This window comes from Cyprinus carpio, chromosome A7 (genome assembly GCF_018340385.1).
Source record: "Cyprinus carpio isolate SPL01 chromosome A7, ASM1834038v1, whole genome shotgun sequence".
NCBI classification, from domain to species: Eukaryota; Metazoa; Chordata; class Actinopteri; order Cypriniformes; family Cyprinidae; genus Cyprinus; species Cyprinus carpio.
The window spans coordinates 43253189-43397367 of record NC_056578.1 but is presented as its reverse complement, the minus strand read 5'-3'; the positions used below and the strand labels follow the sequence as shown (position 1 = coordinate 43397367).

The window sequence follows — 144179 nt, the reverse complement described above, 5'->3', positions numbered from 1 at the left end:
TAAAGTCACCTAAAAGAATGACTTCTTTTTCTTCCTCCGCCATCTTGGTTGTGGCTGAATTTTGCATGCATGCATGCAAGGACACACATCGCCCACCCACCACATGACCAGTGTGTATCACATGCAAACACAACATTCGCACAAGACGAGGAAAATCTGTGCACAGAACAACAGAGGAAGAGTTTAGTGCACTTGTAAACATGTACACATCAGAAAACCTGACACATATCACTTAGTAGACACTTTATTCAAATCTGACTTACAAGACACAGTTTTCCATCTGCTGCAGATCAGCCCATGTGTGTTATATAAGTCACAAATGTTCATAAAGATACAAAAGGCCTGCAATGCCTCTATTCATACTCTGTCAAAAATCTTTTTGTGGTGAATCTTGTTGCTTGGCAACTACAAACGTGACAGACTGTTCGCTGAAGTTGGTGTTCGGTTGCTATTGCTGTTGATTATTGGTTTGATTCTCTCTGATTGTTTGAGGTGAGGGTCATCCAAAGGACCATCCAGAGGTCCAGTATTAGTAGTTTAGGAACTGACCAGCACAAGACCCGGTTGACCCCTATGCATTCATAGAAAAGTGTAAAAAGCAAAGCAATTAAACACAGATCAATTCATAAAATGGCAAAATATTTTTTTTATTAAAAACAACATAGAAAACATTTTGGTTCAAATATAGTTGACTCTGACTTTTTATGTATGTATGTACGTACGTACGTACGTTTATTTATGTATTTATTTTTATTTTTACCAGCAGCTATTACAAACAAACAAAAATAAATAAATACATAAATAATAATTATCACAAGTGTACTTTGGAGGGCAGAATGCTCAAAAATGATTAAAATGCAAAAGCTCTGAATAAGATCAATATATAAAACCAACACTGGGACGGAAAACATCTGGCCTCACAAGCAGCCTTCTTTGCTCCTGAAGTCTCTGATGAGGAGCTTAAACTGTGGCTCGGCTCCGGGTCTAATTGGGTGGGTAATTATGGTTTGACACGAGCAGAGAGCAGAGTTAATTAACCACAGTCTGGCAAATAACACTGATAAGCATACCGGGAATAACGCCACCTTCAAGTCATGTTGGAATGATTGCAGTTAGAAAATGAAAGGCCTTGAATGTCAAGTCAGGTGACATTGTTCACAAGTTTTTATTAGGGCCCGAGCCAATGGGCGCAGGGCCCTATTGATTCCCTAAGGATTATTATTATTATTTTTTTTATTTTTCTTTCGACTAAACGGGTCTTTTTGGGAGCCTTAACGTGCTCAAAAACTCTTGAAAATTGGCGCACACATTGGAATCTGCGGTCATTAGGACGCCGCAGAGACTGGGACCCAGGCGTGGCACATGGGCTCTACAGCGCCCCCTGGAACACAGTCATATATCTCGAACCATAGCTCACACATACTTGCATGTATTTATATGAAACTCTGTACACTTATAGATCTCATTGAGCCGAACAACTTTCACGCTCTATGACAAAGGCTCCGCCCAACAGGAAGTGAGCTATTCAGGGCTGTTTAAAAAAAGCATGCTCTGGAATTTGATATACTCCTCTGAGGACTTTCAACCGTTTTCCTCGAAACTCTGTGAACATGATGTCAAGACATTGGGGATGAAAAATTGCCAGGGGATTTTTGATATCTCAAACGGTTTGTCCGTGGCGAGGCGTTGAAATTAGGGCAAAAAAATGAGAAACAGGAAATGTCTAATAACATCCACATACACTTTCTGATTTAGATCAAACTTCATCGGATTGTTCGATGTATGATGCCGATCGCATATATGTAACTATTAGGAGTCAAAATTATAGCGCCACCAACTGGCAGCAGGAAATGTGTCATTTTCAAAATGCTTTGTATTCAGCATCTTATTTTCACTCGATTTGCTTCAAACTTCATCAGAATAATGACAAAACACGGCCGATGTAAATCTGTTGTGGGGATATTGATATCTAATATAGTGTTGCCATGGCAACTTGTCAATCTTGAATATTCTGTTCTGGTCATTTTGAGGCAGATAACATGCTCAGAATTACATGAAACGCAAAACACATATCAGTCCTAATGATATATAAACAATGGCAAAAGCACATGAAAGGGCATGGAGGAGGCACTCTATAGCGCCACCTTTTGTCAAAAGTGGGGGGCTTAGTTTTAGCTACAGACACCAAACTCGGTACGTATATGGTTCTTATCAAGACGGACAACTTTCTAATTTACAGTCATTAGCTACGACCAACAGGAAGTTGGCTATTTTGGTTTAAATGTGGATTTTTGGAAAAATATTGCTGTGAATTAATGCATACTCCTCAGAGGAAAATTACACTATACACACCAAACTTTTTCTACATGATGCCAAAACACTGAGGAACTTAAATTGCGAATGGATTTGGGATAGCTTGAATGGTTTTGCCGTGGTGATTTTTTGAAATAACAGTAAAAAGGGAAACATTAATTGTCTTGTATTTTTAAATTGCAGCTTGCAAACACTTCAAACCCATTTTTCATACATAGAACAAGTCATTCTGAGGAAATATGCATAGTTTCACGATTTTACAACACTGTATGGATAACAGAAAATTAAAAAACTGTCAGACATCTGATCTCACTCTAAGGCCACTCTCTCTCTGTGTGAGAGAAGGGAGGGGTTTGGTGACTGAGTGTGTGTGCTGTTGGTGACTGACTAAGTGACTGACTTTGTTGTTGGTGACTGAGTGTGTGAAGGGAGGGGGGTGGGGGTGCTTGAGGGCCTGCCTGACAGAGAGACAGAGAGAGAGAGAGAGAGAGAAAGAGAGAGAGAGAGAGAGAGTTAACATCTCTTTAATCACCAGAAAAAAATAAATAAAAAAAAATAAGTAATTGTGTGTTGTTGTTTTTTATTTTTTCATCATTACAGCTTAAGAAATCTCTTAGGCCTTATCCTTTTCTGTCAGTTTTGGGGCCAAAAAAAAAAAAAAAACCTAGTACAATTTGCAGGGCTCAGACAACATTATTTTACATAATTAGGTTAAGAATTATGTTAATTGCAACATAAAAATATTTTTTTAAAAATACATACATGTGGATATATATATACAGAATATATATATATATATTATTCTGTAAATAATTTGAAACTTATTTGGTACTGACCTACAACACACATACTAAGACAAAACATTAACACAGGCAAAAATATTTTGCAAATGAAAAAGTTCAGCTCACAGATGAAGACTAAGCTGTAATGCAGGCAAAAATATTTTACAAATGCTTATAGATCAATAAAATCGTTAAAAATGCTTTTTCGCCGAGTGCATAATAATTAGTCACACTGATATTCTGGTGATATTTTTTTCCAAGCACATTTTACCAATTCCAAATCACATCAATCTTAATAAATCCTTACTATACATTTGTTATTTAATCATTTATGAGTGATATATAATTGTCCTTAAAGACTGGAAGTGAAAAACTCCTTATATTCAGGAGTGTTGAATTATTAGGCATGTTTTTTTGCCATGCATTGGTCATAGAGCTCATTGTAGCGGTGCCTCGGGTGTTGAAATAGATTTGTTATACATTACAGGTTCACACGTACTCCGTCTGCAATGCGTATGCAGTATGTGTATGCGGTGCAGAAGCAGCAGCAAGAGCGCGTTATTGTAACGCGAAAGAACATTAAAATAATGCGCGAGTGCGAATCTATCCGCTCGCACGCAGATTTCCTTTGCTTTGTCACAAAACCAGACACGCGTGCTCAGATACATGCTCTAGCCCGGAGAGAATGCGCGCACTTAAAACGTGCTTCCTCTCGCTCTGTGTCATGTGAACTCACAACTCTCTCTGTGCTCATGCGCTAGATATTCATTCTTTTCGCACCTTTTTATTTCTAACCTTTTCTGTTCACATCTTTTACCGTGTGCAGTGTGAACGCTCTGATCCATTAACATGGGCTCGGAAAAAAATACGCATCACAGACAGAGCTTGTAAACATGGCCTTACGTAGGCATATGCCCAGTCTGTCCTGTTCTCGCGCTCCATTTAAGGGCCCTTCATTCTGACTGGTTCAGATAGCAACACCAAACGTGCAGTGTGTCATACCAATCATGGCCACCACCAGATGGAGCTATAGGATTACTTTTAAATAATTGTTGTTGAAACGTGGTATAGAGCATTTAAAATCATTTATAAAAATCTTTCAAAAAAATATGTATTCTTAAAAGCTAATGAATTTTACTGGTAATATAGTTTTATATAATCATTTCACAAATGTTTATAGATCATTAAAAGGATTTTTAACACTGGTTATAGATCATGAAAAGTGTTGTCAACAATTTATAATAAGCTCTTTTTGGTTTACATTAGTTAATGCAATAACTAACATGAACTAACAATGCACAATCTATTTTTCAGATTTTTATTAATCTTTTTTATGTTAGTTAATCCTATCATTAAAAATATTAATGTTCATGTTATTTCACAGTACATAAACTAATCTTAAAATAAAACTGTAAATAAAAAAAAATTATTAGTAAATAATGTATTAAAATTTTTAACTAAGCTTTAATTAACATTAATATATATAATTTTATATTAAATAATATAGTCTTTAACATTAGTACAAGCTAAGTATGAACAAAATATTTTTACTGCATTTGTTTGTGTTAGTAATTTTTTAGTTAGTAAATTAATATGTTAAATCATGGTATAGTAACTGATGTACATTAAATATAAATTTTAATTAATAATGTAGTAATTCATTTTGAACATAATATTAACTAAGATCCATAAATGCTATATAAATGATGTACTTGTTAACTTATATAATGTTAAAAACTAAATCCTTATTGAAAAGTGTTACAATAATAAGAATAATAATAATAATTTATTTGTGTGTGGGTGTGTGTGTAAGTGAGTGTGTGAGAAAGACAGATAGAGAGACTCACATTAATAAATGCCATACAGTTGTTGTTAATGTAATTTAATATAATTCATGTTAATAACTGAAACCTTATTGGAAGTATTACTCAAGTTTTTTATATAGTGTTGTGTGTGTCGCTTGATGTTTTGGATTAACCCTTTCATTGCTGTATCCCTTAATTCCAAACTGCTAAATTAAGTGTGCCCAATCCTGTTCCTGGCGATCGACTGTCCTGAAAAGTTCAGATCCAACTCTAATCAGTCACACCTACCTTTAATTTTCAAGCAATCCTGAAGACATTAATTAGTTGTTTCAGGTGTGTTTGAGAAGGGTTGGAGCTAAACTTTGCAGGACAGTCGATCGCCATTAACAGTGTTGGACACCCCTGTGCTAGAGGGTTATTGTGTATGTCTCCACTGGGCACACTTCGACTGATGGCACGGCGTGTGGGTTTGCGCTGACGGGCTCGGGCCCGACATCGCTGCTTGCAGCTATATTTTTATTTATTATATAAAATATATATTTTTTTTTTTTATGGTTATCATCAAGCAAATCAAGAATGAATCTGAGAACTGTGCAAGTGCTTGACACATTTCTTGTATTACAACCAAAATCATGAAGGTATAAATGTGCATTCAGTTGTGTGGCTATAATTCACTCTGGTATACAAAAATCAATGTTTTTCACTGTGCACAGAGGATTCATTATAGAGAGAAAAGTACTTGTGTCTGTTTGCTAAAGTAAAAGATATCTGTGTAGGATGGCTATGAATCCCATATTGTGGCTTAGTTTTTCAACTCAAATCTAATTCAGCACTTCCCAAACCATATATCCAAATTAAAAATCTTTAACAAAAAACCTACACAGAGAAGCGAGAGAGCGAGAACGAGAGAGATACGGTATAAAATGACTCTGCATTTTCTTTGTTTCTCTGTTGACTCACCCCCATTCAAACACACACACACACACACACACACACACACACACACACACACACACACACACACACACAGTTCCTTTCAGCGATATCACAGAATGAATCCAGCGGAACGGAGCTTTTCAGAGCATCAGATGACACACAAGCATGTGCTCTCTGTCTGTGAATGGCACTTTCCACCAATAGGGCAAAGAATAACTCTTAAAGAAATGTAAGATATTTTTATACATTGTTACAGTATTTTACAGATTTAGTTAAGCTTTAACTCTGTATTATTGTGGATACAACTCATTCATTTATCACAAAAAAACTTGTTTTTATGGGTTAAATCAGATACAAAATAAATAAATAAATAAAGCTCTTTAAAGTAAGTTGAGCTTATATAGTCAACACAAAATTTTGTTTAAAAATAAATGTAATTACACAATAATATAATTACATGAAAGTACAAAAATCCAAATATTAATGGATATCAATATGTAATGACATTTTAATTGTTCAAAAAGTCAAAAGCTCTGAAAAGTAAAATCCTCATTATTAAGGTGAAATACAGATTTTTAAATGAGCTATTTTTCATTCTATGGTTATTTTATGTTACATAACAAGCAAATCTAATGGAAGTGTGTGTTTTGTGCTTTTAATGCTCTTAATGCGATGCATTTGTGGAAAGAACATAACAAATCGACAAAGTCCAACAACTCTTGTTTTTCGCCTCCCGTCTCTTCTCTCCCTCTCAACTTTCTTCTTGTCACTGTGTTTCCTCAGGATTTTTTTAGAAGTTCTTCTGTGAGTCTTTTTCTTCTCTGTTCTGTGAACGAGTCGGTCTTGTGACAGGGAGAGAGAACTTCCCCATTACAGCATTTCCTGAGGCGCACGCTCACAAATACACTGCTTTGGTGTGTCAGATTTATGGATGTCGGGGTCTCGCTCTCATTTGCATGCACATGCTGTTTTGTCTTTGCGCTTGCATGTATTTTTGCATGTTTACAGCAAGCCTGAGCCTGGACTGAAGCAAACTGTGCATGCATATATGCCCTATGGCTGTGATAATTAATTAACAGATAAGTCAGCACATGACACGACTGCATGGCGGAATCAGAGGAGCAGACTATCAGACAGAAATATCATCTGTGCATCCAGAATCCAGTTGGCTTTTCGCTCAATGGCAGGCGCACGCGTGTGAAGTGAGTCAAAGCAAACTGGGTCACGACTGCATGGCGGACTGCCACCGTCAGCACTGCATCTAAATCCTCTTCCACTGCGCTTACAAATCCCTTTCAAAGAGCAAATTAAAAGCCAACTTGGTGTTGATGCTAAACTGATACCAATGGACTTCACTCTCACAGGCAAGAATTTGCATTTACACTGCACCAATAACATTTCCATAAAAATCAAATGTAATATGCAAATATTACAACAGGAATTGCCTGATGCACTGCACTGTGATTAAGTGGCCAAAGTCTCTCTCTCTCTCTCTGCTTTTTATTTTAATAAAGACATGCAATCACATTCCTTATTAAACTCTGCCAAGCTTTCATACTCTCTTCTCTTTTTGCGATACAAAAGGAGATGAATGAATGGATAGACAGACAGACATACATTAGATAGATAGATAGATAGATAGATAGATAGATAGATAGATAGATAGATAGATAGATAGATAGATAGATAGATAGATAGATCTCTTTTGTTGACATTGTTTGCCAATAACTTTGCTGCCCCCTGTGGACAGATGCAGTACTGCAGGGCGCATGACATTCCTTTCTCCTCCCAAATGTAAACACTGGAATTCTCTTTACATTAGTTGACAAATACTTGTCATATTATAATGATTTTTCTTTTAAATTGGCGTCTGGTCAGTCAGCGGGAGGGTGATTTAACGCGGCGAGAGAAAGCGAGAGAGAGGATGAGGATGTGGGATTGTGTGGAATAAAAGGAGGAGGGATTATCTGACCGGATAGCAAAGTGACATCAGGCCCGAAAAATGTGTGTGTGTGTGTGTGTGTGTGTGTGTGTGAGGCTGCAGATTCAGAGAGCGTGTGACTGAGAGAGAGAGAGAGAGAGAGAGAGAGAGAGAGAGAGAGAGAGAGAGAGGGAGGAGGGGGTTATTGGGAGGAAAAGGCGTTTCCATCCTCAAACCGGCGAGACGCTGAGAGCCGCGCGAGCACGAGCCAGTGAACGGACGTCTCATCACCGCACTGACTTCATCGACACTCTTTGACGCTTTGACGCTGATGTTTTGACCGAACTGTGTTTGTGGTGAACTGGACTTTGTATTTGCGTGGCCAAAGCGCACAGCGGGTCTCATCCACCACCACACCGGGAGCATCATCATCACCTTCATCATCATCATCATCATCATCGCTGGATCACTGGGCGCCTGGAGTAAGTCACTCATCTAAACACGAGAACTCTGCTCCTTAATGGTATTACCATCTAATACCCTGTTCAATAGCACTGCCACAGCAGTTTTATAAGATCTATCTATCTATCTATCTATCTATCTATCTATCTATCTATCTATCTGTCTGTCTGTCTGCGGTTTTGGTTTCGCTTCAGTTTTTCTCGCCGCGTGAAGAGCGGTCCATCAGTCCGGGGTTCGGCTGATTGTTCAGCGGAATGTGCGCCGTGTTAAAATAATTCTTTAATTATATTTGCTTCGCAACCACGCCGGGACAGAGTCTGAATGCCTTTCGTATTGTTTTACGTCACAGAACCACCGATTTTTAATTTTTTTTAGCCACTTTGTAGAATGATGACTGCTGGAGTCCCAGTTTCTGATTTTTAACTAAAAGTGTGCAGGGTGTTTTGGTAAGGGCTCGTTTTCCCTGCATTCTTTTTGTGTTAATTCAACCATAGGAGTTACATAATGTAAGCAAAGTGATACAAAATGTTGGCAATGCATGAAATTCCTCTACACAACCCTTTTTTTCACCAATGAATGCAACCTCACACACAAACCCTCTTCCTGTTGGACTGTAGTGCTTCCCTCTTCCTCTCACAGCCCGGTTTTCTTTCTTTCTTTTTGTTTTTTTACATCTTGCCTGAACAAAGTCAAACCAGATCCAATCGTGCAAGCAGAATGAGCAGATGCAGGCACACAGGTGTGTGTGTGTGTGTGTGTGTGTGTGTGTGTGTGCACCTGGCGAATGGTTTCTGCTCTCCTATCTCATGTATTGATTTGTGTTTTGCCTGTGGTAAGGGACGGACGCAGCTCAGCAGAAACACACCTCCCTCAGTGTCCTTGTGTGTAGAGAGTGTTTCAGGCTGGCATTGTTCGCTGGCCAAGAATGGTGCTGGAAACCGTGTTTAACAGAAACTTTAGACCGTTAACAAGCCGAACCCTCAGCTATACTGTTTTCTTCCGGTCCTGATGGACTTCGGTCTCTCTTTGCCCACAAAAGCCTCAAAGAATCAAATTACAAGCAAAACATAAAAATGGCAGATCATCTAAAGCAGTGGCTCTCAACTGGTTGGTCTGCAATATGCAATATTTGTAAATGCAAATAGTACAATCCAACTACCCATGCAGTTTTAAGACAGCACGATCCTTATCAAGATTTAAAATCTTGCACTTTACACTTTTTATGATTTTGATGCACATTCATCTCTTTGGTAAAATCTAACCAAATTAGACAGATTTTTTCTTGTGCAATGAACAACTGAGAAGCATTGATCTAAAGCACGGGTGTTTCTTCATATGCAGCGACAGCCTGTTTTTGAAATTCGTGTAACATTTATAATCTTCACTGCTGTCTCTGGGTGTTTGCTGCTTGTCCTTGATATCTGTCAGGAGCGCCTGAGGCGTTCGCTCTCATCTGATCTTCACCTCACTATCCAGACTATTACACTGGACTTTTTAAAAAGGCTGTCATTGCTGCTTTTGTCCCTGTAAGGTTTGGTGGCCTATCTCTGGACATGTTGGAGTAACGCTGTAAGACATGGGACGGAAACAGAAGCGTTTGATGAGGAGTGTTCTAGTGCCATGCGAGTCTCTGTTACATAAGGTCCATTTGGGGTTTCAGGTTTGGTGTGTGTGTGTGTTTGGCCCTCTCTGGTACAGTAAATCTTACTCATGCTGTTCAGTCATCTCCTGAGTGATATAATGACCGTGCAATTTTACATCCGCTCCGGTCTCACTCACAAGGTCGAGCTGAATCTGTCCTCTGTTCAGTTTTATTTAGAACAGAGTAAGGTTCTCAGCACCTCTGGTCTGTAGATGCTTTTGTTTTAAACTGACTGGTTAAGAACAAGCTTTCTTTCAGTCGCTCTTCATAGTGTCGTGCCTGTTTGGATGGGATTAGTTTAATATTGGAGGTGTTTGGTTAGCTCTTCATCAGACACACAAATCATTGAGCATGAGTGCTCTGAAATGATTACTTTCATTTCTAAACAGGAAGGGTCAGAAAATGCCAAATATCTCTGTCAGTCTCAAATGCACAGTGGAAAATGAAAATATGCACTTCATAACTTCTCAGAGGGACTGTTGCATATATTTTCTCTGTATATTTTGTGTGGTCACTCAGAGCACTGTTTATATAAAAGATGAAACATGTAGTTGTTATCGACACTGTAACATTGCCCAATGCATTTTATTTTACATTTACGCATTTAGCAGACGCGACTTACAGGGCATTTAGGCTATACATATATTTTTTTTTACCAGTATGTGTGTTCCTCGGGAATTTGCTCTACTACTTGAGCCACAGGAACACAGGAGCCTATACAAACAAACCAAATTAACAAACTATTAGAGCTATTATGCTAAATAAAAGATTTCAAATAAATGGCACATTATTATTAAGCTTGTGCGTGACATTTGTTGCATTGAAGAGAAAGAAATAATTGTGGTCTTTTCTGGTTGGTTTATGTAATTCATGTAATGTGCCTCCTAATTATCCAATTTTGTCATGTTTAAAATTTCCTGCATAATGTAGCGCAGCTAAATACAATACAGGCAATATAATTCAGCCATTTAGATGCTGTTAGTGAAAGAGAAACATCACGAGTCGTTTCAGAGCAGCTAGAGTAGTACAGAAGCTAGAGCAAAAGTAAAAATACAGAAAAGTAGAAGAGAAGGACAAGAAAAGTGTTGTTTTAACAGCATTTATATTGTGCAGAAGTAGTTTCTTGAAGGTTGTAATGGTCTGAGCAGATTCAGCTGAGGTTGGAAGGGAGAGAGAGAGAGTGAAGGGTCTGGAAAACAACTGTGAAAACTATAAACATTACAGATGTCTTCAGTAACAATCATTTTCAGACTTGTGTCCTGAGATCTAAACCCATCTGAACATGGCTTTTAACCTGGTGTGTGTTTTGCTAACATATGGAATATGTTAATTCAGAATATTATTTAGGAAGTTGCTTTGATGCAAACGGATCAAAGGATTATAAACAAAAACTCTGTGGACTAACAGCTGCTGAGTGGCCAAGCAATCTGCCCACTGCTGTTTCTCTCTCTCACACACACACACTGAGACGCTCACAGGTACACACACACACACACACACACACACATACACACACATAGCACCTCTCATAATTCACTCCATCTTCAGCCAAATGAAATGTCTCGCTGGGAATAATTGGATTTGATAAGACCTGATTCACTTTAGACTTCTGCTCTCAAATTGTGGTGTTGCTGAGAGCATCTGCCAAGGACCAAAGCGCCGTGTGTGTGTGTGTGTGTGTGTTTGAGCGATGGTGGGTGTTGCAGTGGGAGTTATTAAGTAAAGGCAACATGATGCACCGCCCACTGTTTTATTTGGAAACAAATAAATATATAAGCGTCTGTTTATCAGCTTAGAGAAGAGAGTGAGCTGATTCTGTTCTGTTGATTTGTTTACAGCACAATCTTTCCATTGATCATTTACAGAATACTGAATTGATTTTTCCATCAATTTGTTTACAGAATACCATTAAGTGATCTTTCATTTGTTTGTTCATAAAATATGGCACACTGATATTTCTATTGTTTTATGGAATAGAGTTTTCTGGTTTTTTTCTTTGCCGGTTCTGCTATTGAATTTATTTATTTATTTTTTTTTTTTTCGGTCGCAAAACCTTTTAAAATCACTCTGACGTCAGATTCAGCTAATTCTCTCCCAAACTGATTAGATACTGGTTATTTTTAAAGGACTATTATTGTTAAAATAAAATAAAATAAAATAAAATAAAATAAAATAAAATAAAAAATTGTTGAAATAATAGCACATTTTCTTTCCCCCCATGAAAACTGAAATACAAATGAATAGTTATTAAATAAATAAATATATATATATATATATATATATATATATATATATATACACTACACACACACACACACACACACACACACACACACACACACACACACATTTAATTAGAAATAAACAAATAAATAAAGCTTTAGAATTGAAACAAAAACAGAAAATAAAACACACACACACATACATATATATATATATATATAGTATGAAAATCTTATTTTGTGGTCGACATTATTTATTTTTTTATTTTTATTTTATTTTTTCCTGAACTGGCCATTTATGCTTTGATCAAATGACCTGATACTCTGGTAATGTTAGCTTTCATTTTCAGTACACGGCTGCTGTGTTTGGCTGAAGCAGATTGTGGTTGTCATGGCAACGGCTTTCCTATACCTCGGTGATGTCATGTTCTGATGATGTGCAGATTAATTGATCTTTAGTCTGAAGACACAAATCATCTAAGTGATTCTGACTGTGACTAAAGGTACCGATCCAAAAATATCGCCTTCTGTTGGTTCCTCATATTATTCCATGATAGCAGCTCATAAAGGTAGGAACCAGGGATGCAAAAATGCATCAAAATAATTATAAATCCTACCAGAATAATCTAATTGTGGGCAACAATTAAGAATCATTAATGATTGCAAGAGTATTCAGAATGCGTTTACTCTCTTAATAGAAACAAAATGCATTTGAATGATGGACAGTGACAAAAATAATCACACAGAGATTATGAATGACACATTCATATTGTGTGCATGTGTTTGGCTGTGTCATTTTGTGCTGTAAGTGTTTGTAGATTAATGCATAATGACTGTCTCTGCCCTGGCACACACTTGCTGCGATGTCTAAGCTATAAAGCAGCAGGACATCTCAGCCTCTGATATCTCAGCATGAACCCTGAGGTGTGTGAAACCATCAGCCTACAAACCATCTGACTGAACGGCACACCCCTCCCACACAAACTACATTACCCACAATTCCCCAGTGTGGAGCTGAGTCACAGAGAGCCATCAGGACACGCAGTAGTGTCCTCTACGGGATCTGGCCTGGACTCATTCAGATTTACACTTCACACTGGCACGATTACCCTCAAAAACATAAACAGTTGGGGATGCATCATGCATGTTATGATTTATTCTGTTGGCTTGAGATGTACTGTTTTGTAATTAAAAATGTATTATCATTATTAATAATAATATTATTGTTCTGAGACAAAAAAAAAATCCAATCAAACTTCACTTAGAGCTTTGAAGTTAAAACTACCAAATTCGTTGAAATATGTTAGCGACATGCTACTTTAAAATGTGCTATAAACATGCTAGTGATGTGCTAAAATATGATAAACTGTTAAATCATGCTAGCAACATACTTAAACATAAAAAAATACAAACAAAAAAACATGTTAATACATGCTAGCAGCTTGCTAAAATGTGGTAGAGACATGCTAGAAACATGCTGGTGGTGTGTTAAAACATGTTAAATCATGCTAGCAATGTGCTAAAACATGCTAGTGGCATGTTAAAATGTGGTAGAGACATAACATCATGTTAAATCAAGATAGCAGTGTATTAAAATGTTAGCAATATGCTACTAGAAACATTATTGCAACATGCTAGTGACATGTTTAACCAGGGATCTCCGACCTTGCTCCTGGAGAGCTACCGTTCAGCAGACTTCAGTTCCAACTCTGCTCCAACACAACTGTCTGTAATTATCAAGTAGCCCTGAACACCTTGATTAGCTGGTTCAGGTGTGTTTGATCGGGGTTGGAGCTGAAATCTGCAGGACAGTAGCTCTCCAGAAGCAGGGTTGGATACCCCTGTGTTAAACAATACTAGAAATGTATTAATACATGCAATAAGCACTAAAACATTGGTAACAACATGCTAGTGATGTGCTAACACAAAATAACCTGTTAAATCATGTGAATGACATGCTTAAGCATTCTAAAAATATAATGATGTGCTAAAACATGCAAAAATGTGCTAGCAGTGTGCTAAAACATGCTCGTAACATGTTAGTGATGTGTTAAAAATGCTAGAAAATATGCTAGCACAATTCGACCAACATAAAAAAACATAGATGACGTTAAAACATGCTAGAAACATATCCGTCCGTCCATCCATCCATCCATTCATCGTTTTTAACTATTTTAAATTTCACACTAGGCTTTTTCAAGCCAACATCAAGGTTTGTTCACAAACTTTATTAACTAGTTGTAACATTTATTGCACAGAAATGACAAACCAAAACACAAAAGATGATCTACATTTCACTTTCATCGTTAGACAGTGGTGCAATGCTTTATATCTTTTTGCAATATTAAGTTAAATAGTAATTTAGCTTTGCCTTTAAGAATCAAATGCCTTTTAACAAATTAAGTGTATTGTTAAAACTAAATTAATATCTTAGTCATATTGCTTTAAGTCTCATGAGGCCTAAGCAAATGTTGTGTGCAGCCATGGTTTGGCACAATTATGGATTTGAAGATTTTTTTTTCCAGTGCCTTACATCACTGTTTGCGGTGTGTGTGTGCTGCAGCGACTCTCGCTGTGAGTGTGAGCGTAACTCTGTGGGCCGTGGGTAGGTGTGATTGGCTGGAGATACGATATGGACCATCAGATGACATGCAGCAGCATCCTAATGAGGGGAAAAAAATCAATCATAAAATTGACTTCTGTATGTGTGCGGGTGTGTGTGGGAGTGTGTGTGTGTGTAAGAATACAGTAAAAACTCTGAAACAGTCTCCAAAATATCTGCTGCCAGCGTGGAGGAGGGACAGAGACAGAAAGAGATTGAGAGATAAGCAGAAGAAGAAGGTCCAGACTGGAGAAACAGCAGAGACCAGAGAAAAAGACCGAGGAAATCTGCCTTTAAACTTTCAACAATTATGGCAATTTATAATGAAATACTAAGCTAGTATTCATATCCAAACAGAGCCAGTGTATTTTTTAATCAATGTACACTGCAGTGGCTTGACCTCTGACCTCAGTGAGTCTCGATCAGCCATTTTAACCTGAAATCAGAGACTCTAAATGAAACACATCAGTCTTTGGAGTATTTGTGTCACTCATTAACACCTGTGTTTAAAAGTGTCGCTGTACCTGATAAAACCGTCTAGATCTCACTTACTAGTCAGCTTGTCAATCCAACAAATGTGTTTTAGAGTGTTTTTCATCACACTTCTTCTTTTTAGACCCTCTTGTGTACATCTGTAAATGCAATTCCATAATTATTTTGTCTTGAAATATAGTTAAAGTACTGCTGAATGTACTGACACACATTTATGATAAGCTAAAATACACTTTATACTTTAATGCCATTTCTATTGAAACTTGAATGTCATGTATTTAAATATATTTGCAATAACATATTTGCAATGATGAAGGTGCAGTTCAGAACATTTAAAACATATTACCAACAAAAATTAACAACAAAAACAAACAAAACAAAAAAATTAAAACACAAAAAAAACACTAATAAAATACTAATCAATTACTATAATGTCATTCAAAACAAAACAAAACAAAAAAAAACAGATTATTAAAACATCATGATGTAAAATGCAATTTAAAGTAACACTTTTAATTTGGCATTATTACAAAGTGCACTTTTTAAAAGTGTGCAAGAGTACTTAAGTGTCACTCTTTAAATCACTTAAATGTCATTATATTATATTATATTATATTATATTATATTATATTATATTATATTATATTATATTATATTATATTATATTATATTATATTATGCTTTTTAAGATTTAAAGCACACTACAAGTGCACAATCAGTACAATTAAGCACGCTCCATTTTCACAATGTTTGTTTGAACAACTATGTGTTAAAGGGATAGTTCACCCAAAAATGAAAATTAAACATCAATCCATCCAAGAATCCAATCATATTAATATTAAAAAACAACCAAATAAGCAATTGGTCGAGATTTTGAAGCAAAATAAAGTGCATCCATCCATCATAAAAAGTGCTATTAGCCATGTCCATAAAAAAAAAACTGCCGTAATCATCCGCTTGCATGTCATACAAAAAGTGCTATTAGCCATGTGGAGCACTTTTTATGATGGATGGATGCACTTTATTTTGCTTCAAAATCTCGACCTTCCATTCACTGCCATTATAAAGCTTGAAAGAGCCAGGACATTTTTTTTTTTAATACAACTCGGATTGGATTCATCTGAAATAAGAAAGTCAAATACACCTAAGATGCTTCGAGGGTGAGCAAATCATGGGCTAATTTTCCTTTTTGGGTGAACTATCCCTTTAAAGATGCTGTGGTACATTTTTTTTCAGACACTGATCTGGCGTGTTTCTTGTAAACAAACTAACAAACAAACACATTGAACTACATAGTTGTCCACACTAGTTAGTTGTTAGACTTCTTGTCGACCATTTTAGCCCAACACTCCATCTGTGAAAGTGATGTTTTGTTGACGTGCCTGTATGAGATGATCTGTTCACTGTCTCCACTGAGATGTAAATGTGTTGTTGTTCATTCTCTTTCTAACCCACATACAGAAGGCAGGTAGAGGGATGAACGAGACAGATGCGATGAGATCTTCACTCTCACCAGCACTCACACCTTCACTCGTTCTCGTTTCTTTCTTTGTCTTTTGATATCTTTCTCTCTCCTGCACACACACACACTCAGACACACACCGAGTGTGAGTGTCTGTCTTGCTCTCCCTGAGGCCCTGTGATATTTTCAGCGTTAATGAAGTAAAAGCTTTCTTCTCGAATATGCCGTTTCGCTCTCTGTGTCACATGGGCAGAAATGGCTTGATGAATTCAAACCATTTATACTTCACAAAATACCACAAAACATCGGTAATGACATTCATAAATCAGCCACAGCTAGGGATATTACGGTAAGTTTATTTAATTCAGCTTTCCTTAAAAAACCCAGATGCCACAGTTTAGATTTCTGGAAAGCATGAAGACATCTGTTCAGTGAGTCATCAGCTCTGAATGAGAGCAGAACCTGACATTACGCTGGAGATGACTGTGATCTGAACGAAGTCTTTCTCAAGGCAATGTGACTGATGTTTGCTTATACAAAACTCACCAGGACAAGTTAATTGTTCACCAGGGTGTATCTTTTGCTCTGTAAATTAAGAGTGCTTAATTGTGTATTAAACTCATGTATTAAATAAATTCAGTGCACACAGACTGAAGTAGTTTAAGTCTTTGCTTCTTTTAATTGTGATGATTTTGGCTCACATTTAACAAAAACCCACTAATTCACTATCTCAACAAATTAGAATACTTCATAAGAAGTAAACTCTTTTTAGTAGGGCTGCTCGATTATGGCAAAAATCATAATAACGATTATTTTGGTCAATATTGTAATCACGATTATTTAACATGATTATGAGGGGGCCATATGACCAAAACTTTATATGAGTGATTTATTTAAAGATATGATACATATCAATTATGTATTTCCTGTAAATAAGGTTGCTACAAGCACTGTTTACTTCACTGGTTTGCACTCTATCTGCCATGTGCATTGTGCTGCTTTACTTATCTGTCTTTTTACATGACCTATTTGTATAGTTGTATAGTTGTACTTTATATTTTATTATCTGTATTTAATGTTCTACTGTGTTAGTGTTATCTGTATGTTAGTGTTATCTGAGAGTAACGCAATTTTGATTCTCTGTATGTATGTACTGTACATGTGGAAGAATTGACAATAGAGCAGACTTGACTTGACTTGCTATGACATCTACATTATAGAGACCAGCGGAATTTCAAACAAACAAAAAGTCCTCAAAATGATTGAAAATAATTAAACTCTCAGTAATAAAAAAGCAAAGGAACAAATACAATAGAATAAAAAGATACAAATTAAACAAACTGTGCTTTAATGGTTTTTTATGCAAGTCTCAAGCAGTATGATTATTTCATTTATTTACTATTCCATTTATTATTAATGTCTCATTTCAGTTTAAGTTTGGCTTTAGTTTTGTATTTATTGCAGTTTATATGAAAAGGTTCATGTAGTGTGGTACAGCCTACTGCAGAAATCAATAATCAAATGTAAAATAAAATATAGCCCGCTGTCACTTTAAGAGCCGCACGGATCCAAATTACTGTTACACGCGTATTTTCATTCTCAACACTTTACATTCATTTATTACATGACCGACGAAAATATACATGAATAATCACCAAGCGCAGCATTTTGACACATTTTTGCATGTACTTGACCGATTAGGCGCGCACCTTGAGCTAAAAGATGACTTTACATGTCTGTATTCTGTTCTGTCTCTGAGCACATATCTCTTCCTGAGGAGCAGCGCAAGTTCTCTTTCACGCTTTTAAAAACATGAATAAATATACTTCGATAATTCAAGCACGTCCCATTTTGCAAATAACACGTTACATGATTTTACTGATTTGCACGGGAAATTGGGCTTTTATGGAGGAACGAAAGCGCAGCGCTGCAAAAGGGGGCGGAACGGGGCACAATAATTGTTTTATCTCGATTATTGGATTTTCATAATCGTTGGAGGCCAAAATCGAAATCGAACCTTTTTTTTTTTTTTTTCGATTAATTGCACAGCCCTACTTTTTAGTGAATTGTTGGCCTTCGGGAAAATATGTTCATTTACTGTACATGTACTCAATACTTAGTAGGGGCTACTTTTGCTTTAATTACTGCCTCAGTTCGGCGTGGCATGGAGGTGATCAGTTTGTGGCACTGCTGAGGTGGTATGGAAGCCCAGGTTTCTTTGACAGTGGCCTTCAGCTCATCTGCATTTTTTGGTCTCTTGTTTCTCATTTTCCTTTTGACAATACCCCATAGATTCTCTCTGGGGTTCAGGTCTGGTGAGATTGCTGGTCAGTCAAGCACACCAACACAACGGTCATTTAACCAACTTTTGGTGCTTTTGGCAGTGTGGGCAGGTGCCAAATCCTGCTGGAAAATGAAATCAGTGTCTTGGTAAACGGGTGCAGTGACTTTGGTTTTCAAAAAACACAGTGGACCAACACCAGCAGATGACATTGCACCCCAAATCATCACAGACTGTGGAAACTTAACATCGGACTTCAAGCAACTTGGGCTATGAGCTTTTCCACCCTTCCTCCAGACTCTAGGACCTTGGTTTCCAAATGAAATACAAAACTTGCTCTTATCTGAAAAGAGGACTTTGGACCACTGGGCAACAGTCCAGTTGCTTCTTCTCCTAGCCCAGGTCTGTGGTTCAGGAGTGGCTTAACAAGAGGAATACGACAACTGTAGCCAAGTTCTTTGACACGTCTGTGTGTGGGGACTCTTGATGCCTTGACCCCAGCCTCAGTCCATTCCTTGTGAAGTTCACTCAAATTCTTGAATTAATTTTGCTTGACAATCCTCATAAGGCTGTGGTTCTCTCGGTTGGTTGTGCATCTTTTTCCTCCACACTTTTTCCTTCCACTTCAACTTTCTGTTAACATGCTTGGATACAGCACTCTGTGAACAGTCAGCTTCTTTGGCAATGAATGTTTGTGGCTTATCCTCCTTGTGAAGGGTGTCAATGATTGTCTTCTGGACAGCTGTCAGATCAGCAGTCTTCCCCATGATTGTGTAGCCTACTGAACCAAACTGAGAGACCATTTTGAAGGCTCAGGAAACCTTTGCAGGTGTTTTGAGTTGATTAGCTGATTGACATGTCACCATATTCTAATTTGTTGAGATAGTGAATTGGTGTTTTTTTGTTAATTGTGAGCCAAAATCATCACAATTAAAAGAACCAAAGACTTAAACTACTTCAGTCTGTGTGCACTGAATTTATTTAATACATGAGTTTCACAATTTGAGTTAAATTACTGAAATAAATGAACTTTTCCATGACATTCTAATTTATGGAGATACTGTATATATATATATATATATATATATATATATATATATATATATATATATATATATATATATATATATATGTACTAATGAAATAAAAGGCCACTTAAGTGACTTAAAGAGCGACACTTTGTAATACAATTAAGTAGACTTTTTTAAAAAGTGCATTTTGTAATATCAAATTAAAAGTTTGACTTTAAAGTACTTTTTAAATCAGTTTGTTTATTTAATGTTTATAAATTTGTACATTTATTTTGATGTGTTGACTAACATGTAAAGAACTTGATTATCATTTTAACTCTAGTGTGTCATTCATTCAAGTTACTGCATTTTAAATGTTCTAAATTGCAACACAATCATGATTAATGTGAAATTGCAAATGATTATAAATACTTGTCACACAATTTTCAATAGAAATTATATTAAAGTATATTTTTGTTTGTCACAGCGGTTCTCAATTCCAGTCCTCACGCCCCTGCTCTGCACATTTTGTATGATTATCTTATCGTTTCAGATGTCTGTTCTATTCGAACACAAGTGCCCTGCGAAGTAAACATCACAGGATATTCTGCCATGATTCCAGTTTAAAGTGAATGTTTATGTTCCATTCAAAGTGCATTGAAGTATACGAGACGTGAATTTAGATTGTATGTATTTACAGAGGTGTATGATGTCACACTTGTCCGTGTGTCAGAATCAGAAAGAGCTTTATTGGCAAGTATGCTTGTGCATACAAGGAATTTGTTTTAGTGACATAAGCTTCTAGTACACAGAGAAAAAAGGACAAATATTGTAAAATAAATCGGAAAATAACCTGTATGAACAGTTGTGCTATAGATGATAATGGTATAGAATAGACTGAGATGCAGGGATGTACTTGGATGTAGGGGTAACAAATAGATATAGGGATATTGCACTTTTTATTGCATAAGTTGGGAACATTTAACTGTTCATGAGATAGATTGCCTGGGGGAAGAAACTGTTCTTGTGCCTGACTGTCTTGGTATTTGCGGCTCTGAAGCGCCGGCCAGATGGCAAAAGTTCAAAAAGTGGGTAACTTGGATTTGAGGGATACGGAGTGATTTTCTGAGCCCTTTTACTCACTCTGGATGTATACAGTTCTTGAAGGGTGGGCAGGGGAGCAGCTGTTTATGATGGTGAGTGGTGGGAGTTCAGGGGGATTTCTCCTGAATTCCACAATCATCTCCACTGTTTTGAGTGTGTTCAGCTCCAGGTTGTTAAGACTGCACCAGACAGCCAGCTGCTCAACCTCTTGTCTGTAAGCAGAACAGTCACCGTCCTAGATGAGACCGATGACTGTAGTGTCATCTGCAAACTTGAGGAGCTTGACAGAGGGGTCTTTTGAGGTGCAGTCATTGGTGTAGATGGAGAAGAGCAGTGGGGAGAGAACACATCCCTGAGAGGGCACCAGTGTTGGACATGAATTTCTACAGGTCTCACTAGTGTTAGGTCCTGTTGATCTTGGGTTTCTTTGGAACGGGGGGTGATGGTGGAGCTGTTTGAAGCAGGTTGACGGCACTTCACACAATCCTCACATAGTCCCTGTTGGAAGATCTGTGAAAAGATGGGGGTAAGCCAGCTGGTCAGCACAGGTTGTCAGACAGGCTGGTGTTTGTCAACACCATCTGGACCTGGTGCTTTAGTCTTCTTTTGCTCTTTGGAACGACCTGGCGCACATCATCCTCAACTGATTTGAAGTGTGCGGGGGGGCCAGGGGGGGGGGGGGGGGGGGGATGGGGGGGATTGCAGGAAGGGGAGGGGGGGATGGGGGGGATTGCAGGAGGTGTTAACGTTTGTGGGGGAGATGGTCAGAATGGGTGTGGGGGGTTTCAAATCTACAATAAAACTCATTTAGGTCGTTAGCAAGTTGTTGATTCGCCTCAGTGCAGGGGGGTGGTGTCTTGTAGTTTGTGATGGCTCTCAGCCAGTCTTGTCCAGATCTGGAAATTAGTCTACCTCATTTATCTAGGTTATTATGAAGAAAAACAAACAAACAAACAAAAACAAACAAACAAAAAAAAAAACATTTGTTTTAAAATTTGATGTAAAAATTTGTTTGTCTTTTGTCTGACACACACACACACACACACATACACACACACACATACACATACACTTACTGAATGTCCTCTTAGATCAGCCTGTCACTGCCACACACACACACAGCCTGCTTTTGTCTGCTGTTCTTTAGTGTGTGTGTGTGTGTAAAACAGAGGACGTCTATGCACCGAGTGTAAGGATCCCATGTATGTCTGCCCAGTTCCATCACATTTTCACAGTGTGTGTGTGTGTGTGTTTTGTCTCCTCTTCCCGTGACTAAACTTTTAACACCCCTCCCCCCTCCACATGGCCCCAATCCACACACACACACACACACACACGCTTTCACTCATCTCACACATTCCCACAGTCTCGATCATGTTGTTTGCAGCCGCCTGTCACGTATCTTCATGGCGACTGCACCTTCAGCCTGTGATGATGTTCCTCAAGGACAGAGAGCCGTGAGTGTGTGTGTGTGTGTGTGTGTGTGTGTGTGCGCCACCATCCAAACTTCATTCACCCTCCACATGGCTGATGTCACCATAACAACGATTGCCTTTCAGCCTGGAGACTGTAACCTAGCAACAGGCAGGAGTGTTACCCCCCCCTCCCCTCCTGTGAACATGTGAACTCAGGCTCATGGTGCGAGAGAGACGCTCCACCAATCAGAGCGCTTTCATTTCACAATCGCTTGAATGGAATGGAGAGCAAATGGCGTCTCTGTTTTTCAGATGTTTCTCTTCAGGGAAAAAAAAAGCCAGGATTCTCACATGTACAGTTTCAGAGGAGAGTGCCCAAATCATAATATTGTTTATTAAAATTAGTAAGCAAGAAATGTAAACTTTTATTCATCAAGGATGCATTCAATTGATCAAAAGTGACAGTAAAGATATAAATAATCTAACAAAAAATATATATAATTCAAATAAATGCTGTTCTTTTAAACTGAACTGTTCTTAAGAGCTCTGGAAAATATATCACACTTTAAAAAAAAAAAAAAATCAAAATCACAAATTATAATTACAACATAAGGATCATGTGACACTGAATTTCTTGAGCATCAAATTGGCATATTAGAATTATTTCTGAAGGATCATGTGACACTGAAGACTGAAGTAATGATGCTGAAAATTCATCTTTGATCACAGAAATCAATTACAGTTTAACAGATATTCACATAGAAAACAGCTGTTTTAAATTATAATAACATGTCACTGTTTTTACACTTTTTACTGTATTTTTGTTCTAATAAATGCAGCCTTGGTGAGCAGAAGAGACTTCTTTCAAAACATTTAAAAGTCTTACTGACCTCAAACTTTTGAACATTAATATAAGTCAGCAGTGTTTAATTAGGAAGCATATTGGTTGTATTTCCATGGTGCAAAATCCAAAAAGAGTTGCACGTCTTTTCCCACGATAACATCAGATCTTCAGAGGCTCTGAGGACCACTGATAACGCACCTCTAGTGTTTGTGTGCAGCATGCCATTTCTTACAAGAGAGTTTTAAGGGGAAAGTGCACAAATGCATTCTTTCTTACACGATTCTGGATCAGTCCACTGATTTATAATCAGAATTTTAAATGAATGCAGAACAAAAGCAGTTCAGATACAGATAACGTGCAACACTGCAGAAACAGCACTGAAGCTCATCTGGACTAGTATTTATATCACAAACATAAGCTTCCAGCACTGTTTGCATAAAACACTCGTCTGACAGGAATTATACATATAAATAAAATGTATACAAATACACATTTACAATCCCACCTCGAGCAGATGATTGCTCAAATCAACGTTTTTTTTTTTTTTTTTTAATAAATGCACTGTAAAAAAATTTTTTTTAAGATGTAAATAAAGATTATTGGAGTATGTTTTGCAAGAAAATACTAACTTAAGAAAAATGCACATTTAATTCACTATGTGACTTGCAGCTTCTTCATAATTATTTGTGAATTTTACTAATTTTTTTTTTTCCTTTTTTTTCATACCCTCCATTTATGCAGTGTCTGAGGGCAGAAATTATGCCCTGTGTAACTGAATCCTGCTGAAGTTGTTTTTGTCATGTGCTGTTTTCACATAAAGAGCTCTTGATGTAGAATAATGAAACTGGTTTGTGGATGAAGCCAGAATGGAGTTAGAAGGCGACCATAGCAACCCAGTGACCATGGTAACATAGTGACTGATCGGAATTTAGGAGATCTGCGATGTAGTGAATGCACACACACACACACACACGTATAGATATATAAATGAATGCACACACAACTATCAGATTATTAAAAAATGCTCTCATGCAAATCCCTCTTGCTTTTATTTTTGCTTGTCTTCTCCAGTAACACACACATACATGCACAGATGTGCACACACAGACACACACACACACACACACACACACACACACACACACACACACACACACACACACGCAGATGCAATAAACACAAGCTTTTTCATTCAAACTCGGAAAAGGTCAATGTGTCACTTCCTGTCAGCATCAAGTTAAACGCTCCATTAGACGATGAGCAACCAAAATATGTTCACACACACACACACACACACACACACACACACACACACACACACACACACACACACACACACACACACACACACACACACACACACACACACACACAGACTTCAGATTTACATAACAGTCTCTATGAGCTACAATATTCACAGACACTAGTCCATATTAGATTAAGTGTACAGCCCTGCTTTTGACTTATCCATCCAGAATGATACAGTAATTATATAGAGATTATATGGATTCTGTGATTCTCTCTGTGTTTTCCACATGGCTGAAACCACAGGGCTTTTTATCAAAGCACTGCATCTATGCAAGGCGTTTGTTTCATACTGTTAGTATTCAGAAATCCTGAGTCATGATCCGAACACTCAGATCCTCGCTCTGTGTGTGTGTTGAGTCCAGTCTGTGTTTCAGTGTGTGTGTGTGTCATAGTGATGCATTCCAGCGCTCTGTATCGACGTCAGGCCAGACCGTAGGCCGAAATGAATGCATTCACTCTCTGCTGAAAGCACGCATGCAGGACAGATGTGTAACTCCAGAGGTCAGAGGTCAAACACGGCAAATGAGCGCTGCAGATGCGGTGAAGGAAGAGGAGGCGGATTTCCTCCCGTCACGCGCCACTCTGCTTATTCACTTAAACTGGAAAAAGTCTGGTTGTCATGGAGACCCAGCTGCGGGCGGCCAACCGGCCTCACTTCCTGCCATCACTGTGGTGTCACTTCCTCGCTGGGCTCGGCGGGCAGCGGAAAAAACATCAGCAAGACGTAAACGACTCCTATGCTTTTCCCCTCTTTCCTCTGCCAGCAATCACTGTTCCTGCTGTTTACAGTTACACACTTTTCATGTGAAGCACAGACACAGCTGCAATCTTCGGATTTACCTTGATGTTTGCACAAACTGGTCTGTGTCACAGTAAAACTTTATTTTGAGGATTCCTTAATACAGTGTATTTACACATTTAAGTGCTGAGTAATATTACTTAACTACATGCATTCATTATAGGGTTTTGTTTAGGGTTAGTTGGCATGTAATTATGCATAATTTACTGTTATTACCATTACACTAAAATATAATAATAATTTATTTTATTTTTCATTTTCAGGTTAATTTTAATATATACAGTTGTTAAGATAAATGTAAATGTAAAATGAAAAAAAACGAAAAAAACAATGAACTAATCATTCAAATGTGTATTTTTTTTTTTTCAGTTTCATTTTAATATAGACAAATAATAATTAAAATAATTTCCTCTGACACCCATGTAAATTTAATGTATTAATTTCTTAATTAATTAAAATAAACAAACAAAGTAATGAATAAATAAAAAATAGAATTTAAAAATAAATACATTGAATTAGAATTGAAAGAATTAAACTGCCTAGCACCACCCTAGCGTCCAACCAGCACTAATAAACTGGACTGAATGCAGATACCATATCAGTGCAAAAATTATGATATTGTGGCAAGTGTAATTTAAATGTGCAAAAGCAAGAAGGATATTTGAGATCATTTGAGTGATTTTTTTTATTTATTTATTTATTTATTTATTTATTTATTATTATTATTATTATTATTTACTTTTTATTCTAATTTTTTTTTTTTTTTGTGGCTTCTGTGTCCCCATAGTTGAATGTAAAAAAAAAAAAAAAAAAAAAAAAAAAAAAAACTTGTACAATATTGTTGAGAAATTATTTTTTTGCAGGGTCAGGAAGGACATGAGTTTGAGTAAAAATGTTTAAAGGGATAGTTCACCCAAAAATGAAAATTATGTCATTAATGACTCACCCTCATGTCGTTCCAAACCCGTGAGACCTCCGTTCATCTTCGGAACACAGTTTAAGATATTTTAGATTTAGTCCGAGAGCTTTCTGTCCCTCCATTGAGAATGTATGTACGGTATACTGTCCACGTCCAGAAAGGTAATAAAAACATCTTCAAAGTAGTCCATGTGACCATCAGAGGGTCCGTTAGAATTTTTTGAAGCATCGAAAATACATTTTGGTCCAAAAATATCAAAAACTAGGACTTTATTTCATTGTTTTCTCTCCCGGGTCTGTTATGAGCGCGTTCACAACACTGCAGTTTAGTGATATCCGGTTCGTCGCGAACAAATCACTCGATGTAAACCGGATCTTCTTGAACCAGTTCACCAAATCGAACTGAATCGTTTGAAACGGTTCGCGTCAACAATAAGCATTAATCCACAAAAATGACTTAAGCTGTTAACTTTTTTTAACATGGCTGACACTCCCTCTGAGTTCAAATAAACCAATATCCCGGAGTAATTCATTTACTCAAAACACTGTAAAATGCTGTGACTGAAGATGAACACCGAGCCAGTCAGATAACGAACGAAACATTGACTCGTTCTCGAGTCAAGAACGGTTCTGCATCGGTTTTCGGATCACCAGTAGTGATGGGAAGTTCTGTTCTTTTCCGCGAACCGGTTCTTTCGGACAGTTTGATTCAATAAACCGGTTGCCAAAAACGGTTCACCAGTTCTTTTGCGCTCGACGTAATGACTTCATTGGCGATGATTGCCCTTGATTCAAGCCTTCGGTTTACCCGCGCTCATAACATTAGCACAGAATCAGTTCAGAATCAATCATCCAAAAGAACCAGTTCGGTTCAGACGTGCTGTGTGTCAGTCTGCTCACGCTTCAATCGCATGCGCAGTATCATCAGCGCCTCGGTTCTCGAACCGGACGCGTCCGACAGAAACGGTTCTTGACTCGAGAACAAGTCAATGTTTCGTTCGTTATCTGGCTCGGCTCGGGGTTCATTTCTTTCCTCTCTTTCACAGCAGTTCAGTCAGTGTACTGTTTGAGTAAATGAATTAATCCGGGATATTGGTTTATTTGAACTCAGAGGGAGTGTTCAGCCATGTTAAAAAAGTTAACAGCTTAAGTCATTTGTGGATTAATGCTTATTGTAGACGCGAACCGTTTCAAACGATTCAGTTCGATTTGGTGAACTGGTTCAAGAAGATCCGGTTACATCGAGTGATTCGTTCGCGAACCGGATATCACTAAACTGCAGTGTTGTGAACGCGCTCATAACAGACACGGGAGAGAAGGTCAATGCTGAATAAAGTCGTAGTTTTTGATATTTTTGGACCAAAATGTATTTTCGATGTTTAAAAAAATTCTAACGGACCCTCTGATGTCACATGGACTACTTTGAAGATGTTTTATTATCTTTCTGGACGTGGACAGTATACCGTACATACATTTCTCAATGGAGGGACAGAAAAGCTCTCGGACTAAATCTAAAATATCTTAAACTGTGTTCTGAAGATGAACGGAGGTCTCACGGGTTTGGAACGACATGAGGGTGAGTCATTAATGACATAATTTTGATTTTTGGGTGAACTATCCCTTTAAGAAGTTTTAATTGTGGATGAATTATCCCTATAGAAATGTGTGCCTTAATAAGCACTGTGTGTGTGTGTGTGTGTGTGTGTGTGTGAATATGCCTGATTGGGAGGGGTGTGTGTGTTTTGTATAGAAATGTGTGCCTTAATAAGCACTTTTTTCACATAAATAACAAACGTCTGCCAGCGGCCTCCGGAGCACAGCAGATGGTTAGAGAAGAACACAATTAAAATCATGCTCAGGTTCTCACATCTCTGACTTTCTCTCATCTTCCTTTCCATCTCTGTCTGTTTAACTCTTCCTCTTCAGCTTGATGGAGCTGTTTCTGGGAAAACATCACGCTCGCTTATAAAACATGTCAATACACACACACACACACACACACACACACACACACACACACACACACACACACACACACACAACAAATCAACACAACAAAACAAACACACTGCAAGACATACAACATGCAACGGCATGCAAATTTCACACAGACACGCCAAACAACACACATACAAACAACGCAAAACACACACAACACACACCACACACACACACACAAACCAAACAAATGTCAAGCATGAAACATGTCAATACACACACACACACACACACACACCACACACACACACAATACACAGACACACACACAAACAAACACACACACTGCACACATACACAGACACGCACACACACACACATACACACACACGCACACACACACACACACACACACACACACACACACAGCACACACAGACAGACACACACACATGCAGTCACACAGACACACACACACACATGCAGTCACACACACTGACCAAAGCTTCTGACTGAATATGTGACTTGTTTGCAGTGTGCTTGAAATGATACATGCCTTTTTAATACTAACCTGTCTTTCTTTCTTTCTTTCTTTCTTTCTTTCTTTCTTTCTTTCTTTCTTTCTTTCTTTCTTTCTCTCTCTCTCTCTCTCTCTCTCTCTCTCTCTCTCTCAAACAGAAGATAGAACGAGACTGATGTGGTTATCATGTCTCTCGGAGTGTGTATCTGAAGCTAGCGTCTGTCTGTTAGCGCTGCTGTGTTTTGACGCTGTTGAAAGCAGTCACTGCGTCTGAGCGAGGAGCACACAGTGCTTTAACTGCATTAGTTCCCACTATCATTAAACATCACCCTTTAAACCTTCCCACGATACAGACGAGCCGCTAATGTCAGAGGAACTGCAGACCGTGTGCTCACATCCAGCTAACAGACACAGTTACAGCACAGTGTACAGCCAGTGACATCGTTTCCTTTCTCAGCTTCTGTTACGATAGTGAAACAAAACCTTTGCCGGATTTAGGGAGTTGGAGAATTATTTTTCTAAAAAATATAATTCAATATCGTCAGCACTAATTGGACAGTGATTCATTTCACTCCCTCAAGAAATCTGTATGATTCAAGACATTCCAAACATCATTCACCACGACAAATAAAAACATGTAAAACAAGCAAGCAAATACATAAACAAAAAAAGAAAAACAACATGAAAAACTCATATTGATCAAATCTGCAAATCAAAACTCATATTGATCAAATCTGCAAATCATGTTCTGATAGTGAAATACTGAGAAAAATGATGGATGGATGGATGGATGGATGGATGGATGGATAGATAGATAGATAGATAGATAGATAGATAGATAGATAGATAGATAGATAGATAGATAGATAGATAGATAGATAGATTTAGTTTAGCGGATTGCTGATTATTGTGTGTTTTCAGTCTGTCTGTATTTTTCATTTCTGTGGGATTGGTTTGGTTTCAAGCTTGTTTTGGGGTTCGGTGACAGATGTGTTTCTCTTGGTCTGGAGTTGATCTGATGATCTGGGTTTGTTTAGTTTAAAGTGAACGTATCTCTGGACCGGACGAGTTGCTGAGAGGCTCCTTCAAGCTTCGTCTCGAAAATGGCTGATTCTGAAGCGCCTCTAGAAGTGCATGACTGTTTTGTTGTGTATTTAATGAAATGAGGGATACTCTGTTTCTGTGTTCAATTGCCGCCTGCCTGCCGTTATTTTGAAACTAAAACAGCTTGAGCTGATTCTAAAGAAGTTTGCTGACTGAGTGTATGACTTAAACAAAAGCAATTAATAATCCTGAAAAATGTCTTGCAGTTTGGTAACCGTGGTATAAGTGGAATAATATAATACATTAAGATCACTGTACAGCCGAGGTATAACTCCACAGGATCTCCATTCATTTAAATTATTCCTCATTTAAAGATTCTTGATTTGGTGAATGACTGTAATTACAGCTCTCTAGTAAATTTCCTCTTACAGTTGAAGTTTCTAGCTTGAACTGCTTAACATACAGACTCATATTACACGTTGTCTTGTACATATGTCTGTGTATTTATGATTTATTTTAAGATTAAAATAAGGATAAAAAAATAGAAAATTTCAGATAGATTTTTTGATTGACTTTTAAAATATAACAGAAATAAACTATTTACATTCTGTCTATAGTGTTATTTTAGTATCCATTGTCAGTTATAATTTCACTAATATTATATATATATATATATACACACACACACACACACACACACACACATTACCCACACATACACACCCAACACCACACAACATTTTTTTTTGCTTTGATTTTTTTTATTTTAATTTTGTTGTGTGTTTGTCATTTTTTATGTCTATATAGTTGTTTTATTTGTATTCTTATTATTTTTATTCTTATTTTTTTTTCCTTCAGTTTTATTTGTAGCTATTATAGAACATTAAGTTGAACTATATGACATCGGAATGTCTCCCAGGCAAGTGACTTAAATAAAATATGTTTAAGTTTTTTTTTTTTTTTTTTTCAGTTAATATTTACTTCTTTTTTTTTAAGTAAATTTACATTTTACACTTTTTTTTTTAAGTTAATAATTACCCTGGATCAGCCTGTATTGCATCTATCTTTGCATCTATTTGTGTTTATAGTCACTTTTATGCTGCACATTATATTTTATTTTTGTACACTGGTGACAAAATCAAGAGTTGTGTTGAACATCTAAAACCTACCTTGCTACATAGAAAATAGCCCGGCCTTGCTCTCATATTTCCTTCAGAAACTGCAAATCTAATTTAGATTGTTCCAGACACTAGATGTGTCAGACAGCATTCTCATGGGCTTTTATGCATGAGTCTTCTCTCCGTATCTCGTGTGTCTCTTCTGGCCCCCTGCTGGAGGCTGGTGTAACTGCAGCACTGTATTGAGGTCAGCAGCAGATCAGTGCGCTTTACAGACTGCAGCAGATAAACAGCAGCGTGTTAACACTCTTTGTACGGATATGAAAATTGTATAAGTGTGTGTGTGGGATGCCTTTGAATGTTTCCCAACTCTTTCTATTTCTTCCATCACACACACACAGTATTCTAGCTGTGATGAATGTAGAATGTTTGCTCTGTTAAAACCGGCTGCCGCAGCACAAATAATACATTGTAAAATCACCAGAGGCGTCCATCTTGGCTCTGGATCCTGCACAGTTTCCTCAGACCTCTGTCCTCGTGTGGGCTGGGAACTGCCAAAGCGTTGGGATTGATTCGTATGCCATGGAGCGTGGAGCTCGCGGTGTATCATGCCACGTCTCTGTATTTTGACAGCATGGCGGATTTATTTGAGTTGTGAATTGAACATGATGTCTTGTTTGAGTTTATGCTTAAAACGAGAACAAATATCTCTCAATAGGGAAATTAAACTTGTTTTGTCTTTGAATTAAGTAGTTTATTTATTTATTTATTTATTTTTTGAGGCAGCAAATATTTGTTCTTGTTTTAATCATAAACTCATTTCATTTTTGACCGTTGTCAAGACTTCTGGTTTAATGTAATTTTGCTACTCAAGTAAGTGCAATGTGATTTAAGAATTTTTTTTTACACTGGAAAACAAAGTATTTATTTATTTTATTTAGTAAAATGAATGAAAAAAGTACTGTAGATCTATTACAAGTTGTATTTTCAAAGGTTGAGGCATTAAAATACATTTACATTTAGAGACCATATTGACATATTGTGTCTTAAAGGTCTTACATTTACTTTCATAAAACTGACAGAAACCCTGGCTTCAAAAATTGTGCAGTATCTAGGAAAAACTACTTAGTGTTAGTTTACATTCATTAGATATTACTTTTTTGCTAGTAAAACATAATGTTAAAATTATTTGCATTTTTGTCTCTTAATTAGAAACACTACTACATTACCAATAAATTTTTATAATATAGCAATTTCGAAAAAGCACACCAAAAACAGATATGCTAATAATGAACACACTCCTTGATCTAAAAAAGGCTAGATTGATCAACTGATATAGTTAGGTGCATTTTAAATTAAGTTCACATTCAGCTTGAAGTTTATAAGAAGTAATCAAAATAAACAAACAAATGAATAAATAAAAAAACTTAAAAAAAAAAAAAAAAAAAAAAACGAAAAAAGAACAAATTAAAATAATGAAATTGCTGAAAAAAACTCAAACAAAAGGTACAAAAACTTAAAAAAAACTCATAAACTTAAGACACTAACACATGCATATGGGACTAGCTATAGATAGGATTGTAGCGTTTTTAAAAGATTTTAAATACATTTTTAGTAGGGTGTCCTGATATCACTCAAACCTTTAATAAGTTTTTGTGCTTATCTGTTCCATTCTGTCTTTTTTCTTTTTTCAATCCCAGAGAATGTCTGAAATACAGCTCGCTGTTGAGTGATCTGTTGAGAGAACATCACTAATGAAGACCTGGAGCAGCTGAAGTCGGCTTGTAAGGAGGACATCCCCGAAGACCAGAGCAAACGCCATCACCTGCTCCAAAGATGGTTCAGTTACCTGGAGAAGAATGACAAACTGGCACAAGGTGAGGAAGACGCCGGACAGATTCAGTCAACATGAATGAAGTGATTAAGTCTTAAGTGTCATCTAACATGAAAATGAATATGCTCTCCCTCAGGCTGCGTGGGCGAGTTGAAAAGAAATTAGAATAAAGTTACTGATAATCTTCCTCTCTGGCTCTCAAATATCATTTGTATTTATGTTCAAAATATTGAAACATCCTGATATAGGTCATGAGAGTAGAAAGCACCAATGATGTTCTTGTTGAACACAAAATTGTTCATATACAGAAATAATACACTTTAAAAGAATATACTTAAGTGTGAACTTAATGTACAGTTTTGGACACTTAGTTATATGTTAATTGCAATTAAAGTATTTATATTAAATACAATATATGAGAAATAGTAGAGTGTCCTGACCCACTTAAGTAGGACTTAAGTACATCTTTTTATGCAATTTCATAACTTCTATTGTCTTTGAAATATAGTTGAATATAATGAACACTACATTTAAAACCATAATCAAGTACTTTAGCTTTATTTAAACAGTGATTTAAAATGTACTTTAAGATAAAACTTAATTTGCCTTTATTACAAAGGTCATTTTTTAAAAGTGTACTTAAGTGTGTTTAGAAACATAGTCATGAAATCGTCTCTCTTTAAGTGGCCTTTTATTTCATTCTTATTATATTATCTGCAAGTACAGTTTTAAAAATATACTTTAAAGATTTGAAGTGCACTAAAAGTGCGCATTCAATACAATTAAGCACACTTTGTCACGAAGGGGGTTTCAGGAGGCACTACATTTGAATATGTTAAAACATTTTATATTCCAAGAAAGTAAATTGTATGTGTTTGGAACAGCATGAGGACAGACTTCTCCATTCATTTACATGACGGTTGAGTTTATTGCACAGGTATGTTGTCGTGTCTTTATTCTGTGTTATAAGACGTCTCTGTGTTTGTCTTGCACAGATAACCTGTCCTACATAGAGCACATCTTTGAGATCTCGCGGCGGCCGGACCTCTTGACCCGGGTCATCGAGTACCGCACGACCGTGCTGAAGATCTCCGAAGACGACGAGATCGACACCAAACTCACACGCATCCCCTCGGCCAAGAAATACAAGGGTACAAATGAGTACATTCTCTGTGTCTTTCATTGAAATAGTGGCGTCTGTAACAGAGTTGTCCTTACGTCTCTCCTCTCTGTCGTAGATATCATTCGCCAGCCGTCAGAGGATGAGATTATCAAACTGGCCCCTCCACCTAAAAAAGCATGAGGTCAAAGTGCATGACCTCTGCTCCTCCTCCCGTCACTTCATCGTCACCAAGCCCCACCCACTCCACCTTCTCCCACCGAACAGAAGCCAAGCAGCCAATCAGATCAAGATGCTTTAAAGCCACGCCCACGCCACGGAACGCATGGAAAACTGAACGAAAGACAACGAAATGGACAAAAAAATAGACTTGCAGATCGGATCATCAGATTGTGTATGGAATGAAAAACAAAGTCTGTGTTCGCTGACGCTTGTGGTGGAATTGTTGTATGTGCGAGAGAGAGATTATTCACACCCGTGATGGGATCAGAAGTTGGCCAGCACAAAAGGGGAGTTCGCAGTTAATGTGGCGACTAGTGTGAGTCTAGTAGAGAAACCGGTTTAGCCACTGATCGCTGTTCCTATAGACACATTTATTCCCTGGTTAGTATCGTGGGTAGACTCCAGGTCGGTACATTCCCTTTAAAACACGACTCACATCAACATTTAAAAGTGTTACAGAGAATCCATCTCTGAATTTGTGTGATCGCCACTTAGAAAGCCAATATTTGCCTTCCTTAGAAATTAAATGCATTATCGCAGGGTATGCAGTTACTTAGTAGAGAACTGATATTGCTTTTTATATTTCTGTACGTCATACTTCTAGGAATTATAGTTTATTAAATTATCAGTTATATAATAATAATCATTGTTTTGTGTCAAGCGACAGCAGTCTTATATATATAGCAACATATATGGAGTCTGTTAAACTAGCGTGGGAGACAAAATTAGACATTTATCTTCTATTATTAAATGTATAACGGGCCTAAAAACACTGTCTTAGAACGATTAGAACATGCTAGAACACTAACCCCCCCCCAAAAAAAACAAAACAAACAACAGATTAGTAAAGTTATAGCTCCATTACTGCAGTATTTGCATCAGGAAATAGAAGGCTTTTTTTTTTCTTTATATATCTTTAAATTGCTCAATTTGACTATGTCTACTGTGAATTATTTATTCTGATGCCTCAGTATGCCATCATGTGAAACATTAGGATGATATCACATATACTGATAGAGGGAAAGAAACAGCTGCGACTAAAACAGGGATATTCATGTCACAGATGATGTTAAAAATGAAATATATATATATATTATTGAGATAACTGCAGCAGTCGATATGTGGCCAAAAGTCTATACGGACACATTGTGTATCCAAAAAGCGCATCGTTTGAGCTGTTTCCATCTATTTTTATCTATTTATCATCCTAACACAGCATATTAAGATTGTCCCTGTGTTTACAAATATTAATATCATGATTACGATTGTGATATTCTTTCGCACCATCTGCTGAAAGACTGTTTCAACACGGCTCTAAATTCGCTTGATCACTGTGCGCTCTGCCCCTGCAGACTGTTGTTTTCATGCGATGAAAGCCGGAGCGGTTATCGAGGACATGCATCATGCGTGTTTTTACGCGTCTGTATTTCCACCCCACGCATTGAGGCCCGCATGCAGCGTTCAGTTACAGGCTGTTTCTGCTACTCTATATTATTCTGCTGTGCGATTTTGTTAAAATTGTGGCAAACAAGCTGTAAGAGCTCAGCAAAACCTTACACTGAATCTGGAACTGCATAGTTATACAAGCCTGTGGTATTTTGAATAGCAGGAGAGCGGACCCGGTCGTGGAGCATTCGTGGCCTTTTTATAAACTTGAAAATCGGTTACTGTGGATTTCTGAGGACTATAAAGAATCATGTCCTGTCAAGGTTTAGATCGGTGAATTGATCAAGTTTATCTCTGTCGCTGCCACCCACACATTACAGATCTGTTATCATTTATCTACCCTGTATGTTCGTTCCAAACCTATGCTTTGCTTGCTCAAAAAAGATGCTCCTAGACGTTCCTTTCCATGCAGTGGAAGTGAAAGCAGATGTCAAAAAGTGTGTCTATAATTCTCAAATCTATAGAAGCTTATTTCTGCCATGGAATAAAATATTTCAACCTTTTGAAATATTATAACGGTAACTGCAACTTTTTATCTCACAATTGCAACAGTTTTTCTTGCAGTTCTGAGTTTATGTCTCTCAGTTCTGATTTTGCCATTTTTGCAATTCTAAGAAGAAAAGTCAGAATTGTGAGAAAAAAACAAAAAACAAACAAGATTTATGAGTTAATAACTTGAAACTGCAAGATTCATACTTGAATTTGTGAGAATAAGGTTGGGATAATGAGATCAAAAGTCACAATTACTTTTTTTATATATTTATTCTGTTGCACAGACAAGCTTCCATACAAATCTCTTTTGCATTTCTGCATATTTACTTAGCTGCATCGCATCAAATGTGCATGTTAAAATAGCTTTTAGTATCACTGACGTCAAACTTGACATCTTGCCACTTAATCATCTTTAAACGTACACAAATGTGAAACAGATTTGAGTTTATTGAGTTCTGACAGGCTCTCGATCCTCTTTCATTGTATGCAAAAGTTCTCCTTTTTCAGTCCCAGAAATGATCAAACAAATGTGAGGGCGAGTAAACGACAGAATGTTCATTTTTGTCATTTCTCAAAGATTAGCGTGTGAAAATCCCGACGCGTCACAAACAACCCTTTTGAAAAACAGATTGTACGTTATTCTATTTATTGTAGTTTTTTATGTTGTTGTTGTTGTTGATGTATTGATGTTTCTCGGTGTTATACAGATATCATCTTGTGGATTTTGCGCTGTGTGACATTGTGGTGATGTTCCCTGTCTAGAGTCTTTCCGAACACAAGGCCAAACGCTCATCAGACATGCCACGATCACTTCTGATTCGATTCGTTTCTCTCTTAGTTTAATAGTAGTTGGTTGGTTTAGTTTGTTTGCATCCTCAGTCCTGACTGAATTCTCTGTGATACCTGACTCTAGATCAGCTCTCTAGGCTTATGCTAGTTTACCAACCAGATGTAGAAATTCATAACATCCCCAGACCAGCAACCAAGGGCTTCAGATGTGCTCACGTCATTGACGGTGGTTTTCATTAGATGTGGTTCTGTCGATCTCGTATCTGTGTCTGTGCAGTTAGTCAACTGATCGGTAGATCCGTCTCTATCAAGGGCCTCTGTTCAGCACTGTGCTTTGCGCTTGAGATCAGTTTGCCAAGAGTATTTCTAAAACACAGCGCCTCCACTGGAGAACATCGGAAAAAAAAAAGCCATATTATCATCGCTTGCCCTTTTCCATGTTTCCTTTTCGAAGGCGGATGAATTTCCTGTTGCAGCAGGAAATGATGCAGAGCTTGATGATTTTTCTTCACAACGTCTTTCTCTAGTTTAATGCCACTTCTTTTCCTCTATGCAGAGATTATTGGGCACTGTGCACAAGCGTCTCCTCTAGACGTTGTTAATAACCAACTACATGCAAGTATTACGATGTGTTCGGCAAAATGAAACAGTGCACTGCTGAAAGCCATAGACGCATAATCATGTCTTTCTGATTGTCAAATTGGATGTCAGAGTATTAAAACATATCAGCCTTGATAATGCTGCAAAAGCTTTGTAATGCTGAAGATTTATCGCTATTGGCGTAACAGAAACACGACTCGAGGTGTTTTATCCTACGTTTAGTTATCGTGTCCAAAACAAGTTCCACTGAAACTAGCCAAACTAAAAATGAACACAAATAAATCCTGTTGAAAAAACCTGTCCACTTCAGAATAGACATAAGAAAAGAAATGCAGAAAGAAAATGAAGCATATTTTTCGAGCCATTACGACTGCGAAGCACATTTAAAACTCCCATTTTCACCTGGATATCGTAAAACACACACAATATGTCTGGGTCTTCATGACTGTTTTGGTTCTTTGCTTTATAACAATAACACTGGGCGAAGGATGTGCTTATTTGTCATGGAAATTATGTAACCTAAAAATAGGCTTCATTTTCTTTTGCATAATGTGATTCTCTTTCTTTTTTCTTAAGTTCTGACTGATGTTTTGTTCTTCAGTTGTACATACAAATATATTGTGGATTTATAAAAGTGTTTATTATTAATTAATTTATTTAATGCAACTGTACTTGTTTTGGTGTACTGAAGTCTGTGTACTAACTGGACAAGCGGGACGGTGTTTATTCATCAGTGTAAGTGTAAGTGTGATGCTCAGATCAGGTCTGTACTGTTGGGTTTATCGTAGGGCTCAAGATCCTTTTCTATACTCTTCTGTTTTGAAAACTTTACAGCATAATTTACATGTCTTTTCGTCACATCTTTCCTTTTTTTTGTATTTTTATTGTAGTGTTTTTCCAAATGCTTGTTCTGTTTCTTAGAAACGCTTCGCAGCATAATATGACTGTTTTGAGCGTGTTGTAGTAACCATGCCTTTGTCATGTTGTGAAATGTTCGTATGAGAGGCCACTGGCTGTAGATGCAAGAAAACCTTTAACGATCATACATTTAACGCACGTTTGAAGTTCCCCGTCAGAGCGTGAGACTGAGAAAACGTGGAATCGGTTTGTGTAGAGACTGAAACACTCATCGTCGGCTGATGTGGTGTGTGATGGTTTAGATGATGGTGAAATACAGTGTGTTTTGAGAGAGCGGATTGTAGGGCTTTAATGAATACACTGATCACAGAAATGAAGAAAGTAAATATGGTAAAATAACTGCACGGTGAAACTCATGAAGAAATTTGAAGGTCATTTAACCCAAAAACAAACAATTAAACTGCCCCTTTATGCATACATACATATATATTAAACATTTCAGTTGACCTGGTTTGCCCCAATTTGATCAAATTTTATTCTTTTGATTGTAATTTAGTGAAAATCATGCTCTCTTGACTTATTATCAATAATTGTAATATCAGTAATAATATTAATAATTGTTTTTTAGGGTGAAGTATGTCCCAGACTTATTCTTGACCCTTCTTCTGTGAGTTTCGCCCACACATGCTTCATCTAGCGGTGTTAGTTTAGACATGAAAACATTGTAACTAACTTTTTTTTTTGACATCACATTCGTAAACCATTCAGATGGAAATGTAGAGACGTTGTAGAGAATGTTGAATAACTGATGATAAACGTTGTAGACAAGTTGATGTTACTGCAGAAATGGAAATGCGTAAAGAAAGGAGAATAGAGAAATGTATGGATAATATAATGCACACTCATAGCACGGAAATACATTAGATTTTAAAATACGAAGCACATGCTAAAATGATTGTGTGCATAAGAGCTGTTAGAGCTGTACGTTTACACTGAGGACTAAAGCATGCTCTCATGTCATGACAAAGTGCCAACTCGATTAGTATTTGTGCAGAAGCTTAAAACATAGACAAATTATTTTTTATGGCTCTCGTGATAAGAAGCTTACCTATAGTTTAAAAGAGTTAGCACACTATCAGTTGTGCTGTGTGTGCAGGTGTGCAGTGTTTGGGCTGGAGATGCTGTGATGAAGTCCAGTAGAATATAGATACTGAAGTGCTCGGTCTTAGACTCTTGCTGAAGGACTTCTTTGTTTTGCATTTTTTGGTCATTGCATATTTATTTATTGATGTGATGCTCTTTTTTTTTTTTTTTTCTAAGTCGCTTCATAAGACATTTTGGCTTGAACCGCTTTGCAGATCGCTGATGTTCTCGTTGATCGGACTGATGTTTGATTCTCATTAAACGTTAAACCTCTATGGGCGGATTACTGTTAGCATTTCTTCAGTAATTCATTTTGCTTTCGTTCTTTCTTTTGTCTTATGTTGCAGCAACAAAGTGATGGACACTCAGTATGGAGTTATGTTTGTTAAATATATGTGGCTTCTCTCTTGGAGTAAATTAGGCTGAACCCGAAATGATGCCGTTTTTGTCATTGTGCTTAAATATATAAATATTATATTCTATATTAAAATATATTTGCTAACCAACAGATCTGTGTGAGTCGGTTCTTTGTCGCGCTCTCAGATAAAGTTGAAATTATGTGATAATATAAAATGCACAACACTTTTTTTATGGTAAAACTATATTTCTTTGGGCTTGAAAAAATAACAATAAAATTTAACAAATATTTTTTTTATGTTAATATATTTTAAAATGTATTTTTTAATTAAATATTTATTTAATATTTTCTGTGCATGTTGTAAAGTAGAACCTGTAGTGAAACTGATGTTGATGTTGTTTAATCTGTCATGATGAAATGAAACTTGGATGTCATTTTTGTCCAAGTGGTTCTACGAAGCTCGCACTCTATGCATCAGGGATTAGATATTATTCAGTGCTATTTTGTGGGTTTTGGTGAACATGGCCTAGGATGGACATCCCTTCTGGCTTCTACTGTATTCGTGAAAAAGCTCTTAGTTTGAGCTGCAGGCTTTCAGAGCTTCTGGTTTCATACTGCCCTCATGTGGACAGAAAAAAAAAAAGATGGCCTTTGCATGGACCTTTGGCCCTTTAAAGACTGAAATGACAGACAGCTGTGTCCCTTGAACAGGTTTGACTGGTTTAGTTTTCATTTTGCTTTCAGTTTGTTTTGCGTGTTAAAATCTAGTTTCCACTGACGAAGACACTTGAGGGTCAAGCACAGGATGAGCCAATAAAGTAAGTTATTCATGAATGTTTTGTATTTTACACTGAAGAGTTGTTTTGTATCTGAAGTTGTGGAGTTGAATATTGTTGACAGCTCTGCGTCTCACACCAGTCTGAAGTATTTGACAAACCCGGCTGAATCCTCTTGATGAAAAGATGGCAAAACCTGCAAGTGAGTGTACGATAGCATCAACATGAAACTGAACATGAATATCACTCTGTTTACTTTCTTAGTACACGATCTACAGTCCTGTAAATGATTCATCGTCAATTATATGTATATATTGTTTTTTGTTCACTTTAAAGTTGTTTTGATTAGAATGAAGACTTTTACATGTTTTTTTCTGCTTATATTTTTGTCAAGATATCAAAAGCTGTAAAAAATTGGAGCAACTTTTGAATGAATATGCAGAACAAATACAGGAGCTGTGTCGTCTTAACGACATATGCCCAAAAGGGTAAGAGTCAATGATTTTTTTTTATATCTGAATTTCACTGTTATTTGCCAACCCTGCGTCTCTGTGAAGGTTTTGATCTTTATTTTGCTTAAATCAAAACAAAGGCCAGAAAAAGAGAATAAAGGATGCAGCAAAAGAACTCAGAGAGCTTATGGAAACTGAAGATCAGTCATTTGATGTCTCATCTATACTCAGTAATATAGAATCAGCAACAGAAATGATAAAGAAAACAATCGAAGAACTAGAAAGCGATTCTGATCCTGTCCAGCCATGCAGTGTCAGAAGTAAGTTATTACTAATCTAAATTAATCCAGAAAATGGCACACAAGCATCATGTTTAATGAACAATGGCTTAAATGGCAGCAGCTGTGAAACTGTGAATGTGACCATATATATATACATATATCACACAGATTAACATCTTGGTGTTTCAGGTATGCCCCGAGTTCTATGTGACACTAAAAAGAAAATGATTGCATCTGGTAAGTTAAGCAGCTTTGATGTTTGGTGAAAATAATCAACCCTAAAAATTCATAACATAAATGATCTAGTTCAGGAGTGTCAAACATACGGGTCGTGGCCAAATACGGCCCACAAAGGTGATTTGAACTATAATATAAAATATTAAATAGTGCTCGTTTACTTGAGTTGCTGGTTACGCCTCTGGATATACATGAGCGTTATAAAGCTGTGAGATTTTGAGTGGCATGCAAGTGATGATAGATGCATTGTAACTCTGATATCGCCTAGGGCTGAGTTTGAGAGGGTTTCACACATGCTTACATCAGCATTCAAGTTGTGTTGCATTCCTAGTTCTGCTATTTTAAACTAAGAATTTACTATTGCTGTAGCTTTGAAGCAGACTAGGTGAAGGCGTGTGGCATGGATGGAATTTTCACCCGAGTCTCATGAACATGTTGTGACATGACGTCATTATCTTTATCTTGAGCTCTTTGGCTGCTGCTTGAGAAGGATCTCTGCTTGATTTCTAGATTACAGAAGTGTACCTTTTGAAAAGGTACTGCCCCAGTGACAGCTTTTGTACCTTCTTTTCTGAGAGTGTGGCAAAAAGAGCATGCTGGTTCCCTGGCTCACTCTCTGTCATCCTCTGTCTCTCTAAGCTACGTTACTAGTCCCAAAAACATTTGTGACATTTGGTACATCGCTACGTTTTATGTTTGGGATTTCTCATTTTCTTTTCTATGACATTGAAGGGTGTTGTGTATACAAAAACTCTTTCAAGTGCAGTGTTGGGCTCGTTACTCAAAAAATGTAATACATTACTCATTAATAGTTACTCCTTTCGAAAGTAATGTTAATACTTTTCTTATTACTCGCGACCAACAGTAATTAATTACGCTACTAGTTATTTTTCGTTATACATTACTTTTCCATTACACCCCAAAAATTGGAAACTGCATCATTTTTGCAGCCTGTGAATCCATGAAAGTTACAGATAAATGATGAGTACAACGGGCTCAAACTCATGAGAAGCCACGGTTTTTTAAACAACTTCTGATATTTAATGAAGCAGCACCATAGTAAAATCTGCAGCAGGGCTCAAGCATTAAGAAACGTGCTTCCAGACGCTATATGGTAATGGGATTGTAACTAATATTATTACTTAAATTATATTAGTAATTAGTCACAGTACTAGTTACCAGAGAAAGTTGCTGAGAGTTCAGATACATTATATAAGATATTTAAGTATTGTATAACATGTTAAACTGTTAAACAAACAAGATGTTTTTGAACATATGGTATTAGAGTTTCATTTAGACACAATGTTGTCTGTTGTTGCTGTTTCACCAACAGAAATTATTTTAAAGGGGTCATTGGATGTTGCTAAAAAGAACATTATTTTGTGATATTAATATTAATATTAATATTGATGTAATTGTGAACAAATTAATGTTTAACAAAAGGTAATTCAAGGGCCACTCAAGGGGACATTTTCCGGTCTGGCCCTCAACCTAAAATGAGTTGACACCCCTGATCTAGATGTATTTGATTTTGAACTTGATCTTGTTCTTCCAGGTGCAGTAAAGCATGATCATAAAATGATGAGATTTATGAAAGATCTCAAAAAAACCCAAAAACCATTTCCCGCAATCCAGAAACTGTTCCAGGAGGAGACGTCTTATAAATTAAGAAATGCTTACAACAAAATGGGAATTGATACAAAAGGTAGGTTTTTGGCCAGAGTTTATCAAAAAAAAAAAAAAAAAAAAAAAATGGACCTATGGTGATGCTACTTGGAAACTATAGTTTCCTACACTGTACAATGCACATCTCTTTTACTAGGTAAACTCATAACAAAATTATGCTACATATCATTCTACATTAAATCAAATTGTATAATTTAAAATTTAGTAACTTTTTAAAGCTAATGAATATATTCATTATATATATATATATATATATATATATATATATATATATATATATATATATATATATATATATATATATATATATATATATAATTTATTTTTTAATCTTCATAAGAGATTGATGAGACTGATTACTGTGGACATTTTGCTTATTAGCTGACTGGTTTTGTTTGTTATTCTTTAATCAGGTTGTGAGACATGTGAATTAGAGGTGAGTAAAGGGAGGCTGCTTCATTAAACCAGTCACAATTACTGTCTATTGCCACTCTGTGTATGTGTTTAGCTGGTTGTCTTCATTAGTGGTATTATGTCTTATAGATACATTTAATTTCTCCCTCATTGCTAAACGTTGCTTAATATAAATTGTTAAAAAGATCAGAATTCTTGAAAAATCTGAATATATGTAGATTTTTATGGATTAATTTGTTTTATTTATTTTTTTACATAAAACAGTTTCAAAATTCTATTGAAGTTAAGTATTTTCTGTACTTCAGAGACTTTTAATTTCTTAATTCAATTTCTATTTATTTATTTATTTATTTATTTATTTTCTTAATTCAGTTTATTTGTCTCCCTCTCAGGATGATTCTGAATGGGAAGTTCAAACACCTTCAGAGGTCACAGCTGATGCAAATATCAAGTACAGGTACAGAGATAAATCTTTATGAAATATTACATACTTGTAACATGACATATATAATATTACATCTTCTGAGAGCATCTTTGTCAGTGTTATATTTGTGTTTTTCAGTGTCAGCTCCTCTGCAGGGCAGCATGAATGTTCAGAGACTGGCCTCCGCTGGCGGTCTGACAGTGATGTCAGTTTGGAGTATCAGTTTGTTGACTGGGAATCATTACATGAAGATATCATGAAGAACTACAAACCATGTGGAACTTTGATGGACATCACTGTAACCTCTGGTACTCTGGAGGAAATTCATCTACCTCACTTCATCTGTGTAGGTATGTGTGTGTAAGGTATATCTCACTCCAGATCCAATCATTTCAACATTCGTGTAAACCTTTCAAGCCAGAACTTTGAGCTCTCGTTCTTGAAGACTTAAACTGACATTACTGTCCACAGATTCTGTATCTTCATCAGATGATGCAGTGAAAGCTCTTCATGTAAACGGCAGTGAAGCTTCATTGGAGAGATGTGAACTAACCAGATTTCATGCCAAGCTCCTCAATCCCACCTTCTCACTCTTGGGAGTTATTGCACATTTGCATCAGTACTTCACCATGAAATTTCACTGTGAAACTTTGATTTATCGCAACAAAATTGCTGCCCTTAACCTTCATGTGTACCTGATTTTAAAGAATAAAAAACTTAAGAAGGTAAAATCTAATGATAAACTTTATGAGAGGCTATGTAACTGACATTTATTTACTTACAAATGTAGAAAATAATCATCCATTTATTGGACAATAGATTCCATTAACCAAACTGTTCTGAAAGGATAATGACAATTTTGCCATTATAATTTCCTTCAGGCCACTCTTTTATTCAATAAAACAATTATTCCAATCATTCATTATATTCCAAAGTCTTTTGAAACCATACAATAACTTTGACATAAAAAAATAAATAAAAATTGTATGTTTATGAAATGTGTATAAACCTCTTTGATTATAAGTTATATACACCACTCAAAAGGTTTTAGTATTTGAGATTTGAAAGATGGCTTCAGAGGACTTGGAATATAACGATTTATATGGACAGTATGAGTAGATTTATCTTTTTGCACTTGCAGAAAGCAAGTGTAACTACCTCTGTAAGAACACGTTTGACAAATAATTCTGTCTATCACTGTTAGGATGTGAAGGAGAAGGAGAAACATAATATGGAGATTGTAAAACCATCACCAGATAAAGCCCTTAAAATCGATGACTGTTACACCCTGAAGACATCTTGTGACTCCAGAATCAAACCACAGGTACTTGTAAAAAGTTTGCCTTTGCATATATGTGTGTGTGTGTGTGTGTGTGTGTGTGTTGGTGTGTGTTTGTTTAGTTATTTAAAATAATCCAGACTTACATGCTGCCTCTTTCTAAAATATTTCAATTTGCTTTTTGTCAGAATTTAAAGCTGACACCCTGCAAGGCCAACTTCTTTGATTTATACATTCAAGCTGCAAAGAAACCAATTGAACTCTATATAATGACAAAAAAAGACAAAACAATATGGGAAGTTAATATAGAATCAGGTAAACAAGCCACAAAAACATGCAAAACTCTCTGCAGATCAGATATTTATCTTTTATCTTTATTTATTTATTTATTTATTTATTTATTTATTTATTTATTTATTTATTTATTTATTTTCTATGTTCTTTCAGATGAATTCAACATAAACAGTCCAGTCTGTAAGTGGCAGTACAATTTCATTATTCATACAGATCTTCACATGCTAGAAATATAAACACACATATACATGCTATAAATAAATGGTTAAATAAATAAACTTTTGTTTGGCAGTTAGAATAATATTTAATATAGTTTAAATAATTTAAATATTTTTGGCCTCATTTCAGCTGACTGCAGTCAGATGACCTCCTCAAATTTAATTCAGTGTCCAGTAAATGTTCTGTAATATTCTGTAAGGTTAAATGTATTACTATTATTGTGCATTTAGCCACTAATGCGTATATGTAATTTAAGCTTTACTATACTAATGTGAAGAAAAAAAAAAAAAAATCCTGAGAGGGAACGAGATCAGAATGCATCAGAAACACTTCTGATTGATTGTGTCTTGCTACATGTATGAAATCAGTCCAATGGCATGGTGTGATGTCACTGTGTAGCATGTGACATTGTGACCAGGAAGCTATAGCATAACTGAACTAAATAATGTCAGCTTCTGATTGGCTGAAGCAAGTTGATCACAAGCTTGCAGGAAGTATGGCAGGGTGTCGTAGCATCTCAATCCTTCTCAGGGAACCATGGTTGGAGTCAAAACCTGAGACGTTCCCCCTCAAGGGAACTCGCACTGCATTGGAAGTTACAATGCTAAGTGAGCTGCAAGCACAGCCTAAGAGATGAGACCCCAGAGCCTTTTCTCAATACTAAGTACACAAAGTTTGGACTTGCATCCTCAAAAACGTATGTGTTGTCCAGGCAATATGTGTGTATATATATATATATATATATATATATATATATATATATACTCTTATCTTTGCTTTATGTCTAAATACATTTTCATAAAATGAAATGTGACTTGAAACACAACACAGCCTCTTTATGTTAAATGTCATGTTTAATGAACAAAAATAGCCATTAAACATTTATAAGTATAACATATCAGAATCAGAAAGAGCTTTATTGCCAAGTATGCTTGCGCATACAAGGAATTTGTTTTAGTGACATAAGCTTCCAGTACACAAGACAACAACACACAGTCAAAAAAATTTTTTCTTTCCCTTTGCAGATAAATAAGTGTATAAACAATTGTGCTATAAATGATAATGGAATTGGATTGAGTAAGATGCAGGGATTTACTAGGAATGAAGGGGTAACAAATAAATATAAGGAGCATTGCACATTTTTATTGTAATAAGTGGGGAACATTTAACTGTTCATGAGGTAGATTGCCTGGGGGAAGAAAACTGTTTCTTGTGTCTGACTGTCCTGGTATTTGCGGCTCTGAAGCGCCGGCCAGATGGCAAAAGTTCAAAGATGGGGTAACTTGGGTTTGAAAAGTATATCCTTTCAGAGGGATCCAGAGTGATTTTCTGAGCCCTTTTCCTCACTCTGGATGCATACAGTTCTTGAAGGGTGTGCAGGGGAGTACCAATAATCCTTTCAGCACTCCGAACTGTTCTCTGTAGTCTTCTGATGTCTGATTTTGTAGCTGAACCAAACCACACAGTTATTGAAGTACACAGGACAGACTCAATGACGGCTGAGTAGAACTGTTTCAGCAGCTCCTGTGGCAGGTTAAACTTAACACATAAAAGGCTTATAGGAATTAAAGACAAAGGCAAACAATTCAGTGAAAAGTATGCTACAAAGTCAGCACTGTACAACAGTAGATAAATATATAAAGTTACAAATTGAATCTCTGTGCTCAGCCAATGACCAGGAACAAATAATAGATTAACGAGACCAAACTTGCCTGCTAGATATATCTAAAACAAATTGTATATCATGTTTTTACCACTACAGAAACATCATAGCCAGCGGCAAATGTGCGAATGACTAGCCGAAGTGAGGCTGCTCTTGGCAGAAAACATGAGCACTGAGCGCCGGAGATCGCCTGGAGCTCACATCTCTGAAAAATTGGCAAAGCTAATTTTCAAATAGGCACTACCTTTATAAATAAACCACAGCTTTGAGTTTTTAACAACTACATTCTCATCTGAAAAACTATTAAAACTACATTTCAGACATAATAACAGTAGTATTTTGAAAATTATGAGGGGTTTCTCCTCTGCAATTAATGCTTACTGCTTGTTGCAAAATGCATTCTGGGATACCTGGATGCCTCTAGTTCACACAAGTCACCTCTTGATGAAATTTTGATAAAAGGGGCGGAGCTTTGAACTGTACTTGACTAGATGTGAACTTTGAATTGGAACAGGACTTGGGCAACGACTGATGATGTTTCACAACTCCACAAGAACACAAGTACAGACAAGAACGCATATTGAGAAATGGCTTAAGCAGGGGGCATTCTGGTATTGCTTTCCTACCGAAGGATAAATTAAACGCTTTCCTAGAATTTGGCCAAAACTGTTGTTTATCTGAGTAATATATGCATATATATACACATTTCAATATGCAGTTTCTGAATGTGCAGTCTACACTTTCTTATGTAATTCTGAAAGTCTGGACAATGATTTATTATTAAAAGCTTTTATAATATTTACGCAGGTTATCAGCCTGCAGAGACTGTAGAGACCGATACTGCACCGAAAAGGGAACGCTGCAAAAACAGTAAAGGTAAATATCATTTATGAAAATAGATCAGGCTGTTTCTGTGCAGATTCTTCATAAAGTATACTGTTCAGTGGTTTCTCATGAAGGCAACATTTTGTTCATGCAGACGCTGAGTTTGTGGAGAAACACGAGAAAGAGCTGATCAGAAGGGTCTCACTGGTGAAGCCCATTGCAGACGACATGAAACCTCTGATTGGTGATGAAAAATACCAAATCATCCTAAAATCATTATCAACCTTTGATCAAATGAGAGCTCTTCTGTCTTTCCTGAAGACAGATGCACTGAAAGAGAAACTTTACCAAAGTCTTAAAATACATGAGCATTCCCTTGTTGAAGATTTGGAGAGTTCTGGGTAGATGCTCTTTATGTGTCAGTACAATGAGTTCAATATGTTTTTTTATCATTTAAAGCAGACAGGTGATTAATTATATAATAAGGTCTGGAGTGCAGTGTGTTGTGTTTACAAACATAATGGGATATACAGTTCTATTATATATATATATATATATATATATATATAGGGATATATATAGTATCATATATATATATATATATATATATATATATATATATATCTATATAGTATATATATATATATATATATATATATATAGACACACATACATACATACATACATACATACATACACACACATAACACTGAATATCATTACATTTTCAGAATAAAACCTATATGAATACATTTAACTTTTAACTTTTTTTTCTGGGTTTTAACATTTCAGTTGACCAGATTTGCCCCCAGTTTGATCAAATTGAAATATTTTGATTGTTATTCAGTGAAAATCAAGCTAGAATTGTAATAGTTGTATCAAAAAAAAAAAAAAAAATATTAGAAAGAATAATCATGGCTGACATGAACAGTCCTGTCAGAGATCAGAGTGCTGTATAATACAGCATTGCTTCAGTACACACATACCAGTGGACTTGCACAGCTTTCTGTCTTCGTTTAGGTGCAAGATGGCCTTCTTCATTCCTCATCCTGAGCAAATAATTTACTTGGTCTTCCTTCTCTTCTGTAAAACAAGAAAATCTCTACTTACTCTGTGTGCAATTAATCTTGCTCCTTAAACATATAATTAAATTCATTTAAAAAAGATTTAGACCAGAGCATTTGATGAGTAAATGTTGATTAATTTTTTTTTTGTTGTTTTTTTTTTATGTACCTGAGAAGGGCTGATAATGACGATATTCGCTGAGACTCAGTATTCGCTGAGACTCAGTAATAGCTTTTTTAGTTTTTAGGAAGGTTTGTGAGGGTTGGCTCTTAAAAGAGCTGTTGAGCTCGATATTGTAGACCTGAAAAAGAAGGACATCATCTGCAAACAATCCTGCAAGACAGAAAGGACGGAAATATTATTACATTACATTCAACGTATACATTACTGTTTTTTTTTTTTTTTTTTTTTAAGACCATAAAAGCAGCCTCTGTAAAGATGCTTTAGCAAGTCATTAATAGCAAGCTATATTCATATGAATTCTTTTAAAACTGAATACATGCTAACAGGACTGGTTCTGACAAATTAATCAAAGATTTGATATATCACGTGACACATCAAACTAGAATTTCCACTCGTGGAAACAGATAAATGACGAGGTGCAGAGAGATTTTATGTATAGCTGGAACATGAACTGATGGGCTTATTTGAAGTAATTTATTAAGAAGCCAATGGACAATATAAACTTTCTGACTGTGTGGGGCATCTGACTGTGTGCTGACACCGCAACTGATTTACCAATATTGTGATAGTGTCAGATGAGACAGTCCTGGGGCTTGTACAATATCACACAAGTGTTAAACTGAATTACTGAATTATTAAGACTTTGATGTGTGACTGTATTTAGGGATAATTTTTAAGACTTTGACCCTGTCCAAATACCCACACTTGCGGTCTTGGCCACTTGAGAGCGTGTGTACGTGACAGTCCCAGGTCTTAATAATGCGAAAGCGCAGTGCCTTTAACACACACTAAACCCACACTATCTCCAATACAGCTCCGGAGCGCTATTCAATGATTAGTGTATCCCATCATGCATCATGTTTTGGAACAAAGACTTTTTGCCGAGATCTCACGAGAGGTCACGGAAACCTTTCCAATGTATGTGAAATATTAATAATAATAATTAGATATTGAGAATAATTTGGTAGTAAAACAAAGTGTTGCACGTTTTCTTGGTGCACAGAAAAGTATATTTATTTTGTACATCATTTGCAACTGCTTTTTATCACTTAATTAGAAGCACCACAAATTAAATCGTCATCTGTAATTGGGACTATTGAACAGATATTTAGAAGTTTATTTTAAAATGAAAAGTTGAAACTAAAAATAAATCTCTGTAAACACCTGCATTTTTACAACACTAGAAGTGTGTCCCATCAGGTAATGAAAAGTTCGACACACACTTGTGGTCTTCATGTACACTTGGGCCAAATACAGGAAATACATCAAATAAGTAATCAAGTGGTCAAGTGCAAAGACGGCAAGTGTGGGGATTTGGACAGTGCAAAAGTTTAAGAAACAACAAATGCGGTGCAAATTATAACAGCAGGAATGTTTGATAAAAGAGTAAAACTATCACAGACCTACCGCTGCAAATGTGTGCCTCCGCAGCTTTCTGTCTTTCCATTTCTGAAGGAATACCTCTCCACAAACACAACTGGGCTGACTTTTCAGATAAAAAAATAAATAAAATAATAAAAAAGGGGAGAGAAAATAAAATAGAATTATATACAGAATGTTTATAATGATCTATGAGCAAAACATTTGATATAAACTGATATGAATGAACTGCAAGATAGGCAAGGAACAGTAAATGTGATTACGGTGATATCTATCATATAAAAGCACATCAAAACTACCATTACACTGGTACAACCAAAGTTAGTTTGGTGATTATTGTGCTACAGTATTACTATACCATAGTAAAACTACAGTTACTGTGGTAAAAACATGGTAAATGTCCTGTTTACTGGGTTTTAACTTGAAATTTAATTTGTTACTATTGTAAGTGTCGTTGTCACCATGCTTTTACTACAAATACATCTTTGAACCTGATATGAATATAAAACTGATCCAAGGTCTATGGCACGTCACGTGAAAGATAGAGTTTAATCACCTCAGTTAGCAGCTGTGTTCATTTAGTTAAACGCAATGAAACTCAAAGACAGCCTCGGATGACCGATATAATACAGCGAGTAAACATACGGCACTAACCTGACCTGATTAATAAAGAAGACAGAAAACATTTTATAACAGACATTAATGATTAAATCAGCATATTTACGACTACTCACCCAACCTGTGGCACATGTAAACGGTTGGCAAATATCGCAATGTTTGCTGAATGAGACTTCTTGAACGTGATTTTATAGCGATAAACATCTCATGCCCTTCGCGTCTGAGTATTGACGCCAAAAGATTCCCACTGAAAGCAATGTAGGTCCTAGTTTGTCGATATAGTGATGCTGAGGGGCACCTTTGGCGTCTACATAGTGACGCTAGAGGCGCTTGACTATGCTTCAGTTTTTGACACCTTGGGAGTAAGAATTGGTTGGAGCTAACGCTACCTGCCTACTCGTTTTAAGTCCTGTGTTGAGGACTTGTAGAGTTTACACTCAAACATAAGTATTTGCTGACCATTTGTTACTAATGACCAGAGCCGGACAGTAACGGAGTACATTTACTTGAATACAGTACTTAAGTACAATTTTGAGGGATCTGTACTTTACTCGAGTATCATTTTTGGGGAGTACTCATGACTTTACTCAAGTACATTTGAGAGGCAAATATTGTACTCTTTACTCCGCTACATTTCTATCCATAACCGTAAGTACCCGTTACATCTTCGGCCCCAATCCGATCTTTTTTCCCTTGTCTCAAGAAATATCCGCGTCCACACGAAACCACAAAACCATGTAGTATATATGCCAGACCAGCATGTGGCACTGTAATTCTGCCACAGAGATACACTAAAAACGGAGAAGAAGACTTAGACTATGCTTATAAACCTTGCGCGTGGTACACAAACGAACATGGAACAATACATTTATTAATCTGTGTTAATGTTAGTTAATAAAAAGACAATCGTTCAGTGTTTGTTCATGTTTTTGTTACTATTACGTGACGTAGCGGTGTCTGATTAGGGCGAGACGTGGGCTGATGACTTCATCGGAAAAAAAGAAAAATCTCGGAAATGTGTTGTTTCCCTCTCAAACGTGATTGGATTGTGCAGGCGCCACTGATTGGGACACAGCCTATCAGCAATCACATTCAGCTATCCGCCAAAGATTTAATGACATTTGATTGAATTGAAGTACAGTACACACACACACACAGAGAGAGTTGTCACACATAGATTGTGTGTGTGAGACAGTGTTGGGGGTAACGAGTTACAAAGTAACGGATTACAGTAACTATATTACTTTTTTGGGTAACGAAGTAAAGGAGCGCATTAACCTAATAATCTTGGTAACTACACTACTTTACTAGACTATAGGAACTAAACCTCCTGCGTTACACAAGACCTGTTTGCCTGTGTGTAAAGTTCTGGGCCGGGTTTCCCGATAACGACTGATCATAGCGCTTAAGAACGTTTTCTACGAGTAATTTTACGATCGTGTGTTATAGTTTCACGTGCGTTTCCCAAAAATGCACGTAAAGCAATCGCACGTAGCTGTGCTTTAAGTGCTACTTAGGAGACGCTATCCGTTTGTCAAGTGCTGAAATATCACCTTAAAGAATGGCTCTTAATTGTAGTAAACGATAGTTTATTGACGTTAACCTAATGCTGCGTTCCAGACAGACAACTTTGATATAATAACTGTAATACAATACAATATTATGGGCCCTATCATACACCCGGCGCAATGCGACGCAAGGCGCAACGAAAGTGTGTTTGCTAGTTTCAGTCAGGCGCCGTTTGCATTTTCTCGTCCAGCGCCATGTCGTTTAATTAGCAAATGCATTTGCGCCCATTTGTGCGCCCATGGGCGTGCTGGTCTAAAAAAAAGAGTGTTCAGGCGCATTGCTATTTTAAGGAGCTGAAAATAGACTGCGCCATAGACCAACTCAAACCTGGTCTAAAGTCTGGCGCAGTAGTTTTTTTCTTTGTTATTTAAAGAGCGTGTTATTATAGGCGGGTCCACAACGCGCGCGCACGCTGCTTATTAAACACAGGGACGCACAGCAGCACACAAACATGCCAAATATTAAAAATTAAAGGATTGCAATGCATAAGAATTTTTTGTAGGCTAATTAAATATAAAAATGCCTACATGTCATAATGGATAGTCATCGCATGTATCAGAATTAGGCTATCTATTTGCTCGCACACGAGCAGCTCGGTTTCATCTCAGAGAAGTGTTCTGTCTTTGCGCTTGCCAAATTCCGCCGTGTAAATAGCAGACAGGCTGAAATGCGAGCAACTACCATTGAGTCATCTGGTTGGGATGAGAAGTATAGTTGAGTGTCATCAGCGTAGCAGTGATAGGAAAAGCCATGCTTCTGAATGACAGATCCTAATGATGTCATGTAGATCGAGAAGAGAAGTGGTCCAAGTACTGAGCCTTGAGGAACCCCAGTTGCAAGTTGTTGTGACTTAGAAACTTCACCCCTCCAAGACACCCTGAAGGATCTATCAGAAAGGTAGGACTGGAGTGCGGTTCCAGAGATGCCCATCTTTCTGAGGGTGGACAGGAGAATCTGGTGATTAACGGTGTCAAAAGCAGCAGACAGGTCCAGCAAAATGAGTACTGAGGATTTTGAAGCTGCTCTTGCCAGTCGCAGGGCTTCAGTAACCGAGAGCAGGGCAGTCTCAGTTGAGTGGCCACTTTTGAAGCCAGATTGGTTGCTGTCCAGGAGGTTGTTCTGTACGAGAAACATAGAGAGCTGGTTGAAACACAGCTCGTTCAAGTGTCTTTGCAATGAATGGAACAAGGGATACTGGTCTGTAGTTTTCTAAAAGTGCTGGATTTAGAGATGGTTTCTTCAGCAGTGGGCTTACCCGAGCCTGCTTAAATGCTGAGGGAACTGTTCCAGAGTGAAGAGAGGAGTTAATAATGTGAGTAAGTGAAGGTATGACTGAAGAAGAAATCGCTTGAAGGAGGTAAGTGGGGATCGGATCAAGTGGACTGGTAGGATGACTGGACATAATAAGTTTGGAAACGTCCGTCTCTGAGAGTGGAGAGAAGGAGGAGAGAGAGTGTGCATTAGTCGTTGTGAAGTTATCCTCAGTCTGCGGTGTGGAGAATTGGTCACTGATGGTTCTTGTCTTATTTGTGAAGAAAACTGCAAAGTCGTCAGCTGAAAGAGTCGATGGAGGAGGAGGCGGATTAAGAAGAAAAGAGAAAGTTTTGAAGAGTGTCCGAGGGTCACAACAGTTGTTAATTTTGTTGTGGTAGTATGATGTTTTATAACAGAAAACACATTCAGAAAAGAAAGAAAAGAGAAAATAATAAAAAACAATGACGTCAGAAGAGTTTCTTGATTTTTGCCATTTCCTCTCTGCAGCCCTGAGTTTAGAGCGATGTTCACGGAGAACGTGTCCGTAGCACTGTTCGTGTCCAGAGCTGAAAACTGAGAGAGTGAAGGAAGTGAGGATGAAATCACAGAGGATAGGCGAGATGGAGAGAGTGAGCATAGGTTCCGTCGAAAGGTGACCTGCGTTGGATTGTGTGCCGCTTCAGGAGTAAGTGCTAGGTTAGCAGTAATGAGGAAGTGGTCTGAGGTGTGCAGTGGAGCAACTAAAGAGTTGACCACGGAGCAACAGCGTGTGTAGATGAGGTCCCGTTGGTTGACTGATTTGTGAGTCGCTGTAGTAGACACTCGCTTGAGATTAAATGAGGCGAGCAGAGTGTTGAAGTCAGCAGCCTGGGTTTTATCTAGGTGGATGTTGAAGTCACCAAGCAGTACCAGAGGAGTACCATCTTCAGCATAGTTTGATAGCAGCACATCCAACTCCTCCAAGAAGTTTCCCAATTGGCCTGGGGGACGATAAATGGCCACAAAGTGGATTTTAATAGGGTGGGTTACAGTAATAGCATGTGATTCAAATGAACCGTTACCTGTAGGTGATGGTTGAAGATCAAATTTCCAATCTTTCGATATAAGGAGGCCAGTACCTCCACCTCTCCCAGTCGGCAGTGTCTTCAGGGAACAAGTGAAATTAGTGGAGAGGGCTGCGGGAGTGGCAGTGTCTTCAGGTTTGATCCAAGTCTCAGTCAGCGCCATGAGGTAGAGACCGGAATGAGTAGCAATAGAAGAAATGAAGTCTGCTTTGTTAACAGCAGACTGGCAGTTCTAGAGACCAACCGGAACAGAGAGCGTAGTAGTAGAGGTCAGTGGGACAGGCCGTAGATTTGTCGGGCAGGCCTTCCTTCGACGTACATAGCGTGCTCTCCGACTGTTAGTAGTTATAGTAGAGATCTGAAAGCACATAGTGAGTACAAGTGACCAAAATAAGTATTTGAGGACAAGCTGTACAAAAATTGAAGGAGAGAAAAGCAATACTCAAGTGCCCTGTCCATGCTCGGTGGAGTCGCGCAGGTAGAGTCGATGGTCTTTACACTCGTCGGTCTTCTCACAAGGAGGCTTCACACAAGGGCTGCTGCGGTGAAACCTACCACTTATATATTTGCCTGATTACCTGTGATTGAAGTCAGCTGGTCACGCCTCCCCATTTAGCAGACCGAAACTAGCCAGTCCCGCGATAGGCAAACGCAAAACCAAGCGCCACGTCAGCACGTATTTACCAGGGTAAGGCACACAGTAAATAAAGCAAAGTTTTCCTAGCAATGACGATCACGCAGTAGTCTAATGAGAAAACGAGGCAAAACACTTACAAACTGCTGCCCTTATCTGTTGCTCGACTGTTTCTTCACCACAGAAACAATGAGCACAAAGTTAAGAGCATGTGAAGACAGGATTAACTACCATTTACAGAGAGAGCTGGATCATGTTAAACAGCAATGTTTTTCCAGAATTGATGAATTAAGCATTGTGCATTGTGGATTGTTTAAAGCGGTGAGATAGACAGCTAGAGCAACAAGTCAAAGCTATTAAACCCATCATGTCCACTACCCTGCATTCCAGGACTGCTACTTCTCATAAGATGTCTCAAACACCATCTAAGATGGCTTCAGTTACACAAGACACCACAAAGCAAGTAACATATCTTTCTTCATCATCTCCCCTCCCTACTGTTAAACTTGAATTGCCTTCTTTTAGTAATTTTGATTCAGAAGTCCCTATTGATTTCATTTATCGCTTTCAAGAATACAATCAATTGAGACCTCTGCAGCACGAAGCGTTGTTAGTGGCATTATCTGTGAGTCTTAAGGGTACTGCTAAGAGCTGGTGGAGAGCAGAGAAGCAAAATATTGGTCCTTCTTCTCAAAGAGAAGTTCCTTTTTTCATTTTTGAATGAAGACCACAAAGAAGTTGCTGCACAGAAGTTGGCAAATTACCGACAAAGGGTTAATGAAAGTATAAGAGACTTTGCTTTTAACTACAGAGTGATGTCACTAAAGATTAACCCTAGAATGTCTGAAAATGAGCTTGTGCAAGCAACAGCGAGAAACTGCAATCCTCGATTGGCTTCGCTGTTGAGGGGAACAGTAAAAACAATTGATGATCTGTTTTTTCTCGGCATGCAAATAGAGAAGGACTGGGCAGAGAGCAAGAGAAGATGGAGTCAAGGAAAAGATGAGGATCAGAAAAATTAATTTTCAGGTGGAAAAGGTCAACCAAATCACCTCATGCTTATTGATCCCACTTTTAGTTCTCAATGTAACAATGTAATGCAAGCTCCTATTATTTTAAATCACTCATACTTCAATGCCGTAATTGATACAGGAAGCACCTTTTCTTTGCTGCAGCAAAAAGTATGGCAGAGATTAAGGAAGAAGGATGAGCAATTGACCAGAAGTGCTCAAACGTTCATGCTCACTAATGGCCAGAGTCAGAAAACTCAGGGTAAAGTACTCTGGGAATGCAAAATATACAGGTGCTTCTCAATAAATTACAATGTCGTGGAAAAATTATTTTGGTAATTCAATTCAAACTGTGAAACTTGTGTATTAAATAAATTCAATGCACACAGACTAAAGTAGTTTAAGTCTTTTGTTCTTTTAATTGTGATGATTTTGGCTCACATTTAACAAAAACACACTGTTAGGGATTGCACTTGCGATCGGAGGCATGATAAGACCACGGCGACAGGAAATTCCAGTAAAAATAAACAATATTTACAAGTCTCTTTGTTGGATCATAGTCACAACAACAGTTAAGTACTTTAGCACAAGTTTATATTGCTTGTTCCCTCTACACAAACCAACCTGACCCTAATCCATGACAAGTGATGAGCCACATGTACAACTCTGGCAGCCATTTTATAGTCTAGGCCACACCCCAGGATGTCTTCTCCTTTTTGTTTAACGGCGGTTGGCATCCAGCTTAATGGTGCATTACCGCCACCTTCTGTTCCGGAGTGTGGACCAGTCAGTAGGTTTACATCACAATATAATTCTATACTAACTTAGGGAGACAAAAAACAAAAAACAAACAAAACAAAAAAAAACAAACAAACAAAAAACACTTTAACCTTTTTCCATTATACCCTATAATATAGCCCAGTATCCCTTAAAAAACCCAACAACTCTCTCACCTGTGCTCTAACATTCATACTTAATATTGTATTTAAAGGGAGATTCTGTACCCCTAATTCCTTCAGTTTAGTATCCATTATCATCCTCTTCCTTTGATATTTCCTACAATATAGAATTACATGCTCCACCGATTCCTCTTCCTGGCACTCCTCACACAATCCCGTCTGATGTTTCCCTATCATTTTTTATGTTTTATTTAGAGCACAGTGTCCCAGCCTTAGTCTTGTTAGTACAGTTTCCTCTTTCCTGTCTCCACTCCCTACCTTATTTACCTTAAAACTCTTCTGGATATGGTATAGGTGTCTCCCTTTCTCCTCATTATCCCACAATTCTTGCCACTTTTGGTTAATTTTTTCCCAGATTATTGATTTCATTTCTGCTTTAGTGACTCTTATTTTCATTTCTACACTTCCCTTCTTTAAAGCATTCTTTGCAACCTTGTCCACTTTTTCATTTATATAGTTTTTATACACTTCAGAAATATAATCATTAAAGACCCCAACCAGATCAGCATTTTGTTCTTTCCTCTTAGTCTCTAATAGATGCCAATCTACCTTCGGACATGTCATCTTCCATGGGGCTATGACTGAATGCACTATTGTAGAGCTAATTTCCATATCATGTATCCCTAGCACCCCAGGATGTACCACAGGTAAGTTTACTTCCTTACATATGCACTTCTGATCAGATTATGCATATAAGTGACGTCATACCAACATGGTTTCTCCCAATCAGACGGTGTGTCCACCATGCTTAAATACTTTAGGTTTAAAACAATTCAGGTTTGACCACTGGTATATTACAAGGAGGTAAGTTATATTTATTATACTGTGTGAGCTAATCTAAAATAATGACTTTAAAACATGTTACCCTTTGTGCCTATATCAACTAAACGTAATAAACAAAATACACATCGTACCCTCACATATCTTAAACACATAATACACAATACATTCGAACACTCACAGGCATTATACAGGTCAGTGTATAGATGATGTCAGTGCCAGCAAACAGACCATGTTAATGATGTGTGCAGTGTATGTGTGCAGTGTGTGTGTGCTAGATATGGTGTACGTGCATAGAGTCCATTTATGATCATGGGGTTGCTCCGTGACACCCACCAATTCACTATCTCAACAAATTAGAATATGGTGACATGCCAATCAGCTAATCAACTCAAAACACTTGCAAAGGTTACCTGAGCCTTCAAAATGGTCTCTCAGTTTGGTTCAGCAGGCTACACAATCATGGGGAAGACAATCATTGACACCCTTCACAAGGAGGGTAAGCCACAAACATTCATTGCCAAAGAAGCTGGTTGTTCACAGAGTGCTGTATCCAAGCATGTTAACAGAAAGTTGAGTGGAAGGAAAAAGTGTGGAAGAGAAAGATGCACAACCAACCGAGAGAACCGCAGCCTTATGAGGATTGTCAAGCAAAATTGATTCAAAAATTTAAGTGAATTTCACAAGGAATGAACTGAGGCTGGGGTCAAGGCATCAAGAGCCACCACACACAGACGTGTCAAGGAATTGGTTACAGTTGTCGTATTCCTCTTGTTAAGCCACTCCTGAACCACAGACAACGTCAGAGGCGTCTTACCTGGGCTAAGGAGAAGAACAACTGGACTGTTGCCCAGTGGTCCAATGTCCTCTTTTCAGATGAGAGCAAGTTTGGTATTTAATTTGGAAACCAAGGTCCTAGAGTCTGTATGAAGGGTGGAGAAGCTCATAGCCCAAGTTGCTTGAAGACCAGTGTTAAGTTTCCACAGTCTGTGATGATTTGGGGTGCAATGTCATCTGCTGGTGTTGGTCCATTGTGTTTTTTGAAAACCAAAGTCACTGTACCCATTTACCAAGAAATTTTGGAGCACTTCATGCTTGCTGACCAGCTTTTTGAATATGCTGATTTCATTTTTCAGCAGGATTTGGCACCTGCCCACACTGCCAAAATCATCAATGGTTGGTTAAATGACATGGTGTTGGTGTGCTTGACTGACCAGCAAACTCACCAGACCTGAAACCCATAGAGAATCTACAGTCATGGCCAAAAGTTTTGAGAATTACATAAATATTGGAAACTGGAAAAGTTGCTGGTTAAGTTTTTATAATAGCAATTTGCATATACTCCAGAATGTTATGAAGAGTGATCAGATGAATTGCATAGTCCTTCTTTGCCATGAAAATTAACTTAATACCAAAAAAAACTTTCCACTGCATTTCATTGCTGTCATTAAAGGACCTGCTGAGATCATTTCAGTAATCATCTTGTTAACTCAGGTGAGAATGTTGACGAGCACAAGGCTGGAGATCATTATGTCAGGCTGATTGGGTTAGAATGGCAGACTTGACATGTTAAAAGGAAGGTGATGCTTGAAATCATTGTTCTTCCATTGTTAACCATGGTGACCTGCAGAGAAACGCGTGCAGCCATCACATCGCTTCACAAAAAAAGCTTCACAACAAACAATAATATTGCTACTAATAATACACCAAAAAAATCAACAATTTATAGGTTCATCAAGAACTTCAAGGGATCGGAAGTGCCACCAGTGCTACCAGTGCAGAGCTTGCTCAGGAATGGCAGCAGGCAGGTGTGAGTGCATCTGCACGCACAGTTAGGCGAAGACTTTTGGAAGATGGCCTGGTGTCAAGAAGGGCACTTCTCTCCAAAAAAAACATCAGGGACAGATTGATCTTCTGCAGAAAGTATAGTGAATGGACTGCTGAGGACTGGGGCAAAGTCATATTCTCCGATGAAGCCCCTTTCCGATGGTTTGGGGCATCTGGAAAAACGCTTGTCCGGAGAAGAAAAGGTGAGCGCTACCATCAGTACTGTGTCATGCCAACAGTAAAGCATCCTGACACCATTCATGTGTGGGGTTGCTTCTCACCCAAGGGAGTGGGCTCACTCACAATTCTGCCCAAAAACACAGCCATGAATAAAAAATGGTACCAAAAACCACCCTCCAACAGCAACTTCTTCCAACAACCCAACAACAGTTTGGTGAGGAACAATGCATTTTCCAGCATGATGGAGCACCGTGCCATAAGGCAAAAGTGATAACTAAGTGGCTCGGGGACCAGAATGTTGAAATTTTGGGTCCATGGCCTGGAAACTCCCCAGATCTTAATCCCATTGAGAACTTGTTGGTCAATCCTCAAGAGGCTGGTGGACAAACAAAAACCCACTAATTCTGACAAACTCCAAGAAGTTATTATGAAAAGAATGGGTTGCCTATCAGTCAGGATTTGACCCAGAAGTTGATTGAAAGCATGCCCAGTCGAATTGCAGAGGTCCTGAAAAAGAAGGGCCAACACTGCAAATACTGACTCTTTGCATAAATGTCATGTAATTGTCGATAAAAGACTTTGAAAAGTATGAAGTGCTTGCAATTATATTTCAGTACATCACAGAAACAACTGAAACAAAGATCTAAAAGCAGTTTAGCAGCAAACTTTTTGAAAACTAATATTTATGTAATTCTCAAAACTTTTGGCCATGACTGTATGCGGTATTGTCAAGAGGAAAATGAGAAAAAAGAGACCAAAAAATGCAGATGAGCTGAAGGCCACTGTCAAAGAAACCTGGGCTTCCATAACACCTCAGAAGTGCCACAAACTGATCACCTCCATGCCACGCCGAATTGAGGCAGTAATTAAAGCAAAAGGAGCCCCTACCAAGAATTGAGTACATGTACAATAAATGAACATACCTTCCAGAAGGCCAAAAATTCACTAAAAATGTTTTTGTTTTTTTTGGTCTTATGAAGTATTCTAATTTGTTGAGATTCTAATTCGTTGAGATAGTGTATTGGTGGGTTTTTGTTATATGTGAGCCAAAATTATCACAATTAAAAGAACCAAAGACTTAAACTACTTCAGTCTGTGTGCAGTGAATTTATTTAAGACACAAGTTTCACAATTTGAGTTGAATTACTGAAATAAATTAACTTTTCCACGACATTCTAATTTATTGTGATGCACCTGTAGAACATGAAACGTGAAGTCACATTTTATGTGATGGACGATGAAAACTTGGCTGTTCCTGTCATCTTGGGATTTGATTTCCTCAAAGAAGCCAAAGTAACTATCAATTTTAATGTTTCACGTATATACTTGCCTGATGCTAACTCTAGTCACCCTGTGTGTTTTAATATAATGCACGAGAATGCTGATGTCTAATTTTATGCTGCACAAGGAGAAGACGGTATGATTCATGATGAGGAAAAGTCAAAGCTGATCGACCAAGTGGTGGAAAACTCACATGCTTCAACCAAAGTAAAGAATCAATTGAAAGCTCTCATGTGTGATTGGCCTTCAGTATGTACCCATAAGCTAGGTTGTACGAATTTCATTAAGCATGAGATTAAAACAATTGATGAACTTCCTTTAAGAAAGAGACCATACAGAGTTTCTAGAACTAAAAATTATTTTATTGAAGAACGGATTAAGGAGTTACTTCAGCTAAAAATCATTAAACTTTTTTACATCTCGGTGGGCTTCACCTGTGGTGGTTGTAGATAAAAAAGATGGAGTATCCCGGTTATGCATTGATTCCCATGGTCTTAATACAAAAACTCACCTCGACACGTATCCAATGCCTCAGATCACGGATATTCTTGATTCTCTCCAAGGAGCCAAGGTGTTCAGCACGTTGGACTTAAAGAGCGGATACCGGCAAGCTGAAATGGATTCTGTAAGTATGGAAAAGACAGATTTCGTTACTGCTACAGGGCTATATGAATTCTTGTGTCTTCCCTTTGGCCTTAAAAATGCAGCAGCATCTTTCCAACGACTGATGGAACAAGTTCTCAGAGAGCATAAGAACAAATGTTGCATGGTCTATATCGATGCCATTATTGTGTACTCCCCAGACATCCAAACTCACCTGCACCATCTCAAACAAGTGTTTCATAGTCTACACAAGGCCGGTCTTACTCTTAACCTCAAGAAGTGTAAGTTCATATGTTCTTCACTTGACTTCTTAGGCCATACCATCACAGCGGACAGAGTCAAGGTGAATTCAGACAAGGTGGATGCAATCAGAACATTCCCAACTCCCAAGTCCTTAAAAGAGGTACAATGATTTCTAGGTCTTAAAGCTTGGTACCATCGTTTTATTTCTAAATTTATCCACTAAAACAGCACCTTTACATGCACTGAAGAGGAAAGAAGTGAAGTGGAAGTGGAAAGACAAGTGCCAACATTCATTTGATCTCATCAAAGATGAACTCACTAGAGCACCTGTTTTAAGTACCCCTAAATTTGATTCTTCTTTTAAAGTACAGACCGATGCAAGTGATGTGGGTTTAGGAGCTGTATTGACACAGGAAGTGGATGGACAGGAGAGAGTAATTGCATATGCATCCCGTTTGCTCAGAGGTGCTGAGAAATCCTATTCGGCATCCAGGGTTCGAATTACAAAGTGGCTTTCGGGGGAGCCCTATTTTCCGATCCTCCCTGACTGACTTTAACGCTTTTGGTGCATGTTAGGGCATTTAAAACAATAGGTATACAGTAAACCTATTGTTTACTTAGTAAACCGTTTACTTTAAAACGCAAGCGTCAGTCAGTGTTGTCAGTGTTAGGGCAAACAGCTCTGTCCATGGTTCTGAATCAACCGCGCTTAGGCCTACATCATGCAAATCATGATAAAAAAACAGAATAAAATCACATAACAATAATAAAAAAATACATCAATATTAAATAGGATTAGGGCCAATCCTCACAAACGCACAGATCAAGTAAGTAATTCCATGATTCTTACCTTAAATCAGAAGTGACCACAGAGGCCTGGGGTCTTCTGTCTTTGCTTTCCGTCCTGTAACCCAGGATGTTGAGGGTGGGTGACCGGCTTTAATCCAAGATGATACAAAAGGCAGAGGGTCAAATTGCTCCAAAGGGGGTCCATTCAGATCCACGAAGAGAAGCGAGGAGAGGCTTTGTTCACGCAACTTGTTGCGATACTTGCTGTCAGTAGAATTCACGGCAGAAAATCCCCTCTCACACTCAGCTGAGGACGGCAAGTAGGTCAGACTTGCTGTTTGAAGTTTGACATGCAGTTTCCCTGGTGCTCTGTTTTGCAATTTAAAGTCCCGGAACTCCTCGACAGCCTCTCGGGCTGGTTCTCCCAGTGTTTTTGCCAATGCTCGAACCTCAGTTTCCCCATATAGGATACGGGCGCTATGTTGCTGTGGCCAAAAGCGTTTATTCAGGGGTTTCAGCATCTGGACAAGGTCCGGTTCGGGCAGTCTCTTCTTTAGGCTGTTGATAATAGACTGATTGAACTGAAGACGGTTTATCTTCGGCCTGCTCTCTGAAAGCTCAACATCTTTGAACAGGCCAGTCGATATGCGTTGTTTGGCTTTTTGTGTGGATTTTCCTCCACTTGCTTTCATGGCTGTCAAGACGTTAATGGTCTGCTGAATGTGGCAACTTGCATCAACTAAAGATGTTTGTTTGTGTTGCAGTTTTAGCGACAGATTTTGTAGTTCTCGCAGGACATCCTTCATACATGCCAAATCAGCCAAAAAACCTGTGCTTGTAAGGAGTTTGTGCAGGCCCCTCTGTGTCTCTGTGTCGCAGAGAGATGTGTCTTCCATGGCTGTTCTGAATTGGTGTGCCAGTGCAGGATAATCGTTCCATACTGCCTTCACAGTGCGAAAACTACTAGCCACCCAACGAATTGTAAAGATTTGACCTATTTTTAGGATTTGCATGTTCAAACCTGTAGCTGCCTCCTGGATATAACGGGCGTTTTTTGATGACTGGTTATAGAGGGCGTAAAGTTTTGAGATAAAAAACTCAAATTGGTTACATCCAGCTTCTTCCTTAAGTGAGTCTTTGACAGCTAACTCAAGTCGGTGAGCTAGACAGTGTATTGACTGAACTTTGGGGAAATCTTGTTTGAGTTTAGTGACGAGTCCGCCGACTCTGCCCGTCAGTACCGCTGCTCCATACGTTGCAATGCAGATGAGATTTTTTCCCAGAAAATCATCATCCAGTCCCGCTTGTCTCAAGCTTTTCCTCAAACTTTTGTACATCGATTCGGCATCCGTGCCTTCTGAAAGCTCAACGATATCTAAAAAAACATTATCCACTTCCCCCGTTCCTGTCATGTCACACCGCACATAAATGATCATATAAGCCAAGCCATGAACTGTGCTCTCATCTATCGTGATACTGATTCGTGATCCCAGTTCTTTTATTTTTGAAACAAATTTAGCTCTCATTTCACTGGCGATATGTCAGATTATTTCAGCACAAGCATGGTCTGATTTGTGCACATTTCCCACGTTTGCACCATTAAGTTTTTGAAGGGACATTACAGCAGGGAGCTTTCTGTAGGCCATTTTTTCCTTGGCCACCATATAAGCTGATCTGAAAGACGTAGCTGTTTCTTGCATTAAATTAGCATTTACTTCAAGTACCTTGTTTGGGAGCACATCCTTTTCCTTCATCTCCGAAATCTCAACCGCTCTTTTGTGTGCCAAACAGTCCCGATGCTTGTAAATCTTTTTCCGCAGGTTTTTCTGTGACTCGCTGCTGACCTCTCCATTTATCCATTCCTCTGACAGATGTACTCCCGTTGCTCTTTCGGCGAGCAACAGGCTTTTTGCCTCCATGCATACTGCACAAATTGACTGAGGTTTGGCTGCTTTCTTTTTGACATTCTTATTAGTATCCACAGAGTGTTCCAAAAAACGAATAAAGTATGTTTTGAACTTGAAGTTAAGCTAACATTCAAATACCAACTCAGTGAGAAGTTCAAGTGGTGACGTAAACGTAGTAATTTCAGTGCAGCGCCGCCACGCATGGATGGTCACAGCAGGAGACAGCGGAAAATAGTGTTCAGAAATAGTAATGTAATGAGCGAATAAACACACAACATTGACACATTTTTAATATCATCATTTATTTCAGGAATCTTAATGTACAGTAAATCAAAATCTATATGCGACACAAAAAATGGACAGTGTTTTAGAGCTCCCCCTAAATGTCTCAAAGTAGGCTTTCAGGCTTTCTGTCGGCATCAGAGAAAGAATGCCTAGCGGTAGTATGGGCTGTAGAGAAGTGGCACCATTACCTGGAAGGCAGAGCTTTAGAGGTGATCACTGATCATGCATCCTTAGTCTGGCTTTTCCAACATCCAAAACCCTCATCCAGGCTGGAAAGATGGACGATCAGACTACAAGGATATCACTTTACTGTATGGTACTGAAAAGGACAATATAATGTAGTGCCTGATGTGTTATCCTGAAGACATGTTGTTGCACACACCAGCTAAGCATGGTTTTAGTTCTGTCACTTGTGATCTGCCTTTGGACTTGGTACAAATTGCTGCTGAACAGAAAAATGACCCAGAGTGCCAAGAGATCATGGTTAAATTTGAGAGCCAGAAAACCACAAATCTTAAGAGAACGCAGTATGTTCTTAAAAATTAGGTTTTATTTAGGAGTGTTCCATTTTTCAAAGAAGGCCAAAGATTTCAAATTGTAGTCCCTGCAAAAGTGAAGGAAGCAATTTTAACTTATGCACATGACAGCCCCCTGAGTGGTCACTTGGGTAAATTTAAAACTCTTATGTGACTTTTAGAATTTGCTTATTGGCCATCAATGTGTACAGATGTATAACAGCACTGCAAAAAGTGTGAGAAATGTCAACAGCATAAGCTGACTAACTTAAAACCTGCAGGCGGTCTACAAAGTGTGCCCATAGTCGAGCCTGGATATATGCTTGGCATGGACATCATGGGACCATTTCCACGAAGCACCCGCCAGAATAAGTATCTTCTGGTTATAGTGGACTATTTCACTAAATGGGTGGAAGTTTTTCCCATGAGAGCTGCTAAGTCTACCACCATTGTGTGAATTCTCATAGAGGAGATTTTCACAAGACGGGCAACACCAGCCTTTATTGTGTCTGACAGAGGTACACAATTCACCTCAAACCTCCTGGACCAGTTATGTAAGCAGTGGCAAGTAACACAAAAACTCACCACCACCTACCATCCTCAGTCAAACCTCACTGATTGGGTCAATCAGAATTTAAAAACTATGATTGCTACGTACGTCGAACAAAACCACCGTACCTGGGATCAGTGGATATTAGAGTTCAGATTTGCTCTAAATACCCCATGGCACAGATGTACAGGGTATTCACCTGCTGAGATAGCACTGGGACGACAGCTGAAAGGACCTCTGCAAAGAGCCTTATAGAATCCACTAGATCCAGACCAACCAGCTTACAGTACTTTAGAACGCCAAAATGTTTTGTACGAGTCAGTAAGAGAGAATGTAGAGAAAGCACAAACTAAACAAAGAAAATACTACAACCTCAAGAGAAGAGCTCAAAACTTCAATGAGGGTGATTTAGTTCGGGTGTGAACACATCCTCTGTCTCGTGCAGATGATGCTTTCATGGCTAAGATATCACCTAAGTAGAAAGGCCCAGCTAGGATTGTGAAAAAAACTAGGACCTGTAAATTACAAGGTAACCATCTTGTCTGATCTTACTCCGATAGAGACGTATCATACCCAGAATTAAAAAATTTGCCATGGGTCATGGTTTTTATTATTGTATTTTTTCACTGGCTATTGCCTAAAAAGAGATATCTGGTTCAATCGTAATACCACTAGGAGCCGCTTGATGGCACTAGTGCAAAGTGGTAACAGGATATAAACCTGGGCCCGGTTCCCCGATAACGCTCACTCTTAGCACGCTAAAAAGACTCGAAAGATATAAAAGTAACATTTATTTTAACATAGTTTAAGTTATCCGTAAAATATAGACTATTAATTAAATGATCAAATTGTCAGTAATATCTTCACACGATATGTTGTGACGGGTAGACGACGCGGGTATCCCTCGCTAATCATCCACCCTCCTTATCCCGTTGTGCCACTTGTACCGCTTCTTGACATGGGTTTAACGACTTCTAAAAAATATGTAATACACTTTTATATTAATGGCAAGGTACTTTACAATCAGAATTCCCCTGCATGGCGCAAAAGGGCGTTGGTGACAGTGTGGACCCACCTCCAAACCGAGGTCTTGCTTAGCAAAAAACCTTAGCGCTGCAAGCAGCTGGACTTCAAGGCTTAAAGCAAAATTCCGCCGCGTTAGCCTGGCAAGCGCAGGTCTGAGAAGGTCCAGCAGCTCCATAATGAGTTGTCTTGGGAGGCGTTTTTTTTTTAATATAGCACGTCAGGCAAAATGTCAAAAGGGCTTAAGTTTTGCCATATAAAAAAAATTGACATGGACTAAACGGCTCCGCGGCCGGCGCCGTCTTTGATTCAATACAAGGAGACGTTGGATCGCTGCCATAGTTGGTCACTTACTGGACACCACCATGCTTACCCAATTATAGATCTTAGCCATTTAGAGCCAAATTGTTTGCCAGATTTTAATTATCAAAAGTGATTGCCAATTTAAACGCTTTAATGACATTACAAAATAGCCTAGGCTAATAGCCACCCCCCCCCCCCCCCCCGATATTTGACATATCGAGAGTGCATAATGTTACGTGATCCATGTAATGCACGAGCACGAATCTCCACATTGCATTTGTATTTTGTTGTTTTTGTATATAGTTTTGCAATAAAAGTGTATTAACCAGGTTCCAGAAATAATCACTGATGGTGCTTCTAAAATTAGTGAGGGTGCTCTAGTCTTAATCCCCATTTTCACATATTTTCTCCCGTCTATTTGCTTTGGTCATCATTGTGTCAATCACTGCTACTTCGAGAGTGAATCCCACATAAATATCAATCACTGCTACTTCGAGAGTGAATCCCACATAAATATGTAGATGCCCCTCCCCCCCCCCGTCAACCTCTTTTGAGCCAGTGCCCCAGACTGGCCACCCCATTTAAAATGCTCTAGACACGCCACAGGCCGCCTGTATCCATTGCGAACATATTTTATTATTAGTCTTAAAATGTCCATAACATAAAATCATTTTTGAGCCACAACATTGTCAACATACCATAGTTGGACTTGTACTGCGCTGCGCTGATTTCTAAAGACTGCTGCACAGTGGCGGCGACTAGTGTCTTGAGCTCAAACAATGCTAAGAGAGAGATTACGAATGGTCCAGACCAACCTTACGAAAGTGTGACTTACAGAAGATATACTTTGCGAATGAACGCGTCGGGAATCGTGCCATAACATTAAGAGAGAGGTTAAGGAACAGGTTAAGAACTACTTAGCGATAAGAACGTTTTGGGGAACCGGGCCCTGGTCCCCAAAGAGCAATTCAGTTTGTTTGGTAGAGGGAAACCACATGGTTGAACTAACACTACTTGCCTACTCGTTGTAAGTCGTTGTAAGTTTACACTCTACAAGTATGATCATATTAGCCCGGTCCTGTCAACACAGCACTGGCTCCCTATCAAACATCGTATAGATTTTAAAATCTTGCTTATTACTTATGAAGCCCTGAATGGTTTAGCACCTCAGTATTTGAATGAGCTCTTGTTACATTATAGTCCTCCAAGTCCGCTGCGTTCTCAAAACTCTGGCAATTTGATAATACCTAGAATATCAAAGTCAACTGTGGGCGGCAGATCCTTCCCCTATTTAGCGCCCAAACTCTGGAATAACCTACCTAACATTGTTTGGGAGGCAGATACACTCTTGCAGTTTAAATCTATATTAAAGACCCATCTCTTTAACCTGGCTTACACATAACATACTAATACACTTCTAATATCGCAATCCATTAAAGGATTTTTAGGCTGCATTATTTAGGTAAACCGGAACCGGGAACACTTCCCAAAACACCCGATGTACTTGCTACATCGTTAGAAGAATGGCATCTACGCTCATATTAGTCTGTTTCTCTCTTATTCCGAGGTCACCGTAGCCACCAGATCCAGTCTGTATCCAAGTCAGAGGGTCATTGCAGTCACCCGGATCCAGTATGTATCCAGCCCAGATGGTGGATCAGCACCTAGAAAGGACCTCTACAGCCCTGAAAGACAGCGGAGACCAGGACAACTAGAGCCCCAGAGACAGTTCCCTGTAAAGACCTTGTCTCAGACGACCACCGGGACAAGACCACAGGAAACAGATGAATCTTCTGCACAGTCTGACTTTGCTGCAGCCTGGAATTGAACTGCTGGTTTCGTCTGGCCAGAGGAGAACTGCCCCCCGACTGAGCCTGGTTTCTCCCAAGGTTTTTTCCATTCTGTCACCGATGGAGTTTTGGTTCCTTGCCGCTGTCGCCTCTGGCTTGCTTAGTTGGGGACACTTCATTTACAGCAATATCCTTGATTTGATTGGAAATTATTGCACAGATACTATTTAAACTGAACTGAGCTGCATGATGACATCACTGAATTCAATGATGAACTGCCTTTAACTGTCATTTTGCAATATTGACACACTGTTTTCCTAATTAATGTTGTTCAGTTGCTTTGACGCAATCTTTTTTGTTTAAAGCGCGATATAAATAAAGATGACTTGACTTGACACTCAAACATGAGTACAGGTGCTGGTCATATAATTAGAATATCATCAAAAAGTTGATTTATTTTATTAATTCCATTCAAAAAGTGAAACTTGTATATTATATTTATTCATTACAGGCAGACTGATATATTTCAAATGTTTATTACTTTTAACTTTGATGTTTATAACCGACAACTAAGGAAAATCCCAAATTCAGTATCTTAGAAAATTAGAATATTGTGAAAAGGTTTCAATATGAAGACACCTGGTGCCACACTCTAATCAGTTAATTAACTCAAAAACACCTGCAAAGCCTTTAAATGGTCTCTCAGTCTAGTTCTGTAGGCTACACAATCATGGCGAAGACTGCTGAATTGACAGTTGTCCAAAGACGACAATTGACACCTTGCACAAGGAGGGCAAGACACAAAAGGTCATTGCAAAAGAGGCTGGCTGTTCACAGAGCTCTGTGTCCAAGCACATCAATAGAGAGGCGAAGGGAAGGAAAAGATGTGATAGAAAAAAGTGTACAAGCAATAGGGATAACCACACCCTGGAGAGGATTGTGAAACAAAACCCATTCAAAAATGTGGGGGAAATTCAGAAAGAGTGGACTGCAGCTGGAGTCAGTGCTTCAAGAACTACTACACAATCAAAGAGGCACACAATCCACATTGCTTGAGGCCCAGTGTAAAATTTCCACAGTCAGTGATGGTTTGCGGTGCCATGTCATCTGCTGGTGTTGGTCCACTGTGTTTTCTGAGGTCCAAGGTCAATACAGCCGTATACCAGGAAGTTTTCGAGCACTTCATGCTTCCTGCTGCTGACCAACTTTATGGAGATGCAGATTTCATTTTACAACAGGACTTGGCACCTGCACACAGTGCCAAAGCTTCCAGTACCTGGTTTAAGGACCATGGTATCCCTGTTCTTAATTGGCCAGCAAACTCCCCTGACCTTAATCCCATAGAAAATCTATGGGGTATTGTGAAGAGGAAGATGCGATATGCCAGACCCAAGAATGCAGAAGAGCTGAAGGCCACTATCACAGCAACCTAGGCTCTCATAACACCTGAGCAGTGCCACAGACTGATAGACTCCATGCCCCGCCGCATTGCTGCAGTAATTCAGGCAAAAGGAGCTAACTAAGTATTGAGTGCTGTACATGCTCATACTTTTCATTTTTATACTTTTTAGTTGGCCAAGATTTCTAAAAACCCTTTCTTTGTATTGGTCTTAAGTTATATTCTAATTTTCTGAGATACAGAATTTGGTATTTTCCTTAGTTGTCAGTTATAATCATCAAAATTAAAAGAAATAAACATTTGAAATATATCAGTCTGTGTGTAATGAATGAATATAATATATAAGTTTCACTTTTTGAATGGAATTAATAAAATAAATAAACTTTTTGATGATATTCTAATTATATGACCAGCACCTGTATTTGCTGACCATTTGTTACTAATGACTTGGGGGATTTGTAATAATGACTGATGTTATTTTGTTTTCTTTTGTAGAAATGACTTTTCATCTTGTATATCAGTTCATTTATATCACTATTAGACCATATTGCTCTTGTTTTATTTCACCGTGTTCATTATATGAGCACTGTTTGGATTCACTGCACATCTCCGGGAAGCGAGAAGTGTGGATCCGTGTATCACCACGGCATAGCGAGGCTACTGCATTGGGCCTTTAGGCTGATTTATACTTCTGTGTCAGACCTACACCATAGCCTTTACGCTGTAGGCTATGTGTCAGTTTTCATTTATACTTCTGCGTTGTTGTCTGCGTCGACGTGCAGTACACGTGCAAACCGCTAGTATGCAGTGTCCACGGGCATGTTGCTGGTGTAACCTGCAGTACCACGACAAAAGTCCAAGAAGAAGCGGCTCGTTAGAGCCGCGACTGCCGCAAAAAATATTAAATCATTATTTAAAACTACAAAAGGAGACAACAACGGAACAGGAGAAGATATGGCATTCTTTAAGTCTCCACAAGGACTTGTACCACGGCAGATCAACATTGTTTGTCGCGGACAACTACTGATGTATAATGCTATGCAGTATAATAAATGAAAAGACACTTGTTCTTTGCTTTGTTTTATTTTATGTAAGAAGGTGTAACATTAAAATATATTAAAGTGCACATAAACACACACAAAACACATACGGAGGGAGGGATTGTAGCAAACCAATCAAAGTGCTTGCTGTCCGCGTAGAATTGACGCGCTGTTAGATTTTTGGAGAGGTGCACATCAGCCTACGCTGTACTACACATAGCCTACGGCGTAGGTTTGACGCAGAAGTATAAATTTGGCTTTAATTAACGTGGCGTTAAGGACAGCGAGGCACCAATTGCCATTGACTATCTTCACCATTCACTCATTTGAATTATTGGATTATATCATTGCATTGCTCTCAAATAACCTTGTGGATTTATACTCATCTCGTCACCCTCATCATTTCAGCTCATCTAAAGTCTGGACATTCATCTTATTTGCACATAAACAAATATTCCTATTTTCACAAAAACAAATATTTCTTTTTCATACATATATATATATATATATATATATATATATATATATATATATATATGCACTTGTGGGAATAAAATAGGAAAAAGAATATTTGTTTGGAGAAGTGGTTTTACCTTTGAACCCCCTCAGAGTAACATCTAAAAATAAAAATGCGATTGTTGCAACACTGAGGACTAAAGCATGCTCTCATGTCATGACAAAGTGCCAACTCGATTTGTGTTTTTGCAGAAGCTTAAAACATATACAAATTATTGTTTATGGCTCTCGTGAGAAGCTTACATATAGTTGAAAAGAGTTAGCACACTATCAGTTGTGCTGTGTGTGAAGGTGTGCAGTGTTTGGGCTGGAGATGCTGTGATGAAGTAGTCTTAGAATCTTGCTGAAGGACTTCTTTGTTTTTGCATTTTTTGGTCATTGCATATTTATTTATTGATGTGATGCTCTTTTTTTTTTTTTTCTAAGTCGCTTCATAAGACATTTTGGCTTGAACCGCTTTGCAGATCGCTGATGTTCTCATTGATTGGACTGATGTTTGATTCTCATTAAACGTTAAACCTCTATGGGCGGATTACTGTTAGCATTTCTTCAGTAATTAGGGGCCAAGCACCGAAGGTGCGTAGGCACCTATTGAAATCGTTGGCGTTATTCTTCTTCTTCTTCTTCCGCCGAAAGTCTATGGCAGCCCATAGAACCGATTGCGGGAAAGTTGTATAATTTGGCACACTGATAGAGGACAGTGTCAACATTAACTATAGCAAATTTAAAGTCTCTAACTCCAACTCTCTAGCGCCTCCACTTGTCCAAAGTTTCAATATTTTTATGCTAATAACTTTTGAACTGTAAGCCATAGAAGGAAAATCCTTGGCTTATGCCGAGTCGAATGAACCCCAAAATTCAAAAATCGCAAGGTTTAGTTTTTTCGCTATTTTCAATTGTTCGAAAAACCCACTTTTTCGAACTCGTCCTAGACGGTTAGTCCGATTTTCACGAAAATTGGCTCAGATCATCTTCAGATGATGCCGGCAAAAAGTTGATACGTCCAACCATTCTCGATTACCACGCAAACAAATTCTACGAAAAGCACTCAAAAATGCTTGTAAGGCTATAACTCCGCAACGGTTTAGCGTATTGAGACCAAACTTGGTGTGTGTTATAACACGCATAACCTGAGACTACCTGCAGTGTTTCGACTCAGCGCCACCTGAGCGCTTATAACTTCTGAATGGTTTGGCCAAAAATCTTTAGATTCAGTGATTCATGTCGAGTCGAATGATGTCCAATTTTCCCGTGTCAGCCATTTTAGGCGTTGGCCATTTTGAATTATGTTTTAAAATGCTGTATTTTTTGAACGCATTATCGTATCGTTACAAAAATAATTACAAAAATGTTTGGCTCCATGCCGTGATGGTACTCAAAAAATTTGGTGGCAGCGCTACCTTGTGGTCAAAAGTTATAATGAAATATCTAAAAAATGCTAATAACTTTTGAATAAATTAGACTATTGAAATGAAAATGGCCTCCCTATATTCTTTGGGTCATGCCGCGAACATCCATACCAATTATGCCAAAATTGGCCATACTTCCTGTCCGCCATTTTGATTAATGTTGTAAATCTACTTTTTCGAACTCCTCCTAGACTGTTAGTCCGCTTTTCACCAAATTTGACGTGGATCATCTTCAGACCCCAACTGACTAAAAGTTATGGATTTCGTGTCGATATACGTAACGGTTCTCATTTAGCGCATCAACATATTTGCTGGAAGGGTGCCAAAATGCATCTGAGGCTGTATCTCTGCAAAGCTTTGACATATTTGCACCAAACTTTGTATGTGCCATTGTCACCTCACACTGACCATGCCACATCAATTTGGTAACAGCGCCACCTATTGGTCAAGAGTAATAAACCATTCATTAACCATTAATAATTACATTTATAAAAATACTAATAACTTTTTATTGCATTAGCCTATTGCAATGAAACTGGTCTCAAAATATTCCCTGGCTTATGCAGACAACATAGATATCAAATATACCAGAGTAAGTGGAACTTCCTGTCCGCCAATTTGATTTATGTTGAAAACTTGCTTTTTCGAACTCCTCTTCAACCATTTGTCCGATTTTCACCAAATTCGAGTCAGATGATCTTCAGACTGTGCTGAAAATTTTTTTTTGGATTTTGTGTCGATAGACAAAACCGTTTTCACATAGCACAGCGACAAATTTGAGGCATGATGCCAAAATGACACTTCAGCCTGTATCTCTGCAATGCTTTGGCATATTGACACCAAACTTGTCATGTCACCTCACACAGAGCACACCCAAATCATTTGATTACAGCGCCACCTGCAGTGTTAATTTTGGCAGGCGTTTTTGATTTAGTCTTAGTCTTAGTCTTGAGACGAAAATGCTTAATAGTCTTAGTCACATTTTAGTCATTTGAGTCTTTCATAGTTTTAGTCTAGTTTTAGTCGACGAAAAGTCATTGCATTTTAGTCAACTTTTAGTCACTACCTTTAGTCAATAGTTTTAGCCAAACTGTAGTTACCAGAATTTATTTTGGTAGCGATTTTATATTTAGTTTTCAAATTAAAATAATCATTAATTCTTCTCTCTTTAGACCAAATCAATTAAGCTTATGAGAAATTTGAATCAAGGACTGAATTAGAAAAATTTGAATAAATTATGACAATTTTCATTTTTGGGTGAACTTTTCTTTAAGTGAAAAAGGAGCAACTTATAAAAAATAGTATATATATATATATATATATATATATATATATATATATATATATATAAATATATATATATTTAAAGAAGCACAATAAGACAAATACAATAGAGATACAAATTAAACTCATTTTTCAGATACTGTAGGTTTTACTTAACATGTATTTAACATCTTTTGTTGGTTAACATTAATGACAGATAGGTATTTAATTTGGAATGCTGTCCTTTTAAGACGGAAGGCATGCAAGAAATACTGACACACGGTCAGTTTTCACCCACCTGTTCACGTTCACTTAATCCATAACCTACTGTATTTACATGAGATACTCTACACAATAAACATTTGGACTGCTGTGTGTGTATTTGAGTGCTGAGAACTGATCGCGCGCTGTATATGAGAACTGAGGCAGTGGAGCATGCGTGCGCGCGTGTGCGAGAGAGAGAACACTTCTATCAGCGTGATTTCGCCTATCCCGCCTTCACTAACTTTAAGTTAATCGACAACGAATTGTGACTCCCGGGAAAAACGGGACGTCTGGTTACCTTATCCATACCCCTTCGGGTGCTGAGGCCATTGTTTCAGATCGCTAGTTCGCATTTTATTAGTCTATCCATCCACTGCGGCTGCTATACTGACTAGATATTCAAACGCCCCTTATCCGATCGCAATCCAATGACAGGGACGCACATTTTGAAAGACAAAAGCCTATAGGAAGCATTTTGAATGTCTGGTAGTCCTCAAATAACATTATAGTCCAGTCTCGTCTAGTTAACGAAAACGCGGCTTAAATTTCGTCATAATTTCGTCATCAGATATTATTTTTAGCTCGTCAACGTCTCGTCTTCGTCACAGAAAAAATGTTCGTTATTTTTCGTCGTCGTCTTCGTTAACGAAATTAACACTGGCCACCTGTTGGTCAAAAGTGGTAAACCATTTAATCATATTACTAGTGGCTGTATTTAAATTTTTTTCAGCTATTTCAATTAATCATCCTAAAATTGCTTTTATTAGTCATTTTTGCATTTGGTCTGATGCTCCATGCCATGCTTAGCTCCTCAATTTGCCGCTGGAGTGCTTGGCCCCGCAATTGCTGCTTGCAGCTATATTTCCTTTTGCTTTCGTTCTTTCTTTTGTCTTATGTTGCAGCAACAAAGTGATGGACACCCAGTATGGAGTTATGTTTGTTAAATATATGTGGCTTCACTCTTGGAGTAAATTAAGCTGAACCGAAATGATGCCGTTTTGTCATTGTGCTTAAATATATAAATATTATATTCTATATTAAAATATATTTGCTAACCGACAGATCTGTGTGAGTCAGTGTCACGGTTGGTAAACCATGGTCTCGGGTTTTGCACTATGTGGGTGGAGTGAGTGAGTGTCTGGCGTCAGCACTGATTGTTTCGTGTGGGCATCTCCGCTAATTGTTAATGATCACCAACTGCCACTCGTTACCCCTTCCCTACATATTGCCCTGTCTTTCGTCTCGTGTTTGTCAGAGCGTTGTTTGTCAGTCTCAAGTGTTACTCGATGTTTTCTAGTGTTCCTGTTTATGTTCTGCTCGTCGTTGGATTGTACTGTCTCTGGAACCCCGTCCACTCCTCCTCATCCCCGGATCTCACCACTCACCTTCGCGGCTCTGCCCCCGCAGTTCCTGTGTCACACTCTCCTGCTGCCAACGCACCATTGCACCTTGGATCACCCGTGAGCCTAGCCTCTTCCCGGATATCTCCCTGACCTTCCAGATTCCCCGTACCACCTGTCTTCGTGTTCATTTTTTGTTTTGTCATTTAATAAATACGCTAACTCGCACTTGCTTCCTCACCTTCTTGAAAATCGTTACAGTCAGTTCTTTGTCTCACTAAGTTGAGATTATGTGAATGTATAAAATGCACAACACTTTTTATTTATTTATGATAAAACTATATTTCTTTGGGCTTGAAAAAATAACCTGCATGGAAAAAAAGAGGTTTTAACAAATATTTTATATGCAAATATATTTTAAAATGTATTTTTAATATTTATTGAATATTTTCTATGCATGTCGTAAAGTAGAACCTGTAGTGAAACTGATGTTCATGTTGTTTAATCTGTCATGATGAAATGAAACCTTATGGATGTCATTTTTGTCCAAGTGGTTCTACCAAGCTCGCACTCTATGCATCAGGGATTAGATATTATTCAGTGCTATTTTGTGGGTTTTGGTGAACATGGCCTAGGATAGACATCCCTTCTGGCTTCTACTGTTTTTGTGAAAAAGCTCTTAGTTTGAGCTGCAGGCTTTCAGAGCTTCTGGTTTCATACTGCCCTCATGTGGACAGAAAAAAAAGAAAAAAGATGGCCTTCTAGAAAATTTGCATGGACTTTTGATCCTTTGACGACTGAAATGACAGAGAACTGTGTCCCTTTAACAGGTTTGACTGGTTTAGTTTTCATTTTGCTTTCAGTTTGTTTTGCGTGTTAAAATCTAGTTTCCACTGACGAAGACACTTGAGGGTCAAGCACAGGATGAGCCAATAAAGTAAGTTATTCATGAATGTTTTGTATTTTACATTGAAGAGTTGTTTTGTATCTGAAGTTTTGGAGTTGAATATTGTTGACAGCTCTGCGTCTCACACCAGTCTGAAGTATTTGACAAACCCGGCTGAATCCTCTTGATGAAAAGATGGCAAAACCTGCAAGTGAGTGTACAATAACATTAACATGAAACTGAACATGAATATCACTCTGTTTACTTTCTTAGCACACGATCTGCAGTCATTTAAATGAAAGATCAGCAGACAAACTCACATTCACATTCAGATCTGACTCTGTCTTAATAAAATCAACTCTTGTCATACATGTTTAATCCTCACTGGATATGAAATCTCATGCTGACCTACCTCTTTAACGTTCTCTAACTCTTTAATCAGTTGGTTTTTAAGATTTAGGAAGGAACACTAGTATTGAAACTGTAAGTGGACCACACAGAGAATGAATGACTTAAAAAAAATAAAAAAATAAACAACTGACGGCTTTATCGTTTACATCCTGTTTATATTTAGGTGAAGATATCAAAAGCTGTGAAGAATTGGAACAACTTTTGAGTACATATGCAGAACAAATTCAGGAGCTGTGTCATCTTTACAACACACATACCAAAAGGTAGCAGTCAGTGTTTTATATACAGTGTGCACCTGATTTTCACTGTTATGAGCCAATCCTCTTTCAAAACCAAATATTGACCAAAATCATGAGATTTGATTTTGCTCTTTGTCATATCAAGTGATGAAAGCCAAAAACAAGTTCCAAAACAAAACCAACAGCTCTTCAAGGAAACTGAAGATAAATCATTCGATGTCTCATCTACTTTGAAATCAGGAATAAAGTTGATAAAGAGAATAATACAGCAGAGGAAACATGATTCTGATGTTGTCCAGCCGTGTTGTTCCTGGAGTAAGTCTATTTCTATTATTATATCGTCTAAATAAAATCTATGAAAAAGGTACACAAGTGGAAAGTTTGTACTCATTTGATGAACAGTGGCAGCTACTGTGAGTGTGGAAACTGAATGAACAGATTAATATCTGGGTGTTTCAGGTTTAGCAGGAGATCTGAGTGAAACCGAAAGACTTGGTGAGTATGTTTGGAGAAAACAATCCACTTTGAAACTGCCTTCTCTTCTCACTCACACACACACACACACACACACACACACACACACACACACACACACACACACACACACACACACACGCACGATAGTTGTTCTATTTTATTAGTATTATTTTATTTCATTTTTTTCTCACAGATATGATTCAGCATGATCAACAGATGATGGAACTTGTGAAACACCACACAGAGTATCCTGCAGTCTTATTGATATTTAATGACTTCAGAAGAGTTTGCCATAAAATGGGCATTAATACAGGTATGGTTTCATTCAAAACTGAAAAAGCAGGTCATACAAGCAGTCCAAACCTGGGGAAGCTACATGGAACCACCACTCCCTCAATTCTAGTTTATTCAAATTTGGTGTTATGGTGGCAGTTCATCAATGGCTAATTTTAATTCCTTATATATTATAATATATATATTATTTTTTTATTATTCCCATCAGCATCACAAAGACAGTGTCAAACTTGTGCCGGTGTCAGGGTAAGTCAAGAGCAGTTTTTTTTCATTTCATTCAACCGTTTTATAGCCACTTTTCTAATACATTTACTATTGTTTTGATGAAATGGTTTGGGTACAATCTAAGTGTAAAAAAAAAAAAAAAAACACAATACCTTATTTATTTATGAAAGCAAATATTTATCCAGTTAGTTATTGTTAAAATGCAGCTGCTCTTGAACTCTTATTGTTCCAGGACTCCTATAAATGGGACCCGATTGAACCCTCTCTGATCTCAGAGGATGCACAGTTGAAGTACAGGTACTATATCTGCTGCATCTCTGCATCCGTGCATCTCTTTTATTTATTGTACATTTTCATAGTTTATATACAGCAACTGTACTCCTAAATGAGTCTCTGTCCAACAGACTACAGCTTAAATCAGGCCGTTACGAATGCAGCAGGACTGGTCTTCGTATCGATTGCTCCCGTTCTGTTCAGCTTAAGTATCACATTTGTGACTGGGAATGTGTAGCTGATTTTCCAGAAATGGAGGGCTTTACACCGTGCGGCCCCTTGATGGATATTGCCATCATCTCAGGAAAACCAAAGGCAGTCTATCTACCCCACTTTCTGTGTTTAGGTAAATCTTCCCAAATTTTGTACACATTTTAAAGGGGTCGTGGATTCATGGTTTTTACATTTTAATATTATTATTTGTTTTTGTTTTTTTCACAAAATCTGTCACAAATTAGAAATCAAAGGCCATTTTCCACCTTGCTTACATCTTTAAATATAAAACTCTTTTGCAAATGTGTTGATGAACTAATCATGAAAAGTGTTTTAGCATTATATTTTGATCTAGGCTGATTGTTGCACAATTTATCTCATTGCAACTCGATTTGAGTGCACACACACACACACACACACACACACACACACACAATGTAAATAAGGGATTCATTAAGTGCAGACAGTGCGCTGTGTGATTGACAGGTCAGACGATTATAAAGGGAGTGTTTTTGCATGCTTTCTATATATAATTTGAACAAAACATGAATTACAAATTATTTTCATTCTACGAAGAGCAAACAAAGTAAGCAAATAAACAATAACAAAACAACATTGATCTGTGTCTAAACATGCAGTTTTGTGCTGATGTATTCGTCTCTATTACATATTAAAAACTTGGAAACTTTGAGTTCGGAAACTCACAGTGTGTTTATATATTAGCTTACAAAGGCCAGATAAGGTAAAATTTTAATTCTTGACCCCTTTAAAATAAAAATGCAATCATTACTATTCTTGTTTTTGTTGCATCTGATCATCATCAGCTAATTTACTACGTTGCAGGTGGATCTCCCATTAAAGATGAAGTGAAGGTTGTTCATGTTGAAGACAGTGGGATTTCATTTGAGACGAAAGGTCTTCTTTTGAGGAATGGCTTCTCTGTGTATTACCACTGTGAAACACTAATCTATGAAACTCAGAAATCATACCTGACACTTCATGTGTATGTCACAGGTCGGGGGGGGCAAGCCGGACTGCACCCGCCCCTGAAACCCAGGATCACCTCAGAGAGCGTACCAGAAGAACCAGACGGACGAAAGTATAAAAAAATTGAACAAGGTTTTATTTGGTTAAAAGCAATTTAAAAGTTCAGTGTTCCTTCCGTGTCTCCCGACCAGAACGAAGCCAGACCTCGGACGCCAGGGAGGCGTGGAGTCGTCGGCAGTTCGTGCCTGTACGGGGCCGGCAAGAGCCAGGATAGTCTGTCACCCGTCCCGGAATGAGGGGGGGATATCCGGGTAAGTAGAGCTCGTGGATGTTTCGGTCGAGACCGGGAAAAGGAATAATTCTCGTGTCCACCTCCTTTTACAGGGACATCACATGCAGCGTCCAGCCCAGAGGATCCCGCAATCTCTTTTCATAGGGACATCACATGCAGCATTCGTCCCAGGGGATCCTACGATCTGCACAGCAGAGTAAGCAATCGACAGCAGGTATGTAGTCTTTAATGGGTGATGGGCTTACGGCTGGGAGATGCTTCAGTTAAGACCGAGAAAGGAATAATTCGTGTGTCCACCTCCTTTCATAGGGACATCCCATGCGGCGTTCAGCCCAGAGGATCCTGCGATCTGCACAGCGAAGTAAGTAATCAACAGTAAGTATGTGTTCTTGAATAAGTAATGTGGCTTACGGCTAGGAGATGCTTCGGTTGTAACCGGGAAAAGAATAATTCTTGTGTCCACCTCCTTTCATAGGGACATCACATGGCGGCGTTCAGCCCAGAGGATCCTACGATCTGCACAGCAGAGTAAGTAATCAACAGTAAGTATGCGTTCTTGAATAAGTAATGGGGCTTACGGCTGGGAGATGCTTCGGTTGTAACCAGGAAAAGAATAATTCTTGTGTCCACCTCCTTTCATAGGGACATCACATGCGGCGTTCAGCCCAGAGGATCCTGCGATCTGCACAGTGGAGTAAGTAATCAACAGTAAGTAGGTGTTCTTGAATAAGTAATGGGGCTTACGGCTGGGAGATGCTTCGGTTGTAACCGGGAAAAGAATAATTCTTGTGTCCACCTCCTTTCATAGGGACATCACATGCGGCGTTCAGCCCAGAAGGATCCTGCGATCTGCACAGCAGAGTAAATAATCAACAGTAAGTATGCGTTCTTGAATAAGTAATGGGGCTTACGGCTGGGAGATGCTTCGGTTGTAACCAGGAAAAGAATAATTCTTGTGTCCACCTCCTTTCATAGGGACATCACATGCGGCGTTCAGCCCAAAAGATCCTGCGATCTGCACAGCAGAGTAAGTAATCAACAGTAAATAGGTGTTCTTGAATAAGTAATGGGGCTTACGGCTGGGAGATGCTTCAGTCAGTGCCTGGGTGTGGATTACGGTGACGGTGGTGGGCTCTCGGGGTGGTGAGCGTCGGCATTACTCTACATATCTTCCCCACACTCTGTAACTTCACTTCAAACGATTTATTGTGCAGACACACCACTTCAGACACGGCACACCCACTCTTAGTGCAAATAGAGCCAGCACTCACCCAACGATGGCTCCGTCCACTTCACAACGTTATCACTCCCAGTCCAGATGTATACAATTGATCGAAGTCCCAGATCAGGTCTCTTAACTTCCCTCCGATAGTGATGGCGCGGCCTGGTCTCCACTTGCTTTCCAGAACTCACACTCTTTTCTGTCCTGAATATCTCCACTCGATCGCTGATATAACTGTTGCACAGCCAGATAGCCGAAACCCCACAATAGTCCTCGAATACCTCCACACGCCAGCCCAAACGTCCCAGAAATTCACCTCCTTTTGGTCTCTGCACTTCTCTTTTTATGTGGTTACTCCGCCTCCATAATCCTCTCACAGATCGCCACGTCAAACTCCCCACACCAGATGTCAATCTATCATTAGCGTTGTTATTGTGACATCGGGCGCAACCCGGAAGTGGACCGGTGTTACCGCGACACCGTCCCGGGGGGAACACAATTCCAACGGGACTTAGTTCCGCTTCTCTTTCGTCACCCCGTGACATACCCCCCTGCCAAACCGTTCTAGTCCCTAGAACGCCTTTCAGTCGCCCATTCTCCATAGCGTGCCGGGGGCCGACCTCGGTTCTCCCTCTGGGACCGTCGTGGTGGCGAGGCAGGGTCGATGTCCGCAGGCATATCCATCGGGTCTCTGGGGGCCATTTCTGCGGGGGACATTTCCCCGTTCTCCTGGAATCACGGCCCATCCTGCTATCCACGGGGCTACAGCTTCAGGCTCCTTTGGCGCCTCTTCTACGGGGCTGGGATAGTTCGGACAGGGGCGGATCATGTTCCGATGGACCACTCTAGCGGGCCCGGCTTTTCCTTCGGGCCGAATTGTATATACTGGCTGGCCAGGCCACTGCTGGCCCTCGACCACGTATGGTGCATTCTCCCATCGGTCACTGAGCTTCCCTTTCCCTTGTCGCCGGTTGTCCCTTACCAGGACCCTTTCTCCTGGGAGAAGGGGGGCTCCCCGAGCCGTCCGGTCGTACAGCCTCTTGTTTTTCTTCCCAGCCGCTCGGATCCGTCCCGAGACTTGCTCGTATGCAAAATGGAGGCGTTGGTGGTGGCGCCCTACCCATTCGGTTACGTTCCCCTCCTCCTCGGTTGCTGCCGTCCCCAACAATAAGTCGGTGGGCATCCGCACATGCCTGCCAAACATCAAATAAGTGGGGGCGTAGCCCGTGGTACTGTGCGTACTATTATTGTAGGCCTGAACCAGATGTGGTAGCACACTCACCCAGTCGCTCTGATGTTCTTGGTCTAGCGTGCCGAGCAAGTTCAATAGGGTCTGATTGAACCGCTCGCATCCGCCATTTCCCTGGGGGTGGTAAGTAGTGGTATGGGTCTTGGTGCAGCCGTACACTTTACACAGCTCTCTAATCACCCGGGACTCGAAGTTTGGCCCTTGGTCCGAGTGTAGGAACTCGGGGCAACCGAACGGCTGGAAGACAGCTCTCCACAGAGCAGTGGCGGTGGTATTCGCCGTCTGGTCCAAAGTAGGAATGGCCCAGGAGTACTTGGTGAACAAGTCGGTAATGACAAGGATGTTCTGATAGCGGTCTGCCGGCCGACCCAAAGTCAAGAAGTCCATTGCAACTATGTGGAGAGGAGCCCTTGCCTGGATGGGGACCATCGGTGCTCGTGCCTCCTTCCTGGCTTTGAACAAGGTGCAACGAGGACAGGCCTGAACGAAGGTACGTACCGTTGCTTCTAGGTTGGGCCAGTAGAAGTGTCGCCTCAAGAGAGAGACCGTTTTCTCGTGCCCTTGGTGGCCCAGCTGATCATGGTACGCTATCAAGAGCTCCTGTACCTGGCCTTCGGGGACAACGATCTGTCGGAATTCCTCGTCCAGCCCCGGATCTCGGACAGACCTACAGAGTACTCCCTCCTTCACCTGTAGTCTGGCCCATTGTCCCAACAGCTTCCTTCCTGTGTCCCCCTTGGGCCCGTTGTTCGGCCAACGTCGGTTTTCGGCCCCATTCCAGCCATCGCATCAAGCCACTGATCTCCCCGTCAGCCTGCTGTCGCTCTTTCCCAGCGGCAGGGGTCCCATCCCCAACTCACAGGCATCCCCTCCTGTTGAGTCCCCGGCGCCTCCACAATGCCCCACCATACACTCCTCTCCTTCGGGGTCTGGCGTGGGCTCCGGTGGGTCCCTCGGACCTTGAGCTTCCGGCAGTCCGGACACGGCGTCAGCGTTGGTGTTCTCCCGTCCTGGCCGGTATCGGAGCTGGTAGTTGTAATTTGCCAACTGGGCCACCCAGCGCTGTTCCACTGCCCCCAACTTCGCCGTCTGTAGATGTACTAGGGGGTTGTTGTCAGTTACTACCGTCACCTGGGCACCCCACAAGTAATCTTTAAACTTTTCGCTGAGTGCCCATTTCAGCGCCAGCAGTTCCAACTTGAAGGAGCTGTAATTGGCGTCGTTCCTCTCTGCTGGATGAAGGCTCCGGCTTGCGTAGGCTACGACCCGCTCTACACCGTCCTGTTGCTGGGCCAGCACGGCCCCCAAACCCAGGTTGCTAGCGTCCGTATATAGGACAAAGGGCTTGGAGAAGTCAGCATACGCCAGAATCGGCGCCTGCAGCAACTCGTCTTTCAGTCGCCGGAACGCAGCCTCACACTCGGGGGCTCCACAGGATAGCTGGCGATCCGCGACCTCGGGGGCGTCCTGTCCCAACCAGCAACTGATTTAGGGGCTTTGCGATTTTGGAGAAGTCCTTGATAAAGCGGCGGTAGTACCCCACGAAGCCCAGGAATGACCGGACCTGCTTCACCGTCTGCGGGGCAGCCCACTCTCGCACCACCGACACCTTCTCCGGGTCGACCGAAACTCCCGCCGCGCCCACACAGTGTCCCAAGAATTTGACCTCCCGCCGTAACAGATGGCATTTGTCCGGCTGGAGCTTCAGCCCATATTTCTCCATGGCCCCGAAGACCTGCCCAAGGTGTTGTAAGTGGGAGTCGAAATCTGGGGAATAGACAATCACATCGTCCAAGTATACCAAGGCGGACTCCATCAACTGACCTCCCAGGCACCGCTGCATCAGCCTCTGGAAGGTGGCAGGAGCGTTGCAGAGGCCGAAGGGCATCCGGTCCCACTCAAAGAGACCGAAACGGGGTGGTAAAGGCGGTCTTCTCCCGGTCGGCCTCGGCCACTTGTACCTGCCAGTAGCCACTTGCCAAGTCCAGCGTGGAGTACCATGCCGAGCGTGTCAAGCCGGCCAGGGAGTCCTCGATCCGGGGGTAGGGGGAACGCGTCCTTCCTAGTGACCAGGTTCAGCTTGCGGTAGTCGACGCAAAACCTCCATGCGCCAGTCTTCTTCTGTACCAACACGATGGGAGCTGCCCACGGGCTGCTGCTTTCTCTAACAACCCCTCGATTGAGCATACCCTGCAGCAATGTACGGACCTCCGTGTACAGGGTAGGTGGGACGGGTCGGTACCTTTCTCTACTGGGCTCTGCATCTCCGGTAGGGATCCGATGTTGCACGACGTTGGTACAGCCGTAGTCCTCTTCGTGTGCCGAGAAGACATGTTGCCACTTACTCAGCAGGTCTCGCAGCTTCCTGGCCTGTGTCGGTCCCAGCTCCTCCCCTTGCAGGGAACTTCCCTTCAAGTGGCCGGGCACCTCCTCCCCTAGACTCTGGGGCGACGAGCTCGCTTGGGTAAGGGCCACTTCCCACCACCGCGGGGTGTACTTGGCGAAAGCTCACGTCCTGGTCCTCCAGCACCTGATGGGATTCTACCGGCGTTACCTTGACCAGCCGCTGATGTTTATGTAGGTGCACAACATGGGGCGTCCCGTTCCGAACTCTCACCGGGATCCGTCCTCTTCGTGCCACGGCCAAACCTCTGGCGACTTCTACCTGCTGGCCATCCCAGTGGGGCTCCACCAACACCCATTCCTCCACTCCCACGTCCCGCTGGAGGACTCGCACCCATACTAGGGCCTCGCTGTTCGCTGGCACGGACAGGGCATAACGGCACGCTACCCGACCTGTCCCTTCGCGGCCTTGCCGGGCCCGGGACATCTGGATCCGTCGGCAGTCAGCGGCGACACGTTCCCATTCCTGTTGTTCGGCCAGCGAAATCCCTCGAGTGGGCATTGCCCGAAACAATTCTTCCCAACATGCAGATAATACATTCATACCTAGCAAGGCCCGGTGACTCCCCAGACAGTGGTCCTTTACGATGATCACTCCCTTCTGGGGCACGATCACTCCGTGGATCTCCAAGTCCGTCAGCCTGTAGCCAATGTAGGGGATGTCCAGACCATTTGCTCCTTTCAGGGAGAGCCAGGGAGCCTCCGTCCCATGCATCCTCTGATCTCCAAACAGCTCTTGCGACAGGCTCTCCGCGAATAGAGTCACCTGGGATCCGGTGTCGACGAGACAGGGCACCTTCACACCACACACCTGGACCTCCACCACTGGGCTATGCCCGACCAGGCTGTCCTTGGAGCCTGCTCCGATGGGTGGGTCATCTAAGGGGGGTCCCGACCACACGACCCACTGTGGCCGGTCGACCTAAAAACCCCCCTCCGAACCTCTTCGAGGACCACACTGTCGGCTGTAATGGCCTGGTTGGCCACAGCGGTTGCAGATAGGTCGTCCTTTGCTCGTCCCATTCAAACTGGGGCCGGTTGGGCCGGTTAGGTCGCCTCCCTGCGTCCCTGTTCCCCGTCCGAGTACACCCGTCCCCCGCGAGATGGGCCTCACCTCTGGCCTGATAGCCCCAGAACGCAGCTCGTCCACGAGCGTCTTGGTTAGCTCCGCCATCTGCTCCCGGACATCCCTTAGGAGTTCGAGCTTCAGAGTCTGTTTCCACTCTGCCATGTCGGGGACAGCCACTGCGGAGCTACTGACGGCCACACACACGGGGGGTTCTTTCACCTCAACCTGATCGTTCTCCAATGCCACCGCTTCCTTCTTTAGGTCTTCGAAGGTGAGTTCCGGCTCCCTTCTAAATTGGACTCTAAGTCCCTGGCGTACCGGGCCTTCCCTTAGCCCCAGCAGGAATTGGTCCCTCAACAGAGCCTCACTATCTCCGAGACCATGGTCTGGACGTCCCTGCAGTCTGGTAACTTGCTCCCGTAGTTGGAGGGCGAAAGCTCTGACGGATTGGCGGGGGCCCTGCTTGCTGCTGAAGAACTGGGCCCGAAGAACCGCAGTTGGAGTGGTGTCACCATACCTTTCCGTCAGGAATCTGAACACAGACTGGGCGGTGGTTCGGACAGCTTCGGGGGCGGCTTGGACTTCCCGCCGTGCTTCCCCGTCAAGGGAGTTGAGGGCAAACTGTAGCTGTTGGGTCGCGCTCAATCCCTGTAGCCCGGCCAGATATTCGATCTGAGCCCGCCATTCGGAGAGGCGCACTTCTGACTCATTTCCTCCATATTTCTGGACCCAGGGGTTTCCCATGAACACTGGCATGACTCAGGGTGGGGCCCCCAGTGCCTCGTCGTCGGCCATCTGAGAATCCCTGGTCGCTCAACCCGAGGTGAAACCCTGCCGACTACGCCAAATCTGTCACAGGTCGGGGGGGCCAAGCCGGACTGCACCCGCCCCTGAAACCCAGGATCACCTCAGAGAGCGTACCAGAAGAACCAGACGGACGAAAGTATAAAAAAATTGAAACAAGGTTTTATTTGGTTAAAAGCAATTTAAAAGTTCAGTGTTCCTTCCGTGTCTCCCGACCAGAACGAAGCCAGACCTCGGACGCCGGGGAGGCGTGGAGTCGTCGGCAGTTCGTGCCTGTACGGGGCCGGCAAGAGCCAGGATAGTCTGTCACCCGTCCCGGAATGAGGGGGGGATATCCGGGTAAGTAGAGCTCGTGGATGTTTCGGTCGAGACCGGGAAAAGGAATAATTCTCGTGTCCACCTCCTTTTACAGGGACATCACATGCAGCGTCCAGCCCAGAGGATCCTGCAATCTCTTTTCATAGGGACATCACATGCAGCATTCGTCCCAGGGGATCCTACGATCTGCACAACAGAGTAAGCAATCGACAGCAGGTATGTAGTCTTTAATTGGGTGATGGGCTTACGGCTGGGAGATGCTTCAGTTAAGACCGAGAAAGGAATAATTCGTGTGTCCACCTCCTTTCATAGGGACATCACATGCGGCGTTCAGCCCAGAGGATCCTGCGATCTGCACAGCAGAGTAAGTAACCAACAGTAAGTATGTGTTCTTGAATAAGTAATGGGGCTTACGGCTGGGAGATGCTTCGGTTGTAACCTGGGAAAAGAATAATTCTTGTGTCCACCTCCTTTCATAGGGACCATCACATGCGGCGTTCAGCCCAGAGGATCCTGCGATCTGCACAGCAGAGTAAGTAATCACCAGTAAGTATGCGTTCTTGAATAAGTAATGGGGGCTTACGGCTGGGAGATGCTTCGGTTGTAACCAGGAAAAGAATAATTCTTGTGTCCAACCTCCTTTCATAGGGACATCACATGCGGCGTTCAGCCCAGAGGATCCTGCGATCTGCACAGTGGAGTAAGTAATCAACAGTAAGTAGGTGTTCTTGAATAAGTAATGGGGCTTACGGCTGGGAGATGCTTCGGTTGTAACCGGGAAAAGAATAATTCTTGTGTCCACCTCCTTTCATAGGGACATCACATGCGGCGTTCAGCCCAGAGGATCCTGCGATCTGCACAGCAGAGTAAATAATCAACAGTAAGTATGCGTTCTTGAATAAGTAATGGGGCTTACGGCTGGGAGATGCTTCGGTTGTAACCAGGAAAAGAATAATTCTTGTGTCCACCTCCTTTCATAGGGACATCACATGCGGCGTTCAGCCCAGAGGATCCTGCGATCTGCACAGCAGAGTAAGTAATCAACAGTAAGTAGGTGTTCTTGAATAAGTAATGGGGCTTACGGCTGGGAGATGCTTCAGTCAGTGCCTGGGTGTGGATTACGGTGACGGTGGTGGGCTCTCGGGGTGGTGAGCGTCCGGCATTAACTCTACATATCTTCCCCACACTCTGTAACCATCACTTCAAACGATTTATTTGTGCAGACACACCACTTCAGACACGGCACACCCACACTTAGTGCAAATAGAGCCAGCACTCACCCCAACGATGGCTCCGTCCACTTCACAACGTTATCACTCCCAGTCCAGATGTATACAATTGATCGAAGTCCCAGATCAGGTCTCTTAACTTCCCTCCGATAGTGATGGCGCGGCCTGGTCTCCACTTGCTTTCCAGAACTCACACTCTTTCTGTCCTGAATATCTCCACTCGATCGCTGATATAACTGTTGCACAGCCAGATAGCCGAAACCCCACAATAGTCCTCGAATACCTCCACACGCCAGCCCAAACGTCCCAGAAATTCACCCCCTTTTGGTCTCTGCACTTCTCTTTTTATGTGGTTACTCCCGCCTCCATAATCCTCTCACAGATTGCCACGTCAAACTCCCCACACCAGATGTCAATCTATCATTAGCGTTGTTATTGTGACATCGGGCGCAACCCGGAAGTGGACCGGTGTTACCGCGACACCGTCCCGGGGGGAACACAATTCCAACGGGACTTAGTTCCGCTTCTCTTTCGTCACCCCGTGACATGTACTTGATTCCAAGTGAGAAAAAAATGATAGAGGTCAGTGATATTGAAATGAAGCACCTGCTCAAGTGTCTGTGCTTTATAGAAGGTGGAAAACAATGTGTGGCATTTATTTTCTGTAGGCTGCTGAAAACAATGAGAATAAAATCAAGTCAAAGCTCATCTCAAAGCCAGGGCCTGTATCCTCACTTCAGACGAAGACTTGCTATTCACTGAGGACACTGGATGAGAATAAGAAGTTTGAGTGCCGTTCTGAAGTTCAACCCAAAGTAGTTACACATATTTTAAAATATTACAAAAATGTGTCTTATTTCCCTTAACAATGTTTCTCAAATTGAAGAACACTGTACTTTCAGGTGGTCTAGTCAATTGCTGTGTCTCATTTTAAGGTTTCACCCAGGGCCGGAACTTTTTTGGTCAGAACTTTAACACCCCTATATTAAGCAGTACAATTTCTGACAATTAACATAATTTTAGTACTGATCAACCATTGCACTGATTAAAATAATGTTAGAATAAAATAAAATTGACATCGACGAGAAATAAGATTTAACATCATGCCATGTTGGACAAATTTAAACACTTTCTGAGTCAGTGTTGTGCAAGTTACTCTGAAAATGTAATCAAATTACTGATTACTCATTTTAAAACGAACCACGTTACTGTTCTGATTACGCTATTTCAAAAGTAATTAGTTACATTACTTTTTTTTACTCCTATATATATATATATATATATATACAGCCTTAATAGAAACTCTGCATACATTTGCACCTGTTAATCGTTTATATTTTATATTAGTTCATGTTGCTTTTGTGCAATAGATGAATAACAATTTATTTGTGTTAGATATTTTATGTTTAGATATTTTACGGAAGTCCCATGAATCATTTTATTCTCCCGCATCCCGCACACACACGAGTGTCTGCACTCTCCCATCCTGTCCCGCGCTCCAAAAAAAAAAAAAATTATCAGGGGCACAAGAAAAATATATCAATATAGAGGTAGAAATCACAAGTAAACGACTGTGTATTAGCCTGTGAGGTTTATGTAGTATTTTAAAAAAGCCTTTTTAGAACATCATAACTGGAACGTTTTTGCTTGATTATTTTCTTTACAATAAAGTAACGCTGTTTTAATTTCAGTTACATTACTGCTTGCTTTTAATTAACCAAAAATTGTATAAATGTCTTTTGCAAAAGACCATGACTAGGACTATAATCTAGCATTCATAAAATGAAATAATTAAGTTTAAGTATGTAAGTGTCACGTCCGGAATACAAGGAAACACAGTGAGAGATCCAAATGAGAGTACGTCTTTATTTAGGGGCAATCCAAAGAATAAACAGTCCAGGCAGGGGTCAAAACCAAACATATCCAAAAGATAAACAAACAAGAACACCAGGCTAGACACGACTAGAGACAGACGAGAATAAACAAGGACTCCGTGACACATCCTAAGACAGACCGGTATAAATACACAGGGAGATGACAAACGCTAATGGGGAATTGACTGCGTGCAATGATTACTAACCAGTGACAGCTGAGTGCAATGAGGAGACAGGGATCGTGGGGAATGTAGTTCAGGAAGTGACCGACACCGTGGGGAAGGAGGACATCTAGTGGTTACCCAGGGAACACAACCCAGACACTGTGACATAACCCCCCTCTACGGAGTGGCAACCAGAGACTCCAAGACATCAGGGACAGGAAGTAAAAAAAAAAAAAAAAAACACACACACACACACACACACACAACAACAACCACAACAACACAACCAGAAGACCAGGAGGGAGGTGGACTGGTGGAGGTAGAACAGGGGGAGGAATGGAGGGCCAGGCCCATGTAAGGGAACAGGGACAGGAAATGATGGCTCCACCGGTAGCCAAGGTGGATCAGTCAGTTCAGGGGCCCAGGGTGGACCCGAAAGTTCAGGGGCCCACAAGGGACCAGGCAGTTCAGGTGGCCTCGGAGGATCCTTCAGTTCAGGTTGTGCAGACGGCCAGGGAGGAACCCGCCATTTGAGCGACCAGGACGGAACCTGCCATTCCGGGGCCCCTGTGGAGACGTGAAGGTGCTCTGGACGGCCTGTGGAGACATGAAGTGCCTCGGCTTCTGGAACCCTCTCGGGCACCGCATCGGACAGCGCCTCGGACCCCGCCTCTGGCACCACCTCGGCCTTGGGCACCGCATCGGGAATGGCCACCGCATCGGGAACGGCCTCGGGCCCCCCATCGGCATCGGGAACCGCCTCAGCATCGGGCACCGCCTCGGCCTCCGGAACGGCATCGGGCACCGCCTCGGCATCGGGCACCGCCTCTGGAACAGCATCGGGCACCGCATCGGGAATGGCCTCGGGCCCCGCATCGGCAACCACCTCGGCCTCCGGAACAGCATAGGGCACCGCCTCGGCCTCCAGATCGGGCACCGCCTCGGGAACGGCCTCAGGAACCGCCTCGGCATCGGGAACAGCATCGGGCACCGCCTCGGCCACCGCCTCGGCCTCCGGATCGAGCACTGCCTCGGGAACGGCCTCAGGAACCGCCTCGGCATCGGGCACCGCCTCGGCCTCCGGAACGACCTCGGGCACCGCCTCGGCCTCGTGCACCACCTCGGCCCCGGGCACCGCCTCGGTCTCCGGAACAACATCGGGCACCGCCTCGGGAATGGCCTCAGGAACCGCCTCGGCTTCAAGAACCGCCTCGGGCACCGTATCGGCCTCTGCCTTGGGCGCCGCCTCCGGGACAGCAGCGGGTTGCTCGGGAACCTCCTCCTGGACGGCAGCGGGCTGCTCGGGAACGGCCTCCAGGACGGCAGCGGCCTGCTCGGGAACGGCCTCCAGGACGGCAGCGGCCTGCTCGGGAACGGCCTCCGGGACGGCAGTGGGCTGCTCGGGAACGGCCTCCGGGCCTTGAGGAACAGTCGATGCCGGTCTCCTCCTCCGCCCTCTATGACAGCGAGTCGGCGGTACCTTGTCCAGAGACTCAGGCGTTGAGTCGGCCCTCTTGTCTGGCGACACCGGTGTCGACCAGGGTCGAAGGGGGGCCATGGTTGAGAGCGATGTTGAACCTCCTCTCGACCACTCCCTCCTCGGCGACCTCCCCTGGTTCCCCGGAAGACCACCAGGCGAGTTCCCTCAAAACTGCTCCTCTCCCGCTCTGTGGCTGGGGAGGAAACGTGAGCAGAGTTACCGCTGGATCTCAAGTTGACGGAGTCCTTCTGTCACGTCCGGGATACAAGGAAACACAGTGAGAGATCCAAATGCGAGTACGTCTTTATTTAGGGGCAATCCAAAGAATAACAGTCCAGGCAGGGGTCAAAACCAAACATATCCAAAAGATAAACAAACAAGAACACCAGGCTAGACATGACTAGAGACAGACGAGAATAAACAAGGACTCTGTGACACATACTAAGACAGACCGGTATAAATACACAGGGACATGACAAACGCTAATGGGGAATTGACTGCGTGCAATGATTACTAACCAGTGACAGCTGAGTGCAATGAGGAGACAGGGATCGTGGGGAATGTAGTTCAGGAAGTGACCGACACCGTGGGGAAGGAGGACATCTAGTGGTTACCCAGGGAACACAACCCAGACACTGTGACAGTAAGTTTCCACTGTATGCACAAAATTGAAATGAAAGTTATAGGTACGCTAATTATACTAACTAGCTAGCTAGCTGGCTAACATCTACAAATAAATTACAAAATGTAGCCTTTAATTTGTTGCCTGTTAGACTATTTTAGGCATTTCATATTGCTCATATTTCTCTTTGTTGTAATAAGTACTTGTCACTGTAGGTATACTTGTGAGAGTAGCTCATGTCTGGTCTCTTCAATAATCTATTTTAACAGATTCACTCATAAAATACCTACAAGGCACTTCAACATCTCCATTTAATTATCGCAATTTATTTACTACGTATTTATGTTAATACTTATCAGTATTTATGTTATATTATAGTAAAGGTGGGGTGGGGGACAGAAATCTAAATTCTGGCCTAGGGCACTAACAGAGCCTGGGCTGGCCCTGGTTTCACCCTCTGAAGGTCGCATTTGTTAGCTGCATTTGTTTTCAAGGCTTCCTCTTTTCAGAAAAAAAAAAAAAAAAAAAAAAATGCACAAATGCAACCTACAAAGGTCACAATGACACACAACAATTTACCTGATCACGTGAGTATACACAGTGTACTACAGTATTAAAATCTGTTCAGACTTTAAATCTGTAAATCTAAGTCCATAAACTCATACATACTGGTTAAAAAAAAAAAAAAAAAAAAAAATGAATGAATGCACTGTAATTCACTTTGGATAAAAGTATCTGCTAAATGCATAAATGTAAATGTAAACCCTTCTACCCAACTACCCAAACACTAAACCAGCTCTCTCACCATCAACAAACCATTCAAACCCTTTCCTTTCTCTCCATTAGCAGTTAGAGCTCAAGTACAAGCCCATAAATCCAGACTTCTTTGAAGTATTCATTGCTGCTCCAACGGATTTTCACCTTCAGCTGATACAACGACATCGCAGTGAAGGTGTTTGGGAAGCCAAAATACGTGACGGTAATATTTGTTATGAGCTTCGTTGTTATGGGGCAAGAACCATATGTGCAAAAGTAGTAGGTTCTCACCCCTATGTTCTGACATTTAAAATAATCAGATATGTGTGTTTGTTTCAGGTGATTACACCCAGAGAGTTTCTTCAGAGGGTAGGTGAAGTGTGCAGTGCTTCATTATTCATTATAATCAAACTGTGTTTTTATTTTCTTTTCTTTGTAATTTAGAGTCAGTTTGGCTGTGTGCTTGAGTATATTGTCCTTTTATTTGGTTTTCTCAAATGTTTTTACAAATTTCACCAGATTAAGTGTAGCTTCTGAACTTGTTATAATATACTGTGTTATATGCAGATGGATTTCACAAGTACAAGCAGGGTTAGTTCACCCACAAATTAAATTTAAAGTGTCAAGTGATCAAGGATATTCTACTTTAACCTATTGTGAGGTTGAAGAGATATATTTTTATGATAGTGCTGTATTTATGAGTATATGTCACAATGCTATGGGAAAGTTATTTCCAACGATATGCCATATCGACAGGTACTTGTGTAAGCACAGTCCTAACCAGACACGATGCAACAAGATTTCAGCTGCAAATATTTTATCTGTCCACACCAGACGCGACACGACAGAATCACTCAAATATCACAGCCATTCAGAAGCACAGACGTGCACTACTCTTCCAATGAAATGGGGAAGTTTATCTTCTAATAATCTAATATTAAAGCTTTTTATCATTATATATAAAAAAAAAAAAAAAAAAAACTGAGTGAATGATACCATCTTAATGAAATATGCTTGTTGGTTTGTATTGAGTTCACAGTCTTAACATACATGTTTTCTATCTGGTCTCATGGCATAAATGTACCTGGGTGCACCTTTTTTAGCAAGACATAAAAAAAAAAAACCATACCGATTAGTACACCACTGCAGTTTCCAAAATAAATGAACACTAGAGGCAGAAAAAACACTGACACCTTTTATTCCTTTTCACACAAATTTACAGAGTTTAGATTATTAAAGCATAATTTTCACACAGTAACTTGAAGGATATCATGTTATGACTTAAAAACAATATTAACATGCTGGGAGATTTGAAAACTGATGCTTTTGAACGTTAGCATTGCACATATCCAGCTTCATATCTATGGGACGGTAGGTTTGTTCGGTAGCTCACGGAGTACAGAGACATACTTGAGAGGTGAGGAGCTCGGGTTCGAATCCTGTGTAACCACGGTTCAACAAAACAGTTCCGATCTCATTCTCTTCTTAGTTGCTGGAAATCCTTGTGGTGCCCCAAAGCACACAAACAACTGATCAGACTTTTTTTTTTTTTTCCATAAGGCAGCTCTGTAGATGTTAGCATCTAATGCCTTGACTGGGCATAGCAAGTTTAGCTTGTTCTGGTCCAATGCAAATGATCTGCAGCGTATAGACTGCAGGAACTTCCTGTGTTGTGGACAGATGGATGTATGGTATTTGTTTTTAGGATCTATTGTGACAAACCAATCATTGGACTTGATTTGAATCACGATCAGCTTTAGTGTTAACTTTGATCGTCATTGTTTTCAAGATGCAATTAAGCTGCACAGATCTAGAATCAGACTCAACCCTCCATTCTCAGACTGTGGGCAAGATCCTGTTGATCCGAGGTGAATGAGAACCAAACTAGTGTTTAAGCCTCTTTAAATATAGACTGCAGGACCCACTGAGATACATGTGGCAGAAGACTTTTGGGCACCCTCCTGTCAACATACTCGGAACCACACTTACTGTAATAGCACATACTATTTAGGAAGTATAGTATGTATATTAGGACACAGGGATTATGAATTCTTGAACTTGAAACTTGATGCTGATTGGTCAGCAGTGCTACACTTTAGTTCAAGAAAATATCATACTGTATGTTAAATAAAATATTTATTATTGTTATATAAAGGATTTATTATGTCAAACACACAACACATTTTTAGAGCTCCATAAATTAATATGATAAAGATATAACCTTGTGATACTGCATGCATGCTACTACATCCATTCATAGATATATTATGAAAAATAAAAGTATAATAAAATAAAAATATTAATAATAAAAAATATTTATATATCAATATTGATTTACAAACAATGTCTAGCAGCACTGTCCTCCATCATGTTTAAAACATTGCACTCCCATCTTGTCTGAGATCGTGGGGCATTCTGGTATTGCTTTCCTACCGAAGGATGAATTAAATGCTTTCCTAGAATTTGGCCAAAACTGTTGTTTATCTGAGTAATATATGCCTACATATACATTTCAATATGCAGTTTCTGAATGTGCAGTCTACACTTTCTTAAGTAATTCTGAAAGCCTGGACAATGATTTTAATTAAAAGCTTTTTTAATATTCACGCAGGTCATCAGCCTGCAGAGACTGTAGAGACTGACGCTGCACCGAAAAGTGAACGCTGCAAAAACAGTAAACGTAAATATAATTTATGAAAATAGATCAAGCTGTTTCTGTGCAGATTCTTCATAAAGTATACTGTTCAGTGGTTTCTCATGAAGGCAACATTTTGTTCATGCAGGCGCTGAGTTTGTGGAGAAACACGAGATAGAGTTGATCAGAAGGGTCTCACTGATGGAGCCCATTGCAGACGACATGAAACCTCTGATTGGTGATGAAAAATACCAAATCATCTTAAATTCAGGAACACCACAAGACAAAATGAGAAAGCTTCTGAACTTTATCACAACAACTAAACTGAAAGAGAAACTTTACCAGAGTCTTCTAAAACATGAGCGCTTCCTTGTTGAAGAGTTGGAGAGTTCGGAGTAGATGCTCTTTATGTGTCAGTACAATTAATTCAAGATGTAGGGCCCTATGAAATCTGTTTTATTTTTTTATTTTTTTTTTTAAAAATCTGGAGTGCATTTAATTTTTTTTAACTGGATTCTTTTTTTTTTTTTTTTTTTTTTTCTTGACTCCTTTTTAATAGTTAAATTAAAGTTTATTAATCAAAAAGCATGTCCAATTAAATAAAACCATGAAATGTAAACATTTCTACATCAATTTAATACAAGTTTAACAAAAATTACATGTTTAGGGTCCTATGAATTTTTTTTTTTTTTTCTAACCATATTTTTTATTGTTACCAAATTCTGTTTTAGCATGTCTGCTTATTTGAATGCATAAAACAATTTTTTTTTTTTTTTTTTTTTTTTTTTTTTTTTTTTTCATAAAGTAGCCTTATGATTTTTTCAGAAATCATAAATTCTTCGTTGTGTATTTAATTTTTTCTGGTTATCAAATGAAGGTATAAAACATTTCATTTATTGCAAACTTTACTGCAAACTTAATGGGATACACAGTTCTGATGAGTTGTTTTCTATATTTTTACACTGAATATCATTACATTTTCAGAATAAAACCTATATGAATACATAAACACAAAGACTTTTACTTTGGATAGATTTTGGATAGATTAGGAAGTCAGATAGTTAGGAAGATTAGCCACTATACCAAAATATCTTCATTAACATTTATGCATTTAGCAGACGCTTCTATCAACTTACAGTGCATTCAGGCTTTACATGTTGTATTTTTTTATGAGTATGTTTGAATAATATTACACATTTGAAAAATATGTCTCTTGTAGTGGTTTCCATAATGTGCTTGGGCCATAACATTTTTTAATTTATCAACTTTTCCAGACTTTACATACTTAGTTTCCCATGTGAAACTCGACTGATAATACAAATTTAGCTCAATATAATTTTCATTCAAATAAACATAAAACAAATAAACTAAAATAAACATTTTTGACTGGTCTGTTGTTCTTCCGTATGATTACATATCAGCTATTTTTTTTTTATTTCTAAGTGACATGTTGTGCCTTGTTATAGTGATTCCTTACCATGTATTAACTATTCATGTTATGTTTTTGTTAAATGGGATTTTATCACTAATGTCACTCATACACTATGCACTTCTCAAAGTTGTTGGATTGCTTTTCCTTTCACACTAAATAATGCAATACACAGTGCAAGGATATCTCTTGATTGATTTAATTTAAGAGAAAGTTATACTAACTGTGGTAAATGTGATTTGACTCAAATAGTTGTAATTTTCTATTTCACAGTGTGTGCAGTATACACTGATTGTGCAACAAAAATAAATAAATAACTTTTCCTTCAGAGACCTCACATGTCCGGCAGTGGTTCACAAATGGCAAGATGCAGATATAATTGCAGCAGTCAATATCATGATGAGAGCAAACACACTCAGGAACACTAAAACAATCACCAGAGAAACAAAACTAAACACAAGGAGGAAACACATGAACCAATGGAAACAGAAAACACATAAACTTAATCATCAGGTTTAGGTGTGCATAAAATAGGACCATTGTCTTCTAACTTTCATTTTCAGATAAACTGGGCTTGCTGATTTGTCTTTTTCTTTTCAATACAGTGCTTACATTTCACACAGTATTCAACTCATTACAGTACACCGGTATAATTCCATAATTATTAATAACTGAAAGGAGCCTTCATTGTGAATCTCTCTCTCTCTCTCTCTCTCTCTCCCTCCTCTCTCCTCTCCTCTCATATATATATGTGTGTGTGTCTCTCTCTCTCTCTCTCTCTCTCTATATATATATATGTGTGTGTGTGTGTGTGTGTGTGTGTGTGTGTGTGTGTGTTGAGCAGTGATTCAAGGAAAACCCTCCCCAACCACATTCTCCCATTTACAGTGAAGGAAGTATGCATTTCTCTGCTTATGTTTATTAATGTTTAGTTAAAAATGGTGTTATTGAAACTGGTTAAGAGTGGGTAATATATTATAAATAATCTTGCGGTGTTAAAAATGAAGGGGGAAGCATATACAGCATATGTTACTGCATCTAATGCTATTTGTGTGAATAAGCGTGCAGATAATTGTTGCTGGGTAATGGACATGACATCAGATGTGACGTGACAATAGCATTTACTCATTGTGAATCTTTCATTTTTTATACACATGAATAACTTTAGGTGTAACCATGACTCAACGGGGCTGGACTTTAAGACTCATCGTGGGCTATTTAAATGCATTTGCTTTCCTCAGTGCTATTACATGAAGTCACAGCCACTGACTGTCAGCAAAACGGTAAGAACATTCAAGCAGTTTATTGACTTATAAAAGCATGTTTATTATTTAACTACTGATGTGGTAGGTAAAATACATAAGTGCTTTCTATATTCAATGAATGCAAATAATATTAATTGTTTATGTATAATTTAATGAATTGAATGAAATTGTTACTGAATAACATGTTATTTTAAATGTCAATTTGCATGTAATAGTGTAAGTTTAGTGAATAACCAACAAGTACTCATTCGTTCACTTGTTAATTGGCAATTACTTAAACTACAATGAGAAATGTTTCTTTTGTTCTGCTAGGTATCTCAATTCATTTCTCCACATTGCCGCAAGGACAGGAATACTCATCAGTTATCACTAATTTGAAGATGCTCCTCAATCTACATCTTAATAGAAAACAATAAAATATAATTAAAGTGAATAGACTAAATTAATGCAGTATTGATCATGTATACCATACCTTCATCCAGAAGTGGAACCATCGCGATTCCAGATAAACTTAGAGAGTCCCTATCATGCCTCGATGTTGTGTGGTCCGATATGTTTCAGGCAGTAGACATTAACCCTGAAGAAGCAAGAGAGCATGAGTCTGACTTTCTTAAAGGAGCCCCACCAAAGTGGCTTAATTTAGCAGAGGAAAAAAACTCACCTTTAGTCAAGAGGGACGGCTTTACTGATTTAACACAGTTAATTAAGAGGAAAAAAAGAAAAAGCTGTCTGATCACCCATTTTTACGCGTCTGTATTTCCTCCCACGCATGAGGCCCGCATGCAGCGTTCAGTTACAGGCTGTTTCTGCTACTCTATATTATTCTGCTGTGCAATGTTGTTAAAATTGTGGCAAACAAGCTGTAAGAGCTCAGCAAAACCTTACACTGAATCTGGAACTGCATAGTTATACAAGCCTGTGGTATTTTGAATAGCAGGAGAGCGACCGGTCGTGAGCATTCGTGGCCTTTAAACTTGAAAATCGGTTACTGTGGATTTCTGAGGACTATAAAGAATCATGTCCTGTCAAGGTTTAGATCGGTGAATTGATCAAGTTTATCTCTGTCGCTGCCACCCACACATTACAGATCTGTTATCATTTATCTACCCTGTATGTTCGTTCCAAACCTATGCTTTGTTTGCTCAAAAAAGATGCTCCTAGACGCTCCTTTCCATGCAGTGGAAGTGAAAGCAGACGTCAAAAAGTGTGTCTATAATTCTTAAATCTATAGAAGCTCATTTCTGCCATGGAATAAAATATTTCAACCTTTTAAAATTATAACGGTAACTGCAACTTTTTATCTCACAATTGCAACAGTTTTTCTTGCAGTTCTGAGTTTATGTCTCTCAGTTCTGATTTTGCCATGTTTGCAATTCTAAGAAGAAAAGTCAGAATTGTGAGAAAAAAACAAACTAAAAACTTGTAATTAGCTTTATTTAGGGCGTGGTGGAAAACAAACAAGATTTTTGAGTTAATAACTTGAAATTGCAAGATTCACACTTGAATTTGTGAGAATAAGGTTGGGATAATGAGATCAAAAGTCACAATTACTTTTTTTTATATATTTATTCTGTTGCACAGACAAGCTTCCATACAAATCTCTTTTGCATTTCTGCATATTTAATTAGCTGCATCGCATCAAATGTGCATGTTAAAATAGCTTTTAGTATCACTGACGTCAAACTTGACATCTTGCCAACTTAATCATCTTTAAACGTACACAATGTGAAACAGATTTGAGTTTATTGAGTTCTGACAGGCTCTCGATCCTCGCTTTCATTGTATGCAAAAGTTCCTCCTTTTTCAGTCCCAGAAATAGATCAAACAAATGTGAGGGCGAGGCCTAACCGACAGAATGTTTCATTTTTGTCATTTCTCAAAGATTAGCGTGTGAAAATCCCGACGCTGTCACAAACAACCCTTTTGAAAAACAGATTGTACACCGTTATTCTTTCTATTTATTGTAGTTTTTTATGTTGTTTTGTTGTTGTTGATGTATTGATGTTTCAGTCTCGGTGTTATCAGATATCATCTGGTGGATTTTTGCGCTGTGTGACATTGTGGTGAATGTTCCCTGTCTACATCTTTCCGAACCAAGGCCAAACGCTCATCAGACATGCCACGATCACTTCCGAATCGATTCGTTTCTCTCTTAGTTTAATAGTAGTTGGTTGGTTTAGTTTGTTTGGCATCCTCAGTCCTGACTGAATTCTCTGTGATACCTGACTCTAGATCAGCTCTCTAGGCTTATGCTAGTTTTACCAACCAGATGTAGAAATTCATAACATCCCCAGACCAGCAACCAAGGGCTTCAGATGTCTGCTCACGTCATTGACGGTGTTTTCATTAGATGTGGTTCTGTCGATCTCGTATCTGTGTCTGTGGAGCAGTTTAGTCACTGATCGGTAGAAGCAAACAAAAAATCCGTCTCTATCAAGGGCCTCTGTTCAGCACTGTGCTTTGCGCTTGAGATCAGTTTTCCACAAGAGTATTTCTAAAACACACAGCGCCTCCACTGTAGAAACATCGGAAAAGCCATATTATCATCGCTTGCCCTTTTCCATTTTCCTTTTCGAAGGCAGATGAATTTCCTGTTGCAGCAAAATGAAATGAACATGATGCAGAGCTTGATGATTTCGTTTTCTTCACAAACGTCTTTCTCTAGTTTATGCCCACTTCTTTTCCTCTATGCAGAGATTATTGGGCACTGTGCACAAGCGTCTCCTCTAGACGTTGTTAATAACCACTACATGCAAGTATTACGATGTGGTTCGGCCAAAATGAAACAGTGCACTGCTGAAGCCATAGCGCATAATCATGTCTTCTGATTGTCAAAGTTGGATGTCAGAGTATTACAAACATATCAGCCCTTTGATAATGCTGCAAAAAGCTTTGTAATGCTGAAGATTTATATCGCTATTGGCGTAACAGAAAACACGACTCGAGGTGTTTTATCCTACGTTTAGTTATCGTGTCCAAAACAAGTTCCACTGAAACTAGCCAAACTAAAAATGAACACAAAGAAACCCTTTAAAAAACCTCCACACCACAAAATACATAAGAAAAGAAATGCAGAAAGAAAATGAAGCATATTTTTCGAGCCATTACGACTGCGAAGCACATTTAAAACTCCCATTTTCACCTGGATATCGTAAAACAACACACACAATATGTCTGGGTCTTCATGACTGTTTTGGTTCTTTGCTTTATAACAATAACACTGGGCGAAGGATGTGCTTATTTGTCATGGAAAGTATGTAACCTAAAAATAGGCTTCATTTTCTTTTGCATAATGTGATTCTCTTTCTTTTTTCTTAAGTTCTGACTGATGTTTTGTTCTTCATTGTACATACAAATATATTGTGGATTTATAAAAGTGTTTATTATTAATTAATTTATTTAATGCAACTGTTCTTGTTTTGGTGTACTGAAGTCTGTGTACTAAACTGGAAAGCGGGACGGTGTTTATTCATCAGTGTAAGTGTAAGTGTGATGCTGCAGATCATGTCTGTACTGTTGGGTTTATCGTAGGGCTCAAGATCCTTTTCTATACTCTTCTGTTTTGAAAACTTTACAGCATATTTACATGTCTTTTCGTCACATCTTTCCTTTTTTTGTATTTTTATTGTAGTGTTTTTCCAAATGCTTGTTCTGTTTCTTAGAAATGCTTCGCAGCATAATATGACTGTTTTGAGCGTGTTGTAGTAACCATGCCTTTGTCATGTTGTGAAATGTTCGTATGAGAGGCCACTGGCTGTAGATGCAAGAAAACCTTTAACGATCATACATTTAACGCACGTTTGAAGTTCCCCGTCAGAGCGTGAGACTGAGAAACGTGGAATCGGTTTGTGTAGAGACTGAAACACTCATCGTCGGCTGATGTGGTGTGATGGTTTAGATGATGGTGAAATACAGTGTGTTTTGAGAGAGCGGATTGTAGGGCTTTAATGAATACACTGATCACAGAAATGAAGAAAGTAAATATGGTAAAATAACTGCACGGTGAAACTCATGAAGAATTTGAATGTCATTTAACCCAAAAACAAACAATTAAACTTCCCCCTTTTATGCATACATACATATATATTAAACATTTCAGTTGACCTGGTTTGCCCCCAATTTGATCAAATTTTATTCTTTTGATTGTAATTTTAGTGAAAATCATGCTCTCTTTGACTTATTATCAATAATTGTAATATCAGTAATAATATTAATAATTGTTTTTTAGGGTGAAGTATGTCCCAGACTTATTCTTGAACCTTCTTCTGTGAGTTTCGCCCACACATGCTTCATCTAGCGGTGTTAGTTTAGACATGAAAACATTGTAACTAACTTTTTTTTTTGACATCACATTCGTAAACCATTCAGATGGAAATGTAGAGACGTTGTAGAGAATGTTGAATAACTGATGATAAACGTTGTAGACAAGTTGATGTTACTGCAGAAAGGGAAATGCGTAAAGAAAGGAGAATAGAGAAATGTATGGATAATATAATGCACACTCATAGCACGGAAATACATTAGATTTTAAAATACGAAGCACATGCTAAAATGATTGTGTGCATAAGAGCTGTTAGAGCTGTATGTTACACTGAGGATTAAAGCATGCTCTCATGTCATGACAAAGTGCCAACTCGATTAGTATTTGTGCAGAAGCCTTAAAACATAGACAAATTATTTTTTATGGCTCTCGTGATAAGAAGCTTACCTATAGTTTAAAAAAGAGTTAGCACACTATCAGTTGTGCTGTGTGTGTGCAGGTGTGCAGTGTTTGGGCTGGAGATGCTGTGATGAAGTCCCAGTAGAATATAGATACTGAAGTGCTCGGGTCTTAGACTCTTGCTGAAGGACTTCTTTGTTTTGCATTTTTTGGTCATTGCATATTTATTTATTGATGTGATGCTCTTTTTTTTTTTTCTAAGTCGCTTCATAAGACATTTTGGCTTGAACCGCTTTGCAGATCGCTGATGTTCTCGTTGATCGGACTGATGTTTGATTCTCATTAAACGTTAAACCTCTATGGGCGGATTACTGTTAGCATTTCTTCAGTAATTCATTTTGCTTTCGTTATTTCTTTTGGTCTTATGTTGCAGCAACAAAGTGATGGACACTCAGTATGGAGTTATGTTTGTTAAATATATGTGGCTTCTCTCTTGGAGTAAATTAGGCTGAACCGAAATGATGCCGTTTTGTCATTGTGCTTAAATATATAAATATTATATTCTATATTAAAATATATTTGCTAACCAACAGATCTGTCGGTGTGTCGGTTCTTAGTCTCGCTCTCAGATAAAGTTGAAATGATGTGATAATATAAAATGCACAACACTTTTTTATGGTAATACTATATTTCTTTGGGCTTGAAAAAAAAAAAAGTTTTAACAAATATTTTCTATGTTAATATATTTTAAAATGTATTTTTTTATTAAATATTTATTGAATATTTTCTATGCATGTTGTAAAGTAGAACCTCACTGTAAAAGTTGGCAGCTCTGGTTACGTTGGTTGGCGGTAGCTTGGTCAACATCAGCTGTCTGATGTTGACAGAATGCTGTCTGTCAAATTAATTTAATTCAAATAATGTGTATATACAACTCAAAATGTAATATGAACAAAACGAATATGAACATATTCACTGGTAAAGGTGAAGGGGAGTAGCTTGGATTTGTCATGTTTTAAAATCACTTGACATCACCCAACGTTCCTCTGGAGGCAAAACGTCCTCTTAGGCTTCGGCTATGGCACTAGGGTTGTTGTGAAGGTAGGGGCAGAGCATAGAGACTATGCCGTTTCTCGTTTGTTACTCTAGAGTAGACCAATTCACTTTATTGAGGCATACTGCCCCCATCTGGTATGGAATGTGGAGTATGACTTGATTTTTTTGCCAGACATGACACATGGCACCTTTAAGTAAAATTCAGTGAACTTACCAGGAATTATGAATAAAGCCTCTGATCTTCAATCCTTCTCCCGCTGCTCCAGTCAGCTGGATTTCAGATTTGAATGATGCGCGCACAATCCCATAATGCCACACTACAGTAAGTTAGTGTAAAAAGCAGGAGCTACAGTGACAACACCTGCTTATTGTAAATGAATTACAGTTGACGTGGAAATATACTGTTAACAACTGTAAAACCTTATTGCGGATTACAGCTGCATCTTGTAAAATGTTTAAACAGTAATATTCTGTAAAATTTAAATGTAGAAACTACAGCAATTTTTTACAGTGCTGTAGTGAAACTGATGTTGATGTTGTTTAATCTGTCATGATGAAATGAAACTTGGATGTCATTTTTGTCCAAGTGGTTCTACGAAGCTCGCACTCTATGCATCAGGGATTAGATATTATTCAGTGCTATTTTGTGGGTTTTGGTGAACATGGCCTAGGATGGACATCCCTTCTGGCTTCTACTGTTTTTGTGAAAAAGCTCTTAGTTTGTGCTGCAGGCTCTCAGAGCTTCTGGTTTCATACTGCCCTCATGTGGACAAAAAAAAAAAAAAAAAAAGATGGCCTTCTAGAGAATTTGCATGGACCTTTGATCCTTTAAAGACTGAAATGACCGGCAGCTGTGTCCCGTGAACAGGTTTGACCGGTTTAGTTTTTGTTTTGCTTTCAGTTTGTTTTGCGTGTTAAAATCTAGTTTCCACTGACGAAGACACTTGACGGTCAAGCACAGGATGAGCCAATAAAGTAAGTTATTCATGAATGTTTTGTATTTTACATTGAAGAGTTGTTTTGTATCTGAAGTTGTGGAGTTGAATATTGTTGACAGCTCTGCGTCTCACACCAGTCTGAAGTATTTGACAAACCCGGCTGAATGCTCTTGATGAAAAGATGGCAAAACCAAAAAGTGAGTGTACAATAACATTAACATGAAACTGAACATGAAAAAATCCTTTTGTTTACTTTCTTAGTACACGATCTACAGTCCTGTAAATGATTCATCGGCACACGATCATGATCCACTGCAAACTCACATTCACATTCAGATCTGACTCCAATCTGGTGTGGGATTCCCACTTAAAAAATGAAGTCAGGGTCATTCTGTTCACACCTAAGATACCTTAAAAGGTGTTACTGATGAATGTGCAACTGAACATATCAAAACAAGCCGTCTGAGGTTTGTTGACCACTGAGTAGGTAAGCCCTGCTTTTTTACAGCAAACTCCATGTGCCTTTGGAAAGCAGGAAAACAAAAGAACGAAAGGATTCACTCTTTAAATCCAAAGTAATGAATAAAACAGCTCCATGCAAAGAAATGAATGCATGGCATGAATGCTCTTATTTGTGAAACCAGTAGCTATCATTCAGTGAATTCATCTTTTTGGTTGATTAATTTACTAATTATTTATTAAATTCACTGGATTGAAATTGTATGTGGGCCACAGAAGAAGAGGAAAAACAATTATATGTATATATTGTTTTTTGTTCACTTTAAAGTTGTTTTGATTGGAATGAAGACTTTTAGATGTGGGCCACAGAAGAAAAAAAAAAAAAAAAAAAAAAAAAAAAAAAAAAAAAAAATATATATATATATATATATATATATATATATATAGTAAAAAATTGTTCACTTTAAAGTTGTTTTGATTAGAATGAAGACTTTTACATGTTTTTTTCTGCTTATATTTTTGTCAAGATATCAAAAGCTGTAAAAAATTGGAGCAACTTTTGAATGAATATGCAGAACAAATACAGGAGCTGTGTCGTCTTAACGACATATGCCCAAAAGGGTAAGAGTCAATGATTTTTTTGATATCTGAATTTCACTGTTATTTGCCAACCCTGCGTCTCTGTGAAGGTTTTGATCTTTATTTTGCTTAAATCAAGAAACAAAGGCCAGAAAAAGAGAATAAAGGATGCAGCAAAAGAACTCAGAGAGCTTATGGAAACTGAAGATCAGTCATTTGATGTCTCATCTATACTCAGTAATATAGAATCAGCAACAGAAATGATAAAGAAAACAATCGAAGAACTAGAAAGCGATTCTGATCCTGTCCAGCCGTGCAATGTCAGAAGTAAGTTATTACTAATCTAAATGAATCCAGAAAATGGCACACAAGCATCATGTTTAATGAACGATGGCATAAATGGAAGCAACTGTGAAACTGTGAATGTGACCATATATATATACATATATCACACAGATTAACATCTTGGTGTTTCAGGTATGCCCCGAGTTCTATGTGACACTAAAAAGAAAATGATTGCATCTGGTAAGTTAAGCAGCTTTGATGTTTGGTGAAAATAATCAACCCTAAAAATTCCCTTTTTTCCAAAAACATTACATAAATGATCTAGTTCAGGAGTGTCAAACATACGGGTCGTGCCCAAATACGGCCCACAAAGGTGATTTGAACTATAATATAAAATATTAAATAAAACATCATTTTTGAAAATTAAATAAAGTGTATTTTCTATTTTTAATTTAAAGTGAACAAATTGCTCATTTACTTGAGTTGCTGGTTACGCCTCTGGATATACATGAGCGTTATAAAGCTGTGCAAAAGATTTTGAGTGGCATGCAAGTGATGATAGATGCATTGTAACTCTGATATCGTCTAGGGCTGAGTTTGAGATGGTTTCACACATGCTTGCATCCACATTCAAGTTGTGTTGCATTCCTAGTTCTGCTATTTTAAACTAAGAATTTACTATTGCTGTAGCTTTGAAGCAGACTAGGTGAAGGCGTAAGACTGGTGTCCTCCTCCAGATACTGGGGCTATTCTAAGCAGAAAGCTCTTGTGTTTTGCCATTAAGAGTGTGGCATGGATGGAATTTTCACCCGAGTCTCACGAACGTGTTGTGACATGACTTCATTATCTTTATCTTGAGCTCTTTGGCTGCTGCTTGAGAAGGATCTCTGCTTGATTTCTAGATTACAAAAGTGTACCTTTTGAAAAGGTACTGCCCCAGTGACAGCTTTTTGTACCTTCTTTTCTGAGAGTGTGGCAAAAAGAGCATGCTGGTTCCCTGGCTCACTCTCTGTCATCCTCTGTCTCTCTAAGCTACGTTACTAGTCCCAAAAACATTTGTGATATTTGGTACATCGCTACGTTTTATATTTGGGATTTCTCATTTTCTTTTCTACGACATTGGAGGGTGTTGTGTATACAAAAAGTGCAGTGTTGGCTCGTTACTCAAAAAATGAGTACAACTGTCTCAAACTCACGACAAGCCACAGTTTTTTTTGTAAACAACTTCTGATATTTACTGAAACAGCACCATAGTAAAATCTGCAGCAGGGCTCAAGCATGAAAAAAACATGTGCTTACCATGAGGCTCGTAAACAGCTCGTAACCCAGTGGTTTCTCCCTCGCTGTCCTCTAGCTCAGGGGGCTGCTGGGCGGGAGCCCTGGCCGTGTACCAGCTTCTCATACAGGGAGGTGCAAAAAATCGTCTCTCGTGCTCCCCCACAACAGGACTTAGGTCGGTTGCGCTCTAAGCCGGAGACTTTCAAGACGAGGCCTGATCTGAGGGTTGTGCTTCAGTCCAGGAAGCCCTCGACAAGTGGTCCTGACAACGAACATCCAGGACTGCTGAGGGTGACCCCTACTGGGGAAGAGCGGGGTGCACCACTTTACACAGTGTCCGTTTCCCCTCAGAGCCCTCAACAGCAGTTAGTTCAGTTGTTTCCTGCCGGTCTTCCGCTTCAGGACACCGAGCTAGCAGCTCAAATTACATCAGAGAGCAGTCTCAAGAGACTGGTTTCCTTAGTAGACTATTTAGTAGCATGGAAGCTACTGCCAAATGTGTCTCGTTGGGTCCTGCAGACTTTATAAAAAGGTTATTGCATTCAATTCGGCGCTCCACTGCCGCCTTTCAAAGGGGTCTTTCCCACACTAGTTCGCCCCCTGAGCAGGCTCTGATATTGGAACAAGAAGTAAACACCCTCTTGAGGAAGGAGGCCATCGAAGTGGTCCCTCCTCACGACAAAGAGTCTGGGTTCTACAGCCGATACTTCATAGTTCCAAAGAAGGATGGGGGGGTTGCGTCCGATCATAGATCTGCGTCAATTAAACTGCTCAGTCATGCGACTGAAGTTCAAGATGCTCACTATCATGTAGGTCGTGTCTCAGATCAGGTCAGAGGACTGGTTTGTCACGATAGATCTAAAAGATGCTTACTTTCATATCTCCATCCTTCCCAATCACAGGAAGTTCCTAAGGTTTGCTTTCAGGGGCGAAGCTTACCAGTATCGAGTTCTTCCTTTTGGCCTAGCACTCTCACCCCGAACTATCACGAAGTGTGTGGATGCTGTGCTGGCTCCACTGCGACTCCAGGGCATCCGCATACTAAATTATATCGACGATTGGTTGATTTCGGCTCAATCAGAGCAGATGGTGATTCGACATCGAGATGTCGTTCTCTCCCCATATGAGAAAGTCGGGGTTAAGATTAAACGCCAAGAAAAGTGTGCTTTCTCCATTACAGAGGACCACTTATCTGGGCGTGGTGTGGGATTAGACCACGATGCAGGCACATCTGTCCCCTGCTCATATCGACTCGATCCTCACGTCAGTAAAAAGTCAGAGAAGGGGATCTCCTCTCACAGGCGGAGGGCACAATATTCCACCCCCGCCCGGAGCTATGGAAGTTATGGGTGTGGCCCCTGAAGGGGCACATCTAGTAGATTCTGGTCTCTCAACTGAGGTTGTTGAGACCATCCTCCAATCCAGAGCTCCCTCAACGAGGAAACTGTATGCCTTGAAGTGGAAACTTTTCACTTCTTGGTGCGGAGATCGCCAATTTGACCCAGTCAACTGCCCAGTTGGTACAATGCTGGAATTCCTGCAGTCCCGTTTCTCTGCAGGGTTGACTCACTCCACCCTGAAGGTCTATGTGGCGGCCATTGCGACCTACCAGGGCCCTCTCGGTGACCAATCAGTGGGCAGACACCCCCTTGTCATTCTTGTCACGTGTGTCCATGCAGGACATCTGCAACACAGCTGGATGGTCCACGCCCCTCACATTCATCAGATTTTATGGTTTAGATCTGCAAGCCACTCCAGGCTCTTCTGTTCTCTTGCCTTAGCTGTGCTCCTTGTATACACACTAGGCAGGGATTGCAAGTCTGGCGGCGTGGGCATTCTCGTTCCCATAACGTTTTCGGACTGCAGCTCGAGTTCCTGAAGGGGAACGTCCCAGGTTACGTATGTAAGCATGGTTCCCCGAAGGGAACGAGACGCTGCGTCTCTAGGCCATACTTCCGGCATCCCTGCCAGAGTTCGCTTCATTCCTAGAAGCTGACGCTCATTCCATCTCACATGCTTTTATAGCTTCCTGGTCGCTACGTCACCCGCCTATGACGTCACGCCCATTCATTGGACTGATTACACATGTTATTCAGAGCTGGTCACGCTGAAGGGCGTTCCCATAATGTTTTCGGACGCAGCGTCTCGTTCCCTTCGGAGAACCATAGTTACATACGTAACCTGGGACGTTATTTGTGGATTAGTGCGTACTGGAGACGCGAACCATTTCAAACGATTCAGATAGATTTGGTGAACTGGTTCGACCGGTACAAGATCCGGTTAAATAGAAAGATTTGTTCACGATCCGGACATCACTAGACGAGACAAAACAAATAAAACCCATTATAAACAAAGCATTCGTTGCATCCAGTGGGGACATGATGACTGATTATAATGACTTATACTGTCTTTTTACGCGTTGCATATTGCGCTGCGTAAACATAAAACCATGTCTGCATTTGTGATTGGAGAAACAACAACAAGCACTACTCTACAGCTCAAACTCGCGTTTGAATCATCATTAGCAAATTATTTAATATAAAAAAAACGTGCCTGCAGGGTGTGAGTCAGAAGCTCCAGACTGTCCTTGCAAAGTTTGAACTGCCCAACTTTATAGAAACAGCCGTTGTGCCACAGACACATTGCAGGCTACTGGTTCAGGAAACAGTCCTCATCATCCATAAAATGCGTAGCACACATCTGAATATTTGGGTTGAACTGTTCTGGAACAGTGTTGACATACAACTTTACCACTGATTTCTAGTCATGTCCTCTTTTGGAAGCTTGTCCAAATGCCTCAAGCGTGCCTCAAGGAAATGTTATGCCTATTAACCTATTGTGATGCCTTGTCCTGCCGGCGCGATGAGACATAAACATAAAACCCATTATAAACGTGATGTAAACATAATTTCTAGTCGTGTCTTCTTTTGGAAGGCCAAACAAAGTAGTTTCGTTTCACAGTGAAACACACAGCATGGCGGCGACGGCAACAACAATACTACAATGAGAATAAAAGATGCCGCTTCTTCTTTCTTTCTTATCTGGATGAACATATGTAAATCTTCACACAAACCTACCCACATACTGAAGAATAATAAAGAACCATTCCATTCAGGCATGCACGAACCACAATCAACTTTAAAAAAGAATATCTCTTTGGATTTGAGACTTTAGTCTTTGCAACTTCACAGATCTCCTTTATTCACCAAAAGCTTGTAACACTCCAAAGAGAAAGGAAAAATTTTAATCGCATCATATGACCCGTTTAACAAAGCCTGAGTACAACATTTGTGCGTCTCAGAGCAACCCGTGTTTTGTTATCGAATAAATCTGTGTTTTTCAACAAATCATTTGAGTAAATGTATGGTTAATATTAATATTAATGTAATTGTGAACAAATTAATGTTTAACAAAAGGTAATTCAAGGGCCACTCAAGGGGACATTTTCCGGTCTGGCCCTCAACCTAAAATGAGTTGACACCCCTGATCTAGATGTATTTGATTTTGAACTTGATCTTGTTTTCTTCTTCCAGGTGCAGTAAAGCATGATCATACAATTATGAGATTTATGAAAGATCTCAAAACAAACCAAAAACCATTTCCCGCAATCCAGAAACTATTCCAGGAGGAGACGTCTTATAAATTAAGAAATGCTTACAACAAAATGGGAATTGATACAAAAGGTAGGTTTTTGGCAAAAAAGTTTATCAAAAAAAAAAAAAAAAAAAAAAAAGTGGAAATATGGCGATGCTACTTGGTAACTATAGTTTTCTACACTGCAAAATGCACAACTTTTTAACTATGTAAACTCATAACAAAATTATGCTATATAAACATTCTGAGAGAACAAAAAAAAGAAAAAAATCAAGCTACATTAAATCAAATTGTATAATTTAAAATTTAGTAACTTTTTAAAGCTAATGAATATATATATATTATATATATATATATATATATATATATATATATATATAACTATAAATATATATTAATCTTGATAAGAGATTGATGAGACTGATTACTGTGGACATTTTGCTTATTAGCTGACTGGTTTTGTCTGTTAATCTTTAATCAGGTTGTGAGACATGTGAATTAGAGGTGAGTAAAGGGAGTCTGCTTCATTAAACCAGTCACAAATACTGTCTATTGCCACTCTGTGTATGTGTTTAGCTGGTTGTCTTCATTAGTGGTATTATGTTTCATAGATACATTTAATTTCTCCCTCATTGCTAAACGTTGCTTAATATAAATTGTTAAAAAGATCAGAATTCTTGAAAAATCAGAATATTTGTAGATTTTGACTGATTAATTTATTTTTTTGACATAAAACAGTTTCAAAATTCTATTGAAATTAAGTATTTTCTGTACTTCAGAGACTTTTAATTTCTTAATTAAATTTTTATTTATTATTTATTAATTTATTTATTTATTTATATTTTTTCTTAATTCAGTTTATTTTTCTCCCTCTCAGGATGATTCTGAATGGGAAGTTGAAAAACCTTCAGAGGTCACAGCTGATGCAAATATTAAGTACAGGTACAGAGATAAATCTTTATGAAATATTACATACTTGTAACATTACATATGTACAGTACTATTACATCTTCTGAGAGCATCTTTGTCAGTGTTATATTTGTGTTTTTCAGTGTCAGCTCCTCTGCAGGGCAGCATGAATGTTCAGAGACTGGCCTCCGCTGGCGGTCTGACAGTGATGTCAGTTTGGAGTATCGGATCATTGACTGGGAATCATTACATGAAGATATCATGAAGAACTATAAACCATGTGGACCTTTGATGGACATCACTGTAACCTCTGGCACTCTGGAGGAAATTCATCTACCTCACTTCATCTGTGTAGGTATGTGTGTGTAAGGCATATCTCACTCCAGACAAATCATTTCAACATTCGTGGTAAACCTTTCAAGCCAGAACTTTGAGCTCTCGTTCTTGAAGACTTAAACCAGCATTACTGTCCACAGATTCTGTATCTTCATCAGATGATGCAGTGAAAGCTCTTCATGTAAACGGCAGTGAAGCTTCATTGGAGAGATGTGAACTAACCAGATTCCACGCCAAGCTTCTCAATCCCACCTTCTCACTCTTAGGAGTTATTGCACATTTGCATCAGTACTTCACCATGAAATTTCACTGTGAAACTTTGATTTATCGCAACAAAATTGCTGCCCTTAACCTTCATGTGTACCTGATTTTACAGGATGAAAAACTTAAGAAGGTAAAATCTAATGATAAACTTTATGAGAGGCTATGTAACTGACATTTATTTACTTACAACTGTAGAAAATAATCATCCATTTATTGGATGATTTTATCTGAAGTAACAATAGATTCCAATAACCAAACTGTTCTGAAAGGATAATGACAATTTTGCCATTATAATTTCCCTCAGGCCACTCTTGTATTCAATAAAACAATTATTCATTATATTCCAAAGTCTTTTGAAACCATACAATAACTTTTACTTAAAAAAAAAAAAAAAAAAATATGAAATGTGTATAAACCTCTTTGATTATAAGTAATATACACCACTCAAAAGGTTTTAGTATTTGAGATTTGAAAGATGGCTTCAGAGGACTTGGAATATAACGATTTATATGGACAATATGAGTAGATTTATCATTTTGCATTTGCAGAAAGAATAACACTACCTCTGTAAGGACATGTTTGACAAATAATTCTGTCTATCACTGTTAGGATGTGAAGGAGAAGGAGAAACATAATATGGAGATTGTAAAACCATCACCAGATGAAGCCCTTAAAATCGATGACTGTTACACCCTGAAGACATCTTGTGACTCCAAAATCAAACCTCAGGTACTTGTAAAAAGTTTGCCTTTGCATATATATACAGTGGGTACGGAAAGTATCCAGACCCCCTTAAATTTTTCACTCTTTGTTATATTGCAGCCATTTGCTAAAATCATTTCAGTTATTTTTTTTCCTCATTAATGTACACGCAGCACCCCATATTGACATAAAAACCTGGTGGTAGACACAGAATTGTGTGAACTTTTGGCACATTTATTAAAAAAGAAAAAAACTGAAATATCAACATGGTCCTAAGTAATTCAAGACCCTTTGCTCAGTATTTAGTAGAAGCACACCCTTTTGATCTAATACAGCCATGAGTCTTTTTGGGAAAGATGCAACAAGTTTTTCACACCCTGGATTTGGGGATCCTCTGCCATTCTCTTTGCAGATCCTCTCCAGTTCTGTCAGGTTGGATGGTAAACGTTGGTGGAAAGCCATTTTCAGGTCTCTCCAAAGATGCTCAATTGGGTTTAAAGTCAGGGCTCTGGGTGGGCCATTCAAGAACAGTCACAGAGTTGTTTGTGAAGCCACTCCTTCGTTATTTTAGCTGTGTGCTTAGGGTCATTGTCCTTGTTGGAAAGTGAACCTTTCGGCCCTGTCTGAGGTTCCTGAGCACTCTGGAGAAGGTTTTCGTCCAGGATATCCCTGTACTTGGCTGCATTCATCTTTCCCTCGATTGCAACCAGTCGTCCTGTCCCTGCAGCTGAAAAACACCCCCGCAGCATGATGCTTGCCACCACCATGCTTCACTGGTGGGACTGTATTGGACAGGTGATGAGCATGTGCTGGTTTTCTCCACTCATATCGCTTAGAATTAAGGCCAAAAAGTTCCTAACGTGGTCTCATCAGACAGAGAATCTTATTTCTCACCATCTTGGAGTCCTTCGGTGTTTTTTTCATGTGTCCTGCACTGAGGAGAGGCTTCCGTCGGGCCACTCTGCATAAAGGACCAGACTGGTGGAGGTCTGCAGGGATGTTTGACTTTCTACAAACTTTCTCCCATCTCCCGACTGGCATCTCTGGAGCTCAGCCACAGTGAATCTTTGGTTCTTCTCTTTACCTCTCTCACCAAGGCCTCTTCTCCCTCCTCGATAGCTCAGTTGGCCGGACGGCCAGCTCTAGGAAGGGTTCTGGTCGTCCAAACATCTTCCATTTAAGGATTATGGAGGCCACTGTGCTCTTGGGAACCTTAAGTGCAGCACAATTGTTTTTTTGTAACCTTGGCCAGATCTGTGCCTTGCCACAATTGTGTCTCTGAGCTCTTCAGGCAGTTCCTTTGACCTCATGATTCTCATTTGCTCTGACATGCACGTGAGCTGTAAGGTCTTATATAGACAGGTGTGTGCTTTCCTATCAAGTCCAATCAAGTATAATCAAATACAGCTGGACTCAGATGAAGTTGTAGAACCATCTCAAGGATGATCAGAAGAAATGGACAGCCACCTGAGTTAAATATATGAGTGTGACCGCAAAGGGTCTGAATACTTAGGCGGAGAAGCCACCTGATGTGATATTTCATTTTTTCTTTTTTAATAAATGTGCAAAAATGTCAACAGTTCTGTGTTTTTCTGTCAATATGGGGTGCTGTGTGTACATTAATGAGGAAAAAAATGAACTTAAATGATTTGCAAAAACTAAAAAATAAACACCACAAAATCAATAAATAAGCATTAGTAAACAGATAATTCATAATTTATAAAGCATTAATAGACATTAATATAAGTAGTTTATAAATACAGATATAAATAAATCTGTATTCTTGATTTAAAAGTCATATCTATAATGTGTTTTAATAACTTATTGTCATACTATATTCATGATCAATTTATCATTTCTCAATGAAGTATAGCATTATTTGGTACAAACCCAGTTATTTAGGAGTTGCCAGTGATTCATAACGATCAATCAAAAAATTGTAAGTAATGTAGTAAATTCAGGTAGTTATAAAAGCATTTAGTAGTGGTCAGTTAACTATTTATGTGAGCTCATCTAAAGTGAGGACTAGTTATGCCTTGTAAAGCATTTATAAAACGGATCATTTAACAGTCTCAGTTATCTTGCTAAACAGAAAAGGAAACAAACACAACACAGTGATACAGAACATAGAAATATTACAGCCTTTTAAATCTCATTTGTCAAAGCTTTACAAGGCCATAATAGTCCTCACTTTAGATGAGGCTCACAATAATAGTTAACTAACAACTACCATATGTTTTATAGCACCTGAATTAACACCATGAATTACAGTAGAAATAACATGTTAATAAACCATTTATTAACACTCTAAGTAACTCTCAACTATATGTTATGAATAATCAGATGTATGAATGCACATTTAAATAGTTTATTAATCATTTACCTTTACAATTTCTAAGTGATCTTATGAACCACTTACAAATCCTTTATAACTGGTGTGTTAAATAATGCTACTACTTCATTTAGAAATGATAAATTGATCATTAATAAAAGTATGAAAAAACAATTATTAAATACCATTATAGATATGGCTTTTAAATCAAGTATAAAAGCATTTATATCTGTATTATAAACTGCTTATTAATGTCTATTAATGCTTTATAAATGATGAATTAACTGTTTTCTAATGCTTAACTAATGATTAATAGCATGCAGTTATTATAAAGTGTTACCAATGATTTTAGCAAATGCGCTTGCAATATACACAAAGAGTGAAAATATTAGGGGGTCTGAATACTTTCCGTACCCATTGTGTATATTATTATGATATATATATATATATATATATATATATATATATATATATAATACTATTATGTAATGTATGTGTGTTTGTGTGTGTGTGTTGGGTGTGGTGTGTGTGTGTTTTGTTTAGTTATTTAAAATAATCCAGACATGCTGCCTCTTTCTGAAAATATTATCTATTCGCTTTTTGTCAGAATTACAGCTGACACCCCTGCAAGGCAACTTCTTTGATTATACATTCAAGCTGGCAACAAACCCAATTGAACTCTATATTACAGACAAAGAAGACAACACAATATGGTATATGTTAATATATAATCAGGTAAACACAACCCACAATACACATACTAAAACTCTCTGCAGCTTAGATATTATCTTTTTCCTACATACAGTGAAGAGAATGTATACTAAAAATAAATACAAAAAATATTCTATACATTTTAAAATATATAAAATAAAATTACACAACCCTGTCTCTTTTTTGTTAAATGTGAGTATTAATGATCAATATTATTCAGTATAAAAGTAAGTAGCCTAAAAGGTATAAGAAGCTATACAATGAGAAATAATGCAAACCATTCAGTCAAACATAAGCCAACTCTCTGCAACGTTACAAAGTTAAAGTTAAATAGCCTAAATATAAAGTTATGAAATTTCACTTTGCCCTCAGCCAAAACGATTTGCAATGAAACAAACTATAGATTAATGAGACCAAAGATTGACTTATTAGACGAATTATATGTCATGTTTATCCATTAGACTAGAGACATCAGAGCCAGTGGCAAACATCAGAAGGACTAGCCGAGCTGTTCCAGTTGGGGTTAATGAGCGTTGAACCCTGGATCTCACAACTCTGAAAACGTCAGATACATTTTTTCAAATAGGCGCTGTCTTTATAAATAAACCACAGATTTGAGCTTTAAACAACTACATTCTTGCTGAAACACTCTTAAAATTACATTTCATGACACAATAACAGTAGTATTCTGATATTACTATATCAATATTATTTTGATATTACGCGGGTTTTTCGGGGCAGCTGTGGCCTAATGGTTTAGAGAGTTGGACTAGTTACCCAAAGGTCGCCGGTTCGAGTCTGGGTGCTGTGTGTGTGCACTTGGATGGGTTAAATGCAGAGCACCAATTCTGAGTATGGGTTACCATACTTGGCAAATGTCACGACTTTCACTTTTCTCCTCTGCTATTGATGCTTGCTGGTTGGTGCGAGATGTACAGTATTCTGGGATACCTGGCTGTATCAAGTCCGCAGCAAGTCACCTCTCGATGCATCCTCGGTAAAAGGGGCGGATCAAGAACACATCCGGGGATTTAAACAACAAACCCCTAAAATTGAAACAGTACTTGGGCAGCAACTGATCACCTACTGATGACGTTTCACAAGTCCACAAGAACACAAGTCATATTGAGAAATGGCCGTTGTCTCTCAGTTGCTGAATTTCGCACAACAACCTTGCTACAGCCCTGCCGGGTCTTACAATTCTACGTTGTTACAATGTAGACACTTAGACAGGCGACATTGCCATAGTAGAAATGCAACGTGCCACAGATGTTGCCACAACGTAAATGTGTTTGCTGGGTTGGCACCTGAAACATCACACAAAAATTTAAATACCATAAGGATGTTGATTAATTTTGTTTATATTCTATATAAAATAAATTCTATATATTCTTTAATGTGTATTCCCTTATGATATTTATATCTATAGAGATTATCATTTTCATGCTAATTTGTGTTATATATAAACCCCACAAAGCCCTATTAAAATTTCAAATACACAGAGATACAGAGAGATAAAAATCAGTATTGTAACAAACAAAAAAAAGTTTTACATTTATGAAGCATCAGTTTTTTTTTTTTTTTTTTTTTTTTTTGCAATTATGCTATCATTACATGTTTTACAAGGTATTATCATATATATTACACACTAGCAGTCTGGAATAACTGTTTGGAATACAATTTGACTGTATTTTTAGCAACTAAATGTAGCCATGGTGAGTAAAAGAGAAAAGGTTTTAGTTTTGGACCTCCTAACATTTGACATCAAGTGTATGTTTGTGTGTGTGTTGCATTTCTTATCTATTGTGGATTTTGTTTGTGGTGTCACTCATCAATTTCTGCAGTTTGTTCTGCATTGTTGATATTTTTTTGACTATGTAGCAACTGAGCAAATGGGTTTATGTGTTTTGATAGTTTGTTTTTCAATTTGAAAAAAAAAAAAAAAAAAACTTTATTCATGTTTTTACGTTTGTGAAAAAAAAAAAAAAAAAAAAAAAATTCTGCTGTGAACCAAAAAAGGAAAATATAGTCAAAATCTTACATTTTTGGTTATTTTTGGAACAAATGAAAAAAAATATATATATTTAAGGCACCATTTTCTTGTTTCTGCTTATTTCATTTTAAATTGAAAAACAACAAACAAACTTATCAAAACGTTCACGGGCCTTGTAGTCAAATTAATTTATGATTTTCTTGATTGTTTTTGTTTGGTGTTTGTGTGTGTGTGTTTGCTTTCTATATTATTAATAATTTATATTTTTTTTCCTCTCTCTCTTCTGTTTGTTTCAGGTTGAAGAACAAAAGACCTGAGTAAAGCGTAAATCCACGGTATGGAAAAGACTTGGATGTACAATGATAGGGGTAATTCACGAAGAAGGGCATTAAGGCTAGTCGGTAAACTGATGGAAAATGAGCACCATAGGGAAGGAAACGTGAATGATGAGACAAGTGTTTATGTTGATGATGCAGAGGAATCTAACATGCAAATTAGTGATGAAAGTGATGGGGATCTAGTTGTTGGCATTGATGATAAGGAAGTACATGAAAAGACTGCAGCTTCTGTTGAAGATCTTCCTGATCTTGGAGAACAGTGTAGTGAGATGGATGGTGATTTGCAGAGTTCTCTGGCGGACTGGGCAATTGAATTTGGAATATCTCTTATAGCTCTGTCAGCGCTTCTCAGTATCCTCAAAATCTATCATCCCTCTCTGCCAAAGGATGGATGATCGTTGCTGAAAACAAATGCAAGCTACAAAATTAGCAGTGTAGCTGGTGGAATGTTCCATTATTGTGGAATTCTGAATTCTATTATGAAAATTCTTGATGCAATTTGGTCTAATGTGCCAGACAGAAATGTTTTTAAACTACAGTTGAATTTTGATGGTCTGCCCCTCTTCAAGAGTACTTCTACACAGTTTTGGCCAATTCTTGGTTTGTTGCAAGGATACACCAAGAAACCAATTTTGATTGGATTGTTTTGTGGTACTTTTAAGCCAAATTCATTGACTGAATATCTTCATGATCTGGTTCAAGAGCTGAAAGTGTTGAAAGATGGGTTTCTATTCAAAGAAAAACCTTTCTTTTTGAATGTTGTTTCTGTTCTGTGTGACACCCCAGCCCGAGCCTTCATCAGATGTGTAAAGTCCCACACTGCATATTATGGATGTGACAAGTGTCACCAATCAGGTGTTTGAAAATTAAATAGAATGACATTTCCTGAGGTCAATGCAAGGCGCAGAACTGATGATAGTTTTAGGCAAGAAACAGATGAAGAAAACCATGTCCAACACTCACCTTTTACAGAGGTTGGCATTAACATGATCACTTGTTTTCCATACAATTATATGCATCTTGTTTGTCTGGGTGTAATGAGGGGTCTCTTAGACTTGTGGATCAGCACCACTGGTCCCTTGCACTGTCGTATTTCATCTAGTCAAGCTTCCATGGTTTCAGATAGACTTCTTGCACTGAGAAATTACATACCAAGCGAGTTTGCTCGAAGGCCACGGGCTCTGGTTGAACAAGGTAGGTGGAAAGCCACTGAACTATGCCAATTCTTGTTGTATGCTGGTCCAGTTGTGCTGAGTGTTCTACAGCCTCAGATCTATGACAACTTCATGCTGTTGTCAGTAGGTGTGTACATTTTGGCAAGTCCAAAATATTGTTTGGAGTTGAATGACTTTGCTAAAACTCTGTTGCTGTCATTCATTGAACACTTTGGCCAGCTTTACGGTGAAGAGTTTTTGGTTTACAATATTCATGGTCTGGTGCATCTCAGTGAAGATGTCAAAGTCCATGGCAATTTAGAACTTATATCAGCTTTTCCCTTTGAAAATTTCTTAGGAAAACTTAAAAAATTGGTTTGAGGGCCACTTAATCCTTTGACTCAGGTGATGCGCAGATTATCAGAGATGGAAAATGGCAGCTACAGTCCTATTGTTAAAGAGGCAACTCAAAAACTGGAAAATGAGCACATGGATGGGTCAGTGCCAGAATCCTTCTCACGACAAGTTCGTCAATATAAAGTGCTTGTTTCAGATGATGTAGTTGTGAAGGTCAAAAAGAGAGATTGTTGCATCAAAATTGAAAACAAGTTGGTGTTGGTCCAGAACATTGTTGAGGATAAAGGAGTGGTGTACATTGTGGCCAATGAATATAAACAGGTGGAACACTTCTTCACATATCCTATCGACTCAAGAGAGCTGGGAATTTATATTGTTTCCAACTTCTCTACTAACATCAAAAGTTTCATGATTCGAAATAAGCCCCAGAAGTTTGTGAGATTACCATTCCAAAACCGATTTGTTGTTGTTCCACTATTGCATTGAGACAAATAGCCCTTTAAGTTTAGTATTTCAGTTGGCTAAAGAGTATGTTTTGATTTGTTTTATCTTTAGATGTTTCACATAGTTGTTTTTGACAACACCAATGAGGTAGAAGTTGTACCTTCCATCTGGATAAAAAATGGAGAGTGCATGTGGCCTCCAAATAAAATTGATATAGCAAAAGCTGTAAAATTGCAAGAATGTCCTGGAGATTAATGGAAGCCCCATAAGGCCAGAATTATATTCACATCCCGTAAGTAGCATTCTTTCACTTCTTCCTATAAACTGAACTTATGTTATGTATTAATAAAACCCTCATGTATTACATAAATGACTTACCCAGATGACTACAATGAAGCTAGAAGAAAACTTCCTCAAGCTGTTGATCACACTGACATTGGAAGTGATGGAGGGAACTCACCAATTCAATTTAAAAGAAAAAGAATGTAGGGGGGAGAATGTGTTTTATTTTATTTTTAAATTATTTGGTGGTGCACAACACTTACTAATAATTGCATATTTTGAATTTATGGAATATGTTCTTAGACCTAAAAACAATATTTTCCCTGGAGAGGATGATGATGAGATGGAAAGCACTCTGAAAGAAAAAAAGTCAAAGAAAGGGTGAGAATCTTCTGCCATTTTAAATTATAGTTTATTTTATCATACCAGATAAAGTGCTAAGATCTTTTGTACTTCTGAGCAGAAAGTTGCCCAATGCTCCAAAGATCGTGAGGCAGCACAAAGGTCCTGCATTAGAACCAGTAAAGCAAAACAGCCCCAAGCTTGACCAAAGAGGCCACAGAGGTCCTCAGGTCCACCCAAAAGGCCACAGCACTGCTGACCTCCACCCAAAAGACCACAGGACTCCTGACCTCCATCGAAGAGGCCACAGCAGTCCTGAGCTTTACCCAAGTGACGACAGCACTCCTGAGCTCTACCCAAGAGGCCACAGCAGTCCTGAGCTTTTCCCAAGTGACGACAGCACTCCTGAGCTCTACCCAAGAGGCCACAGCACTCCTGAGCTCTACCCAAACGCCATAGCAGTACTGAACCCAACCCAAGAGGCCTCAACAGTCATAAGCTCCATTCAACTCAGCACTATAGCACCAAGTTATCTTCAAGCAGGAACACCATCACTGAACGCTGTACATCGAGGCACGTCAGCCCTGAGATTCATCCATTAATTAAGGCATGCCAGCAGTGAGATTCACACATCAAGCAACACCAGCAGTGAGATAAGTAGACCAAATCATGCCAGCAGGGAAATTCTTAGATCAAGCCATGCCAGCTCTGATATTCGTAGACCATGCCACACTGCACCTTCTCCAGACCCACTGGAACATACTGAGCCACACCAGTCCAGGGACCAGACATCTAGTTTGCAATCATGTGAGTATATTAATGTTTATTATAGTTGTTTGCTTTTAATAAAAATACTTTGGCAAATTACTTCAGATATTTTGCCATCAACCTCCAAAAATTATTATCTCAAGAATGTTTTGTTGAGATGTTGTAATTTGTGATGTTCCAGAAGCCCTGATGGTTTAGCATGTTAACTTTTAAATTTGATTTTCATTGGAATAGTTTTAGTAAGAAATAATAATAATACCAGCAAATAGTCTATTTTACCTAATTTAAGTGACTGAAAACTTGTTTTCTTCTTAGCCCTCCTGCGTAATATATTAACAAAACAGGAAATGATGATGGACCAACTGCGAATCATCTTCAAGACCCTGCAAAGTATGAAATCGACTGATGAGCTCAAAATGTTTTGCCACTTAAAGATGTCAGTTCTCTTCAGGACATGGAGGACCAACTGCGAAATAATCCTGACCTCCAGAATCAGTTGGTATGTTGACAAATCAAAACTAAATTGACTAGCTTCAGTGTTTTCCACAGACTTGCACTCTATTTGTGGTGGCACTTCCCCTGTTAAATGTGGGAACAGTAAAGATGCTTCTCTGTGTGCACACATTCAAAGCACTCACACACAGACAATCACATCTCAGATGCACGCAAATACTGAATTGAGTTCTCTTCTGCTTCTTTTTGTGCTTGGATGAACAAATACAGACAAAATTACATCAAAATGGTCATCTTTTCTAACAGATGGATGTAATTTGTAATGTATTTTTTTTTGTGTGTGTGTGAGAGAGAGAGAGAGAGAGAGAGAGAGAGAGAGAGAGAGAGAGAGAGAGAGAGAGAGAGAGAGAGAACTCTATGTTACCAGTGTCACCTATAGTATTCATAGTATTTCATGATGTATTAAACCATTGCTTTAAAAAAAAATCATTATGATTTCAGGTACACGCACTGGCTCTCAAACAAAGGTTGGATGTACATTAATGAATTCATATGAATAATCATGCACTGACTGAGTTACTAACGATTTGGCCAAAAAAAATCAATATGAGAGGAATAAATGGAAAAATTGGTTTCCAGCGCTTGTGTTTATGGGATGTTGTGATTGGTAAGTTTTACTTAATGCCATAAGAGTGCTTTAAGTTTTAAGAATAATTAAAATGTATTTAAATTCAGGTTACAAGGGGAGTAGAGGAGCAGAGGAGACGAGATGATGGAAAGGAGGGAGCGAGAAAAAAAAGCAGTGGAAGAGGAGAGGGTGGAGAAATTGGGGGATGAGGAAAGAAAAAGATGAGAGGAGGGGACATGAACAAGGTATATGTAGAGGTAGATGGGGGAGAGAAGAAAAACAATTCTGTTATTCTTTATTTTACAGTGTCCTTGCTACATGTTACATGTACTTACTGTAATAATAACAGTGAAATATGAATAGTTACATGCAGTAACTTTAAACCAAACCTTAATACTAACACTATAGTAAGTACATGATACATAATTTTACTCTATTGTTAAATAACAATTACAACTGTGTAAAAAGGACACCGTAAAACATAGTGTAACCGACAATTCCACTAAAACCGAGCCCGGGACATTCTGGTGTGATCTATACATACATACTGTAGACCAGTTTAAATTGAAAGTGTAGATGTATATGATGTGACTGGTTCACATGATTCATAATTTCCTTATTATTTTCTGCTGAGCAAATTGTGTTGAACCAATCATAGCATTGCACTAAGGCCAAGATAAAAAAAGAAAAGAAAAATGCAGTCATATATCTGTCCTTATTGAATTGCACATGACTCCGTAAAAAGCAACTGCTTAGACTGGATTTCTCCTGGAGTCATATCGGAACCTGGTAGGAGGATGGTGCCAGATTCACTACTGATCTGCATCAATTTACAGTCTCTGTGTAGATGTTACATAATGTCTGTCAATAGGTTCTGTGTTCAGTTTTAATGTAATTGTCCTTTAAAGGGATAGCTCACTTTAAAATGAAAATTCTGTCATCATATAGTCACCCTCAGGTTATTTCAACCCTGTATGAATTTCTTTCTTCTGCTGAACACAATGGAAGATATTTTGAAGAATGCCAGCATACAGGGTTGAAACAACTTGAGGGTGACTATATGATGACAGAATTTTCATTTTAAAGTGAACGATCCCTTTAAAATCCAATAGCCATATTTTCTTTTGATACCGAAACTAATATCAGACCATGTATGTTTCAGCGGCAGTGAGGCGTAACCACCTGACGTCTGCGGCCACTGAAAAGGAAATCGATTCCACCATTAAGAGATGGCTATATCTGGCCCCGCATAGGGATGGTGGCAGAGGAGAAAGGATGAACAGAAAAGAGTGTCAGGAGAGTACAACAGGTTAACCGACTTGCGACTTGGTGCAAAGTGCCTCTTGTTCATGAACTGAATCAGATGTTGAAGAGTTGTGTGCACAGTGCCTCTCGTTCATGAACTGAATCAGATGTTGAAGAGTTGTGTGCACAGTGCCTCTCGTTCATGAACTGAATCAGATGTTGAAGAGTTGTGTATACAGTGCCTCTCGTTCATGAACTGAATCAGATGTTGAAGATTTGTGTGCAGAGTGCCTCTTGTTCTTAAACTGAATCAGATGTTGAAGTGTGCACAGTGCCTCTTGTTCATAAACTGAATCAGATGTTGAAGTGTGCACAGTGCCTCTTGTTCATGAACTGAATCAGATGTTGGAGTGTGCACAGTGCCTCTTTTTCATGAACTGAATCAGATGTTGAAGTGTGCACAGTGCCTCTTGTTCATGAACTGAATCAGATGTTGAAGAGTTGTGTGCACAGTGCCTCTTGTTCATAAACTGAATCAGATGTTGAAGTGTGCACAGTGCCTCTTGTTCATAAACTGAATCAGATGTTGAAGTGTGCACAATGCCTCATGTAATCCAAAATATTCATAATTATTCTATATATAAATCGCGCACCAAAAACATACATATCCACTAAAAGCAAAAATACAAAAATAAAAAATACACAGACTTTCGCGTGCTCACGAGAAACTATCGCGTGCTCACGAGAAACTATCGCGTGCGCACGAGAAACTATCGCGTGCGCACGAGAAACTTTCGCGTGCTCACGAGACACTTTCGCGTGAGCACGAGAAATGTATTGGAAACTATCTCGTGCGCACAAGAAACCTATGACGTGCACACGCCGTCGCAATTTCCGGTTTAGGCATTTTGATTTAGCATCATTACTAATGTGGGGGTGAGAGTGTTTAGAACTTAATTTTTCAAAAGATTGCAACATGGAAGAAGATTTTATTGATTTTTTGAGGTCCAGAGATATTTCTCAAGATTCTATTGAGAAAATAAAAGAGGATAAGGTAAATTGTTACAGTTAGGCTATAATTAATCCATATGCATGCCTTCGTTACCAATGTATTTATAGCTGACATTTCTTTTAGATCAACATAAGTGTCATTGCAATTATGACTGAAGACGAACTTGCAAAATATATTGTTAGATATGGGGATCGTCTTGCAGTTAGAGCATTTTGCCGTCAAAGACTCGCAGCATGTGAAACCACCAAATCCACTGCACTGCAGAGATTAAGAGACAAGATCCAAAAAAGAGGCAGTACATCAGCAAATGACGGGGGTTTATTAAGCAAACTTTCAGGTATCGGCAACAAACATGCATCTAAAGAGACAAGACGACTAGAAATTGGGTTGCTTCATTTTTATAAAGGAGAATTTCACCAGGTTCGGACAAGACATGGAGGAGGAACGCGACATGTGACGGTTAAAAAGAATACTTCGGTTGAGGAACTGATGAGGATTGGGAAGGATTTGTTTTTTCCTAAAGGGGTTTCTTCAAAAGGCCCAGCTGCAAGCTATACTTTTGAGATGCGAGATTTCAGTCAGACCACAATTCCATTCAGTATTACAGTGAATGAACTATATGAGCAGAGTAAACTCAGAATGCTACGACTGTACATATGCACGATGAAAAAGGATTTGGTCAATTCTCCCCAAGTTTCATCAGACTCATCCTCAGATTTTGCTCTTGACAAACTGGAACGAGAGACAAGAGTGGTAAGTTATGGATTAAATAAAGTAATTTATTTGCATGTCTGTTGTGTATCTATTTATATATAGAGAGAGAATGGGTTAATAATGTTATGTACACTATATATCTTTAGGTGTTTATATGCTTCCTGTGTATCTGTCTATTTAGAGAGCGAGAGGATGGTGTACGTTAATTTAGAGAGAGAGAGAATGGGTTAATAATGTTATAATGTACACTGTATATCTTTAGATGTTTATATGCTTTCTATGTATCTATTTAGATAGAGAAAGAGAGAGAGAGAAAATGGGTTAATAATGATATAATCTACACAGTATATCTTCTGATGTTTATATGCCTCCTTTCAACAGACAGAGAGTACTAGGAGAACCAGAAGCATGGCAAGAATATTAGGACAACCACTTCTCCAAACAAGTGATCCTGTACCTGTCAGTCATTCATCACTCATTGAAGAGGAGGATAGCTTCTCTACCAGTCAAAATTCCAGAGAGGAAAATTGGGCATCCACTCCTGATGACCATGAATCTGATGATGTGGTGTGTTTGAGCGGAGAGCCAGGGTCATTCGTTGATGTGTCTTATGATCTAGAACTGGAGGACTCAGAGATCCAGATTGGAATTGCACATGATAATTTTGCCATTTTGGATTCCACTCTTTCCTGGAATACAGAAGATGGGGATCCTAGACAGGTAGTTATATGTATGATATTATATAACTTTTTTTTTTTACTATGATTATTTATTTATTTATTTTACATAATTTAAACCCTTAAAGGGATAGTACGCTTAAAATCTGTTATTTATTCTATTTGGATTTTTTTTCTTCTACTGTGGAACACATCAGGAGAATCTTTGAATCTTTTTACACTGTAAATAATAGTATAATATAGCTTGTGGTTCATTTTTTCTCACTTTGGACGGTTCACTTTAGAAATTCAACCTAATTTTTTTCCACAAATTCTCATTTTGTGTTTTATGGAAACAAAGTCGAACAGGTTTGAAATGACATTATTACAGAATTGTCCTATTACATATAAATTATTACAGAATTACTGTATCATTTTAACATTTACTGAAAATGTCACTGTATCACACTCATGACAGAGGTATATATTTACATGTTCATATGCTTAATGTATTTAAACTTTACAACAGCTAAGCCTGACACCATAGATGTAATACAATTAAATTATCAACAGTACTCATGAAATGGTTTGGATGTGGTTTTAGTTGATTGTAAATCACAAAGGCACAGTTTTTTTAATGTTATCTTCTCATGTTATAATACAGTATTTTTTAAATCCTGCAGAACCCACCATTAATTGATCAACCTCAGATAGAAGGATCATCTTCTGCAGGACAGCTGATTGAAGAATCAGAGCATCCTGAGAGCATGAAAGAAATCCAAAGTGTGAAAGTGAGAAGGGTCAATATAGTGAAAGATGTCACGTAAACCTTACAAAAACCCCAAGTAATAAACCAACTCCATCTCATAGAATTCACTAATGAAAATGCCATTGATGATGATGGAGTGTCACGTGAACTGTACACTGCCTTTTGGGAAGATTTTCTTGCTCGATGTGAGGGTGAGGAAGAACGAGTTCCAAGACTGTGACCAGACTACTCAGAGAGGGAGTGGCAGGCTGTTGGAAGAGTGTGGGTGAAAGGCTATGTTGATCATGGTGTGATGCCCATCAGGTTGTCTCCCGCATTTATATTGGCATGTATTGATGGTGTCGATGAAGGGCTCTTGATGTCCTCATTTTTTAAATATTTGTCTGCCTCAGAGCAATCTGTTGTTGAAAAAGCTGTTCAAGGCGGCCTGGATGAAAATGATGCAGAAGATTTACTTGATCTCTTCTCACGGATGGGTTCATACTGCTTGCCTCCAAAAGAAAACATTCGTTCTGCTATTTTGACAATGGCTCACAAAGTCCTCCTTCAAGAGCCCAAATTTATAATTGACTGCTTCCGGAGCATTATGCCAACTGGCATTCTGAATCTGAACAGACAAAGCATACTTGAAGCATACGAGTCAAAGAAAGCTACAAACAAGTAAGTGTCACAAATGATAAAGCCAGCAAAAGATTACTTGAACCAGCAAGAGCGGCTGACCCTTAATCATCTGCAGCACTACATGAAAAATCTAGACCAAAGAAAGCTGGAGACTTTCCTACGATTCTGTACCGGCTCTACTGTCATGTGTAAAGACAAAATCGAAGTCATGTTTAATGGATCATGTGGCCTTGGACGTAGGCCTGTTGCACATACATGTGGAGCAGTTCTCGACTTACCTTGTACATACAGCTCTTATCCAGAATTTCGTGCAGAGTTTGACAATGTACTAAATGGAGATTGCTTTGCAATGGACATTCTATGACTGTATTAATTACAATGAAATGGAGGTTAAGCTTATTTTGTGTACACCAGTGGTTGTACTGTTTAATTTTTTTGTTGTTATTTCATGTAATTTTTTTTTGTAATGTAATTTAATAATTCTTGAACTTGAGTAGTTTCTAAGATGTTTTAAGATTTTATAGTTTGAATAGCTTTAAAGATGTTTTTTGGAGTCAAGTTTCAATTTCCATTCTAAAGAAAGTTTAGTTTTATACAAAACATTAAATTCCACTGAATTGAAAGAAGATAGAATAGCTATGCTGATAGAATTGCTATCCTGTACATGAGTTTATAGTTGCAAATATTTGTTACAAATCAGAAGCCAGCTATTAAATACCCTGTTAAATAAAGTGTTAGATAACTGTTTAGTGTTAAGAATTAGACATGGAGTAGATAATGTAAATCATTATGTTTCACCCCTATTGGTTTGAGGCGAGTTAAGCTTGTTATTCAAAACTTGCACAGAATTGTTTTTATACACAAACAGGTTCATACATTTCAGGCAAACAGTCTTCTAATCTGTTCCTGTTCAAAAACAGACAGTTTCTTATGGACTGTAATTTCAATCCATTTAATATTCTTGACACGTTGACATTTTCTTTCCTTTACAATTTACTGTAATGCAGAAAAACATGTTAGGTTTGAGTATCCATGTTTGTAAACATTGTTAGATGTCAGCAATACATTGTAATTAAGTATAATAATCAATAAAATGACCCCAGCTGTGTTCTTAACATCTTTCTGTATTCAGTGCATTTGATGCTTATTAAATTATATCAAGGGAGAAAATCTGCATACGAGTCTAAAGTGATCGTTCACAAGAAAATCACAATTCTGTTATTTATTTGTTGCTTTTAAACAAGACTGACTTTTTTTGAGGAACACATATGTTTAACAGAATATTAGGCATCAACAGCCTGAGAAAACATTCACAACAATTGTATGAAAAATGGTGACAGAGGATGCTGATAACTGCTCAGTGCACATTCTGCTAAACATTTGTGTTCCACAGAAGAAAAAGTCTGAATTTGGGAAAAACACAATGGTAAATAAATGACATAATTTTCATTATTTAATAAGACTAATAGAAAGGACCTTGCCTAAATAAACAATAACATATACTCAATAACATTAAGTATTTTAGAGACAATTACTTTTCCTGAAAACTGTTGCCTAAATATTTGCATAATACATAATACAAAGTGCACCTTTCAACTCCTATACAAGCCTTTTGAAATGTATATTGTAACATCATAGTACTTTAGCATTATCATTTGGGCATCAGATATCCTGTAAATAAAAAATGCCACCAACCCCTCTATTTATTTTCAGCCTGAGCACAGGTTACAATAAAGTAAGTATTGCATTCCTTAGATGCAAGTATAAGTCTATTGCTTGATATGAGTCCTTTGGAAGCTCAAAGTGTGCCTCAGTCATAACAGAATTACAGATGTCATAGACATCACTGTCACAAGGTATAGATGAACGAAATGTGCATTCTGTCTTGCACAGCTGTAGGTCTCCTGTGTCCACTGGTGACATGTAGTTCTCTGTTCTGTACAGCTCTGGGAATAAGTACATGACATTGGGTCTACCGCTTGGCACTCTGTCGTTTTTTGAAGGTCTTATTACATGCACATCCCACACACGTGCAGTTTCATCCAATTCATCCTGCAATTAAATAAACAAATATAGACAAAGGTTTGCATTAAATTTATTTAATCTGCAATTGGGAGTGTGTATCCATAAACACCACATTTCATTTAGGTCTTCATTAAAGTGACTTTTTAATATAAATGTAATATTACGTAAGCAAATGGTGTTGAGAATTTTGTGATGGGTAAAAAAAAAAAAGTACCCCCAAAACAGCATAAACTTATAATCATAACCCCACAATTCCATGACTGTGACTTAGAATTAAAGGGACAGATCATCCAAAACATGTTGTTCCAAACCTGAATGAGTTCCTTTCTTCTGTTGAACACAAAATAAGATATTGTGAAGAATGCTGGTAACCAAGTAGTTTTTCTTACCAATTCTTACTTGCGTATTTTCTTACTTTTCTTACTAAGTCAATGTCTACCATCAGCTGTTTGGTTGTCAGCATGAAGGTAAGGAGCTCATCCAGGTTTGGAACAACATAAGGGCGAGTAAAGGATGAGAGAATTTTCAGTTTTGGAATTAAAGGGATAGTTCATCCAAGTCACACTCATGGAATTGGGGGGTTAGTTTGACCCCACACAGTAAAAGATCACCTGTATAAAACAATATACACTTTTGATGATGCAGATTATAAAATTATCACAAATAGGCATTAGGCTATTTTTTTTTAATTAATGTGAATTTTTATTACACAATTATTTACTTATAAGGTTATGCTGTGTTTTGGGGGATATGTGGTATTTTATTTTATTTTTACTACTATTATTTATTACATTAATTCAATAAAAACTCGAAAATAAAACGAATAAGTGGGCAATGTTATGGATAATAACAAGGATTCGCGATACTTTTGGTGAATGAGTCCCAAAGCAATGCTTTATAGCTAACTTATGCTGTGCAGTGTGCACTACATCGTTAACTTTTAAGACAAAACTCACCTGGATAATTCCCAAGAAACAGAAACGGATGAGATTTTTATCCAAAAATCCCCCATCGAACAATCCTCTGTCCTTCAGGTCAGTGAACAAAGAGATGAAAAATTCCATACATTCTTTCCTGAGGAACCCCCACCAACTCTCTATTCGCTGATTGGCTGTGCTTGCACCTTCTATGTAACTGTCAATGTTGGAGTCCTGCAGAATGTTGCGTCTGAGCAAACGCTGAAAGTCTCTCACGTGCCCGTTCTCTGTTCCACAGTCGCCTCTAATGATCCGAGGACAGCCACCTGAACTCTCCACTGTTTCCACATAGTATCCTCCGATGACCTTCGGGTCACTGCTGGTTGTGAACGCATTTAGCCAAATGATCTTCCTTGAAAAGCCGTCAATACAGCCGTTTATGCAAATACCATATGGCTTTAGTTTATCGTAAGAATCAAAATGCAAGATGTAATTCGGTCCTTTTGCGAAATAGTTACGCCGATGGAGACGTCGGGCTTTCCTAAATTCTACTCCAGCAGGATCTAACAAGCTCAAAATTAAGCAAACATGTTCTTTTCTAATATGCAGTCCGTTTTCGTTACACTTTGCATGCATCCACCTATATCCATGGAGCTGGCCTGACGTTTGGAGTTGATGCTGAATAAATGCTATAGCGTCTTCGACACTTGAGTAATCTTTTCGTCGAAACAGGCGTCTAGACCTCAAAATGCGTTTTAGATGTCGCTCAGTGATTACATATCTGTGTCGAAATGCAAGAACAGAAACAATGTCTCTGTACTGAAGGCCAAGTTTAAAATAGACCTCAATTAATTCGTGCGCATCCATGCTTTTGCTTCCTTCTTATAAGATGTCAAAGAGTGAACTCAAAAGCAAAAAAAAAGTTTCTCGTGCGCACGTCATAGTTTCTCGTGCGCACGCGACAGTTTCTCGTGCGCACGCGAAAGTCTGTGTATTTTTTATTTTTGCAAAGGTCCCTTTAGGGGCTCCGTACGTTTAAATGTGAAACAATAAATATTTGTTAAGAATACTGTTGTTTTTCTGGCATTTTTCATTTGGGCCAAGGGTGTGTATAAAGGGGCTAGATCAAGGTTTAGTTGAGGCTGACATGTAGAATCAATTGTTTGGTCCTAAAAAGGGCCAGAATAGGGCCAGCTATTGTCATACATTTGGCTGAGATATGGCTATGCCAGACCTGGTCCAGTCATGTACCGTATTTCATTGCTGTATTTGGGACAAGTGAAAGTGGATTGTGTGGCCCATCACTGGGCCAAACCAATTTTGCTATGTGGGTGAGTGTTTGTGTCGTGAGGAACCTAATATTGTTTCACTGTCATCGGATGAACGTATGTGTCTTCGTTTTCATGGGGATTACTTTGAATTCATCATCTGATTAATGTGCACCAACGAACTGGGCCCCAATGATAATTGTGATAATGATGATCATTTGAACTGTCTGACTGACTCAAGTACTTTATAACTGTTTGACTGACATTTGAACTGATCGTAAGATATGTAACTAATGCGCATACAGTACTGAAAGACAGTTTATGATGTGAACTGCAAGTTTTCTCAAGTGTTTTACTGAACTTGGAAGATATATATATATATATATATATATATATATATTATATATATATATATATATATATATATATATATATATATATATATATATATATTTTGTTTTTTTTTTTTCATTATTGTATTACGTGGTTTTGGAGGAAACTGAGTGTTTTACTAGGATAAGGTTCTAAATTGACATTATATATTTTGATTGAGTTATGGTATTTTAAGAAGGAGAGTACTGTATAATAAGTGTGAAATAAAAAGAAGGATTCAGAGACTCCAAAAGAGGTTTACATATTTTTTTTTATTTAAAAGAAGCAACTTGCATATCATCAGGAATAATTGTTTACCTGCTTTTCTTAAAAAAAAGAAGTTGTTACATTAATGTACAAATACAGGTCCTTCTCAAAAAATTAGCATATTGTGAAAAAGTTCATTATTTTCCATAATGTAATGATAAAAATTAAACTTTCATATATTTTAGATTCATTGCACACCAACTGAAATATTTCAGGTCTTTTATTGTTTTAATACTGATGATTTTGGCATACAGCTCATGAAAAAAATTAGCATGTCATGAAAAGGTTCTCTAAACGAGCTATTAACCTAATCATCTGAATCAACTAATTAACTCTAAACACCTGCAAAAGATTCCTGAGGCTTTTAAAAACTCCCAGCCTGGTTCATTACTCAAAAACCGCAATCATGGGTAAGACTGCCGACCTGACTGCTGTCCAGAAGGCCATCATTGACACCCTCAAGCGAGAGGGTAAGACACAGAAAGAAATTTCTGAACCAATAGGCTGTTCCCAGAGTGCTGTATCAAGGCACCTCAGTGGGAAGTCTGTGGGAAGGAAAAAGTGTGGCAAAAAAACGCTGCACAACGAGAAGAGGTGACCGGACCCTGAGGAAGATTGTGGAGAAGGACCGATTCCAGACCTTGGGGGACCTGCGGAAGCAGTGGACTGAGTCTGGAGTAGAAAAATCCAGAGCCACCGTGCACAGGCGTGTGCAGGAAATGGGCTACAGAGAAGCAGCACTGGACTGTTGCTCAGTGGTCCAAAGAACTTTTTTTTTTTTTAGGATGAAAGCAAATTTTGCATGTCATTCGGAAATCAAGGTGCCAGAGTCAGGAGGAAGACTGGGGAGAAGGAAATGCCAAAATGCCTGAAGTCCAGTGTCAAGTACCCACAGTCAGTGATGGTCTGGGGTGCCATGTCAGCTGCTGGTGTTGGTCCACTGTGTTTTATCAAGGGCAGGGTCAATGCAGCTAGCTATCAGGAGATTTTGGAGCACTTCATGCTTCCATCTGCTGAAAAGCTTTATGGAGATGAAGATTTCCTTTTTTTCAGCACGACCTGGCACCTGCTCACAGTGCCAAAACCACTGGTAAATGGTTTACTGACCATGGTATTACTGTGCTCAATTGGCCTGCCAACTCTCCTGACCTGAACCCCATAGAGAATCTGTGGGATATTGTGAAGAGAAAGTTGATAGACGCAAGACCCAACACTCTGTATGAGCTTAAGGCCGCTATCGAAGCATCCTGGGCCTCAATAACACCTCAGCAGTGCCACCAGGCTGATTGCCTCCATGCCAAGCCACACTGAAGCAGTCATTTCTGCAAAAGGATTCCCGACCAAGTATTGAGTGCATAACTGAACATAATTTTTTGAGAATTTTGGGTTTTTTTGTATTAAAAACACTTTTCTTTTATTGGTCGGATGAAATATGCAAATTTTTTGAGAATTTTGGGTTTTCATGAGCTGTATGCCAAAATCATCAGTATTAAAACAATAAAAGACCTGAAATATTTGAGTTGTTGTGCAATGAATCTAAAATATATGAAAGTTTAATTTTTATCATTACATTATGGAAAATAATGAACTTTTTCACAATATGCTAATTTTTTGAGAAGGACCTGTACATTTTTGTTATACTTTTTCCCCTTTAACATTTGTACTTTGGTATTTCATTGAGTTTGGCAAGTTAATTAATTTACTAAGTAGCAAATAAGAATTGTTTAATTGCTCTTTGGTAGAGATTGAGTAAAATTTGGTACAGGAGGAAAATTCTTGATTTCTTTTTTTAACTGTAAAGAGGAACTACCAGCCTAATTCACCATCCAACTGCCAGGAATCCAGGACTCTTGTTAAAGAATATAATTAAATTAACCCCCAGGGTTAAGGAAAGGGTTACATACACATCAGATGCTTTCCCCCAACAGTTCCCTAAGCGTTCACTTAAGACAGAGCAGATTATGTCTGTGTGAATTCTGAAATACTGTAATTCTGTATACGTGTGTATTTATCGGGATCACGCACTGTTATATGCACGCACTTCGGATGACAGTCAGGATAAGAAAATGTTATCCTCTCAGAAAATGTAAAAAAAAAGATAAGATTTTTTTTTTTTTTTTTTTGCCTGTAGCTCAAAATAGCTGTGCAAATTTACACTCATTTTGCAAGCATGGGTCACATATGACGTCATTAAACCGTGGAGAAGTACCAAATTGCCGCAGTTTCAATGACGTACAGAATGCAATGCCTCAGATAAACTGATCTGCCTGTTTACATGACAGTCGCATTGGCAGAGTCGGAGCGGAACTCCTCTCGGACAACATCTCCAGGACTCTACACTCCATATGACTAGTAAGCCAATTCTTAAATGACTGCTATGATGGCTTTTGTCTTCTCCCCATTTTGTTCTTAAATGATAGAAGTACTTGCGCTGTCCAATCTATTAAGACTGTGTCTGTTCCCCGAATAGTGAGGTCAAAATATAAATTTAATGTAGGATCTAGAAAAAATCTTTTTGTGATTAAACCAGAAAAATTTTAAATAAATGAACAAAAACGATTGTTAAAGTTTGGGCTCATAAACATTAGCTCACTCACACCCAAAACAGTTATTGTAAATGAAATGATCACAGGTAATAGTTTCAATGTACTCTGCTTGAATGAAACCTGGCTAAAACCAAATGATTATATTGGTCTGAATGAGTCTACTCCACCAAACTACTGTTATAAACATGAGCCCCGTCAGACTGGTCGTGGGGGAGGTGTTGCAACAATATATAGTGATATTCTCAGTGTTACCCAGAAAACAGGATACAGGTTTAAATCATTCGAAATACTTCTGCTTAATGTTACACTGTCAGATATGCAAAAGAAATCTATTGTATCTCTTTCTCTGGCTATTGTGTACAGACCACCAGGGCCATATACAGAATTCCTAAAAGAATTTGGAGATTTCCTCTCAGACCTGTTGGTTACCGTTGATAAAGCGGTATTGCTCGGAGATTTTAACATTCACGTTGATAATACAAATGATGCATTAGGACTTAAGTTTACTGACTTAATAAACTGTTTTGGAGTAAAACAAAATGTCACCGGGCCCACTCATCGTTTTAATCATATGCTAGATTTAATTATATTGCATGGAATTGATCTTACTGGTATAGATATCGTACCTCAAAGTGATGATGTTACTGACCATTTCCTTGTATCGTGCATTCTGCTATTGATGATATTAACTATTTGGCTTTGCATTATCCTCTGGGCAGAACTATTGTTCCAGCCACCAAAGACAGATTTGCAAATAACCTGCCTGATTTATCTCAACTGCTCTGTGTACCCATAAATAGGTTTTTATTTAGCACAGTGGCTAGATTAACAAATAACCAGATGCCATCTAAATATCTAAATATTCCCTCACAGTTAAATAGTAATGACTTTATGAATTTCTTTACTGATAAAATAGATAACATCAGAAATACAATAACAAATGTAGATTCTACAGCGTCTAATACTTCAGTTTTATCCAACTGCAGTGCTTTACAACTATAGGACAGGAAGAGATAAATAAACTTTTCACTGCATCTAAACCAACAACATGTTTATTAGATCCTGTACCCACTAAATTACCAAAAGAGTTGTTACATGTAGCAGAAAAACCGCTTCTCAATATTATTAACTCATCGTTATCTTTAGGTCACGTCCCAAAACCATTCAAGCTGGCGGTTATTAAGCCTCTTATTAAGAAACCACAACTAGATCCTAGTGAACTGGTAAATTACAGACCCATTTCAAAACTTCCATTTATGTCTAAAATTTTAAAAAAATTGTGTCTGCTCAGTTGTGCTACTTCCTGCAAATAAAATGATCTCTATGAAGAATTTCAGTCAGGTTTCAGGCCCCACCATAGCAAAAAATCTACACTAGTTAAAATTACAAATTACTTGCTTCTTGTGTCAGACCAAGGCTGCATCTCATTGCTAGTTTTACTTGATCTTAGTGCTGCGTTCGACACCATAGATCAGGACATACTCATAGATGGATTAAAAAAATATACAGGTATTCAAGGGCAGGCTTTAAGATGGTTTAGATCCTACCTGTCCCGTATGTTTTTATGTTTTATGTAAAGATTATTCATGATTCTTACTGAAACCACAGTCAGAGCTCAGATACAAGAGCTGATATCAAACCACCAGATAAACCAAAAACCAGCAGTAGAAAAAATTAAAAATAAAAATAAAAATAAAGAGCAATACACACAGACAGAGTGAGAGACGGAGTTGGAACCGCTCCTTTGCAATGAGCAAAACGCTGTAAAAAAATCTCCTCAATACATATATTTAGGCAAGGCATGATTTAATTATATATATATATATATTTTTTACTTGAAGTCATTAAATATGAATTGACATGGAATACAGAGTAAGAATGCATGAATGTTTTCAGACTGATGATTCTGAGTTGTTGCTAAAAATAACATTATTTTGTGTGTTTGGTGTATTGAAATGTGTATATGCGGTTTAAAGGGTTAGTTCACCCAAATGTCGTTTCAAACCTGTAAGACCTTCGTTCATCTTCGGAACACAAATTAAGAATTTTTTTCGATGGAATCTGGAGCTGTCTGACCCTGCATAGACCGCAATGCAACTGAAATGTTGCCAAGTCCGGTAAAGGAGATCTGTGAATTAATCCATGTGACATCAGTGGTTCATCCGCAATTATATGAAGCTACGAGAATATTTTTGTGCACAAAAAAAAAGTATTTATCGTAGCTTAAACACAAAATAATTGCGGATATAACTGCGGATGAACCACTGATGTCACATGGATTAATTCACAGATCTCCTTGCTACATTTCTGGACTTGGGAACATTTCAGTTGTGTTGCTATCTATGCAGTGTCAGACAGCTCCAGTTTCCATCTAAAAACATCTTAATTTGTGTTCTGAAGATGAACGAAGGTCTTACGGGTTTGAAAAGACATGAGGATGAGTAATTAATGACAGAATTTTCATATTTGGGTGAACTAACCTTTTAAGGTTCAAAAAACACATTATTTTCCACATAATGTAGATTATTGTTTCTCCTCTATGCTCCACCTTTCTGTGACGCATTGATTCTTACAAAGTTCATCGGTCTGAAAAGCAAGGTGTGCTCTGATTGGCCAGCTCTCCAGTGCGTTGTGATTGGCCGAATGCCTCAAGTGTGTGACGGAAATGTTACGCCCCTCACAATACTGTGATGCCATCTCCTGTTACGACCAGACAAAACCAATAAAACCCATTACAAACAAAGCATTTGTTGCATCCAGTGAGGACACAGTTACTGATTATAATGACTTATACTGTCTTTTTACATGTTGCATTGCATCACACCATGTAAACATAAAACCATGTCTCTATTTGTGATTGGAGAAATGACAAGCAGTGTTGTAAATACAACTTAACCACTGATTTCTAGTCGTGTCCTTTTTTAGAAGGCCAAACAAAGTAGTTTCTCTTTCACAATGATACACAGCGTCACACACGGTGGGCTAGAGTGAGCGGAGGCCGCCTTGAGAATGGCGCAGCCGGCAGATTCGACAAAGGAGCTTGCGGCAACCACATGTGACGACCCCGGGCTGGACGAAGCAGAATGAACACACAGCCTCTCCACAACATGGCGGTGCGGCAACAACAATACTACAGTGAGAATAAAAGTTACGCCTTCTTTCTTTGCATGAACATTTGGGCAGCGTTATGCAAATCTCCCACATTGTGACGTAGACATGTGGGGGCATGTTAGAATGAGCCGTTTAAGGGGGTGTGGTTGACTTCTAACATTTATAAAGAATATCTCTTTGGATTTGAGACGCTTGTGTTTGCAACTTTACAGATCATCTTTATGCACCAAGAGCTTGTAACACTCCAAAGAGAAAGGAAAAAATAATAATTTACATCATTTGGCCCCTTTAAAGAGGTAATACACATGAGGAGTGCTAGTAATACAAAGTATGAGAGATGAGTTTTCAGCTCTTTTTTGATTGCCAGGGATTGGGCTACAGATAGGGTTGGAAAGATCATCACATTAGCAAGGAACAGTGAACAGAAATGTTCTTGAGAGTGATTTTGTTGCTCTCTTTGATGGTACCACAAAGCACCAATTCACTGAAGGGGATGTAGACTCATAAGAGAGGATGCAGGGAGGGTGCAGAGCCCGTGGCTGTCCTGTAGACAAGTATCAAGGTCAAATTTGAGCGGAAGGATAAATAGAAGTGTGACATGGGCTCTCCTGGGTTCATTGTTCTGCTGCATTTTGAATCATTCATAGAGGTTTGATTGTGCATGATGGAAGTCCAGCCAGAAGAACACTGAAGTAGTCCAGCCTAGAAATGACAAGGTCCTGGATGAGAAGTTGTGTTAGATACTGCCTGACAGCTGTTGTTGCTATTATCATTCTGAAAATTGGTCAGCATTTATTCAGCAAAAATACATATATATATATATATATATATATATATATATATATATATATATATATGTTTTTTTTTTTTTTTTTTTGTTTATGTATACGCTTAAATTTTTTTCAGCAGGAAATTGCAAAGAGTTCAAAGAGACACTCGAATATGGAATCTTATCCATTAAGATTGAAGCTGACTGGCTGGAGATAATGGTCAGATTGTCCATCTTCATCATCATTAGTGTGTGTGCAGGTCCACTAACTCTTGTTTGGTGTGTCGGGAATCTAATTCATCACAAAAAGAATAGACACCGTATTTCAGTCTTCATCATCCTCCTCCTCCTCACTGACTTTGTTGAGATTTTCCTGAGTCCCTACATACTGATTAAAGATCTCATAGGTGTGTTCACCCTGTATGAGGATTGGACATGGAGGGTGTTTTGGGCTTTATGGTGGTCGTCAATAGCCTGTGGTCTCCTCTTAAACCAGCTGGTGGCTCTATAAGGAATTTTCTCAGTGAAATATCCACTGTTTACAGCTTCTCTTTTCTCTTCACCATGTTTTATAATTTTCTATATACTTGTGTTTCTCTTGATTAGTATTAGAGCCCGAGCACCAATGGTGTGAGGACCCTATTGTATCTGCTATGTTTCTTCTTCTTTTTCTTCTTCTTCTTCTTCTTCTTCTTCTTCTTCTTCTTCTTCTTCTTCTTCTTCTTCTTCTTCTTCTTCTCCAAAATGAATTGCATTTTTGAGGGCCTAAACATGCTCATAAAGTCATGAAACTTTGCATACTCGTCAGACCTGGTGAAAATTTACGTCTGATATAGGTTTCAGAAGAGGGTGTGGCAAAATGGCTCGACAGCGCCACCTATCCTAAAAAAATCAACAGCCCTCCACCTGTGTTTCACGTAAATTTTGCATCATTTTTGTCATTTGCATGCCTTGTATTTTAACGAACTCCTCCTAGAGATTTATTAAGGTCAACACCAAATTTTGTATACCTAATCTAAAGGCCTTTGCGATGTTAACATTTTTTTTTTTCAGTCACTCTATTCTAAAGGCCTGTGCAATGTTGAATTGTGAAGATCTTGAGTTTTCGTTAAAGGGCGTGTCCATGGCGCCATGACAAAGTTCGATGTCTCGCCGTGGGAATAAAAGTTATTGTAACTCAGGCATAAAATGTTCGATCTTGCCCAAACTTCACATGTTTGATAAGAGTCCTGGCCTGAACACATCTGAAGGCCAATATTCCATCTGGTGTGGCAAAATGCCTCGATAGCGCCACCTATACACTTTCAACGGAGTGCGCCTCGAGCCACGTTTCACGTACATGTACAAAAATCGGTACACACATGTAACACACCAATATCTACAAAAAAGACTCTTGGTACAAAATTGTATCCCAACAGGAAGTTGGTTATTTTGAATTTTCTCTGCAAAATTTGTGTCATTTTTGCCATTTTCAGGGGTTGTACTTTAATGAACTCTGCCTAGAGATTTATTTAGATCAACACCAAACTTGGTCAGTGTAATCTAAAGGCCTTTGCAATGTTAAATTGCGAAGATCTTGAGGTTTCGTTGAAGGGCGTGTCTGTGGCGGCCCTACAAATTTTGAAGTTTCGCCATGAGAAAGGAAGTTGCTATAACTCAGACATACAATGACCAATCTGCCCCAAACTTCACAAGTTTGATAAGACTCCTGACCTGAATATATCTACATGCCCATATTCAGTTATCGTTATAGCGCCACCTGCTGGCAACAGGAAGTGACATGTTTTACGCTGTAACAAACTACTCCTAGAAATGTTATGACACTTTATAATTTTTTTTGGTCAGTCTAATCTAAAGGCCTTTGCAAAGTTAAATTGTGAAGATCTTGAGTTTTCATTAAAGGGTGTGTCCATGGCACCGTGACAAAGTTCGATGTCTCGCCATGGGAATAGAAGTTGTTGAAACTCAGGCATAAAATGTCTGATCTTCCCCAAACTTCACATGTTCGATAAGAGTCTTGGCCTGAACACATCTGAAGGTCAATATTCCACTATAATCATAGCGCGACATGCTGGCAACAAGAAATGGCTTGTTTTACACTAACTTAAACATGCAATGTCCAATGTGAACCAAACTTCAAATATTTGGAAAGAGTCATGGCCTGGATACATCTAAAGGACAATGTTCAGTTATAATCATAGCGCCACCTGCTGGCAATAGGACACATCATGCTTTATACTAACTCAAACATTCCATGTTCAATTTACACTAAATTTCATGTGCTTGATAAAAGTGCTGGACTGAACAAATCTACATGCCAAAATCCAGTTATTGTCATAGTGCCACCAGCTGGCAACAGGAAGATTGGCACATATAAACTTTGACATATAGACTTTGACATTTCTCTTATATTTACCACATTAAACGTATATATCGCCGTTCGCTGTTTTACTAAAGCCACCCGCTGGCGGTGAGCCCGGGTGCAAGGGCCCGTTCATCACTGCTTGCAGCTTTAATTGGTTATATTTCTTTACCTCGTGTGTATCATTTTTATATTGCTGTATTTGTGTTGATTGTGTCAGTGATCATATGGATAATAGCTTGTAGAGCTTCATGTTCTGCTGATCGTCACTCTAACGCATCGAGGAAACCAGATCTTCACATTTTAGTCATTTTCATATTAACTTTGCTGGTGTTTAATCTGCCCTTTAATGCATTTCATTTCTCCCGTTACTTTACTACATATTTACAAAATCCGCGTTGGCTATTCCTTTCTTCTTGATGAGTGTGAGATTCAAACATCACAAAACCCTGAA

The 144179-nt window shown here is 38.9% G+C and overlaps 3 protein-coding genes, 3 long non-coding RNA genes and 1 pseudogene across 7 annotated transcripts; all 7 read left to right on the top strand.

The window, feature by feature from the left end:
• Positions 1-30728: 30728 nt before the first annotated feature.
• Positions 30729-34948, top strand: LOC122145806 (annotated as a pseudogene).
• A 5230-nt stretch (positions 34949-40178) lies between these two features.
• LOC122145720 lies at positions 40179-40773 on the top strand. Its single transcript, XR_006160528.1, has 2 exons — positions 40179-40618; positions 40701-40773. It is a non-coding gene; the product is annotated as an uncharacterized LOC122145720 (long non-coding RNA).
• Positions 40774-41166: 393 nt separating this feature from the next.
• Positions 41167-48869, top strand: LOC122145700 (NACHT, LRR and PYD domains-containing protein 1 homolog). The gene is made up of 12 exons (XM_042761225.1): positions 41167-41348; positions 41499-41546; positions 43102-43251; positions 43646-43668; positions 44039-44103; positions 44209-44420; positions 44542-44795; positions 45275-45394; positions 45538-45664; positions 45797-45823; positions 48333-48401; positions 48505-48869. The coding sequence occupies exons 1-12, from the start codon at positions 41216-41218 to the stop codon at positions 48753-48755; spliced, it is 1479 nt and encodes a 492-aa protein (XP_042617159.1). The 5' UTR covers positions 41167-41215; the 3' UTR covers positions 48756-48869.
• Positions 48870-78184: 29315 nt separating this feature from the next.
• LOC109110331 (NACHT, LRR and PYD domains-containing protein 1 homolog) lies at positions 78185-97983 on the top strand. 2 transcript variants are annotated; one of them, XM_042761223.1, is made up of 16 exons: positions 78186-78330; positions 78413-78490; positions 78854-78953; positions 79075-79244; positions 79389-79424; positions 79600-79719; positions 79909-79946; positions 80158-80222; positions 80330-80544; positions 81255-81414; positions 90533-90566; positions 90653-90799; positions 94971-95103; positions 95220-95249; positions 97492-97560; positions 97664-97983. In XM_042761223.1, the coding sequence occupies exons 2-16, from the start codon at positions 78475-78477 to the stop codon at positions 97912-97914; spliced, it is 1584 nt and encodes a 527-aa protein (XP_042617157.1). In that variant the 5' UTR covers positions 78186-78330; positions 78413-78474; the 3' UTR covers positions 97915-97983. The 2 variants fall into 2 exon arrangements, with proteins under 2 accessions (XP_042617158.1, XP_042617157.1); XM_042761224.1 differs by lacking the exon at positions 97492-97560 and having other exon boundaries at positions 78185-78330.
• Positions 81429-81745, top strand: LOC122145722. The gene is made up of 2 exons (XR_006160530.1): positions 81429-81510; positions 81590-81745. It is a non-coding gene; the product is annotated as an uncharacterized LOC122145722 (long non-coding RNA).
• A 1961-nt stretch (positions 97984-99944) lies between the features above and the next one.
• Positions 99945-101621, top strand: LOC122145721. Its single transcript, XR_006160529.1, has 2 exons — positions 99945-100227; positions 100522-101621. It is a non-coding gene; the product is annotated as an uncharacterized LOC122145721 (long non-coding RNA).
• A 4812-nt stretch (positions 101622-106433) lies between these two features.
• On the top strand, positions 106434-123824 carry LOC109053517. The gene is made up of 12 exons (XM_042761407.1): positions 106434-106900; positions 106983-107060; positions 107850-107943; positions 108041-108228; positions 108379-108426; positions 112998-113147; positions 113540-113562; positions 113936-114000; positions 114111-114322; positions 114444-114697; positions 115177-115319; positions 123344-123824. Exons 2-12 carry the CDS (start codon positions 107045-107047, stop codon positions 123822-123824), a joined length of 1674 nt encoding a protein of 557 aa, XP_042617341.1. The 5' UTR covers positions 106434-106900; positions 106983-107044.
• The last annotated feature ends 20355 nt before the right edge of the window (positions 123825-144179 follow it).

What these genes read in the sequence shown, in the direction of transcription:
- LOC109053517 (XM_042761407.1), top strand. An exon ending in AACGACATATGCCCAAAAGG is followed by an intron (nt 107,944 to 108,040) that starts GTAAGAGTCAAT and finishes GCTTAAATCAAG; the next exon opens with AAACAAAGGCCAGAAAAAGA. An exon ending in AATGGGAATTGATACAAAAG is followed by an intron (nt 113,148 to 113,539) that starts GTAGGTTTTTGG and finishes ATCTTTAATCAG; the next exon opens with GTTGTGAGACATGTGAATTA.
- LOC122145700 (XM_042761225.1), top strand. Translation starts at nt 41,216, where the DNA reads ATGGAAACTGAAGATCAGTCATTTGATGTCTCATCTATACTCAGTAAT. An exon ending in GTGAGACATGTGAATTAGAG is followed by an intron (nt 43,669 to 44,038) that starts GTGAGTAAAGGG and finishes TCTCCCTCTCAG; the next exon opens with GATGATTCTGAATGGGAAGT. An exon ending in ACTCCAGAATCAAACCACAG is followed by an intron (nt 45,395 to 45,537) that starts GTACTTGTAAAA and finishes GCTTTTTGTCAG; the next exon opens with AATTTAAAGCTGACACCCTG.
- LOC109110331 (XM_042761223.1), top strand. An exon ending in TACAACACACATACCAAAAG is followed by an intron (nt 78,954 to 79,074) that starts GTAGCAGTCAGT and finishes TGTCATATCAAG; the next exon opens with TGATGAAAGCCAAAAACAAG. An exon ending in GGAAGCCAAAATACGTGACG is followed by an intron (nt 95,104 to 95,219) that starts GTAATATTTGTT and finishes TGTTTGTTTCAG; the next exon opens with GTGATTACACCCAGAGAGTT.